The 116,593-nt window shown below is 43.8% G+C and overlaps 1 protein-coding gene across 3 annotated transcripts; it reads left to right on the forward strand.

Annotated features, from left to right (window-relative positions):
- The first annotated feature begins 18,039 nt into the window (after window positions 1–18,039).
- On the forward strand, window positions 18,040–96,045 carry DNAAF9 (dynein axonemal assembly factor 9). 3 transcript variants are annotated; one of them, XM_075420255.1, is made up of 38 exons: window positions 18,040–18,134; window positions 28,282–28,361; window positions 34,720–34,839; window positions 35,676–35,800; window positions 38,993–39,089; window positions 41,431–41,537; window positions 44,724–44,801; window positions 47,038–47,136; window positions 47,769–47,824; window positions 48,951–49,086; window positions 50,713–50,794; window positions 52,530–52,566; window positions 55,246–55,333; window positions 55,693–55,769; window positions 56,087–56,131; window positions 56,593–56,638; window positions 56,982–57,093; window positions 58,007–58,077; window positions 58,842–58,892; window positions 59,707–59,794; window positions 63,311–63,414; window positions 66,980–67,126; window positions 71,031–71,119; window positions 71,353–71,451; window positions 71,743–71,860; window positions 72,894–72,941; window positions 73,487–73,575; window positions 74,863–75,021; window positions 78,436–78,561; window positions 80,887–80,924; window positions 87,170–87,305; window positions 87,651–87,737; window positions 88,914–89,020; window positions 89,726–89,800; window positions 89,957–90,159; window positions 91,892–91,957; window positions 92,610–92,703; window positions 94,269–96,045. In XM_075420255.1, the coding sequence occupies exons 1-38, from the start codon at window positions 18,049–18,051 to the stop codon at window positions 94,379–94,381; spliced, it is 3,579 nt and encodes a 1,192-aa protein (XP_075276370.1). In that variant the 5' UTR covers window positions 18,040–18,048; the 3' UTR covers window positions 94,382–96,045. The 3 variants fall into 3 exon arrangements, with proteins under 3 accessions (XP_075276370.1, XP_075276371.1, XP_075276372.1); XM_075420256.1 differs by lacking the exon at window positions 72,894–72,941; XM_075420257.1 differs by lacking the exons at window positions 91,892–91,957; window positions 92,610–92,703; window positions 94,269–96,045 and adding an exon at window positions 91,175–91,279.
- The last annotated feature ends 20,548 nt before the right edge of the window (window positions 96,046–116,593 follow it).

A 116,593-nucleotide genomic window follows, 5' to 3' on the forward strand; every position in this document is an offset into this window, starting at 1 on the left:
TCTCTTTATTCCAGTACCAAATTTTAGGACTCAGTCTGACTGTGTGCCAGAGGAGTGCCCTAGAGAATCCGTCTTGACCTTGTCAGCCCCGACACCTCAGAGGTCTGTCCAAAAGGGTATGACACAACACAGGGACACTGGAGAAGCAATAAAAATATAGATAAGCTGATTTATTGTGAAGTTTCAGGGGGCATAGCTGCTTTGCTTTCAAATCCAGGCAAGCCACAAAATATCCACAGCTTCTTTTCTTGGAAAACAAGGGAAGAGGCTGCAAGGCTGGAAGCCCAGGGCACACCTTTGTGACCTTCTCCACCAGCCCTGGGGGTGACAGCCTTCCACCAAGTGGCTGATGGTGGGACAAGAGCACCTATGGTTGGAGGCATCTCAATGAACAGTACCAGTACTGCAATATTCCCACCCACCCCTCAGCACCATGTTCAGATAGCGAACCTCCTTTACCGTCTAAAAAATATAGAATCATAGAATCATAGAACCATAGAATGGTAAGGGTTGGAAGGGACCTTGAAGATCATCTGGTTCCAACCCCCCTGCCATGAGCAGGGACATCTTCCACCAGCCCAGGTAGCTCAAAGCTCCATCCAACCTGGCCTTGAACCCTGCCAGGGAGGGGGCAGCCACAGCTTCTCTGGGCAACCTGGGCCAGGGCCTCACCACCCTCCTGGTGAAGAATTTCTTCCTAATATCTCATCTAAATCTGCCCTCTTTTAGTTTAGAGCCGTTCCCCCTTGTCCCATCACTGCACACCCTTGTGAAAAGCCCCTCTCCATCCTTCTTGTCCGCTCCTCCAGGCACTGGCAGCTGCTCTAAGGACCCCCCGGAGCCTTCTCTTCTCCAGGCTGAACAGCCCCAATTCCCTCAGCCTGTCCTCGTAGGAGAGGTGCTCCAGCCCTCTGACCATCTTTGTGGCCCTCCTCTGGCCCTGCTCCAACTCATCCATGTCCTTCTTATGTTGGGGGCCCCAGAGCTGGACGCAGGACTCCAGGTGGGGTCTGAGGAGAGCGGAGTCAAGGGGCAGAATCCCCTCCCTCGCCCTGCTGGCCACACTGCTCTTGATGCAGCCCAGGGTACGGGTGGCTTTCTGGGCTGCCAGCGCACATTGCCTGCTCGTGTTGACCTTCTCATCCACCAGTACCCCCAAGTCCTTCTCCTCAGGGCTGCTCTCGAGCCACTCTCCGCTCAGCCTGTACTTGTGTTTGGAATTGCCCTGACCCACGTGTAGGACCTTGCACTTGGCCTTGTTGAACTTCATGCAGTTAAAATGCTATGTTAAAATCCTTTTTTATTTCCTATGTAAATGTGGCTTCATTAGCGTCTGACTGTTGGGTGTTGGTTGTATCCTTCTCTGGCATATGGGAGAGCTCCGTAATACCGAAGATCTCCTGCACAGGTAGTTCACAGGCCTGATGCAATGCAGCATTTCTGCAGTGGCTGTGTCTGCCGTACCGAAACTTGCATTCCTTCCAAGGAAGTTTTGAAGAAAATCATCTGGTGGTGCAAGTGATTTCATTCTGCTGTGGATGGGCATGCTCTTCTCCATGGCAATTTCTGGAGACTCCTGTTTTGCTGCCTGGGGTTAGACTCACCCTTTTGGCTTTCCACTGTAACTGCGGGATTCTTTGGTGTGGAGACGAGGAAAGAAAAATGCTTTTTGCAGGTAGCAGAGAGAATCAGTCACTAAGTGCTCACACTTTGCTGCGAGGCCGTGGTCGTGTGTCCTCCAGAAATGCCTATGTGTTGTTTTGAGGGTGTAACCATCACAGGAGGGTGGTCTGCACCCGTATTCCACTGGCCGTGGTGATTCCTTTGCACAGGCTCCTTATCCCTTGGCTTAATTTGGAAGCTTCTCATCTGTGGTTGCCCCCTCTGGTATCTTTGAGGATGGCATCGATACTTGCTTGGTCCAGGATGAGCTTCTGAGCTGGTTTCCAAGCACCCCCTCATGGGAGGCTTTGGAGAACAGGCACTTGGTGTGTGCCTGTGTCAGAGATGGGCACCAGCTAACGGGATCTCCCCCAGTCCAGTGCAGCTGTTCTTGCATTCCCAGGAGTAAATCAGACCCCACGTCACACCAAATTACCAAATTTGAAGGCAACAAATGACACAACAGCCACTGTATTTGCTACCTCCAGAAACGAGCTTCGTGTCTGTGCGGAAGCCGGGAGGGCAATTGCTTTCCTGCAGAGTTTCCAGCCCTGGCACCACAGCGCAGGGCTCCTTGCAGGGTCCGGGTGGAAGCAAATGTCGGGTTTTGCCTGGAGGTGAAGGAAAGGGACGGCGTTAGCCGGCGAAACTCTGCACACCCAGAAGGAAGAAGCTGCTGCAATTAAAACCAGGAACATGGTGGTACAATTTTGCTATTTCCCCAGCTAAGCCACAGCCATAGGAGGCAAGGCAACCGCCAGGATATATTTTCTGTTTGGCTTTTGCACCTTTATTGTGTATTTGCTGCCTCCTGGTGCCTGCGAAGCAAGGAGCTGGAGCAGCACTTTGTGCAGGCACTGCGGGCACCAGCGCAGCAAAGGCGAGAGGCACGAAGCCGCTGGAGATATGGGGACATCAGCTCACGACCCAGTGCACACCCAGCCTCAAATATTTTGTGCTATTTGATAGCAAATTTGGGCCAGTCGACAGTCTTAGAAACAGGGAGCGTACCCGTCTATGCACATATAGGGGCACCTGCAGAGAAAGATTTTTTTATAAATTCTGAAAGTGGGAGGCAAATTCTTCCCAGTGCAGAGTATTTCCTATATGAACAAGGGTTTCTCAGATGTGTAAATATATCTGAGGTGTTATTTAAGTAAATAACAATACAATATATTTAAGTTAATAACAGTGTTACTTCCAGAAGCATTCTGTAGCCCATCTAGGGAGAAAATACACCCAGCTCAAGTGAGAGTTTTGCACATGCGATGGGCACTCGAGCCTCATCCTGCTGACTCGTCATCTGCCCTTTCCTATGCTTTGGCTGAATCTTCTTCAGAGCATAAACGTGGTCAAGAAATGACCGGTCATCAGCCTCGAAACTCCTGGTATTTAAGAGGCGCATCCCGCAGCAGCGTGGTTTTTGTGCTTGACATTTACGTCTGCGCTCGAGCAGAGCGGCGCGTGGCTCTGCGGACAGGCGCCGGCTCCTGGGGTCGTGTTGCAGCGTTAGCAAAGAAGCTTAATGCACTGCAGGAGGGAGAATATAAATTCAGAGAGAAAAGAAATCCTGCCTCCTGCTCAGTGGAGGAACAGCCAGCCCAGCGTAATCTGCTACTGAAGCTTCCCCGCACCCTCTGCATCCGCTCTCGCACGCCCCGTCGTGCCACCAGGTCACCCTCACCTCCCACGGCTGTAATCCCCTCTCTGCGGCCAGGAGATGGTTCATGGTTTTCTCTTGGGACTTCTTCGTAAGAAAATCCTTACACGTGTTACATTTTTTCGTCTTTTTTTTTTTTTTTTTTTTTAAAGGAGAGTTTTCCAACTGCTTTCGAGCACCAAGGGGATGCTCTTTGTGGCTGTTTGACTGCAGGCAGATTTATGACACAATTGCAATGCTAGCAATGTGCTCTTGGATAGTTTTAACTCCTCAGCGTCAATAGCTTTACAAAGGCTGATGCCTCTGCTTTGCTTTTTATGGTGGGATGAGTGATGGGTGGTGATTTCAGGACTTTTTCCCTAAAAGAATATGTTAGGAGTGAAATGGCATCCTTTCGGCTCCACCCCTCTGCCTGAGCTCAGCAATAGCAATGAGATCTTCCAATACGAAACTAGAAAGACTGGATATAAGGAAGAAATTCTTTACACTGAGGGTGGTGAGGCACAGGCACAGGTTGCCCAGAGAGGTGATCGATGCCCCATCCCTGGAAACATTCCAGGCCAGGTTGGACGGGGCTCTGAGCAACCTGATCCAGTTGAAGATGTCCCTGCTCACTGCAGGGGGGTTGGACTAGATGGCCTTTAAAGGTCCCTTCCAACCCAACCCATTCTATGATTCTAAGATTCTATGAAACCATTCATTTTATATCTCTGATTCATCTCTTAAACCCATGACAGCAAAATTTCCTTGACCAACCCTGGCAAAGGCTTCTTCCAGATTGGCCCAGAAAAGGCAAAGTTCCAGGCTTTAAAAAACTCAAAGGGTTTCTAAGTTAGTGGTTGCTTTTACACTAAGTGACCAGACTTGCTCTAACTAGCTCATCCTAAAGCTCTAATGGAGACGTGGACACCGTGCTTTCTCCTTCATGGAGAAGGTCTGTTGCAATGACATGGTTGAAGTAAAGCCTGCTTGGCTCTAGTTGTCACGAGGTGACTTGGAATGACACGTAGCTCACTTGTACTGCCCGTGGAGATGCTGCAGGTGTAAGTGTAAGGTATGTGTTAAAAATGAAATGAGTTTCACCACAAATGTCATCTTTCCAAGCTCTTTTCTGAAGCTACATTTTGCAGGCTTTCTGTCTCGTAGCAAGTTTTGAGCTGTCAGAGTTTTGTACCGAGCTAGAATTTCAACACAGATTTCCAAGATGTAATCATAGTTTTAATGGAAGGGAAAATAATGCTGTGATTTGCACGGAAAGCAGACATCAAGTCCCAATGGAGAGAGGGCAGAGGCAAGTACCTCTGCACCGAGCATCAGCACAAGGTGAACATTGCCCTTCCTCGCCCACGGGGCTGTACGCAGCTCTGTGATGATAAAAGCTATCTCCAGTGAGCCATCTGATTGTAAAAACACCCCTTTGGACAAAAAATAGGATATTTGGCCTTTGCCAGATTTCGTATCGTTTGCCTTCGGAGCAGCCCAAAGCCGGCAGCCAGCAGCAGCCGAACGGCCGTGCCCTGCGAGCGCGTTTGCTGATGAGATCAGTTGTACGTTTTCATTTAATGGGCTGCAAGAGAGCGCTTTGCTGAAGGGCTGCGCTTGAAATTCGTGTTGCCAGGAGCCCCCTGTGTAAAAGCCCAGCTCCTTTGTTTCCGATGTGGGCGACAGCTATAAATTGCCATTTAACTTGACAGCTGGGTTCCTATTGTTCCCTTTTTAAAGATCAAGCAAGGTAAAGCACTAGACGAAAAGCTCAGGATAACACAAGGGAGAAGGCAGACAAGGTCAAAGTCAAGGTCAAAAGACAGGAGATTCTCCACGCCCTTCTCTTGACAATAGAGTAATTTTATTTCTGTGCTCTCGGTGGAGGACACTGTTTTATATCTTAATTTTAGCTTCCTTTTAGCTAGTAAACAGTGAATATTATTGTGCTGGCTAAATAGGAATTGTATTCACACAAACGCCACTTGCACGTTGCAGATACGTCCTGTTCAACGCACAATCCTATTTCCTCCTGTCATTATTTTGCTGTTAGGAAAACGAGCAACAAGGAACTCTCATTTCGTATCAGCGGACCTCAGACCTTCTTTTGTTTTATTCTATTGCCAGCAGAGCACGAAGGAGCATCACGCTGTTTGTGTGGAAAAAAACCACAGAGCATCAACACCAAGGGCTTCGCAGACCTTTCCACAGATGCAGTCGCAGCCATTATCCCAGGCAGCTCCATCCCTCCTTCCTTTTTAGCCCTCGTCTCGCTTTTATGCAGCCCCCTCCTCTGCACAAAGCGCTCCTCGACTTGAAATCTCTCCCAGCTGCTCGGGGAATAGTTTCTGATCATTGTCCCCGGATCTGCCATGCGAACGCAGCATCTCCGCCGTGCCAGACACGCTCCTCCTTCCCCTCGCCCAGCGCGCTCTAGAAAATAGAACATTTCAGAGGTATTTTGGAGACAGTAATATGGCCGTTTTCCTGACACTTGGGCCAGAGTGGATCACTTCTGATTATCTGTGACTGCATCTTAAGTGTCCTGTTTTGCACGGGAAGACATCAGATTTCCTTATTTTTTTCAATTTAGGAAAAAAGCTTTTCCTTTGTCTCCCATAGAACAAAGAAATGCGAACGCCCTATTTAAACAGTGAGGGCTAAACCCATCCCCAGGGTAAAGGCTCTGCCTTAATGGGGTTACGTGGAGCAAAAATTTGGCTCGGAGTATGTAATCACTGCCTGAATTGATGAGAAAAGGGTTTCTTTGGAATAGGCTGAATAGCCCAGCTGCAGCAATTATCTCGTCACTCATCAGAATGATGACAAAATTAGTTCCAGATATAAAACCGGACAACGGAGGCGAGAGACCTAGCGTGTATTTATTTTCCCAGTTAATGGCACTCGAGGCTGCCGTTCTGTCCCCATATGTTCCGCGCAGCCTGTGCCGCACGCTTGTGGCTCACAGCGAAGCACTCGGGGTCCACGGCACGGCGGGGACCTGGATGTCGGTCTGTGCAAAAATCGGCTCCTTTTTCAGGAATGTGCCAGAGGTCCACCTCGGCTCGCCTGGCCGGTCCCTTGCTCGTGACCTCTGCAGGCTGCTCCTGGCTGAAAAACGCAGATCCCAGCCTGGCTGCGCCCCATCGTTGTGCTCATTGCTGGGGACACGGGGAGCAGCATCCTCGCACTGACCGCGATGGGCACAGATATTTATGCATCTGTTGGGGATCCACATCTCTCATGTGGCTTCTAGGTGCCACCATGGTGCCAGTAACAGCCAAGGCGGGCAATCAGTTTTTTGGAGAAGCCAAAGACGGGACTTTTCCGCTGTTTCTGGACCAGGGGGCTGAGCCTGATCGTAGAATCATGGAATCATAGAATGTTTTGAGTTGGAAGGGACCTTCAAGATCATCTGGTTCCAACCCCCCTGCCATGAGCAGGGACATCTTCCACCAGCCCAGGTTGCTCAGAGCTCCATCCAACCTGGCCTTGAACCCTGCCAGGGAAGGGGCAGCCACAGCTGCTCTGGGCAGCCTGGGCCAGGGCCTCACCACCCTCCTGGCGAAGAATCTCTTCCTAATGTCTAATCTAAATCTGCCCTCTTTTAGTTTAGAGCTGTTCCCCCTTGTCCTATCACGACACACCCTTGTGAAAAGCCCCTCTCCATCCTTCTTGCCGGCCCCTTCAGGCACTGGCAGCTGCTCTAAGGTCACCCCGGAGCCTTCTCTTCTCCAGGCTGAACAGCCCCAGCTCCCTCAGCCTGTCCTCGTGGCAGAGGTGCTCCAGCCCTCGGATCATCTTCATGGCCTCCTCTGGCCCCGCTCCAACACATCCATGATGCTTTGGTCAATGTCTCTTCCTGAAAAGCTGGGGGTCAGCTGGTTTGCGTGGTTGTGATTTGTGACTGTCAAAGCAAAGAAGTCCAGTTTAGGGTGAAGAGGGAACTGGGACATCGCTTGATAATAGCTCTGTGCATTGGCTTACAGCTGCTGCCCAACCTCCCCGTGGGTCTCGGAGACGGCAGATACTCGCAGAGGGCTCACGCTCTACCCCTTGTGAGCAAAGAAGGTGAAAAACTGCTGCACAGTAAGACTAAGAAATTTCATTACTTAATTAACAGGATTACGGACTGAACGTCCCTTCTGCACTGCCCACTGAGGGCTATTGGCAGGAAGCTTTCTCGCTGGGGGAACTGGCAGCAGAACTGCTCCTGGGAAGAGGGGAGCTGCAAAAAGCTGACACCAAAGTGGGAGGTGTGGTAGATACACCAGAAGGCTGTGCTGCCATTCAGTGTGACCTGGATAGGCTGGAAAGCTGGGCAGAGAGGAACCTGATGAGGTTCAACAAGGGCAAGTGCAGGGTCCTGCAACTGGGGAGGAACAACCTCATGCACCAGTACAGGCTTGGGGTGGACCTGCTGGAGAGCAGCTCTGCGGAGAGGGACCTGGGTGTCCTGGTGGACGACAGGTTAACCATGAGCCAGCAGGGTGCCCTGGCTGCCAAGAAAGCCAATGGGATCCTGGGGTGCATCAAGAAGAGCGTGGCCAGCAGGACGAGGCAGGTTCTCCTTCCCCTCTACACTGCCCTGGTGAGGCCTCATCTGGAGTACTGTGTCCAGTTCTGGGCTCCCCAGTTCAAGAAAGATAAAGAGCTACTGGAGAGAGTCCAGCGGAGGGCTACGAGGATGAGGAGGGGACTGGAGCATCTCTCCTACGAGAAGAGGTTGAGGGAACTGGGCTTGTTCAGCCTGAAGAAGAGAAGGCTGCGAGGGGACCTTAGAAATGCCTACAAATATCTGCAGGGTGGGTGTCAGGAGGATGGGGCCAAGCTCTTTTCAGTGGTGCCCAGCGACAGGACAAGGGGCAATGGGCACAAACTGAGGCACAGGAAGTTCCGTCTGAACATGAGGAAGAACTTCTTCCCTCTGAGGGTGACGGAGCACTGGAACAGGCTGCCCAGGGAGGTTGTGGAGTCTCCTTCTCTGGAGATATTCAAGACCCGCCTGGACACAGTGCTGTGCAGCCTGCTGTAGGTGACCCTGCTTTGGCAGGGGGCTTGGACTAGATGACCCACAGAGGTCCCTTCCAACCCCTACTATTCTGTGATTCTGTGATTCTGTGATTCATGGGAGCACACCATAGAGGTCCGGCGAGGTAACATAGCCTACGGGGCACTGTTTTCCACCCAAAATCTGTTACCAGCCCCTTTGCGTGAGCATCCAGAGCCTTGTGCACAAGAGCATCGGGGCTCTCACGTCGCTGCCGTGCTCTCGTGAGCTTGCGATGATGGATTTTTCTTCCTGGCCCGGCTGGTGATGTACATGAGATCTGGCACCCGGGCATCCTCCTCGCAGCCCAACTTTAACGTGCCAACTCAATCCTGGGCTGGGTTTTACCCCGGGGTCGATGCAGGGTGATGTCAATAGGTGCTTTGACACCACAAATCTCCCCTACGTGTTCAGTGCTTGCATGGGCAGCTGCAAGCGTAAAATAGCTGATAAAGGCTGTATTCTCTGTTTTGGGGGACTTTTAGCTGGCGGACATGTGCTGGCACGTTGCGTCTCAGATGCAGCTGCATCAGATGGTGGGGAAAAAAAGATTGGTAGATTAACTTTGTGTTTTCATTTAAAATATCCGCAGGAATGAAAACTTGTACGTGAGGGAAGATTATAATAGCCACAGCTGACTCGCTGCAGTCTCCCATTGAAGGAGGCTCATAAGACACTGGGAAGAAAAGCATGCGGTTCTTTTTGAAGATGATTTTTTTTCTCTCTCTCCTGGTATTCGGAGGCACACAGCACCTTGGCTTGAACGAGAGCTGCAATTTCAGTTTTGCTTGTGTGCCCTACATCCCTGTGCGAGCAGCTACTGGAGACCATTTTGTGTATTGTATTTCCAGCCGGCAAGCAGAGCTACATAAATAACCCAGCTGCTGCTACCGGGTGTCACGCATGGCTTCCAGGAAAGGGCTGACAATGCCCCTTCCCGATGGAAAGCTGGCAAGTGAGAGCCGAAGCGGTGGGAAAACCCCTTGGGAAGTGGCTGCCCAGCTGGCTCGGCGCTGCGTTTCTCGGGGAACGGGAAAACCAGCCGCCTGCCTTCCCCGCCGCCCGTCAAACCGAGTGACCTGAGGTGACAGCGACAAGCGTCTGTGCTCCGTGGGATTTAATCACCCCTGTGACCGATGAGATGGATGGCGTCTTCGGGGTGAAATGCGAAAAGACATCGCCGTGTGGTTAAAGAACTGGTGGAACCGCTTGCCAGCAAGCCCTTTAGCCCTTTGCCAGCTGACTGAATTCTGGGAAGCTTTCTACGCCTGTGCACCGGGTATTTTAATCTCTCTGCTGCTGTATTAGTATTATTACTACTAATGATAACCAATAAATTAAGGCCTATGGGATTCCCCACTGAGATATCGCTCCGTTGCGCCTAGCGCTTTACAAGCACCCGCTGAGAAAGCCGTTCCTGCTCAAATTGCTGTCGCGCCGGCTGGGACAGCCCTCGGGGTAGATAGAAAGTTGTAAATCATGGTCTTGTAGAGGCTGCTGCGGGTTTAGTGCAAGGCAGAAAGAACCCACAAAGGCTTCTGTGCTCCAGGTTGGAGTGACACAGTTCCTGCCCATGCCTAGGGATGAGAAATCAGGACTGCTGTCCCCGTCAAAGCAGGATTTTTTTCTTGTGAAAGATGTGGGTTTGAGCTTTGATCTCCTCCCTTGGCCCGTGGTGCGTGCGACAACATGGTGACGTTGGCAAAGGTGGAATGATCTGAAATAATCCTCCACCGAAGTGCTTCGTGCTTGTCCTGCAGCATGGACCAGCAGCTCTCCCCGCCGTAAACTGGGAAGAAAACGGACGGGAGCTGCTGAATGAGGCTGGGGTGATGCAAGATCTGAAGTTTCTTGAGTCATGAAGAAGCCGGCTCCAGCAAAGCCGAACCCCTCCAACGCTCGGCGTTCACTCCTGCAGCGGTGATCAGCCAAAAAGCAGATCTGGGGCCATGATTTCCAAAGATGTGGGGCCAAAGCACAGCTCCCAGGGAGCCTCAGCAGCTGGCTGTGTGTGACGCCAATGCTGTGTCTTCCCCATAAGCTCTTCATGGCTGGGTCTTACTTCCAGATGCTTTCCCTTAAGTCTCTCAGGTCTCTTTAGCTCACGAAACACGAAATAAAGGTTGCTCAATGGTGTTGGAATAGAGTTTCCCTGAATCCTGCCTGCCAGCTCTGATTTTCGGTGGAGTTTTGCCCCACAGTTAAGCAACATGCTGTAACATTTCACTTTCCAGCTGTAACTGTCCGAGAGGTAGGGAGAGAAGAGTTTATTTGTAAACCAAGACTTGCAGCTGGCTGTGCCTCTGTGCTTTCCCAAACTGCGTATTTCACAAGAATAACTGGGATCGGGGAAGCTCTCAGCAGTTTTCCTTCCCAAGGCTAGGTTTTAGGCTCTGCTTGTTGTTTCGTAAATGAGTGGTTTTTGGTTTTCTCGCTTGCAGATGCAAAAATGCCGAAGGGCAGCGAATTGACCAAATGCAACGTTGTTCCCTGCGCATCCCCTGCCCAATCTCCGTAAGCACCTATTTGATCTGCGAAGGATCCTTTCGCCGGTAGCTTCAAAGCTGACTCGGTTAAAGAGAGCCATAAAATGAACCGTATTCCTCTAATTTGTCTTGGAAACAGAGGGACGCAGCGGCTCGCGAGCCCTGAATGCTGCCACGCAGAGACGCTTGCTGAGCGCATCCCAGCACGCGCCCAGTAGATCACCAGGATCCGTGCCGGACATCAAAAACGTGAATAAATGGCTCGGGGAGGGACAATGTGTCTGTCCCCATCCGTCACTGAACAAAACCTGGGAGCTGAGCCCGGAGCGGTGCTTCGGCTGCTGGCTTTGTCCCACCCGCAGGTCCCCGCCGGTTCCCACGGCCCCTCCGACAAACGGGGCTGCGCCTGCGAGCTCAGCCTTCCTCCCGCTGAACCGGGCAGGATGGAAGACGAGGACGGAGTGCTGCTGGTTTTAATTACCACCTTCATTTTCATGGAGGAGTGAAAACAGGTATAATTTATCAGAGGGTGAAGGTGATCATCATGTGGTGTTTGCTGATCGGACTCCTGGCTTTCCGCTGGGCAAGCATTCAGAAAAAAACAGCTTTCCAAATGATCTCATTGCTGTTTCCTTCCCCTGGATCCAACAAGCAGAGTGCTCGGTGAAGTGGTCAGCAAGGGACTGCTTCATCGGACATCTGGGCAACTCTGCAGGGAACCGGGTCAGGAGCTGCGTTTTGCCGTGCAAGAGGTTCAAAAGCAGATGGAAAGGCAGCGGTGACTCTGTGGGGTGGGAATTAGCGACGGAATCTGAGGACATAAATGGTCTTCTTCAGAGAAAAAGGAGAGAAAGGGGTTAAGAGAAGTTAGGTCCCAGTTCCCACTGCACCGTTGGTGGTTCCCTCCTCTTGCGAAGGAGGTGGACAGCATGGGACTGAGCGTGGAGGTGGTGGGAAGCCATGGAAGACGTTGGCATCGACAGCACGAATATCTCACTTAAATGAAATGTTGGCAAAAGGGCATGAAAAGCTTAGGTGGATTTTCCCTTCCTGACATCCCTGGCCTTGTCATCTCGCGACCTCTCTGAGCCAGAAACCGTTGCAAGCTGGAAACAGGGAGTCCAGGAGTGTCAAACTCCTGATAAGCAGAAATTCCAGCTGTCCTCGGGGAAAAGCGGTGGATGAAAGATGGGGGGAAATGGTCTCGGGGAGAGAGAAACGGCTTCTGGGAGCCTGTTTAGGAGAGGAAAACTGAGAGGAGAGGTGCACCAGCACAGCATGGCTCACTCATATCTTCATAGAGACCCTAAAAGTTTTCCAGTGGGATGCAATGGAGTTAAAGTCAATATAAGCATGCCAACAAATTTGCTTTCTCAGTCACCTTCTGTGGGCCCCTTAGGAGGAGCCCAGAGCTTTCCAGGACCACCAGCTGAGGAGCAATTCCGAATGTGGAGAGGCTCAGAGATGTTCTTTGCTTACACATCCAGCCTTTGAAGTCATTGCATTGCCTGAAGTTGCAGCCTCTCCCCAGCCTGATGGTCGAGGCCGACAGGCAGAGACTTGAGAGCGAGCTGGAGAGCTGTAAAATCAGCTGCTGTTGGCTTAAATCATGTTTTAAGAAGTGTATCCCTGGGCACTGTTGAGAGGAAGCTCCTGGAAGGGCGAAGCACGGTGAGGGGAAGTATTTGAGCCCCCGAGGAAGCGGGATGGGAGAGGTGGGAAGCTGTTCCTGGAGGTAATGAGATGCAGGGGGGGCCACACAGCAAGCGCTGTAGGTCCTGGCTTTCTCCGTGCATCCGAGGCTGAAATGACTAAATCAAAGGGAGGGAAAAAAGATGGGTGTAGGGCTGGTTGCCTCCAAGAGCTGGTGGCCACCCAACGAGAGGACAGTTGTAGCGCTGAGGGTGGGCAGGTGGTGGCTGTGGACAAGCACTTGAAGAGGAACAGGTCCAAGGGAAACCTTTGAGGTTTGGGGTACGAGGCCCAGGGAGGTGGCACAGTCTCCATCCTTGGAGGACCCTCAGCAGCTTGGTCTGACCTGATGGCTGACCCTTCTTTGAGCAGGAGGTTGGAGTGGAGACCTCCTGAGGTCCCTTCCAACCTGAATTTCCCTGTGCTCCTGTGATCCTAAGACATGTTCAGACTGTTCCCTCTTTGCAGAGTCTTTCCAGAACAGCCAGGGTGTTAGGGGAGAGAAGCCAGGACATCACTCCAGAGAGTTCTTTCCTGTCTTTCATCAGACAAAATCCCACACTGGTAAATCTGACATTGCCAAACAGCTTTAGAAAATGCTGCCTTTAACCTCCAGGGTCACACGATGGGTGAGTAGATGAGATCTGAGTTTTATTCCATGGAGCCGGACAGAGCAACACCACAGAGATTATGCTGGGCAGAAATTCAGAAAAAAGTATTTCTTTTTTCATCAAGAAGCATCATAGCGTAGCACCTGGAGATGTCTCAGACTGTGTTGGGTTTAAGAAGCCTTGACACTAAATTGTCCTCGGGGATGGCGGTTCCCCCATCTGGCAGCAAACACTTCCCTGCTCCAACCACTCCTGAAGAAGCCCAAGGCAACTTCAGCAATGACCACCAACAGCCCCAAATTCATATTTCCCTACCTGCACGGGGTTAGCTACTGCAAACAAAACATCTAACAAACCTCTTCAAGTTCATAGTGCCCCTCAGCCACGTCTCTCTCTTAGCCAAACTCTTCATTTACGAAGGGCAGTGGCTGTAAGAAAAAAAGTCCGGGTAACTCTGGGCCAGCGCTGCTATTTTTGGGATACGTTTCCTGTGCTCGCAGGATCTCAGTGTGTCCTGTCTCCATCATCTCCTGCATCTCCACCCTGCGTTTCGTGGGCGCACCGTGCCAGATTCACGGTGGTAAAAACATGCAGACCTCAGCTTGCTGGAGAATTAACTCGCCTTTCTATTTGCGTTGACTCGGGGGCTGCCTTTTGCAAAGAGAATAAAACCATAATTTAAGGATAGAGGAAATCTTAATATCTCTCCTCTTAAAATAGCACTTCAGAAGAACGAAGATCTTTTAGCCTGAAGAACTAGGATGAATGGACTAGGAGGGTTTTTATCGCCGTTGTCATTTATTATTTAATGTTCCCTCCCAAGGTAAGAAGTGGGAAACTTTTGTTACATTCTTGTTTTATCTCTGCCTGAAGTTATTCATAAATTTTTCATGAAGAGCTACGTAGGCAGCAAGCTTGTTCTCGGTACGAACATCCACTGCTCAGAGGGCACTGCCTGGAGGGTGGACTCTGCTGAAACCTTTATGGGATCCCGTAAATGCAACGGGATCCCATAAATCTGAACAGCAGGGAGGAAAAACAACTCTCGTGAAACACAACAGAGGCCAAACCTTGTTGTTTACCACACAAGCACGGCACGCTTCGTTTTTTCTCTCTAAGAGATCTGAATTATTTCCTTCAAAGTGCAGAGGTCCCTTCCAACCCCTACTATTCTGTGATTCTGTGATTCTGTGATTCTGTTACGGGGGGAAAATGGCCTCTTGTACTCTTGATGCTACATAGGGATAATAAAAAAAACAAACTAGAAAGCCCCAAAAGATGGATCCTTGGCTTGTAGGAAGCTGGAAGCTGACAGCGAGATTTTGGTAAGCCGTAAAGCTTTTCTGTTTGGTTTTATTTGTGTCCAGTTCTGGGCTCCCCAGTTCAAGAAAGATGAGGAGCTACTGGAGAGAGTCCAGTGGAGGGCTACGAGGATGAGGAGGGGACTGGAGCATCTCTCCTACGAGGAGAGGCTGAGGGAGCTGGGCTTGTCCAGCCTGGAGAAGAGAAGGCTGAGAGGGGACCTTCTAAATGCCTCTAAATATCTGCAGGGTGGGGGTCAGGAGGACGGGGCCAGACTCTTTACAGTGGTGCCCAGCGACAGGACAAGTGGCAACGGGCAAAAACTGAAGCAGAGGAAGCTCCAGCTGAAGATGAGGAAGAACTTCTTCCCTCTGAGGGTGACGGAGCCCTGGCCCAGGCTGCCCAGGGAGGTTGTGGAGTCTCCTTCTCTGGAGATATTCCAGCCCCGCCTGGCCGCGGTGCTGTGCAGCCTGCTCTGGGTGACCCTGCTTGGGCAGGGGTTTGGGCTGGGTGACCCACAGAGGTCCCTGCCAACCCCAACTATTCTGTGATTCTGTGATTCTGTTGTGCTGTCACTTTTAGCAGTTGCCAGCTGCATCTCAGCCTTGCCTGGCAGCATCATGAGAGCCGGAGCTGGAGCTGTGACCTCTGGTTTTATTCCTGGGGTTGCCTCTGCCCGGTCAAACGCAAGGGTTGGAGAGAGCTCATCCTGCTGGTAAGCTGGGCTTCCACCATCCTGGAAAGTCCTGTGTAGATGTGTCATTTCAGGACGTGGTTTAGCAGGCATGGTGGTGATGGGTTGACAGTTGGACTCCATGATCTTAGAGGTCTTTTCCAACCTATGATTCTATGGTCCTATGATTCTATGATTCCATGGCTCGTGGGTGGCTCCTCGGCATGGAGCAGGACATCAAAGCCTTCCCACAGCCGACAAACCCAGCAGCCCATGCCTTCTACGGGGAAGGGTCATGCATGTACCAGGAGCACAGGATGTATGTGTTCATTTTGTAATAAAACGCAGCCACCAGCCTCCCAAGCAGCCACCAGCCCAGGGTGAGAAGTTTAGGTGTCCCTCACGGGTGGGGGAGCGGAGGACCTCTCCAGGTGCACATCTCGGGGTGAGCAACATCTATTTTTGACATCCAACATTGTTTTCTCCATTGGTGCAGCAGGGATTAGCTAAAAATAAGCAGGTATTCGCGGGAGAGGGAGCAAAGGCAGCTGTTTCCACAAGCAGATGCCAACGTTGAGGTACCCAAGCTGAAAGCACATCGAGAGACAGCCCTGTCAGGTCAAGCGAACAGAGACTTAGCCCAGATTTGGTGGTTTGCTGTTGGACAAGATCTAGGTCAGGAGGATCCACCAAGGAACACCAGCAGCAGCTTTCCCCCTTTTCCAAAGCGCTCTGCCTTTCCTCTTCCTTTCTTTGGCAATTGTTACGGATTCATTCAGCTTTTCCAGCCTGCTAAACGTGGGACAGCAAAGCTCCGGAAGCCGGGGAGCAGGAAGAACAGTTGATGTAGTGTCCTTTCCCAGCCATGCTGCCAGACACCCCTTCTCTGTCCCTCCTTCTCCAGGAAGCCTGACCTCCTCGTTGGGTTTTTTTCCAGGCTGTTGCTCTGCTTTTGCATCACCCTGCATCCGAGGCGCAAGGCTGCAGGTAGCGGCCTGATGCAATGCACCACAGAATCACGGAGTCACAGAATGGTCGGGGTTGGAAGGGACCTCTGTGGGTCATCTAGTCCAACCCCCTGCCCAAGCAGGGTCACCCAGAGCAGGCTGCACAGCACCGCGTACAAGCGGGTCTGGAATATGTCCAGAGAAGGAGACTCCACAGCCTCCCTGGGCAGCCTGGGCCAGGGCTCCGTCACCCTCAGAGGGAAGAAGTTCTTCCTCATCTTCAGCTGGAGCTTCCTCTGCTTCAGTTTTTGCCCGTTGCCCCTTGTCCTGTCGCTGGGCACCACTGGAAAGAGTCTGGCCCCGTCCTCCTGACCCCCACCCTGCAGATATTTACAGGCATTTCTAAGGTTCCCTCTGAGCCTTCTCTTCTCCAGGCTGAACAAGCCCAGCTCCCTCAGCCTCTCCTCATAGGAGAGATGCTCCAGTCCCCTCCTCACCCTCGTAGCCCTCCGCTGGATTCTCTCCAGTAGCTCCTCATCTTTCTTGAACTGGGGAGCCCAGAACTGGACACAGGACTCCAGATGGGGCCTCCCACGTGCAGAGCAGAGGGGAAGGAGAACCTCCCTCGACCTGCTGCCCACACTCTTCTGAATGCACCCCAGGATCCCACTGGCCTTCTTGGCACCCAGGGCACGCTGCTGGCTCATGGTCACCCTGTCGTCCCCCAGCACTCCCAGTCCCTCTCCGCAGAGCTGCTCTCCAGCAGGGCCGCCCCAGCCTGTGCTGGTGCCTGGGGTTGTTCCTCCCCAGGTGCAGGACCCTGCATTTGCCCTTGTTGAACCTCATCAGGTTCCTCTGCACCCAACTCTCCAGCTCCGGCATCGCCGTGCTGGAAGCTGGGAGTGCTGGGTCCTTTATTGTTTTGCAGCAGAGGGGGCTCAGCTCTCCCCGCGCCCCGAATTTCTGCTGTAAAGCGAATAAAAGGTGTCGGTGTGGGCAGGTTGTGGTGGTCCCAGTAGGTGGCTGGCACAGGGCGATGGGCAGATGGGTGCTGGATGGAATGGGGGAGTATTTGGGGGGGGGGGGGGTAACAGGAGAGGGGGGGGGTGCCCGGAGGGGGCTGCCACGGTTTTGGGGCACGGGGGTGCGGGGAATCCGGGAGGGGTTTGCACGGGGCCGGGGGTGCAATGCTGAGGGGGGTGTGCGGGGGGGGTCCGTGTCACACAGTCCCGCGGGAGTCCTTGAGGTCCGTGTCACACCGTCCCGCGGGGCTCTGTGTGGGGGGTCCGTGTCACACAGTCCCGCGGGAGTCCGTGGGGTCCGTGTCACACCGTCCCGCGGGGCTCTGTGTGGTGGGTCCGTGTCACACCGTCCCGCGGGGCTCTGTGTGGGGGGTCCATGTCACACAGTCCCGCGGGAGTCCGTGGGGTCCGTGTCACGCCGCCCCGCGGGGCTCTGTGTGGGGGGTCCGTGTCACACAGTCCCGCGGGAGTCCGTGGGGTCCGTGTCACACCATCCCACGGGGCTCTGTGTGGGGGGTCCGGGGGGTCCGTGTCACACCGTCCCGCGGGGGTACGTGGGACCGGACGAGCCCACGCCACTACGGGGTGGGGGTGTGGGTTGAGGTGGCTGTGGGTTGGTCGCGCCCATCAACGGCTGTGGCGGGGGGGGTTGTGGAACGAGCGCTGCGCCGGGTGCAGGAGTTGGACGAGCCCATGCATTCCAGAGGGGGTGACCTGGCCGTATCCCCCGCTGTGTTTGCGCCCAGCTCTTCCCGGCGGGAGGAACCCTTCCCGACTGCTGCCCCTGTCAGCGGAGCAGAAGGCCAGGCCGAGCCCTGTGCGGCCGGGCAGGCGGGGAGTGCGGGGGGCTGTGCGGATCCCCCCCCGCGGCGGGGAGCGCGGTGGTGCGTGCCGGGCGGGGCGGGGCGCGGCGGCCGCAGTGCTGCCGGCTCCCTCCTCCCGCCGCCGCATCGCCGTCGCCATGGCGCTGTGCGGCCGCTCCCCGCTCCTCCCGCCGGCCCCGCGCCCCTCGCCCCGCCGGCCCCGGCCCGACCAGGCCTTCGTCAGGTACCGGCGGGCGAGGGGGAGCCGCCGGGGCACCGCGATGAAGCGGCGGGGAGGGAGTTGAGGAGCTGACAGGGAGGGGCCGGGCTTTGGGCTGCGCTGAGGGGGCTGGTGGGGTGGGGCCGGGTGGTGGGGGCCGCTGAGGGGTGCGAAGGGGCTGCATGGAGCGGGGCTGGGGTAGCGAGGGAGCTGGGGGCGTGAGGGAGCTGGGGGCACCCGGGGAGGGTGGTGGAGAGGTTTTGAGGGAGCAGGTGGGGAAGGTGTTTGGGGATGTTCGGGGAGGGGTTTTGGTGGGGGAGAAGCTGAGGTGTTCGGAGAGCTGTGGGCGCTGAAGGTGGCGATCGGGATGGAAGCGGGGTGTTAACGGGTGTTGAAGGGGTTTGGAGGTGCTGAGGGGGCTGAGGACGTTGAGGAGAGGTTTTGTGGCGCGCAGCGGGGCATTAAATGCTTTTGCGGGGTATGGCAGGGGGATTTGGAGCCGTTAAGGAGGTTGGGGTGGTTATGGGGGGCTGGAGTGTTAGGAGCAGCATTTGGGGGGCTGGGACTGTGGGGAGAAGGGATGGGGCGTCATGGGGGCAAGCTGGTTTGGCAGGCGGCTGCTGGGAGACGAGCGTTGGTGGCCTTGACAGGATGGGAGGCAAGGGCCTGGCTTGACCTTGTGTGTGTAGGGGTTGGCGGATCCTGGATCCCGCTGAGGAGGCCGCGATAGACTTAGGGACAACAGGAGATGGTTGGGGACCTTGGGGAGGGGGTGGTCTAGAGAGAGCGAGCTTGGGGTGGTGTTACTGCGGGGAGCTAAGATGGGTCTGCTTGGGGAAGGCGTGGGTGTGGGGCTGCCTCAGAAGCAGGGAAAAAAGGCTTGGGAAAGGTGGGAAAGCCAAGTTAGGATAGGGATAGCAGGGATTCGGGAAGGGTTGAGGGCTCATGGACAGAAAGGAGATTGTGTGCTTGTTTGTGTGGGCACCTGCTGGGTGGCTTGTGGAGAGCTGCTTGAGGGTATGAAAACAATGACATTCTCTGGGCTTCAGAAATGTGGGGGAGAGAGCTTGACAAGAGGTGGGGCGTGGGGACGCGTTAGGTGATAGCATTGGCTCACTGGGAGCTCGGGTGTCAGCTCAGGTATCCTTAGGTTGCTAGAGCTCTTATTTCCTTTTAAAGACTTAAGGTGCACTGCTGTGTGTGTGTGAGGCTGCAGTGGATTATCTGAAGGGTCTGAATGTCGCAAAGAAAGACCCAAGAACTGAAGCACTTGGTACTTTCAATAGTTATAGCACAACACATGGAAGTATTCACCAGTGTGTAGTCAGATAATAGAGTAACTGGGACATTGCACGTCAGTTGCAGAATTGCGTGTAAATGACAAACAGCTTGGTTATTAAAGTTGTTATATGTTGCCATAGCTTTCATATCTTTAAAAAAAAAAGGTTTTGATATTTTTGTTCAGGGAGGGAAGAAAAGCGTTGTTTCTTTTCAGACAATATGCCTGTGAGATGAGAAATTCTGCACTGTGAGAGAGAAATGGAGGTCGTTCTGTTTGCTTGAAATACATGAACATGGCTGTTCTGCGATGGTTATGTTCCCTCTCTGCCTGCAGTTAGAAATTGAATTGCTCATATGAGGGAAGGAAAAGTGACCTTTACAAATAATTTGTTTTCACTGATGAATCTTATTTGTTTAGAAAGCGCTTAGTATTTGTTTATAGCTGGAAAGTATCTAAAAATTCACAATCAGTAACAAAATACCAAGATGGTTAAAAAAAAAAAAATCTGAAAGAGAAAATGGTTTCCACTCAAGCCTTTCTCTTTATGACTGATTTTTGTAATCTGAGATCCTGTTTTAGAGTTGTCATGAGAACATTCAGGCTCTGAACATCTGCAAGCTTTTGAGCTCCACTGGGAGATCCAGACAGCATCTGTAATTTGGCGTGTTTGTAAGAGGCATGTCAGCCGTTAATTTTTTTCCTCCTCAACATCGGTTCTTGTACAGCTTTTTTTTTTTTTTTTTCAGGCCAGATGGAGGCAGGGAGGCCAGTGTTTGCAATAAATTTCCCAAGCAGTCAGCAGATACCAGGCAGTTAATAAAAATAACTTAAAACAAAACAATCCGTTGCCCTCCTCCCCCCGCCCCCAAGTCCCAAACAGGAATGGAAAAATTCTTAAGACTATATAAAGAATAGAGAAACGGCCAGAGATAATTCTTGGAGTTCTTCCACGTACTGCAGTTTCGGTCTGCTCTGAGGCGTGTTGGGAGCTGGCGTTTACCACGGCGACCCTCGACGTTGTAACAATAAAAGCAAGTAAAGAATGGTTTTGTAAATAAAAAGAAAAAAAAAAATCTCTTAACTGAGATGAGTGTTGCCTAAAAGGGGATATGCCATTTTAGAAGATGATGTCATGTTTCATGTGTGTGTGTTTAGTGGCAAATGAGCATTTTCCTTAAGAATACATGCGTTTCTGAACAAAATTTCTATTAAATGCTTTGGTTAAATATCATCATCTAAAATCAGTGTAAACTTGTTCTATTTGGTCAGGCTTTGGACCCACCCAATTTTGCGTTACCTTTCTGTAGAATAAGAGTAGGCAAATCCTCATTATTAATTACCCACGTTGGTAATACAGATCAGTGTTCTTGCTGTGTGTCTATGTGGGGAAACGCCAAAGGAGTTCATTTTTATGTTACCTCTGCCTGTATGCATAACATTACCATCCTCTGAACCATTCTGTTTTTAATCACATAGAGGTTGATAATGTGGCTTTTTTCCTACGGCTTCAGAGGAGCAGTTGGTGGGGTGTTTGGGAGCGTGGTGGTGCAGGCACGAAAGAGCTGAGGTTTCCCAACCAGTTGTAGCAGGGGACGTGTCTGTGTTGAAAGATGAACAGCTTGTATCCATGTGTTCCTTATGTAATTATGCCGAGGTTCAGGATTTTGTAATAGCACAGTTTCACTGAAATTTTTTAAGGAATGCACTGTCTTTGAGCTATGCAATGAGAGCGTTAAACTTGCTGAAATACAGGAGGAAACAAAAAGAGAAACAAACCCCATTCCTTGAATATGGATGGTATTCTACCATGCTGGGGAAGTAAGGGTCTGTAGAGTGCTAGGCTGTGGCCAAAGTTAAGAGGGATGTGGGACTATATGGTTGGTAGGAATAGAAGGGAGGAAGAAGTGCTTGGAAAGGATAAGTTGCCAAGGAGAGGAGCAGAGCTGTTGTGTTAGCTGCCTGTGAAGCTTCAGCTGAAGTTACCCCTTTGCAATCGTTCAGCTTGAACTGATGGCAGAGCATCCGGCTTCGTGCTTTGAGGCCACGTGGCTGCAGTGGTTGTGGTCCAGTAATGAGCTCTGAAAGTAAATTTAGTCTGAAGGCACTGTACCTTAGCTTCCGATTTCTGCTGAGGCGCTAGGTGCATGCCTTGTCCTTCAGATCAGAGATTGACTGGTGGCGGAATAATTACACTCCAGCTGTTCGTCTTTCCTGCTACCTCAAATATTGCCATTTCTCAGGTGGTAATGTTTCTTGGGCCCTCGATAACATGCTGCAAATTAAGAAGGTGAAAATACAGAGCTGGTGTTTGTAAATCAGTCTGTTAAACAGAGAATGCGTCAAGGCTGCGGGTCTGACTGACACGTACGTGTGTGTAGGTGATGGGCAACCCGTCATTTGATCGCGCCCATGGAAGAACTTCACTTCATTTCCAGCCCTTCACTTTGTTACCAGCCCATTAGCTGATGTTGAGGTCCTACCTCCGAGTTCCTCACAGTAAACAAGTATGCCAAAGGGCCACACTATCCAGCGTGGTTATAGGAAATACCAGTATGAATATTGGTGTGTACTCTTAATAAATAGTGCTACTGTTCACACGTGCTCAAGTGCCAAAGACCCTGAATGAGCTTATGATTTTCAAATGGCACCAGGTAGTCCCAGACATTTGGTAAGGAGAGGTCTGTGCCTGGTCCTGTGTGCTCTGAGGTCTCTGAATTACAGAATTGAGTATTACTGTCCAGTTGAAGTCAAGAAGCAAGAAATTTGGTCCTGTAAAATGCACACAGAGTTTAAATTTCTTCCTTCACATCTAATTTTAATATTTGCTACTGACTGCTGCTAAACATGCCAAGTGTTTCGAAAGTTCCCAGCTCTCCTACCTACAGTCAAGTTCCCTACGTCCATTGTAAAGAAATTTTGAAAATAGCTGGAAAATTGTCATGTATTTTAAGTGGGTGAATGCCATTGTCTTTTGTTATCGCCAAGCCATAAACCAGAGTTATTTCAGTGAGGTAAGAAGAAAAAAATAAAACTGAGAAAGCTTGTTGTTGTTCAAGCTAGGTAGTAAATTTCAAATGAATTGCTTTTGAAATTGAGGAACTTCTAACAGTCTTTAACTCAGTCTGACTTCTGGTTTCTGTTTTCACAAATGAGTTAAGGTAGTGATAATGTCAGACTGTGGGAAATCCAGGGAAATTCTGTACTCTAATATAAGCAGACAATAGTAATGTTTCTGGTAGAAATTGTGAGGTCAACAAAAGGCCCATGAAAAATAAACTGGTTTTTTTGGGGGGTAGAGTGGAAACAGATGGTAGGAACAGCAAGTTAACAAGAGGTGAGATTTGGAAAGAAATATAAACTGTTTTATGTTCCCATTTTATTTATTTATTTTTTGAAATGGAGTACTTAATGTTCAAACCAGCGTCTGTCTGAGGTAGACAGCATGAATCTATTCAAGCCATTCCCTGAAGATGGACCTCGTTAATGTGAGGATTTGCACAAGCTTGCCAGGGGTGTCTCAGATTTTTCCCCTTGTTCGCTGCGATCTATCAAAGCTTTACCACGTGTGGGTTTTAATTTAAGACTGCCTAGCCTTTGTGGGGGAGGAGCGTAACATCTGCCAATATAAAGCAAAACATACTCAACCCAGTGAAATCGCATCCTTTGTCAGCTGAATTGCACGCTGACCGCAGCTGCGGCCATCCCAGCCGTACGGTCAGCCCGCCAGCGGGAATCGATCGGGGATCGATGCTAATATCGCTGCTGCATTAGTACCACTGGATTACAGCACCGAGAAAAGGAAGCTTGCACACAGAATAAATTCATCTGGCAACAAGGGATGCAGAAAAAAGTAATACGTTGTGGAAACGTAAATGAAATGAAAATTAAAATACTGTGTGGTGTGATTTAAACAAAGTATTTGTTCTTTCTGATTGAGGAAGGCACAGGTGTTGATATTCTCTTTATTTGCCAACATACATGGCTTGCAGCACCGTGTCTGTTACTAAGTTGTGACAGGCTAGACTGTTGTAAAGCAAGGTACTTTGCATAATTAGTGTGAAGACGTGAACAGATGAGTGCGAATTCTTAGAAGTTAATGATTGTCAATTATCTTCCCCTTTTGTATGGATCTAGTCCAAGATTAGCAGAATATCAAGTACCTCAACGTATAGTTTCTTAATTGGCTGAAGCACGCTTTATTGCCAGATGCCACCCCAGAAAGTGGCTTTGCCTGCTGACCCGCCTTCATCAGCAGTCAGATCATCTTGCTGATGTTTGAAAGCATTGCTTTTTAATTCCTGGGCTAGAGTTTGTTTGGATCCGTTAGCTGATCTGACTTGAGACACGGCTTTGAGATCATAATGTGTATACAAAGACAGCAAGAAGGGCGAGACTGTCCCTTGCAGCACCGTGGGCTCTTACAGTGGCTTGAGATGATGTAGAAATCGCATCTTCTGTTCGAAAGTGCATGCTGGACAAATTCCTACTTCACCTACTTCAACTCCTCCTCCCCTTCTAAGGCAGCCTGGTTGTCTGCGGTTGTCTCGTTGGGTATGGTTGGAGTAGACCTAGTTTAAGTAGCTTGCAGCTCATGTCTTGTCCAAATCTCATTCAAGTCCAAGAATTTGGGGCTTCCTTAGAAGGGCTTCATGTAATTGTGTTTTCAAACACACCTAATACTGATTTTTTTCAGCAGCAAGCTAGTGTAAAATTTAGTTGTGGTTATGTGGGAGGGTGGATCCAGAGCCACATTTCCCAGGAGAGCGTCCTGAAGCCCAGAGGGTTACACCGTTGTGCGGAGGTCATTCTTCGTTGCTTCTGTTTGAAACTGTGTTACTGTGGTGAAATGAAAAGGAGTAAAAAGTCAGTACCCTTGCCAGGGTGCTTGCTTTGGAGGCGGGAAGAGTCAAGAAATTTTGTTCCCAGGATGGTTTCTTTGTTTTTGTCAGTTGGCTGTTTAATTTCAAATGTAAGAAAATGCCTTTTTTTTTTTTTTTTCCTCTGACTTTATACACAGTTTAGCCTGTATTGTTTAAAAGCATGTCGTAAGAATTCTAATTATTCTCTTCACTATTTCTGAATAACGTCTTTCTTCAGACACAGAAGTCTTCTGTTTTTAACGTCAGCCTTTGAATGTAATGATTTATACACATTTGAAATGACATTGAAAATATTTCTGTGAAGAAGCTTTTCCAAAGATTTCTTCCATAGAAACCACTTCTTTGAACGAGGCAAGGAAAAATATTCTGCTGAAGGCTTTTTAATATTAAGATCGAAATGAACATCTTTATGGTCATGCATCTCATTACGAAATAATGATCATATAATTTGCCCTGCGCTTTTTCCTTTTATGTCAGGACTGTCTCCTGAAGGAAGTGTAGCACTGACATTCAGCTTTACTTGGCAGAAATTTCTTAGCAGCTTAATCTGAGAATTTTACATATTTTAAGGGGTGCACTGAAGCTGTAAATCTGTGAAAGATACTGAGAGTAACTCTAGGAGAGTAAAATTCCTGACCTTAAATCAAGACTTGAGGGGGAGAGAAATACCCAACCCAGAACAAACACGCGAGTACTTTCCTCCTCCAATTCCTCTTCCCCTTTTCCCCCCACCTCAGTTTACTTTAACAGTTCAAAAAATACTTTCACATAGTTCAAGACGATAAAAATGTTGTGTATTTTTCTTTGTGCTGCTCTGGTCCCGTAGCACGGGCTCATTACACTTATTTTTCTTTTCAGGTGATAAATGTATTTGGTCAGGTCTTCCTTTTGTCAAAGTTGTTAGCGTGAAGTTAAAATTTAAAGAGCTTGGCAATAACTTACAGTGTATCAAATAGTAATATGTTTCAGTAAATTGGAGTATCTTCCCCCACAAATTGCTTACAAGGAGTTTCCGTAATTGCTCTTTCTCAAATTCAGTTCTAAGTGTTCCTGTCTTTGAAAAGTGCTCAGGATAGGGGGCAAAAAATTAATAGCAAAATTGAGGTATGTAATCATGCTGTGTCTGTAATGCATAAGAGGTTTCAAAAATGTTTTGCAATCCAGACAAACCCGTCTTTGGCTGGAGAATTACTTAAATCTGCCTTGAGAGTAAAAGTTGAACATGAACAGTAGAGGGATTTTTGCATCTTGTTTCTGAGAGGAGCTGAATGAAAATCTACCTGTTGTGCCTTCAGATTGTGCATTCATAATATTTTTTTCTGATGACAGTTTCTGTTCTCACTCTGAGCAGAAGCAGGAAGATGCATCCTCTGATACAGTAAATATTTTAATAAAAGTCGGTTTGGAAGCTGCTTGTAGTCGCTGCAGAAGTCCTTGGGCGTGCGTTCTCACAGTCATGTCAGCCTGTCCTTCAAATACTCTGGAGAAGCAAGGGTTTCTCTTAAACAGTCCTTTGCGGATAAGTTGCAAAGCATTTTTGTTCTCATGCAGGCTTTGTCTGTACATAAAATTGCTGCCATTTTCTTGTGTTTTACGGAGGCAGTAGCAGTTCTGCTTGCCTGCAGCTGGTGCTTAAACAACTATGGGCTTGTTTGCATACTAACAAATGAAATAAGCCAAATTTGTTTGTACCCACAGTCAAGAGTCTGGCAATTTTTTTGTACTCCTGATCTTGTGACATGGGAAGTATAAAAATACGAGCACTGTATAGCTTGCCACAGTGGATCATCTCTCACTTAGCTAGTCCAGGGTCCTGTTCACTGATGGGACAATAATGTTCCAGAATAAGATACAAAAGTTTGGATAGCTGGGAGATTCAGTTTTAGGTTAGGTTTTAAAGAACTAATAATTAGAAGTTGCTGAAATGTAAAGCATGTAGTTCAGTGTTTCAGACTTCATAGCTTCACCTACATGGGCAACAACATCTGATAGTACCTGAGGAGGTGTCTTTTTGCTGTCATCAGTGGCTTTAATTTCTGTTTCTGTATTTAAGACTGGATCAAAATACCTGTTCATGCATACAGTGGACTGTGATACAGTACAGCGTATAACATGAATTGGGAAGTTTTAGACCAACAGAATGAGGGATTTGTAACTCGAGTAGGCCACCTAAAATGGGGAAAAACTAAAACTGGAGTGGTTTGCACTGATTTTGTGCTGCCTATGAAAGTATCTTCAAATGTTGTCTGTCCTTTTCTGTGGATGTTCGAATTGCACTTGGATTAGCTACAATGTAAACCTTTTGTGTTCATTCTGGCTTTCAGAGAAAGCAGAGCATGAGAATTGTAGTATTACTGAAAAGGTCTATTTGCCTTCTTACTTGGCTTAAGTAACTATGAAAATAGGAATTCTTGTTTATTTGAGCAGATCTTAAATTTAGCTCTGTTGCTTCTGTGTTTCTTTAAGAGACATTTGTTTCCTAGAGCCGAACAGCTCATAGTTGCATAAACATGACTATAAACAAGAAAACACATTCAGTCATATCAGCAGCGAAATTTCTTGCCTTCTATCTGTATTAAAACAAGCTCCCAAAATGTTGCCTAGAAGCAGAAATGATGTTGCTGTCTGTGTGGCTATTGTAGCTGAATTTTTTGCCTGGCTTGAAGATGCATATTGGACAACTAAATTAAGCTTTATTATATGAACAATTAATTTTGATTATGAAAATCTTGGCAAGGCTTGGTATTGTTTCATTTCTTTTTAATATAAATTATCAAATACTGTACAGTAGGCTTATCATTTTCACTAACTGTTCATTTTAGAAAAATTTAATGGTTTTAATACAGAAGTTATGAGAAAGGTAATGTGCATCATAAGAAAATAATCTAGATACTTCTCTGTGTATAGAGGGGGGGGAAAGGTTCCCGCTTTTATGATTTGCATTAAGTATAATTCATTTAGAGTTTTGGGAGCTATGGTTTACTTTCTGACTGGAAACCCACTAGTATAAGTTCCGTTTGTTAATTTATCTTGCAGAAAGAAAATCTTTCTTAAAAAGTGACTCTATTCTGGAGTTCAGCTTTTGTGATGCTATATATTTTTCCTTTATGGACTAAGTAAAATTCTAGAGAGTAATGCCAGATGCAAGGAAAAACTGGAGTACCCAAAGCTTAAATTGTAAGAGAAGATCTCCTGGTCAGGAGCTGTCTATCTCGGAGTGCTCACTGAAATTGCTTTATCTTTTCTGTCTGGAAGTTCCCTCGGGTTCTGCATTTCTGCTTATGTGTGTGCTTGTAATAATGACAGGGTGACCCAGTTGAGTCTTCATGACACTGGTAAGCAAAAGCATCACTGGGACACCGCAGCTAGCACGAACCTGGTGCTTTGTTAACCGAGGACACCGATGAGACCCTGCAGGTTTGCGAATGGAGGCAGAGTTCTCTGTGCCTTCCCACCTGCTCCCCTACACGAATATCATGCTTTTCACTTTGATCTTGTAAGAGGTCTGGGATATGTCCGTATTATGTAGTTACACAGGGTGGAAGCAGTCTGATGGTGCTGGAGGTGCTGAAACTCATCTTTTGCAAACTCCTCTTGGGGTGTAGGAGCTACTGCAGTCCCTTCCCTTGTTAGCTTTCTACCTGGGCATCACCTGCCCCATGTTGCTTTACGCTCTGCTTCTCTGATAGGGGACAGAGTGTTGCTGGCTTGGTGAGAGGAAACTTGAACAGCAATTTTTGCTAGACGTGGCTAGAGATTAACAGAGCACTTGGTTAGAAGGGATAGTTAATGGATTCTGGTCTTCTCTCAGGGCTATGTACTGTTAGCTGACAAAAATAAATAATCGGGATGTGGTTTGATATGAGATCTAAATATATGTGAAACAACAAGGTGAACTGTGTCCACTTAGTTTACATAATAAAAAAAAAAGCTAGGTCAACTCTTTAGCCTGCTAAATATGAGCACTTCAGAACACTGACCTTAAGGACAAATTCTGTTTCTTTTCCAGCTGCAGCCGACTTCGAAACATTCAGAGTATCCTGACGCAGAGCAGCAAATCTCAGCCTGATGGAATCCTTTGCATTTTAGGTTAGTTTTACTACCCCCCCCCCTTTTGTTCTCACTGTACTGATAAAGATACCATGAGTTTCAGAAAGATGAAGATCATCTCCTCATTCCTGCCCCAAGCCCTAGCCCTGTTTCTCAGGGCTGACTGGTACACTCCTTTCTCCCTCGATAATTCTTATTTACTGATTTCAGGCAAACTTGCTACAACAGCAATTATGATACCAACATTCTTCTAAGCCTTATGAAAATTAAGTGGCTGAAGGGAAAAGAGAATCTTTGTTAAAGTCCAAATTGAAGGAACGGTGGAGAGAGTTTAATCCCCATCTATTTGGAGTAAACATTCAGCTGTCTAGGCAGAGTTTGCTGGTGCTTGACATAAAAGCTCAAGGCTGCAGGCACACGTGTTGCAGCTGCCTTCCCCATGGAGGCAGGGAAGTGGAACGGGTTAGAAGGTGCTGAGGGTAAGTGAGTGGGGAAGAGCAGAGGAGCGCTGAGGTTGGGGATCATGATATGCAGAGCTACGAGGGGTGGTGGTTGAGAACAGGCTCGACTTGTAAGAAAGTCAGGAGTGGGAGGTGGGGGGAATAATCATAAAACTGACAGAATTAATAAAACCTGAATTTAGAGGGACGGAGGTCTTCTCTTGAGGGAAGTAATTCAAAATGCCTTTAAAGAGTTGCATGAGAAACCTGGGAAGCAGTTACGAGTTACACGGTGGCGTATAAACAGCATGTGGTTTCAGTGCTTTATTTCTTCTGGGGCCGGGAGAAAAGGGTGATACGAAACAAAGCTACACGTGCAAGTGTGCTGTAGGAAAGTAACAGGCTTTTGTACTGCTTTGATATCATTTCTGTATGTAACATTGACTCTTGTTTCTGATTATATAATCAGCATCAAGATACTAAAGGAAAACGTCAGGAATGATGATTGAAATTCCTTGGAGAACAGGACTAAGGAGTGATTATTTAAATAATGTATTACAGTTAAAGATGGAGACATCTAATGTAGCCCTAAGGAAGCTATGTGTGGTAGTGGGCTTGCATTAGGAAATCATGTTACAGCCTAGGTGTTTTGTTAGGTTGTTTTGTTTTAATAATGTAGCAAGAAAACTTGAAGCAGCTCATTTACTGAACTGTGAAAAGGTTGTAAATGTGTATGACCCAGTTCTCTTTTGGGCAGTGCTAACTGTATAACGTGACTCTTCTTATTGCACATTCTCTAGGGTAAGAGTTTAAGAAGCCTTTGGCTAAGTAGTGACTTTACAGCTAGAAGGTCTATGAGGTCAGTGTGTCAACCTTCCAATGAAACTTAATCATACAGGATAAAGTACTTGGTTTTTGCCTTTGCTAGTCTAATTTAATAAAATTTGTCAAGCTGTGGCATCTCACAGTTGATGCTCTAGTATTTCTTGACCATTGTTAACCCTGCAGTAAGTCCCAAGCAAGGAATAGTCACCTAAAACACTGTACAGCTTTACAGAAAGCATTACAGGCAAAAGGAATTGCTTTGTGTAATCCGCAGTGTCATGTGGAGTATTTAAGTCCATGCATAAGACCATACCTCTTAATAAATAAGCATTTCTGTTATGGAAGTGTAGGAAGTGTGTTTTGTTATTAGACTTGGGCTTTGCCCTAATCTTTTTCAGCGCCCACAGTGGGACTGTTGTTTTCTAATCTGCCCTGGCTACTGTAGCCTGCAGAATTTCTCGCATAACTTCAGATTAAGCAGGCATGTCACGGTTATAAATACATTAAATCTGCCTTCAGATACAAGGTTCAGATGACAAAAAATATGTAGTCTTACATTTTGAGTCCTGTTGACATGTATGGAAAGCAGATACTCTTATAACTACGTTGTTTTACAGTCAATGCATGTTATATTTCACTTGGGTGTCTTTAATGACCTAGAGTTAATGCATTTCCCTGACTCCAACTTTAATTTTACATACTGAGCTGTGAAATAAAAACAATATAAACTTTCATAGCTTCCCTTCAAGAAGGATAATATTTATACTGAAATTAAAAACAGCATTGTAAGATTCCAAAGATGACAACCAACCAATTATTGATACCATTATTTAAATGTGTTTACAGTTGATTTTTTTTTAAAAGAATCCTGTCATCTTATTTTAAAGTGATTGAATATATTCTCCTGCATTCTCCTGCATTCTTTGCCGAGGAGAAAAGACATCACAACTGGTAGGAAAAAGAAATTTGGAGGTTGATGTGTCAGATGTCTTTAAAAAACTGTGATGTCTCAGCTGGAGTGTGCTGCTGTTGAAGTTGCTAAGAAAACAGTACATCAAACTATTTAAACTATACCTTGAACTATGTTTTTTAACAGCAGTGTTTCTCGCATCTTACCTTTCAACAGAGATTTTCAGCTCACTCTTAAGTTGATCTGATTTCTGAGGATGTGTATTGAGTTTCCATAGTGTATGTCTATAAATCTGATTGTAGTTGTAGCTGTTCTGATTGTAGATCAAATTCTTTTGCAGTTCAGCATAGCGAGGCTGAATTTTTACAGACCTTGATATTTAGTTTTTATCCTCCCTGAAGAGGATAGGAATATTTCAGAGGCGGGCCCGTAAATCTTTTAAGTTTATTTTACTGTGGTTTTTATATCCATCCTACACAGAGTGCTTGCTCTTAGGGTGTGGGAGAAACCTCACCAGCATTTAGTACCTTGAAATGATTGTTTATCCCATTCCCTTTCCCAGTGGAGACTCTTTTAATGATGATTCTTATTCTATTATAATGATTAACTGCTTCCCTTAGATGACAGTTCCACAGCTGCACGTTGGTTATCGACAGCTGCCTAAAGGTGGTCTGGCCTTTCTCCCCAGCGTCACCTTCCTGCTGCCTCCCTGGTGTCCCTGCAGCTCACCTCCCTGGTGTCCCTGCAGCTCACATGGCTGTTCAATGTGTTATGGAACAACACGTTTTGGTACTCAAGGGTGTGTCACAAATGCATGGCTGGGACAAAGAAAGCAGGACTTTTTTTTTACCTGTAGGCTATGTTTGTGTCAGCCTAGCAGCTGTGATATTGCACATGTGAGAGATGGCTGAGCTGGATACTTTTTGCAGCAGAAAAGGGGAGTCTCAGCCTGCCACTGTACTGCTGCTCTTCCCTTTCCTCCGTTTCCTCCCCATATGCATTTTGCATCAGTGCTGGTGGTTGGCTGATATCTTGCACTCGGCTCATCTTACTGAGTGGACAATTATTTTTTTTCCTCTGTACTTGGCCAGACTTGTTTTCTGCCAATTTGGCAAACTGAATCAGCTCCTTGAGAGGTCAGATAAGCTCAGACTGCAGGAGAAGAAGGAGCAGGAATGGCCTTTTGGGCAGCAGTGAGCTGTTAGACTGAGTCATTGCCTATCTACACCCTTGCCATGAGTTGGGAACAGGCTGAGAGTTACTAAACTCCCAGCTGAGCTGGAGACAGCCGTGGGGGTTTCCTAATTAACGGCTTTCCCCATTGTTCTGTTCAGGACTCCTGATACGCTTTCTGGAGATATCCTATCTTTGTCCTTGTTTCATTTCCTGTTTGTTTTCCGCTAACTGTATCTGTTCATTTAACTCCATGTGTTTCTGCAGAATAGTATAAAAGCCTGAATATGAAACCTCCTGTCTATACTGCATACTAAAAAATAAAAACAACAACCAAAACCCAGAACCACAGAAACCAAATGTTCTGCAGAGTTAATGGTTTTATGGTAAGCTAATGCCTTCCCTGCTACCCTGTCATTGCTCTGCAAGCAATAAATTCACCCATATCCTCTATTATAAGAGTTAAGCTTATCAGCTGCCCCCCTTGTTAACATCTTTTTGTCTTTGCTCCCCCCTCCTTCTGTCAATAACTGAAAAAGCAGGGTTTGGTAGTTAGCTTTGATTATCTTCTCTGCTTCAAGCCTGGAGAAGGGGTGGTGCACCCATATAAACCCTCAGACTCTTGAAGTGATGGCAACATCTTAAATTTTTTGGTGTTTTTATGTGGACAGTTCCTCATTTTTCTTCTGATCTTCCAGACTTTATAATCTGTGCCTTTTCCTGCTTCACTACGTGTTATTCTGTTAGCCTTCCACTGAGCACACTGCCTTGGCTTTTTAGGCTTTGGAGACCCTACCAATGAGCCTGATAGGAGAAGGTGCAAGTGCCATGGCTGCTTTCATCCTCATGGTTTGGTCTGTAGTTGAGGGTGCCTCCTCAGATTAACATTTGATATGATAGGTGATGTTGGCTTGTGAAACGTAAGTTGCAGAACAACTGACAGCTTGCTGCTGCTGAAAGGGACTATCCTGACTTCTGCTTTGTGCCAGATTCTTGCTCTTCTGATTGCCTGCAAAAGTTGCCTTAGTTAGGCAACTAATCAGTAAAACAGATTATCTTCAGGACATTGTGTGTGCTAGCTTTCTAAGGCTATCACTGATTTCAAGGAGACTGATTACGTTTAAATGACGTTCTCTAGAACAATGGGACAGTTGCTTCATGGAAGAAGGGAGTCTCCACACTTGGTTGTAACTAAAATCCCACCTGGAGACGGGGGCTTTGGCACAGATACTGGTGTGTTGAGTCCCACTGAATTCTGATTGCATTGGTACAATGGCTTTCATGGGGCTGGAAACGTAAATAAAATAAAAAGACATAGTGTGTTCTGCCTCTCCCCACTCTTCTGCACCCTCTCTCTCTTGGAGTTCTCAGATCCAGGGCAGTCTGGTTATGCAGAAAATTATTGTCACAGCAAAGATGGAACAGTGCAGCAGGGGGGAGAAATGAATGACTGGGTCTGAGTACTCTTTACCTGAGTCTTAACATGACCTGGGTTGCAGATGGACTGCTAAGGCTCTTGGTACTCCCTTTGTCAAGGGGTGCCTCCTAACACGCAAAATTGTGACCTGTTTTAAAAAGAGCATGCTCCAGAGATGTGTATCTGTGAATGGGAGGTCAATGCTCAAAGCTAGATAGCAGCGGAATGAGGATTCAGAGATTGTGGCAGGAAGGATTTTTGAGGGCTGAGAAGGCTGGGGCCAGTGTGATGCAGCTTCCCCCTTTCCCAGCACAGTTCAAGGAATGCAGTGCTGTAGTGTGTTATCGTCATGAAGCCATGAGCGGGGAGCAGTTTTACAGAGGTTCACAGCTTCAGCACAGTTTAAAGTGATTGAATTTGTCTTTTGTGTAGCCTTATACCAAATACCTGATACCTTGGAAGATACATGAGCTATCCAAGGGCCAGTTACTTAACAAACAAGGGAGTTTATGAAGATGTGGGATTCGGTAGCTGGATGCAGACACGGCATTAGGTTAGCGCTTTAAAGCTGAATCGTAGCATAAAAAAAGGTACATAATGAGGAGAACCTGGAGTTTGTTCCGATTTTTGGTACGTTCAGCTGATTCTTGAGTAGTTTGCTTTCCGACACAAGTCTTGAAACCCAGACATCCAGGCTGTGTTGTTACATTATCAGTGTACTGATCTCTCCTTTGGACAGAGGAATAAATCTTGGTTTGTTGTCAGCCATCCAACTGTATCCTAATATAACTTGATAGGAAAACTTGACATTGGTATTCATGAGAAATTTTGTAGCAGTCGAACTGGTGACCTCTGCCAAGCGTGGGTGTCAACGATGATACTTCATGCATAGTTTTACTTGTGGAGAAAACTTGATTTATTACAGTAGAATTAGGAATTATGACTGTGACTGTTTTCAGGAGAGATGAAAATACTTCCTGAGTCTGTGTCCTGTTTCCTTTCTTCTTGTATTTATCTTCTATCTCTTCATGCTCCAGATCTTCAGTTGCTTTAGTTTTATTTTCCCGAGGACCAGTAAAGGCTTTCCTTGGAAGGTGTGCATAGACCATATGTTTTGTCAGAACATCTTTTTGTGGTATGTTACAAGTGCACACTGGCTTTCTGGTGACTCAGGGTTTGCACTGTAATAATGATAAGATAATGTTTAATCATGCATTCTAAAGCAGGAGATTCAGGTCACAGGATTAGTTTGTTAGGAAGCTTCAATCAAGAACATAGTAATTAAAATGCATACTGCATACAGACAGATGTTTGTTTGAAATACTAGATAAAATTGAACTTTTGTTGATGCAGAACGCTGCAGAAAACCAGACTGATGTCATTTTTTTTAAGCAATGCCTGTGGATTTCGGTCAAGAGTGGAAAGTCAACATGTGGCAATGGACTTGCAAAAACTCCTTTTTCCTTATCCTGTTTTCCCCGTATGTTCAACGGGCATAAGTGCCCACCAACTGTATGAGGGAGTTGGATTAATACTCCTGTTTTAAACTTTTCTTATTAGGGAAGAAAAAAAACTTTTCAGTTGTACAGTGCTAGGGCACGTAATGCATCACGTATGGTTTTGCTTTTGCAGGAATAGATAGTCGATACAATGAAGGTTGCAGGGAACTGGCAAACTATCTGCTTTTTGGCTTGTATAACCAGAACAACAATGACTTTGAAAGAACTGGGTTTGCTGAAGAAGTTCTTGACGGTGAGTAGAATACTCAACATTTTTACCTGTTCTTCAGTCTTTCTGGAGGGAGGGTGAGCCGGAAAAAAGGAGCATACCTCAAAAAGTCAGTAAATCTCTAATTGTGTGTACACACCTGAAAAACTGGTGTTAAAAATGCTGCTGGAGAACTCTTTGTTTTTAAATGTCCCACCTCCATGCATTCCCCCAGGTGTTCTAAACCTAGACAAATCAGCCTGTTATGAGAAGTCCTAGTTCAGTAGTGGTAGGTGGGTACATATGTTATCAATTACTGTGTGATCACACCTCTGGAGTTCTAAAATACTTGAGCTCTTTTTTACTTTGACATATTAACGCACTTGTGTAATATTTGAAAGGTGGCCCGTCACCATGATCATAGATTATTATTCCATCATTTGCATGAAACTTTGAATATCTACCCCATAGACTGTAGTGCTGGTTTTTTGTTTGAGCAACCTTCTGATGTAGTATCAGGCAAGAGCAGCTGTAGTTTACAGTTTTGTAAGTGCTCTGTAAGGACTCATCAGTGACACTCTTGGCATTTCAAAGGATAGGCTGATGTAAGCTCTGTGCAAGACTTCAGAATAAACCCACAATTGTTCTAAACAGTAAGAAGTGCTATTGTACTTGGAACTGTAGACGGCTGCCAACTGTTTCTTTTTTAAAGAAGTGGGGAATGAGTGTGTGTTCAGATAGTTAAACAATTTTCTCTTAACGAAGTACCTTACAGGAAAAGTGTTTTCGGTTCCGTTCCTGTGAGGGTTTTTTTGTGCACGTATAATTCTTCTGTATGTGGAGTCTTGGTGCTGGAATAATATCTGTTCTGCTTGTTGCAGATATAATCATATTAGTAAAACCTGACAGTGTCCATCTGTACTGTAACCCTGTGAATTATAATCATCTTTTGCCGTATGTGGCATACTGGAGGAACTTGCATTTTCACTGTCTAACTGAAAATGAGGTAAGTGGAAAATGAATGCAGATGAGAATTGCTAATGAACTTGCTAATGAACGGATATTCAAAGTGGAACTACTTTATTATGTATTTTCATTTTAACTTTCAGCTCTTCCTTTCAAGAGTTATTAACCCCATGTGAGCAATGTGAGTTTCATCTTGCATTTAAAAGTCAAGGTATTCTTAGAAAAGCTATGTTTATCATAGTGAAATACTGGTAGAGGAGTGAAAAATGAAAGTGCTCTTTGTCTAGGTGTAGAAGAACCACCTTTTTATTCCAGATGAGACTGGAAATGCTTCTTCCTAAATGCCATCATAGGAAGCTTCCTTCCTTGTTCAATTCTGTGTAGTTCCTTTTCTGAATTAGAGTTATATGGAAATCTGAAGGGAGCTGGTTAGGAGCCTAGGATGTCAACAGATGAAGCTGGTGGAAGAATGAATGAGGAGGAGAATGAGAATCAGGGAGACAAACCTTTTGTTCCCTTGAGTTTCCAGCTTGAAAGCGGTGGGGCTTACGACTGATTGTGCTTTTATGTGGCTGGCTGATAGTTTGGATCACAGAATTATGAATTAATTCAGGTTAGAAGGGACCTCTGGAGATCGTCTTGTCCAACCTCCTGGTTGGTGATGAGATCCGATCAGGTTACTCGAGTTTTTTTGCAGTTGGATGTTGAAAGTGTCCAAGGATGATGACTGCAGAACTTCTCTTGGCTGTCTGCTCCATTATCTGACTGTCCTAATAGTGAAGAAGTGTTTGCTTTTATCCAATCTGAACTTTTTTTGTTTTAAATCTTGCACTTTGTCATGCATCCTGCTACTGCAGACCACTGCAAAGAGCCTGGCTTCACCATCTCGAGAAAGTTTTTGTGGGTGTTGGAGGGCAGCTATGAGGTCCAGCCATTGCCTCCTCTAGACTGAACGAGCCTGGGTCTCTCCTTGTAGGACAAGTGCTCTGACCCACTGATCATCGCGGTGGCCCTCCACTGAGCTTCCTCCAGCTTGTCAATGTCTTTCTTGTACGTGGGTCTCAAAACTGGATGCGGCATTCTAGATACAATCCCCAGAGTGCTGCATAGAGGGGGTTAATTACTGCTAGTTAACACGTGAGCAGCTGAGCTGCAGGTTAAAGCGTGCCGTAGCAAAATCTAAAGCCTGGCTTCATGAGGTTTTTCTGGTGCCAGAATCGCTACTGAAAGGGCAAAGCTTGAAGCATACCCGACGGTGGTGAAACGTAAGCATTTTGGAATCAAGACTGGAGTAGTTCTTAACATGCTATTGCTAGCACAACTGCAATCTCTGCTGTTGAATTTTAAGCTGTATCTGCTTGTGGGCTTTTATATGGTTTATCGTAGCAGGTAGTAACCTTAATCCCACAGTACTGGCTTGAAATAATGGTGTAACTAGAAAGGTAAACCATATGCCCTGCTATTTGTGGAAATGAGTGGAAAGTTTGATTTCTGAAGCTGAAAATACACCGTTTAATTCATTGCTGTTTCATGTGAATGAGCTGAGTGATGCACTTCAGTCATGTTTCGAATGTGTAACAACTGCCAGTTTCCTAGATTACATCTGAAAGAGAAACAAAAAAACATTGCTGTGTCAGGCTCAAAGTGCATCCTGTTTACAGGAGGATTGCCTGTAGAGGCTTTTAAGCAATTTTTTTTTTCAGTGACAGAAATAGCTTTTGCTTTTATAAAAATGAAACCAAAAAAGCTCAAGAGTTTTAGAGATGATGAAAGCGATGCCATACCTGGCTCTGTGCAACTCTTGATGAATCTGGCAAAACCTTTAGCCTCTTCTTCCTTCCTTCCTCCTACTTGCCTTTAACTAGACCATAGGAATTTAAGTGAATATCCTAGTTATAAGAAGAAAAAAACATATTATTGAAGAATGTCTATTTTCAAAGTGGCCAAATAAGAGAAAGTACTGAAATCTGATGCATACTGCATAAGCTTTCTGGGTGTCATGACCGTACCGTGTATGGAATGAGCTGTATTTCTACTTGCAGTAGCTGATAGTGAGCAAGCCTTTAGCACCCTGCCAAAACCCAAGTTCTCATTCTAATAGCATTTTAAGTCTTGAGAAACTGGCAGTTGTTTGTGGCTTGGCTTTGAAGTGAAACTTTGATCTGGCTTCCTGGGATTGAAGAAAGAACACATCATGGAGGAACTTGGGCTGCATCTTAAATTCAGGCTTGTCTTAAAAGAACTTGTTCTTAAAATAAATTTGTTGGGTGTACCCTGAAGCTCACAAGAGCTATACACAAAAAGTTCATAATCATGTAATTTACCTTGATATTAAGTTCAGAGCACTGTACATGAAAAATAAATAGACAAAACACCATGGCCTTCTGATCCTGCTCCAGAAAGCAAGTGACTCTTGAAGTACCCAGCGGGGCTAGGCCTCTTGGTTTCAGACTTGCTGCTCAACTGTACCTTTTCAGATAAAAATCAGAGACCATTTTTAGGTTTGTGTTCTGTTATATAAATGATTTTTGTGTCACGTGTCTCTTCAGTCTAGTTCTTATGTTTTTCTGAGCTGTAAGTACGATGTTTGTTCTTCACTTCTGCTCTTCAGTCTGCTGAAGTCTTCAGACAACTTCAGTCTGCTGCTAGTGTGAAACAGCAAGGGAGTGCTGCGTGGTGGTGTCTCCTCTTCTTTCCTCCTCCTTTTCCCACATATATCTCTCCCTCAGACAGCAACTAGTTCTCACTGCTTGTTCTGTGACCTGAGGCGTATCTTGTCAGCTGGCTTTCCCAGTTTAGCGTTGTTAAGATGGTATTTTATTTTTTCCCCTCAATGTCAAGTTTTTTGTGGCACATAGTTAATATTCTCAAAATATCTTTTATTGTTCTAAAGTTGTCAAGAATCTAGTAGATGATGTTGAAAGACTTCACTGAAAGCTGAAAATAAAGTGTGTAAATATGCCTTCATATAACCTTATTAAAAACCTTGCTCTGAAGTTGGATTTTTGAAGAACAGTTTCCATTGGCTTGAATGCATCCCTGCAATGCTGGAGGTTCCAAAATATAGAGACTAAGGAGGTTCTTTAGATTCTGGAAGCTGTGCATAATGTTTTAGTGGATTACATGACACTTGCTATGGAGTTAAAACAGTACAATACATATTCTTTCATGCAAGGCTAACAATCAAATTAGGCATGCCTAATTGATTTTTATTTTAAATGACTTCTTTCAGTATGAAGATGAAGAAGCTGCAGAGGAATTCAAAATTTCCAGCTTTGTAGACATGGTTCGAGATTGCAGTCGCATTGGTATTCCATACAGCTGCCAAGGTAGGTTAGCTTGTTTTATGCTCATGGGGTAAGTATTTTGTAGCATGCGAGTTGGGCAGTTCAGAGAATAAAGATTTCCTTACCTTTGGTAAGAAATAAGGATTAATATGTCAGTATTTCCTTTTAGCCTCTTTTTACTTAAGAGTTGGGTTTCTTTCTGAAACATGTAAGCCATTAGACTTCATCTGAAGAGTGAATGCTCACAGCGTGAGGCAGAGAAATAATTTGCATTCAGAGAAGTGTGCTTCTGCTGCTGCAGAAGTTCTCTGTTCAGATGGGAGCTCCAAATAAATACTGCTTTATGTCAGGGAAGAATAAACATTTCGTTATGCAAGTTTCCTTTTTTAGTGGTGCAAAAACTGAAGTGCATGACTTCCTGCTATGATCTGTAGCCAGCCTTGCAGCCTGAGGAGTCTAATCTTACATGGTTTAGTAAAGTGTGTTCGCAGTATCCCCAGCAGTGAGTAATGCAAAAGCAATGCAGTGCGTGGTCTTCACTGTGCGTGTGGGGCTTCTCATCCAGTGCAGTAGGTGAGAGGCAAACGAAAAAAAATCAATTGCTTCCTATTTTTGAACCGTATAAGTTCAAGCCAAGTTCTGTTTTTATTTTTTTATTCATTATTTTTTTATTCATAATTCTTCATTGCTTCTCTTGAGGAATGGATGATGTGCTCTGACTGCCTGGAAAATCATTAATGGGTCAGGGCATGGGGGAGGATGGTGGTTCTTTGTTAGGAAGTACCTAAAGGTCGGTGAAGTGGATAGAGAACTGGCTGAATGGCTGAATGGCTGAATGGCAGAACTCAGAGGGTTGTCATCAGCGGCGCTGAGTCTAGTTGGAGGCTGGTGACAAGTGGTGTCCCTCAGGGGTCAGTACTGGGCCCAGTCTTGTTTAACTTCTTCATCAACGACCTGGATGAAGAGTTAGAATGTACCCTCAGCAAGTTTGCTGATGACACCAAACTGGGAGGTGTGGTAGATACACCGGAAGGCTGTGCTGCCATTCAGCGTGACCTGGATAGGCTGGAGAGCTGGGCAGAGAGGAACCTGATGAGGTTCAACAAGGGCAAGTGCAGGGTCCTGCACCTGGGGAGGAACAACCTCATGCACCAGTACAGGCTTGGGGTGGACCTGCTGGAGAGCAGCTCTGCGGAGAAGGACCTGGGTGTCCTGGTGGACGACAGGTTAACTATGAGCCAGCAGTGTGCCCTGGGTGCCAAGAAGGCCAATGGGATCCTGGGGTGCATCAAGAAGAGTGTGGCCAGCAGGACAAGGGAGGTTCTCCTTCCCCTCTACACTACCCTGGTGAGGCCTCATCTGGAGTACTGTGTCCAGTTCTGGGCTCCCCAGTTCAAGAAGGATGAAGAGCTACTGGAGAGAGTCCAGCGGAGGGCTACAAGGATGGTGAGGGGACTGGAGCATCTCCACTACGAGGAGAGGTTGAGGGAACTGGGCTTGTTCAGCCTGAAGAAGAGAAGGCTGCGAGGGGACCTTATAAATGCCTACAAATATCTGAAGGGTGGGTGTCAGGAGGATGGGGCCAAGCTCTTTTCAGTGGTGCCCAGTGACAGGACAAGGGGTAATGGGCACAAACTGAGGCACAGGAAGTTCCGTCTGAACATGAGGAGGAACTTCTTCTCTCTGAGGGTGACGGAGCACTGGAACAGGCTGCCCAGGGAGGTTGTGGAGTCTCCTTCTCTGGAGATATTCAAGACCCGCCTGGACAAGGTCCTGTGCAGCCTGCTGTAGGTGACCCTGCTTCGGCGGGGGGGTTGGACTAGATGACCCACAGAGGTCCCTTCCAACCCCTACTATTCTGTGATTCTGTGATTCTGTGATTCTGTAAAGAAGGTGTGTAGCTTAAGGATAATAATCACGCTTCACTCCAGATGGCTTACAGATTCACTGATGAGTACAAGGCTGAATAGTTTTCCTCTCCCCTTACTTAAAATTCTGATTAACATGGGGATGTTGATGGCAATATTTTACTTAAGGCCAAATATTTGAAGAAATTGGAGTAAGCAAAGCTCCCTGTTTATTATCTTGAATGTTAATGGACACAGTTTTGCTGATGGTCTTGGAATGAAATCTGCAAGGAGACGTAATATCCTTTACTAGGCTGATAGCTGGAAAAAAGCGACAAAATCTGGGGTGTAGCGAAAGGAGTTTCTAAAAGCTACCGTCTTCACCAAAAACATTTTTTAATTGCAGATTTTAAGTTGTACAAAGACAGGATAATTGAGATCCTTTGTTAGAATCTAGGAACGGCTCTAAGATTTCTCAGAAAGTTAAACTGCCAGTATTTGTGAGAGAATGTTTCTGTGAAATGTTTATTTTGCAGGTCATCTACAGATATTTGATATGTTCATTGTTGAAAAGTGGCCAATAGTGCAGGCTTTTGCACTGGAAGGAATTGGGGGCGATGGCTTCTTTACAATGAAATATGAAGTGAGTAGTTATGTTTTTGATTTTCTTCCATTTCCATTCTGAAGCAGAAATTGAATCATGGAGTTATTGCAGTTGGAAAGTACCTTCTGAGATGATCTAGTCCTGACTCACCGCTCAAGTGAGCTTTTAAGGTGGATGAAGTTTTTCAGGATCTTAAGAAGCTGAGTTTTGAATGTGCAAGGATGGAGACATAGTCTTGCTGAGAGACTTGTTACGAGCTACACAGCACACTGTCCTGGATAAACCATGATTGTTTGGTCCCCACCAGCCTCCCTGTTGTGATTTAGAACTTTTTTCCTTATCTTTTAGAGCTTCTTCTGATAATTTAAAATTCTGCTAGAGGGGTATAGACCTTCAAGAGCAGTGCAAGGGAAGCTGGTTAGTGACAAACGGCTTGAAATGAACTGAGAAAGTCAGAAGTGACTGTATTCTTGGGTCAGTGGTTTTGATACAAGAGATGCATCTACTTTTCTCACCACGATTGTGTATTCTTGGGTCTTAGCCTGCCGAATAGGGCAACAGTAAAGACTTTGGATGATGCTTCTAGTTTCAGTAATCATTTGCTGTTCCACTTCGAGCAACTCGTGTCATGTGATTTGCCTATTCATTAAACATACTCTTAACAGCATCTTCAGAGGACAGCTTTGTATTTATGGACTTGTTTGAAGCTTCTTTTCTTTAATTTTCTTGGACCTCTGCCACAGAAATGCAGATGTCCTATTTTTCTTGTCAATTCTCCATTTTTACAGCCAGAATGTTCTTTGTCTGACTTCTGACAACTGGAAAAAAACCCAAGGAATTAGTAGTACCATTGTTAGTGTCTCATCACAAGTAGTACTGTACACGCTTGCTCAGAAACCTGTTATGTGAGTTCAAGTGTGCCTTTGAGCACTGTACTCTTTCCACTCATACCTTTCTTCATGCCTTTTTTCTTTCCGTCTTCGTTCCATCACTGGTACTGTAATCATCTTGTTTTCTGAACCTGTCAAAATCTTTAAATCCAAAGTGCAAATAGATGAGCATCCTTGTGGAGGTCTGCCTAGGTATCAATAGCCCTTCCTGATGTCTGAAATTAGTGAACGAAACGTTGACTGTGGATTCAGGAGTTGTTTGGTCTTTAATTACCCTTGCCAGTTCATTTCACGAATGTGTAAAGGCTTTGAGAAAATGCGTAGGCACAGTGTAGCAATGGCTTTATAAAGACAGAGCCTCTCCTGTTTCATGGTGGGAGTTGGTGCTGTCCTTTCGGCACTCTTGCAGCCTTAAAAAGCAGCAAATTCTCAGTATCTGTGTTTCAGAGCAAGCACGTTAGCTCTGGCAGTTCAGCCAGGTCCAGCTCGAGTTCTTGCTTTCTTCCCCCTTCAAGTCATGAGGGGATTTCAAGTGGGAAGTGGCATTCTTGACTATTTACGTGACTGTTTGTGCGTGGTTGTCTGTTGGGCAGCTGCTGTATGTCACAGGCAGGGAGGAAAAACCAGTCTATGGGAGGAAGTACATTTGGGATCACTGTAAATGAGCTGTAAATGAATACGTCTGCCGTTATGAAAAGAGAGTGTTCTTGGTGCATTTTTAGCTCCTCAAGCTGCCTTTGCTTCTGCTGTGCTTTCTGTGCTGTTAGATTTGAAGATAATGTAATGATGATAATTTTTTTTCCATGTTTTAATGGAAAGTTGCTCTATTGTTCTTACTACAGAAGTCACAGTAGCTCGAGATTCTGTAACCGAGAGAATTTACTGTACTGATAGGTTTATGGAAGTGATGTCTGGGAAATCATTATTACTGTATCTAATAATACGAGTAACTGGAATAACTGTGAAACAGTGGTTTAAGAAAATTCCAGTCAGTGTGGCGTTTTTAATGAAGTGGATGGTGGGGAACCCTGTAATTGCGGAAATTATTCAGATACAAGTGTCCCTTAGGAATATATTTTTTAATAGTGTTCTCATATGCGTCACCTTACTACTTGGAAGAAGGTAGTGCTAATTATGAAGTTTAATTAGCTTTACCTAAATTACACTTAGAGCAAGAATCGGCTGGTGTGTCACATGAGTAACCTTGCAATCTGCTGCTTCTCTGTCTTGTCTCAGAAAACTGATCATAGAATCATAGAATGGTTTGGGTTGGAAGGGACCTTAAAGATCATCTGGTTCCAACCCTCCTGCCATGAGCAGGGACATCTTCCACCAGCCCAAGTTGCTCAGAGCTCCATCCAGCCTGGCCTTGAACCCTGCCAGGGAGGGGGCAGCCACAGCTTCTCTGGGCAGCCTGGGCCAGGGTTTCACCACCCTCATGGGGAAGAATTTCTACCTAATATCCAATCTAAATCTGCCCTCTTTTAGTTTGGAGCTGTTCCCCCTTGCCCCATCCCTACACACCCTTGTGCAAAGCCCCTCTCCATCCTTCCTGTCGGCCCCTTCAGGCATTGGCAGCTGCTCTAAGGTCACCCTGGAGCCTTCTCTTCTCCAGGCTGAACAGCCCCAGCTCCCTCAGCCTGTCCTCGTAGGAGAGGTGCTCCAGCCCTCAGACCATCTTCGTGGCCTCCTCTGGCCCCGCTCCAACACATCCATGTCCTTCTTCTGTTGGGGGCCCCAGAGCTGGACGCAGGACTCCAGGTGGGGTCTGAGGAGAGCGGAGTCAAGGGGCAGAATCCCCTCCCTCGCCCTGCTGCCCACGCTGCTCTTGATGCAGCCCAGAAAGCCACCTGTATCCTGGGCTGCCAGCGCACATTGCCGGCTCGTGTTGAGCTTCTCATCCACCAGTACCCCCAAGTCCTTCTCCTCAGGGCTGCTCTCAAGCCACTCTCCATCCAGCCTGTACTTGTGTTTGGGATTGCTGTACTTGTGTTTGGGATTGCGTTGATATTTCCCTTTGGTTGCACCAGCTGATAATATTCTTTGCTATTAACTCAGTTTTGAAAAACTTTGAAATGATTTGTTTGAAAGATGCAAGCAGAGCTTTGCATATACTTTAAACCCTCACTGGAGGAGATGAGTTGCTGAAGCATCCAGAACACTTGCATCTGGTCAATTCTTTTGTAACCATTAGTGTAAAAATATTTCTGAGTTCAGAGTCGAGGACTGTTGGACTTGGTGGTGGCCCACAAGGCTGTCTGAATGTGGCTTGAACCTGAATCTGTGGCATTCTTCATGACATTTTTAACGGAAATGTGTTTAAAATATTTTTCAGTTAATGGATGTCAGTGTTGATTTGTGGAAGACGTACAGCAAAATGGATCCCGTGTCCTTGGAGGACTTGCTGTTTGAGGTAATGGGGCTGAAATACTCCAAATCAGCTTCTAGTCTGTTAGTATAGCTGCAGAGCAAAATTATTGGTTGGTTGGTTGTTTTCACTGGTGCTTATAGACTTAATTTACTGGCTCTGTATACTGTTGTTCATTCCTTGCTGCAAATCTACACAAAGTCTGCAAAATTTTAAAATAGCTTGTCTTGAATTCCTCAAAAATCTTAATTTGCCTGAAGTTCACCGAAGAGTTTCACTCCTAAATGGTGTGACTATTCTTCAGGTCATAGGCCTATGCACGAAGTACAGTAAGTTGGTATGTTTGTGTGTATTAGTCCTCCTTCTGCAGCAAGAGGGGGGAACAAGTCCACTTCAACGTGCAGCCCGTTCTTCCCGGAAAAAAACGCTTTCATGGTTGCTTTGTAGCTATTTGAAGTGGATAACAGTGACACACAGTGGCTGCACAGATACTTTGTGGAATGCATGCACTGTGTAAAGTGGTTTATTTTAGTACAGTGGTCTGATCTCAGTGCTAGAGAAGAAAGCAACGTGTGAATATTAGTATATATTATTTTGTTGTTTAATTGTTCATCAGTTTCTAGCTTGGCAGTAATAGGCTTTCAGTATAGCAAAGTTCAGCAGTAAGTATCCTTTATTAAAAAAATGTTGATAATTCACACCAATTTGGTTGTTTAATCTGCTGCTTTAATGAAAATTAAAATGTCATACAGTTTACAAGGCTGTCAGTCTAAACAGGCACCCTGTGATACTTCACTTCCCCCTTCCTGTGGAAGCGAGATAAATGTTTGGGACTATTTTCTTGTACATAGTAATTCTACTGTGAAACAGATGTATTTATCCTATATTGAAGTTTTCAGCCTGAAAGTTGTTGTTACATTGACTTCAAACTTTCTGGGAAAAAGAAAAAAAAAAAGGAATGAATGGGGTTTTCATACAACTCTCTCGGAGATTGGTGATTTCAGAAATGATTGATTTTTCTCCATGAGGATGAAGCTAAGTGCACTTATTGAGTATTTGAAGCTGGTACATGTTCATACTTGTTTTGTCAACACAGTTTTGATTTCAAGAAGTTCTGACTTTAACTCTACTTGGAATTTAAAAGACTATTCTGTACATTATTGGCATGTTCCAAATAAGCTGACAAAAGCACTTTTTAGTTCTTAGCTTCTATGGAAAGTATATGAGATTGGAATATTCTGCAATGATAGTGTCTCCCTTTAAAAGTAAATCTTCATTTTAAATCTCTAATACAAGTTTTATTAGTATTTTGGAAGGCTGGTAAGATTTCATCAACGTTCACTCTCTAAATTTAATTCATTATTGCATTCATGAAGTGGCTGAAGTCAAATACCATACAATACTCATACCACTGCTAAAATCATAGTTGTACTTTTGCCTGTTACATGTCTGAAGAAATACACTTCCTAAAATCAGGATGTCTTTTCTTCCAAGTTAGTATGTGACAAGTAACTGGAAGTAATCTTGAGAGCATTCTAAAATTGCCCAGTTCTGTAAAGTTCCTCTTTTATCAGCATGACACACTTTTCTTTTTATCGATTCTCTGATTTTTTTTTTTAATTAATTTGAATGCAGAATTTACCTGTAGTCAACTTCCTTCTTTATTCTGCTTTAGTGAGGTGCCACTGAGAATTCCTTTTCCACCTACCAACTTTTTTCTCACAAACGCAGATAAAGAGATGACTGTCTGCCACTTGCCTATGATGGGCTTCACAAATTCCCCACCCTCTTCCTCACTTTCTGCCCGTAAGCTTACTTAGCGTAAAATACAAAGTACAGCAGAACCATATATGAATTTAAAAATTGAAAAATCTGTCCAAGTTCTCATTTTGGAAGTCTTATGGAGAGCTTGAGGTCTGAGTTAGGAGTGATCACAAAACAGTGTACTACCTTAGGTTGAAAGCAGATGGCGCAGGGTTCTGCTCCTTTTCCCTCTCCTGCCTCTTCTCTCTTCAAAAAAACCCAAACCAACCCAAACAGATAGACACACACCCCAAAAAGACCCCCTAAACCCCAGCTTACCTTTTAAAAGACATGTATTTTCTTGTACTTACGGTTTCATTGGGCAGGCTGTAATAGTATACTGCAGAGTGAAATGGAATTTGTGTTGTTCTAAAGTAATTTGGGTTCTTTCAGTACAATCAGTCACTTCTGTTCTCTGGTATAACACTTGCCTTGCTCAAGCAGTGCTTGCAAGTAATGTTGGATATTTTTCTTCTAGGATTTAATGATTTTTGAACACCAGTGGACCAACTTTTTTGCTAATTTTGATACTGAAATTCCCTTCATTCTGGAACTATCAGAATCTCAGGCGGGGGAGGTAGGCCTGCTTCAGTAATCTTTTGAAATGCTAGTGTCATCCATGCAGAAGTAACAAGTATTCAACTTTATTCTGTATTTTTCTTCTTTTTTTTTTCTCCTCCCTACCCCATCTCACCTTTCATGTTTGAGGAGTAGAAACCTATTATTATTTTTTTTTTTTTTAAATTCACTACCCACCTTAGCTAGCCACGGTAAGAGGGCTTAGGACTGCCCAGTGTAGTTCAGTGGAGTATTTGTTCACTGATGATTGAACTTAGTCGATTTACTCCTGCGCAACAGATCCCTGTTTGTAGGTAGATTGACCTTCATTTTGGTGGAAGCTCCGGTATGTGCACTTCCCAACAAGCTGAGGTTGCCCATGCCAGATCTCCACCATAACTGATGGTAGCATACAGCATGGGTGAAAGTAACTCAGTACTTTTTGGTAGTGGCTGTTGCTTTTTAAGCACATACGAGACTGAATGGCGGTTGGGTTTGTTCGTGGAGGTTGGAAGTAGTTGTGTGGGTTCAGGAGTTTTCACTGAGAAGGATATTTCAGGTTTGTTCTTTATGATAGTGAGGATGTATCACACTTTCTGTTCATTTACTTGTTCATCAGGGTTTTTTTTGTTTTTTTTTAATTCTTCACAGCCTTTCAGAAGTTATTTCAGTCATGGAATGATCTCAAGCCATATAACAGATAACAGGTATTACTCATTATTCCCTGTGAAATTGTGGTGTGACTCGTACCTCCATATGTTATTTCCATATCTCTTATGCCATAATGCTTATAATTCCTTTTGGGACCATCGAAGTAGATCACATCTCATCTTCATATATTTAAAAAAAACACGCAAAGACAATTCTGGGAAGGATAAGTTGAATTTTCATGGGATTTAATGCTGTAGTTACTACATACAGTGTCAATATGTTTGAAACCATCTACCTTGTGCATTCTAATGTGACTGATTTCTTCGTGGTCTGATAACTAAACAAACTCATGAACTTACTACACAGGACAGCGACGTTTGAAGTGTTGGTCCTATTTATATGATACTCAAAAACAATTAAAATATGAAGGTTGGGGAAGTCAGTGTAGTTTTGTGAGCCACAATGTGCACAAAGCCAATGCTTAAAGCAGGGCAGTTAGAACCTCAAATCTTAGCCAATATAAGCTGGGCAGTACAGGTCAGCTTTATTTTATTTCAGCATACAATTTTAACTGAGAGGCAGGTTGTTTGTCATATGTTGCTAAAGCAAGCGTTCTGCTGTTTTGAGCTAAATAAAGGTTGCTTAGCTACTTGAATGTCTCTGCAGATTCTTCTTTATTTGGAATTAAACAGTGGAGTTCAATGTCCTTGATTGTTTTCAGCATCCTATATTGTTTGCATTTAAATAACGAGAAGAAGAACCTTGACCTCTCAAGTGGAGTCTTGGGCCAAAAGCCAGAACTAAAACCAAAATAGTTTTGTTTTGTACAGTCATTTCAGGGTTTTTCAAGATGGTAGATTTAAAAATAGTCAGCCTTTCAAGGTAATTTACTTTAAAAAAAGAGGGGAAAAAAAATTCTAATAGCATTTGGGAAACAGCCTTGAAGTATGTGCTTGTACATGAAATACATTATAGTCTTGTTAATTCAAGTAATTTTTTTCTTTGGAATTTGGTCTTTTCAGTGGGAAGCATTCTGCAGCTGTAGTAATTTTTTTTTTTTTATGCTACTCTTTTAGTGAGAAATTCAGTAGTTGATGTATCAGACTTGAAAGCTGTGATTTCATGTGTTGTTTGTAAGTTTTCTTCAAGTATTTTGGTGGTGATACCCTCTTTTCTCCTTAGCCCTAGCCGGCAGCCCTTTGTTCTGTTTGGTAGCCACTCAACTAAGGAAAACTTGAACTCTGGTAACTTTAATTTTCCATCAGAAGGACATCTAGTTCGAAACACTGGCCTTGGTGGAAGCGCTGCTAAGCATATGGTAAGGCTTTTAAGTAGTTAGCTGATATTTTGAAGCAGTGTATATTTTCTTTGCATGTTTTTTTGGTGCCCTTAAAATGCTTACCTTCCATGAGTTAAATACACAATTCTTCTTAATGTATAAAAGCATACGTTGCCTTAAGAATCAGTCAATTTAAGGAAAAAATTTCCTTTTTCTTTCTCTTTCCAAGTCCAACTATACTGGATTTTTAATCAGGCACTGCTGAATGAGTTAAAATATTTTTTCCCCCTGTAAAAAGACAACTTTTTAGACACTTGTGGTGCTGTAAATGTGTGGGGTGGGGGAGAGGGAAATGCTGTTTGTGAGGACGTATATACTAGCTGTAAAGTGAAAATCTTCCTGATGGTAGCATATGATGTACTTCACTCTGACACACAGATTTTATTTTAATCAGAATTGTTTAGCCATTTCTTAAAAAGAAGTGAAAAGGCACTTGTTTTGATAATGACGTTTTAGAATAGACACAGGATACTTACGTGTATCCAAATTTCAGTGTATGCTTCGGCAGCTGAACAGGTCCTGAAAACTGACAATCTTTCTAGTGTTCAAAGAATGTTAAGATCAAGTTGGTGATGATTAACTTGTTTCCGTTTTCAAGTAAAAGCTTAGTTTTAAAACATATGATGAGGTCGATGGCTTGTTGCACCGCCGCGCAGGGGACGTAACTGGGGAAGCGACCCCAGGGAATTCAGATCCTCTGGCTGGCTGGGCTGGGTGCATCAAGAAGGTAACTCGCAGCGAAGGAGGAGAGGTAGCGTGCAGATTGCGTTGTGTAGTTCTCCCTGCTAGCCGATTGCCGTGGGCTCTGGAGTGTCCGTCAGTTGTGTGAGTCCAGAGTCTGTGCTGCTGAGGAGATGGATGTGGCTGAGTACAGGAGTGAACGTATGATTGAGGGAATGAGTTTATGATCTTGTCATGACAACATTTCGTGTGTAGTTGCCTTAGGGATGGATGGACGTGGGTGTTATGGACACATTGCCTGTGTCAAGAGCCTGAGAAAGGATTCTTTTAGCATCCCAGTGAAATCTCATCCTCCATTTGCTGCTCTGTCTAACCCTGTTTCTCTAAAGACACTTCCAATTGTGTTTCTTCTCCCCTTGTTAACATTCTCATTAAGACCATTTGATATCTTTGAAAATGCAAGTACAATTTTATTCTGATACACTTGCTTCGTCCGTTGTCCTCAGATTCTGACATTTGTTCTTAAAAAGGTGGTTTATTTACAGGTACAGGTGATACTGTTTTGATAGGGTGTCATGAAAATAGTAAATAAGACCAAGTGCAAGCATAGTTATGGCAACCTGACACACTTTCCTCTTCATGAAAAGAGCAGTTGACATAGGAAATTGAAAACACACGCTTAACGCTTATGGAAGTCAGAGCTCATCTCCTTTCCAAAGTCTTTCAACCATTCAGGTCAAGTCAAAAGTGAAATAGACCTTTGAAAACGTAAGTTGCTTTTTTAAAATCCAGTTAAGTGTGTTGTGCATCTCCTGTAGTATGTCAGTGGTTAGAAGACTAAAGGGGAGCTTAGCTTATTGTTAATTATTGCACCAATTTTTTTTTACTAAGGTCTTTTTGTATCTCATTAATATTGACAACTAGGTAGTGCAGTGTGTATCTCCAAAGGGACCTCTGGCTTGTTCAAGGACCTATTTTTTTGGAACTACTCACATTCCTTTCCTGGGTAAGTATATTAAAAATACCAAGCTGTAATTTAAGACAGTTATTCTCTTTGATTGCTTAAAATTTGGAGCAATTAAAAGATGGTTTTGATTCCTTTCTGAGCGTTAGGCCATGGGGAGATAGATACTGTGTAGTTCTGTAGCCAGGGTGTGAAATTGTAGCAAAACATTGTTCTGTTGCACATCCTACATTCACGTGCAAAAATATGTCAGATATTCGCAAAGAATGATGCAGAGGCCAGGAAGTGTGCTTGTGTTTGCATCAGAACACGGTGTGAAGGTAGAGTGCACCTGAGTGTGCAGGCTTTTGCAAGTACTAGGTAAACATTTAAGTCCATGTTTCATACAGGTTGATTAAATTATGATATTTTTGGGCACACTTTTTCTAAGTGGTAGTTGTCAAATAAGCCTGTGGGGTGGTTTTATTTTAATTTTTTTTTTTGTCAAAATAATTGAAGATTTTTAAAAGGATGGAGAAAATTCTTCGACTTTCATCCTTTGTCCTCTGGTTTGGGTCCAATATAGTGTCTTATAATAGCTGTCTTCCCTAATAAAAACAAGCCGTGAGAAATTTTTAAAAACTTTCAAAATTTTCTTACCCGTTTGAAATGCCTGTATGAGTCTGTGGATAAAGTCAGTCTCCTTAGGGTTATGATATATCTTGAAACTATATCCAGCGCAGAAAGTATCTGAAGAGAAGGTGGTTGGAGGCTTGCAAAATGGACAGAATTAGAGCGTGTGTTTGCTCTAGTTGTGCTTTTTCCTGGGCATACGGGAATCACAGAATCACAGAATCACAGAATAGTAGGGGTTGGAAGGGACCTCTGTGGGTCATCTAGTCCAACCCCCCCGCCGAAGCAGGGTCACCTACAGCAGGCTGCACAGGACCTTGTCCAGGCGGGTCTTGAATATCTCCAGAGAAGGAGACTCCACAACCTCCCTGGGCAGCCTGTTCCAGTGCTCCGTCACCCTCAGAGAGAAGAAGTTCCTCCTCATGTTCAGACGGAACTTCCTGTGCCTCAGTTTGTGCCCATTACCCCTTGTCCTGTCACTGGGCACCACTGAAAAGAGCTTGGCCCCATCCTCCTGACACCCACCCTTCAGATATTTGTAGGCATTTATAAGGTCCCCTCGCAGCCTTCTCTTCTTCAGGCTGAACAAGCCCAGTTCCCTCAACCTCTCCTCGTAGTGGAGATGCTCCAGTCCCCTCACCATCCTTGTAGCCCTCCGCTGGACTCTCTCCAGTAGCTCTTCATCCTTCTTGAACTGGGGAGCCCAGAACTGGACACAGTACTCCAGATGAGGCCTCACCAGGGCAGTGTAGAGGGGAAGGAGAACCTCCCTTGTCCTGCTGGCCACACTCTTCTTGATGCACCCCAGGATCCCATTGGCCTTCTTGGCAGCCAGGGCACACTGCTGGCTCATAGTTAACCTGTTGTCCACCAGGACACAGGAATGCCGCTCTGGGACATGGGATACAGCGTGAGAGGGGTCTTTGTTCTGACCCAGCGCAGCTGGGTCTAGGGGATGCAGGTCTTAGTCCTGGTGTAGCGTGTACTGGTTGTACTAATACAGGTTAACCTGTGCTTTGCGCTTTTTATGTCTGCAAGCAAACTGCAGTTAATAAAATACTGGATAAATGATATGTGAGATGTGCAGCAGCAATGTTGTGCCTAGGTTGTTCTGTGTAAACGCTTCTGAAAGTGCTTGAAACAAACATTTTTGATTTTAATACAGGAAATGACAATGAGATGCACAAGCAAGCTGAACAAGTGTAAGCTGCCAACTTCTTATTATTTCTTAACTCTTCACTCTTTTCTACCTTGTGGCAGTAGGCCAAAACCACTTTTAGTCAGCAGTGGCTGTCGGCATTTGCAGAGCTGCATTTTTATTTAGAATAACATGAAGGTGGGAGGGTTTTGAAGGCAGATTGCTCATGGAGAGTTTCAGTGAGCAAACTAGGAATTGGTAGTGTGACATCCCTTCTGCTGTACAGCAAAGTATGAAAGGGAATATTAGTAAATTTTGCTTAAATTTGAATAAAATTTTTTCATCTTAGCACTATTTAAGTCACCTTAAAAAGGACTTCATATACAATGAGGGGGAAAGTATCTAGAAGTGAATGGGAGCATATTCCACAGGTAGAAGTAAAAGTAATTTTTAGACTAGTTTCATTAAGCTGAACAAGGTGTAAGATTCATAGTGGTTAGTGAAAATGCCAACAGGGAACACTCAACCTTGCAAAGAAATTTCCCTATGTTACAGGATAGATAAAAGTTAACTTCTGATTTTTTTTGTTAGTAAGCTACAAAGCTTCCGCACGTTTTGACCTTCACAAATGAAGACTGTTCATCCATGTTGATGTCCAATTTTCTGCATGTTGTAGATACTTGTCGAGCTTTAAGAACGTGGTAGATAATCTGCTTTGGTACTGCTCTCAATCTTGATAAACCAGATTTTTCCTTAGAGGTTTTGTCCTCCTTGCTGGTTAGGATGATTTTAGGAGCCTGTTCTTGCTTCTGCGGCGGAGCAGTTCGCAAGCCTGCAGGACAGGTTAGTGAGATGTTACAGATGTGTCAGAGGGAGCTGGCAGCAGTGACCTTCCGTGCTAAGCTTTACTGATTTTTGGTAATTGTGATATGGTTCTCAGACGTAGAAATTAAGTTACTAGACTGAGCTGCAGATTTTTCATTTGTTGTTGTATAGTTAACTTTGACAGGTAGTTTCGCTTCCACGTATGTTCTGCTCAAAGATATAGAATATTTCTTGTCCTGCCTCTAAATCTAGTGGAAGATGCTGTTGCTCACTGCAGGGGGGTTGGACTAGATGGCCTTTAAAGGTCCCTTACGACCCAAACCATTTTATGATCCCCTAACATACAGTTCTGACCAAGATGGCTGGAGAAGTTCTAAGCAAAGCAAGGGTCAGTTGATAGCAGCAGTAATTTTTATGAGAATATCTTTTTCTTTGAAGCATCCCTGTATTGGATCAAATAATATAGTTTTAACAACAGCAGCAAAATTAGCTTTTTTGCCAAACCTGACCTCGTGATTTTGGAATCAGCTTGCCATTGAGTCCTGTAACTGGTTCTTATATTTGTCAATGTTTTCCAATGAAATAAAAAGTGGAAATGTATTTCCTAAGCATTATTCAGTCCAAATTTTGCTGTATTTAGGAAGCAGAACTGCAACCTAGATGTGTAACTTTAAGTATCCCCGGGGTAAACTTTCTGGCTTTTTTTTCTTTTTAAGAAAATACCATTTTCTGTTTTGCATTGTTAGTGTTAAAATTTTCAAATGGGAAGAAGAGAAAGATAACTATAGGATATTTATCTAAAGCACAGCCCACTGTGAGGTGTGTTCTTGCAAGTATATATGTAAACTTGCATGAAAATAAGAATGGCTGCAGAGGTAGGAAGAATTTAAAGGCTTTTCCTGTAACGAGTGCGTACTGAAAACAGAAGTTAAATGCATGTGTTAGTATGTGAAATTACGTAGAAGAAACCTCAAAAAGTAGTAAGAAGGTTTGATTTTTAAAACCTCTTACTACTAATAGGGATGAAGTTCAAGGAGAAGTATTGGTGCATTTTGAGGTTCCTCCAGGTTGGGCCATGCTTGGGAGCTCCAGATGCTTTGTCCCATCCTTCAGGAGTGCTTTGCATACGGGTTAAATGCTGCGGCCTTCGCTTTCCTCCCCGCTCTTCCCTCCCTTGGCATCTGGCAGTTGCAGAGGAGTAGTGAGAGGAGTTAGTTTGGGGAAGTAGGGTTGTTTAGTTGATCTACTGAATCTGCTTGTTCCAGTGTGGCTGGAAGACAGAGGCTGAGGTTCCTTAGCTGGACACAGGTGGTTTTTCTTCAGTAGTTTTCAAGCTATGAATACATCGGGAGCTGTAAGTCGCTTCTAGCTTCACCTAACCTTTGTTTATTTCTGTGCAATTTTTTCAGTTCCCTGTTAAGAAGGGAATTGGAGTAAGCTGTGATGTAGATGTGCTCAGAAGGTTGCGGCGACTAGTTTGTTCTGGTCTCTTTTTTGCTTGGCATGTTCAGAACAAGTCAGTCTCTGAAGTCAGTTGACTCTGTTTTCCAGTTTTGCTTTTGCGGAACGTGGGGCTACCATTCTCTTCTTGTTGGAATATTTAGGATGTGAGCCTCAACTCAACCACAGTGAATGTCAACAATAAATATTTTCTTTTCTTGAGTGATGAGAGCCGGGATACATTTGTGACGAGTTTTTTTTTCCCCAAGATATTCTGTAATCTGAGCAATTTACTTGCTCCAATTTATTTTTTTTTTAAATGGAAAGGTTAAGTATTAAGCAATTTCTATGCTTATTTGAGCAAGGACCCCTTCCATATCAGGGAGTTATGTTATGACAGGAAAAACTGCTCCTTTGAACAGAGGAGGAAGAAAACTCTTATCTGTCTAGTAAATGTTGTGTTTGTATTTCTCTTCAGTACGCTGTTGTCGCAAATATATACTGCTGTTGTAGAGGCTGTGCTTGCTGGCATTGAGTGCTATGCTAAAACTTCCACTGAATCCAAGGTAAATGAAGCACCGATTCTGTATGCTGTAATTGTTGATTTGGATTGCTTGCAAGATAAGATTACATGCAAACCAAAATTTAAAAAAATAAGTGTTTCAGTCAACTGCGTAACGTTAGTGAAGTTAATACCGTGGCCTCCAACCAGTCTCTCTGAATGCTGTTGTTTTTCCATCTTTCATGAATTTTCCTAACCTGCTCATAAGGAAAATCAGATATGTGAAAGAACAAATTTTAGCCTGGTGCATCAGTGTGTCACTGTTTAGTGTATGGTCTCTTGTTTATCTTCTGGGTGCTCCTGTAGCTGCTGGGATTTGGAAGTATGGGAAAAGATATTTTATTCTCAATTTCCTTTTTTCAGGCAAAGGAGGTAGCAGAGCAGATGCTCATGTCTGTGCTAGATACCCTGCATTTAACACAACTTAAAACTGCATTGCGGTAAGAATTTTCAAATATTTATTGATCGATGTATTGTGTCAATGTATTAGCTTCTTTTGGGGAAAAAAATATGTCGAATATTAAACTGAACTTGCATGGCTGCCAAATTCCAAGACTTTTAAATTCAGACTTTTAAAATAATTTTATTTCATTTATTCCGTTATTATTCCATTCCATATAGTTGTTATTTCATTTTTCTTTTCCTGCCTTTTTAGGCACTTCAGCAATTAAATTGCTTTAACACTATTATTTCTTATTTTTTACATGTAGAAGAAGTATAAAACACAATTTTTACCAGTACAATTTCTGTCCTACAGCTCCAAAGTCGCTTTTCAAATTCAGGCTGTGAATAATCATGGAAGGTTTGTATCACTATCTTAGACTTCTTGTTACTAATCAGTGCTTTTAATACAGTAATAAAGTTTATTTTTCTTGTTTTGGAGCTTCTGAGAAAACATTGCATTTGATTATTTCGTACAAGATGTACTATATGCTTTTGTGTATGAGACAGTGTAATGATTTCATATTTTTAATTCTGTGAAATTTAAAAACATTTTAAAAAACTGTAAAACAACGGAGCAGACCAATTTTATTAACAGTTAATGAGTAGAAGCAGCAGGAGTCCATTAAATGTTTTCTTTTAAAACCATGCTTTTAGCTTAGTTGATATCACAACTGCTTTCTGAATCCCCACACTGTCTAATTGACTGAAATGACCTACACAAATAAGAGTTTAGTTTAAAATTAAATAGCTCTTTTGGCTGCTGTGAAGTTACTCAAAATGATCTAACCTTTAAATATTTAATTATCATTATTGTTCTAGAATTACTCCATTAGACAATGAGGATAGCCTGAGTTTGATTAAAACGGTAAGTTCTTCAGTATTCTGATTATAGGTTTTATTAGAAAACGAAACTTGAGTGGCTTTCTTTTATGGGGCATACTGAGATTTTTATCTATTCAAATACAAATGTAAGGGGGGAGATGAGAGATTTCAGATGCTGAAACCAAGGTAAGATGGAGTTGTAACATGAAGTCAGACAGTGGAATTTGGAATAAAACATTAACATAGAGTTATGATCTCAGACTTTCCACCGCAATGTAGAAGCGGTGCTTTAGGAGGTTTAAAACACACAGATTTTGCTGCTTCAACTGAAATTGTTTCAAGTTCTGCTTTCTCTTCCTTTCGGTCCAACTGCTGGATTGCTGCAGGCATCTATGATGGTATTTGACATTCCAGACTTGCTCACAGGAAGAGGATGCTTGGGATCTGTTGTCTTTTCTGAGTCCTTTCTAACATCACAGATACAAGTAAAAGAAAAAGGTAACTGTTTTAAATTCTAACATCAGTGTTATCGTTCTGTTAGCTTTGGTGTGATTGAAGGGCAAAAAGGCTTCCAACTGATGTTATTAATTACTGTTACCATTATGGTTTTAAGCCTTTGGGTTAATTAAAAGACCTGAATGTTTTAGCTTGCTAGTAATGAATATCTTAAGTGTAAACTTTCTCTAATCTCCCTGAAAGGACTTCGGGTTTTATGGCTGTGTTGTGATACAGCAGGGCTGAGGTGTAAGAAATTCAAGTGTAATAATACCCTTCCTGAATTTTCTTCGGTCTTAGTGAATATTTTCCTTTGTATGAGGAGATTTGAGCAGCTCCCCTCCATCACTTTTGTAACGCTCATTTGATACAATATGTTTTAATTTCAGTTGCTCTTTATTTGGAGGAGGTGAAACAAAACTAAAAAAGGATATGATTTTTTAGAAAGCTTGTTTTTGGAACAGTCTTACATTTAGAGTACAGGATACCGAGTAATTTCCAGGACTTCAGACAAGTGCATATTTTCCAGATTGTTTACATGTGACGAAGATAGATAGTTTCTGAGGTTGTCTGAACAATATTTATGAACTCGTATCCAGACAGACTATGGGTTTTTAGCTGTGGGAGATGGAACAGTTTTGATGAGGGGGAGAGCAAAGGAAGAAGCCACGCGTTAAGACCAGAATAAAAGCAGGGTTTCTTTGGTACTGTATAGCTGCTCTGTGTATGTTACAGTCCAAGAAGACTGGGAGCTAGTCTGCTGTGAAAACTTCACTTAAACGCTAATAAATCCTGAAAATAATGAGGAAATTGTCAGATTTCTAAAGAAATTTCAAGTCGTAACAGTAACTTATTGAACAGTCTGAAGTATATGGGTGGTGTTATACGAGTTTGCTTTCCATTTACTTCCCTGCAGATGGCAGCATTAATTCAGAAACCAGCCACATAATACTGACCGCGGCTATCCCAAGATATGCTTCTTGGCTGGTTAGTATCCAAAAACTTATTTGAGATTTTTCTGTACATACAGATTCACAAATGAATGCTTGTTGTAAAACTATGGATGTATGAGGGAAAAGTATGAAACTTGGGCACTGAAACAGGATATGAATGTATTAATACTGATCTGATTTTTGAATTTGGACATGAAGAGAAAAACTGAGAAGTGGAAACACGCTGATGGTTCCATTCATAGCATGAATTTTAAATTATTTCATTTTCACCAGTTCAGTTTTTTAGCTGTGTAAAGGCCTGGGTGTTTTTGAAGTGTGACTTTTGAAAATTCTACTTATTGTGGGTCACTTTAGGTCACTTAAATGTCTGCCACAACAGGAAAAAAGTCTGCTTCCAGACCTCTTATGTACAACACTGTGTTAGGGGTAGAACTCTGGTGAATGTTATGATGCTGGACAACATTATGCCCTCTGGTAATCCGTACTGCTTAAACACTTTAACAGTAATAAAAAATAAGACTGAATAGAGTGCACTGCTTTGTGACTGCACAGTATCATTTTAGTTTATAAAATGATTTAATGGGGAGTATCCCCTTGAATGTGTTTCAAGGAACTGTTTCCGTCCCACGGTGACACAGTGTTGAAGAGCACAAAGTGTCTTTGAAGCACTCTGGTCTCCAGACTTTATCTGTCTGTGGTGCCTAAGGTTCTTGTTTGCCTTGAATCTAATGCTTTTTATTTAACATTAGATTTGCTTTATCTACTAACAATACAAATTGAAACTGTTTCTGGCTACAGGTTGAAGACAGTGATGTGAAACTGTCTGAAAAGGCACAGCATATATTGAAGGTAAAATTAAACATTTTTGTTGTACTATAGAGGTTACACTTTCAAGAACCAGTATTTAAAAAAATCTTAGCTGTTAGTAAAAATGGCTTTTATTATGTTTGTTACTCCTCTTCTACGACAGGCTTGCCTATTCTATCCTGTCTCTTTCAAACTTTGACCTACAAAAAAAATGCATTTTGTGTAAAAGTTTGAGGTTTTCTTTATTTCAAAGAAAGACAAAACCCAAGAGCGAAAAGAGCTCTAATACAGCTGCAATTTCATGGAAGTATTGCCCATGGAGCTCGTGTGTTTCAAAAGACCTTCAAAACTCAATGCCACTCTACATGCAACTTTCTTTTAACTTAATTAGCATGCTAAATGTCTAAAGGAAAACACTGTAAGCACTGTGAAAAAGAAAAGAATTTGGGATCTGGGAACATCTTAAACCACATGAGTTTCACATTTGTGGTTTAATTTGTGGTTACCAGAACTTTTCATTATAAATAGATTTATTTTCCTGTAATATACTTTTAGTTCAGTAGATTGACAATCTAAAAACAAAAAGCTATGCCCTGTGGTTGTGACAATAACTTGTAACTTAATAGCTGCTGGCAAAACCAAAACAGGGGGGAAGTGCGTTTAAAAATTACTCTCTTGACATGCTGTCTTTCACTAGTTCTTCTGTATCGATGCAGTTTAAAACTCAGTGAAAAGTTCTGGCAGATGCTGTTTAAAAGTGTCTTTTCTCTTGAAGCAAAAGCGTGAGAAAGCATTCTTGCCTGGGTTACAGTCCTTGATCCAGTCCGTGATGCTACTGTTTGTTTCTCCTGTTTAGGAAGACAAATCTTTTCTGGGCACTTTACTCACTGGAGGCGATGGAGCATATATTTGTTCTAGCAATCCACACGCCATGCCTGCAGAAGGTGAGATGTGTTTTTTGTCAATTGCTTGTAGAGTTGGTCCACTTGTTCTTGTTTGTTTTTTAAACATGAGAGATGCACCGTTGCTGGCATTCGCACATCTAGTGAGCCTACCTATACCACGGTCTTAAGCTTTCTTTCCATTTGCCTTCACACCTAAACTCCACGTCTTACTTCCTTGTCCCCAACCTGTTCTTGACACTCCCAGTCCTAGAAGAAGGATTCCTGTCAGAGCCATAGGCTTGCTCTTGAGGCACGTGGGACTCTTACATGATTGACAAGGAGGCTTTGCAGACCTGGGAGATGGCTTTTTTCCATAGCTGACATTCAAAAGCGTGCACAAACTGACTGCGTTTATCCTTAATAGATAATATACCATATGTTTTCTGCCCTTTCTGTATCCATATGAACATTAGGTTGGAAAGACTGGCCAGTGCAGTAGCGCCAGTGTGCCATGGGCTCCCAGCTCAAGAAGCGAAGGCAAATATGTACCTTTTGGGCAATGTGATGGGGTGTGGGTGCGTGGAATGATTTGCTGCTAGATTTATGTACAGCCTTGTGTTCTTTGCTTCTGTCGAAGCCTCCTCCTGCAGCTGACGTGCTGTTCCGGTTTTTTTCCATTGTCATTTTCACGCAAGAAGGTCCATATTTTTTAGCACAGATGCTCAGCGTATTACAGAAAGATGCTCGATCGTGGTCCTTCTCACATTCAGTGAAGTTACTGCTTTCTGCCACGAGATCACTAGCAACAGTCTTGCATCATTCATCCTCTTTTGGTGCCTTTTCCTTCAAGAACTTAAGTCATGCAAATATCCCAATGATATGACTGAGGACAGTTTGGGAGGACTGTTTGGGAGGGGTTTCCCCCCTGCTCCACAGCCTTGCGTTAATGTGCCTCGCTTTACCTTGGGAAAAGTCACGGAAGAATAAGGAGAAGTTGTTGAATCAAAGTGTATTTCTTGAGGTGCAATAGTTTTATGTTTCGCTGTCCAGAGAAGCTACTGTTGTCACAGTATTGATGTACAACAGAAGATAACTAATACCTGACATCGAAGTGCGTAGTATGTGGTGATGGTCTTTCAGGGAAAATCTCTAGCTTTATTGTTTTTGTATTTATGCAAAGAGAGTATTGAGGATAAATAAAGATGTACAAGGCAATTAAATAGTGACTTTGACACAGCAGAATTTTCTTTCACTCTAATTTCACGGATTTTAGAGGAAGAAGGTGAACACAGAGTAATGTTCAGCTCCTTGGCAATACAGTGCTGTGGGCACAGGTTCGCTCAGTAAATAACTAGCGAGACGAATGTAGAATTTTTTTGTGGCTTTGTGAATACTGGCTGTGTGCCCCCCAGTGGAGCAATTTACTTTTTGCCTTTTTTGGGGAGGTTTGTGAAGTTAAATGTTTTGATAACTCTTGGGATGGAGAGTTCTAAGTAGGTGGTATAAGGACTATTATGTAACACTTCAACGAGCGAGATATTTTCTTAGGTGTCAAGTGAAAATGAACTTGATCTCGTTCCCTTTCATGTACGCGGCAAGACAGTTTGCTGTGCTCTAATTTGGGCTCTGCTGAGATTGCAGCGATGTAGTCTGGCAAGATTAGGTGCAGAAGGTGCTGTCAGACAGCCTTTCATCTTCTCTCTGTCACTTGTGTCTTACTGGAATAGGATATGCATTTGGGACTAAAATGCATCAAAAAAAGTTCAGGCTGTTCAGCCTTTTCCTTTGTGTGTTGATACATCTGCTGTGTTCTGGATTTTTGGAGGATGAATTTAACTGAGTCAATCAGCCTTGCCAATTAAACTCTCTGCTGTGATTAATGACTTGTGGAAAATACACAAGTAGTATATTAAGTTGTTCTTGGTATAATTCACTGACTTCCATGTTAAAGGAAGCAGTTCTAGTTTGGCTTAATCACTACTGTTTCTGGCTTCCTTTTCTGTTGCGAAAGAATTAACATTGCTGATTTTCTTTCTTTTCCTATTGACACATTCTCTGTGAGGTGTGATATTTGTGAGATTTAAAAGAAATGTGCTTAAAGTGTTGCATTTTGCCATTTTTCTTCCTCAACCACTGGAAGAGCACTGGAAGCATCAGCAGCGAAGTTCTTGTAGAAGTGAACTATTAAACCTCCACATCTGTATGATAGTCTATGGCTTTGTCTCCATTCCAGCTGCTCTGAATTTGTGCCTTGTATTGGTGATTGTAGTGTTTCCCAGTTCAGTAGTAACCTGCTCTCTGGTGCAGTGCTGGCATTAACGAGAAGCTTCGGCCTAAACCAGTTGTGTTCATAGCTAGCGGAGCCTACATGTCTGTTAGGTAACTGTAGAAATCACGTGTCTAGGTATAGTGATTTGGCTGGATTCATGGCAAGCTCTTTTTTATTAAAACAAAGCCTTAATACTGAGAAGTTTTGAAGATCTTACTCAAAGTTGGCATTTCAAGAGGCAAATGTCACAGTTCTTTGTTGTTTCTTCTGAGCATGGTTTGATAGGTTGAGCGAGATGTGCAGTCATGTTTAGCTGTACGTGTTACTCTGCTGCTTGGCTTTGCTTTTATTTTGGAGCGTAATGCCATTTTTCTCTGGGATTTTTTTTTCCTTTAAAGAAAATATTTAACCTTTCCCTTTTGCTGACTCACATGTTTTCCTGTGTGGGATGTGATCCTGCTTTTAACACATGGTCTAACACTGGTTGTGGAGGTCCAGCTGGCAGCCCCTGCTTAGTCATTTGTTCATGGTGTTCTTAAAACTGTTGCAAATCGGCTTTTTGCTGATGTCAGTTTCTAGCGCTTCGGTGGAATTCTGTCTTTAGCCATTACACCATCTAGCCTTGCTGTTTCTCATTTTCCAGCTGCTTTCCCTGGTCACGCAGGTTTGTTTAGAAGCAAAGCATCTGTAAGATGGCAAGAAAAACAGAGATAGAATGAATGCCACGTCTCTTGGCTGTCACTAGATTGTTACCTTCCAGGGAAATCCTTTGTCCAGTAGCGGTTATCTCTATACACAAAAGAAAATGCAAGTCTGCAGATAAGGGGCTTTTCTGTTTTAGACTTTGTCTTGGTCAGGGAGTGAAAGGAAAACTCAATTTTTTTTTTATTTTTTTTTTTTGGACTGTCTGCATGGTATGTCAGTTGTTTTTGATGTAAATTTTTTTTAAGTTCATGTTTTGTGAGTTTTACATTTCTGGAAGCGTGCGATTCAACATGATGGCAATTTTTTTGTGCTTTAAAAAAAAAAGCCACAGAATATTTACGATAAGCGGGCTTCAGGGTATAAGATTGTCAAATGCTATCATAGTCACGATTCCTGCCCTTGATAGTCATATCCTGTAAAGATCAGTTGTGTCTGAACGCTGTCTAGATACTATCCAAATATTTACTCAAAGGTACTGCATGTCAAATATAACAAAATTCTGCAAGAACATAGATTTCTTCCTCAGAAAGAAGAGGCATTCGTCACATGATGCTGAAATCCTGACACGTACCTAATATTTTTTTTTTTCTTTCATATTCTAGGCAAAGTGTACTTCTTCTCAGATGGCATTCTCTTTTCCGATCCGCACCACGGCAGCATTTCCATTTCAAAGAACCATATGAGTTCCATTTCCCTCTATGATGGGGTGAGTATTTTGTTTGTTCCTACTGCTGTAAACTTTTAATCATCTTCTGACAATAGTTCTGTAGGGTACAAGTACAAAGTTTCAGTTGCAGTTTTACAAGTGTATGCGTAAAACTGTAATTGTTGCAGATCTCTACACTTTTGGTATTGGTTAGCTTAGCCAATTACTGATGAGCTAAACTGTAAGGAGGAGAGAGTTTTGTATTAGAGTGAGTTGTCAGTGTGGAAAATTGCTTTTTATTGAAAAAAAGAATTGCAGGACATAGCATTCATAAAACCTCTAGCAGTCTTAAGTGATGGATAGAGAAAAGTTCAAGGCGTTGTGAAGTCATATGGTGTGTTGGAGGGCAAAATGCTGCCTTCTGTTCAGAATATATTTAACCTTCAGTTGAATGTTCGTGGCAGTGTACTCCTTATCTCTGGAGAGGTCACGAGCGGTGTCTGTCTACTGTCGCAGAGCGTTGTGTAACTGACAGGGTGAAGGGAATGGCTGGTTCATGTTTCCCGAGCTGAGAAGTGAGAAGGCATGTTGCATGCAATTACACATATTCTGAGTAATTACAGTAAAAGACACAATGTTAGGCGTAGACTTTTGCCATTCCTGTGATCAGCTTGTGTAACTGTACTTTGTCAGCTTGCTTAGTTGGAATGACTGGGCTTGGTGGGAATTGAGGGTTAGATTAATGATAACAGCCCAGCATTTTTTTCCTCTCCAAGGCAGACACGCTGCGTTAACTATCACTTTTTCAGAATGGAAAAGAGATTATTTTGGTTGGTTATTTTTTCCTAAGCCCTGAAAAAAATGCAAACCCCAACTGTTTCCTTTAGTTGCTATTTTCTTCAGGTATAGTATTACACATTTGTTTAGTGACCTCCAGAAAGCATTGTGTCGCTATGATTTCATCATGTAATGGAGGAAACCAGTCAAATACAATAAAAGTGTGTGATTCAATTGAGATGAAAACATGAAAACACAACAGTGGAGAGAATCTTACCTTAGCTGCCTTTTCTTGTATATCATATCGATTGCGCCTTGGTAGTTTAAGAAGCTATTTTAACGCTGACCTTCCTCCTATTGTTTGATTCAAGACACTCACTTTCATAAAACTAGCTATTTCTGGGACCTGGCTATCATTCTTGAACTGATGCCAGGTTTTTGTGTAAAGCTAAACCTTGACAGAGACCATTTTATTGTTAACTGACTTGGCATAACACAAGGGTGGAGGGCTTAAAATGTTAAGAAATGACAGGAGAAGAAGGGTAATTGTTAGCATGCTTTTTCTGGAAGTTATTGTAACAACGAGATTGATGGAAAAGAAAGGATAATTTAATGCTGGGATTAAAATAGAAGATACAAAGACTTTAAGTGATGCGAAGTACAGTTTCTTAGCAGTTCTATCACTGTGCCTGCTAGATACTCTTCTTCTTGAAAATGGCTGCACTGCTGCCTCGACACATGCTGCAAGCGTCTCTGTTCTGAGAACAGAGTCACTCTGAGGGTGACGGAGCACTGGAACAGGCTGCCCAGAGAGGTTGTGGATTCTGCTTCTCTGGAGATATTCAAGACCAACCTGGACGCAGTCCTATGCAGCCTGCTCTGGGTGACCCTGCTTGGGCAGGGGGTTGGACTGGGTGACCCACAGAGGTCCCTTCCAACCCCGACCATTCTGTGATTCTGTGAGAAGCTGGGCACCCAGCTGGCACCTACACTGCTGAAGTCCTTGAGACTCATAGACAATCAAGTGCATGGAGAACGGGGTAGATTCCTCACAAAACTGTACGGTGATGGTCTAAAGCAGAAACCATCCCAATCTTGGCAGAGTCAAACATAAACCTCCCATCTCCTAAGGCAGCACTATTCTAGTTTAGTACTAGCCATTCTGAGAGTAAAAGAAAAACTCCAAAGTCCCAGGTTTCTTTTTCTTCTGTAGCTGTTCGGCATCTCAATAAACTGTATCAAGGCATCTTTACTATATAGAACTTAAGATGCTATGTGCTTGGTTTTAAGGTCTTATTTAAAATTAAGTATTTCAGCTTGTAACTACCTGAATCCAGCATTCATTTTGGCCATTAATCAAGTGAACAAATATTACTAAGTAATACTTAGATTTCACAACAACGTTAACATCTTGTAAAACTTTGAACTGGATTCTTTTAACCTAATGTCCGTGGGGATTATTGCTGCTTCTTTTCAGCTTTTTTCAATTTGTGAACCCTAAACGTTTTCCAGGAGGAGGAGCACATTTTGTTGGATACTTCACATGCAGATTGCAGCGTGTATGAGTTGGCCTTTTAGTCACTTCTCAGGAAATCTGTAAGCTGTCCTGCAGAACCCAGGATCTGTGGACCGTGTTCCAAAAAGCCATTTTCTCTGAAGAGAAATTGTTCTCTCTCAGGAGAACATTTTTGTATGTGTTTCAGTAACCTCAATGACTTTGAAATTATTACTTTTATAATTAATCCCTCAGTCAGCGAAGGGTAGAGATTCTGTTTGCAAATGTCTCTGAATTGGTACTGATTGTTCTGTAAGGGTTCCCCAACTTGAGCTTTTTCTTCTTCATAATTAGTAAGTAGAGTTCATTGCCCACTTCTGCTGTTGAAAGGGAGTTGGATGCTACTCAAGTTCTGATTTGAACCCTAACTAATGGAATCCCCATTTTCCAGGGTTTCTTCATGCTGCTGAATTGTACTATTTTTCTAATACTTTGATGTGAACAGAGTTACAAGTCAAAGCTTGAGCATAAGACACTTCAGCATCCTGCAAAGTTGTATGTAAATGCCTGTTTTGAACTCCAGAAAACCAAGGGTCTGTGTTGTTTTAATAGAAAAAAAAGTCAGATAACCTCAGTTCAGTGCTTCTGAGGGAGACTGATCTTGAGGGCTTCGGCTTCCTGTTGGTGAAGACATAATTCAGGTGAAGGAGCAATAGATTTAGTAGCACTCGTGCTCGTTAAAGAACCCAAGAGAAACAGGGCACTTGCAGCATGCAAATGACCTACCCTTTAAATTGCAGGCCTGATAGTTGTATCTCGTTGCAGCATGGTTCTTTTCAGATCAGAAACTCAAGAGCTTGGTATGAAAAAAGTTTGCAATAGCACCATGCCATCCTTCTGATCTCTTGAGCTGATATTTAGTTCATTCTCCCAGTATATCTGTGTCAGAGGAAATGTGTGGGCACAGAGGAAGGTGGCTTTGTTGAGAAGCGTTAGCAGAGGAAAGGGCTAAAGGTCTAGATTTTGGTGGGGGAAAAAGAGTAGATATTAAAATGCAAGCTTTTCTTTTCAAGACGAGACAAGGGTTAGGTGCTTAGAACAATCTCTCATGCTTTCTTCAAAGCTGAAGATCTCTCCAATAGCTGCAAAGCAGAAACTGCGGAGTACTGCGAGTGGCTGCAGTTGATCCTGTTGCTCCATACCTGTGCAAGCTGATGAATGTTCAGATCTTTACGTGTGCCCAGCTACGACTGTAGTAGTTCTCTTCTGATCTCTGCTATTTAATGTGTCAAGCCCCTTTTGTAACTTTCAACAACTGTTAATTAGAATTTGTTCTGTTTCTTCCTTTTCTAGGATTCAACCAGTGTTGTTGCTGCTCTCTTCATAGATGTCAAAAGTTCCTTGCTTGCTCATCTACCAATTGAATTCCATACCGGAGACAACTTCTTGATGATTGCACTTTTCCCCAAAACAAAGATTTATAAAGCTTTTTATTCACAGGTAAAGTAAAAAAAGATTGGTTTGAGTGGAGGGGAAACCACACAATTATTCTTTGCGTTTCAGGTGAGAGGCGAGGGTGAATTTATTGATGTCTGTCTTAACTGATTGAATTTGGGAAGAAGGGGTTTGTTTCTCGTGTTAGCTGAGCCACTAAAGCTAGTCACCTGATAAGTAAATGCTGGAGAGTTCAAATTCAAAATACAGTTCAAGGTCTCTCATTTGTGAACAAGCACAGTTTAGAAAGGAGAAGGGGCAGTTAATACTGAGGGAGCAACAAATTAGGAAATGCACTGAAAACTTCCTCCATGAAGCTGGATGGGATTCATGGAGGGTATTAGAAGAGACAGCTGATGTGATTTTTGAGGCTGCTTATCACTTCTGTAAAATCAGCGTGATCTGTACTGCCAGCAAGAGTCCTGCTTTGGGCAGGAGGTGGGTGCATCTGGAGATGTCCGGAGGCTCTCTTCCAAACAGAAACTCTTGATTCTTTCTGACTTATGGCATCTGCCTTGCAGACTTGACACTGCCATGGACTGCCATGCCGTGTAGACCTTCCCGGTCCTTCCCAGCAGCATTATTGCTCCTGATCTTAGGAACTTGCTTGTGTGAGAAACTTTAACTTATGTATGAATTTCTAGTGATTGAGTTAAGTTTGATGCTGACCATGTGCTTTCATTTTGTCTTCTGAAGCCAGCGAGTGCTCTAAAAGCTGGCTTTCTAGTAGTTGCATTTTAAATGTAGCACTGGTGTATAATTGGCTACAGTAATTGTATGTAGTGGCAGAGGTTCTGTTGTGGTTTTTTGTGGTTAGACACATTTGGATCGTGATCCTCAGGGAAGTTTTGTTCAAGTCTTTAAGTATCCCATACGGCATGGTACTATTCTCTGAGTAGATTGGCTTCATGCATTGCAATGCAGGGGCTTTTAATAAACAAAACTTCATAACAATAGCGCTTTTGAGGAATGAGCCTGGAGGTGTTAGGACTTCACAAGGGTTTTGGTATGCGATCAGAGCACTGCAGTGGAAAAGACCACCTAGCTCAGTGAGTACTGTCCCCCCCGGTAGTATTAATGTTACCATGAAATTTCTCCTGCTTTAATCTTAAGTGTTTAGACTCTTCCCACTGTTCCGCTATGTGAGTGGTTGGGAATATTTTGTTTGTTTTCAAATTTTCAGCCTATTTATTAGCTCACTTTTATATCTGTTGTTTTTCTTTTGCTCTGCTATCCTTCAGGTGTTCAGAAATTTCAGGCCTATTTTTTCTGGTTTATTTGGCCTAATAAAATAAATCCAGATCCTTTTTAATCTATGCTTATAATAATTTCTCTTTTCTTCTGACTGTTGTAATACTTTCCTTTTGATCTGTTTTTTGGCTGTAGATATCCAAACTGTGCGTAGTGTCTGAGACTAGGGTATTTTTTTCTTGTACAGAGGCAGTAATAGTTCTTTCTTCTAAAAATGTTCAGAGGTACCCTTGGTTTGCCTTTACTTTTTGCTGCTGTCTTGAATTAATAGATCATGCTCATTTTGTGAGAAACTCCTTCAGGTCCTTTCTCTTTGGCTACCCACTGATACTCCAGCTGATTTGCGAAATGTTTGCGTGTTCATTCTTGCTTTCATACGTACCTTCCTCCTATTTTTCTTTCTGTTTCTTCCATTCCTACAGTTAGATCTGTTTTTCTGTGAAGCATCTCGCTGCTGTGTAGACTGCCTCCCAACTCGGTTCCCCAAAACGCTGTCAGCTCACTGCAGTCTGTGCCAAATTCACTGTAAAGAGAGTCACGGGACATTCCCTGAGCAGCTCTGCTGGTGGATGTCCCCAGCCTTCTGCTGGTGGATGTCCCCAGCCTTCTGCTGCTTTTTTACCATGTGATTTATTCCAGTTCTCCTTTGAGTTAGCGTTTTGCCGAGCAGTTCTGTACCGAGCTTCAGTTTCTGCAGTTGAACGGTTTCTCCTCTGGCACCATACCAGTTGCTTTGCTCAAGTTCAAGTAGATGAAACGTGTCTTTTGTCTTGAAGATGTACTCTCATGAATGAAAACTGTTCATAAGATCAAGTGTACCTGATTTTGTAAGCCGTGGAATGTTATATTACTGTATTTTGTTAGTATTTACATTCAGGTATTTATTGATTTTCTCCAAAATTTTTTCTAAAAGTCTGCATGCCATTGAAGTTGCACAGACATAGTAGTCATTCTACAGACCTATAGTTACAAAGATTCGCTAAAATGCAGGTGCTAGTTTTACTCTTCTACAATCATATGGCATGATACCTCACTTCCTGGACCTGTCCTTTAGTTATTCCAAGCCTCCTTGAAAGAGGGAATGGCAATTACCTGTTCCTCCAGATCTGAGCGTATTAAATTCCTTGTAACTGAGACAGTTGCAAGATTTATAAATATCTGCAGGGTGGGGGTCAGGAGGACGGGGCCAGACTCTTTCCAGTGGTGCCCAGCGACAGGACAAGGGGCAACAGGCACAAACTGAAGCAGAGGAAGCTCCAGCTGAAGATGAGGAAGAACTTCTTCCCTCTGAGGGTGACGGAGCCCTGGCCCAGGCTGCCCAGGGAGGCTGTGGAGTCTCCTTCTCTGGAGATATTCCAGCCCCGCCTGGCCGCGGTGCTGTGCAGCCTGCTCTGGGTGACCCTGCTTGGGCAGGGGGTTGGGCTGGGTGACCCCCAGAGGTCCCTGCCAACCCCGACCGTTCTGTGATTTTGGGCACACAGAACTGGAATCTGGTTTGCAGATCCTGCAAAGACAAGAAGGTACCTTTCACGTCCTCACTGTAATTGGTAGGGGAGGAAAATTTGCTTAGGCTTTGTGATGTATTCATTTCTCTGTTTTTCTTCACCTTCTCTAATGCCATAGCAGCTCTTTTTTAAAATGTTCATTAAGTTATGCAAAAAGGCCTGATTTATATCCACTGAGTTCTGACCCGTGTTTTCACTTTACCCTAGCCCTTTGACTTCTAAAGAATACTATTTTCTGTTGACCAGTCCTTCTTTCCATCCCTTGCAGGCATTTTCCTTAGTCTTTTATATGTGGTTTGAAGGGGTTATTTATTTGGTTCCTTGGATCCTTCTACACACGCAATATTGTCTTTGTTAATATCAAAAGTTTATTTTTTGTTTTGATGTTTTTTATCTAAGTACCCTTGTGTTTAGGATGCCGATTCGTTAATGGAAAGCAGTCTTTCCCCTCCAGTTGTTTTGTCTTCAGCAAATTATTGTAAAAAAATTACAATGGTTGTTGCCTTTACTTATAAAAAGAAGGGAAATACCGAACACTTAGACTGTGTGATTCATCTGAATCTGATTTCTAGGTTCAGAGTGCCATTCATATTAATGTGACTTGGCTGGAGCAATAGGATGCGAGCCAAAACACTGTTCCCTAGAGAAATGAAGGGCTCCCTTTGCTTTTAGTGAAGGAACGGAGTTTTTCTTAAATTTCTAGAAATGATTGCTGCAATCTTACCTCATGAAAATTACAATAGTACTTAAAGGAGACTTATATTAATTCAGTTCCTGCTGTACTGCCGTTTGACTATAAATTCCTAGCATATGCTATAACTAAAAGATACACGTGAAGGTTACTGTTACTTTGGTGGGTAAATTTTTTTTCCTAGGATTTTTTTTGCAGCTATGAAGATGGGGAAAGCTAGACCATTTCAGTGAAGTTACTTCTTAAAGCAGTTCCAGTCCAGCCAAATAGAAGCTTCCAAAATCTGATTTGTGGAGACTTCCACCATATTTTGAATTCTTGCAGCAAAACCAGTATTGTGAAATATTTAATGGCTGGTTAAAATGCATGTGCTTTTTTTAGGTGAACAAAACCAATTCCTAAACAATTTCAAAACAAATTTTGCAAAATAACAATGCTTATGCCTAGGTCTGGTTTGTTCCAGGTTTTCTCTTCGTGGCAAAACCAGACCAACTCAGGATTATCTTTAAGGCTTGTCCAGGAGGAATTCCTGTCTGTGGAACAAAAGAGACTGTAAGTTCATGCCAGTTACTCCAGTGTAATTACACATTAGCTGTGTGCTACAATCAGCAAAATGCTGTCACTCATTGAAGATTTTGTTAATGATTCAGAAAGGAATTTGCGTTCCTAGTGCGACACTTGCTTTATTTTTTTCGTACCAGTTAATATGTAGCTGTCTGGTTTAAGGAAGGTGAATTTCTAGGTTTCTTTTTTAACTAACCAATTAATTAATTTGCTTGCTTTAGGCATTCCAGTGTTCAGAAGCTATTTAATGCCTTGTCTTTTCCTGCTGGGGAAAGATGCAGGGAGCTGAAGATATCTGCTGCTCTGCCAGAATTAGAGAGGTGAGAAAGTTTTGGTTTTTTTTTTTTTTTCTTCTCTTCTTTTTTTCAAGGGATCAGTTTTGTCAGAAATAATGCCAAAATATTTTTATATATGTAATACTCATCTAAAAAAATACTTATTAAATAGCTTGTCTTCACGCTAGGTATTTTTACTCTGAGCTGAATTATTTCCTCTCTAGGAAGCCTCGGTTTGCCCTTTTAGTCATCTTATTTTAGTAATTTTCCAACTATTTATATGAATGAAGTCTTTTGGTCTTGATTGTAAGAAAATAAAACTTTTATTTTTGAAAGGTTTGCGCAACATTTTACTGTCAGCAGCATCAGTCACGAGCCAGTAATGAGAGCACATCTTCCAATTTTATTGCAACAGTCAGAAGTCATTGCTGATAGTAAAGCAAAAAGTGACAAGGTAAGGAAGCAACCCAGCAATACTTCCTATCCACAGTATAGAATATTTAGCAGATATTCTGTCTGTCATCAGTTCTGTTGCAAGCAATGCAGTAAAGTACTGATGTCTGTTTAACCATGCTCTCTGCCTCCTCCTCCAATACCGCCAGTTCACCCCCTGTTTCTCAGAATAAATTGCTCTGCCCTGTTTTCCTGATGACATTACTTAAATTTTTTCATTTGAATAATGTTTTGGAAGTGCTAATGGCCATCAGCCGTATAAAATAGAGGCAGAAAATGAGGCATAGGTCGTCAAGTGAACACTTTTCTCAAATGTCCAGAGAGAGATAGCCCTAAAGCGGTAGCTTGTTTTGATGAATTGCTGAATAATTTAACTGAATTGTTCTCTGGAACATAAAAGTCCTTTAAATAGCGTGGAGGCAGCACATGATATTTAACATTTGCTGATATTATCTGTAGAACACTCAGTTCTCTATAGGGGCAATAACAATTGTCAAACTTACGGAGTGATTTAAATAGCATTTTCAGAGAAAATATTTCCTTGTAATTTTCCAGCATTTGAAATCTGCTGCAAGCAAGAAAGTCAAAGCAGCAGGAGTATGCTCTTTCTGTTTGAATATTGCAATATGATGGCAGCCTTATTGCCTGGGATCTAGTTCAGAGACCATGCTGACACTTAAGCATTCATTAATAAACCTTTATTAATGTTGTAAAATCTGATTTTAAGGTTAGTTTAAGTGTTCTTGTGCATGTTTTAAAAAAAAAAAGGGGAAAATCTTTCTGTAATGTTCATACTGAATTCTATGAAACACACGAACTTAGTAACACTGATTTTTTCTGAGTTACTGCTCTATATCTATTATGATGAATACTCATTTTCTGTGAGCATCCGAAAGTGATTTTGAGGATAGGATACAAATAGTCTGCAGGTGGCTGTCTTTGAATATCATGTAGAAACTGGAAGACGTCATTAGGGATATTCTCTGACTTCTTATCAGTGTTTGTTTGCTGTGATCCCTCTCTAAATATCACAGGAAATACACATAATGGAAACAGAAGTGCTTTATGCAGAAAAGCTGTTGGTATGTTAGAGCTGTTATTGTGCAGCCTCTTACCGATCCGACTCAAAATGCAGCTTTGCTGGCATGAATTTTCTGTGTAGCGTGCTCGGTTCAGTGTCAGAAACCTAGAGTTGCTCTTTGTGTTTGACAAGACTGACATACATCATCACTTTTTGAACCATTTTGCTCAAGTAACGGTTTATGTGTTTGAATGTACCCTTTTCTTTGTAAGAAACAAAAACTATTTGTTGACTCTTGCAGTGTTTTGTCTGACATTTGCATTAATATTTACAGTGCAGACTAGGTGTTAATGTAAAGGTTTTGCTAATACTGTTTGCTGTACTTGTTAATTATCCTTTCACTGTATTTAAGTTATGAAAACCAAGAGAAAATGCATCTTTCTAAAATGTTCTGCACTATCATGCTCTTTCTCTGGTTAGTGTCCCTTAATTTTGTGTTTAGACTCGAGATTGTATCAAGATAGAGAGCCTTATCTGTGTGCAATTGTTGTAGCTCATTTCTAGTCTCCAGGTTGCCCTGCTTCTTACCCGTTCCCTGTGTTTTAGGTGGTTATCACCATTATAAGTGGTCTTCCAGGATGTCGCTGCAGCGATCTGTGCGCTTTTCTTGTAACTTTTAACAAGGAGCATGGAAGGTTTGTACTGTTCTGGTTTTACAGTCCAAAGCAGTGGTTATGCAAATTGTCAAAGAACCATGCAGCGTGAAGGAAATGAAACTATCAGTGTTTCACTTTATTTATTTTTGTTTTTGCATTTTCTATTTTGTAAACAGATGTGTTAGAAGAAAAAATCCAGTAAATATTATGAGGCACCTTAACTAGTTCTACGTAGCACACTGTAGGGTATGGTATATTACTTCAGTTCTGTTACTTCAGATATCTTATTTAACAGTGTTATGCCAGGTGGATTTGCCCTTAAATTTTAGATATTTAGAAAAGAAAAATATCACAGGAGATTTCTTTGTGAATATTCATATTAAAAATAGCATGAGATTGACTGTGCATCTATGACTCTGTCTGGAACAATCACCGATGCCACAAACGGTTAACAGTCTTAGAAGGGCGAAGTGAACCCTGCCTTAAGCAAGAATGGAAGTCGTCACAACTTGAAGGAAATGGGTGAAGAGCTTCCATTTCTTGATTTTTGTGGCAGTGAGTCTAAAATGCATTTTTCTTCTTGGAGAAAAAACTGTACTAACAGTTCTTGCTGCAGCATTGTTTTTAGTCTGACCTGGTTTCTATTCTACAGTAGCAGGAGATATATTCAGGACGTCTATTGTATGGCAATAAGATAAGTCTGCTCTTGGAATTTGCCATTCTGTGTGTTGATATAGCTTCTGGAAATCAAAAAAAGAAATTCTTATCCTTTTAAATCTTCCAGCCAAACACCTTAGCATTTCATCTTGTTAATGTTTTTTTTGTATCACTTTTGACTCAGTGTCTTGATATTAACGAGTTGATTCAGAACAGTTTTGTGGTTCTGTTTTTAGGGCAAACAAATAAGGTGACTTTTGAATGTTCTGTAATAACACTTTTCATCATGTTTTCCTGCGAATGTTGTCATTACTTTTCATTTGTGCAGTGAAATATTTTCGTGCCCAGAGTCTTTTGAATTGGATTCATATAATTTTTGTTTACTGCATCACTGAGATCAGAATTACTCACATGATGTGCGGCTTTGAAGAAGCTGTTGAGCGTTGCTTCTCAAAAAATAGTAACAACCACAAAACTTTCTGACAGTAACGTAAAAACGTGCTTATACAGGAGATGATAGAAAGCCAAGTAAATTCCTCTTTTCTATGTGGTGCAAGAGATGTGGAATCTTAGGCCTGTCAAATTTATTTTTGGTTGTTGGCTCAAAATAAAAAGCAGAAATATTATGTCACAGAACACTAACTTCTTTCCTTGCTTTCTGTTATTTAGGTGGATAGTTTATCGGCAAACTCTGGATAGTCCAGAATGTTTCAGTGCAGCCCACTTCCAGCGTTACCTCTCCAGCGTCCTGGAGGCTCAGCAAAACCACAGTGTCCGTCAGTCCACTTATGCTAAAAAGAACAAGCGTCTCTTAGTGGTCTTGCAAGGGTAAATGTTTGAATTGTTTGAACTGTTGCATAGAATCATAGAATGGCTTGGGTTCGAAGGGACCTTAAAGATCATCTGGTTCCAATCCCCCTGCCATGAGCAGGGACATCTTCCACCAGACCAGGTTGCTCACAGCTCCATCCAACCTGGCCTTGAACCCTGCCAGGGAGGGGGCAGCCACAGCTTCTCTGGGCAACTTGTTCCAGTGTTTCATCACCCTCCTGGTGAAGAATTTCTTCCTAATCTCTAATCTAAATCTGCCCTCTTTTAGTTTAGAGCCGTTCCCCCTTGTCCTATCACTGCACACCCTTGTGCAAAGCCCCTCTCCATCCTTCCTGTTGGCCCCTCCAGGTACTGGCAGCTGCTCTAAGGTCACCCCGGAGCCTTCTCTTCTCCAGGCTGAACAGCCCCAGCTCCCTCAGCCTGTCCTCAGAGGAGAGGTGCTCCAGCCCTCGGATCATCTTTGTGGCCCTCCTCTGGCCCTGCTCCAACCCATCCATGTCCTTCTTCTGTTGGGGGCTCCAGAGCTGGACACAGGACTCCAGGTGGGGTCTGAGGAGAGCGGAGTCAAGGGGCAGAATCCCCTCCCTCGCCCTGCTGCCCACGCTGCTCTTGATGCAGCCCAGGGTACAGGTGGCTTTCTGGGCTGCAAGCACACATTGCTGGCTCGTGTTGAGCTTCTCGTCCACCAGTACCCCCAAGTCCTTCTCCTCAGGGCTGCTCTCAAGCCACTCTCCATCCAGCCTGTACTTGTGTTTGGGATTGCCCCGACCCACGTGCAGGTCCTTGCATTTTCTGCTCCCTATTTCTAAGGCATTTTTAAACTTTCCCATCACTCTGAAGCAGTCAAATTTCTGTGCTGTAGCGTGGTGCTCTGTGAATTCTATTTTACCTGTGGACTAAACTCGGCTTTTCTGCGACCTGTTAATTTTATTGCTTGTTATTCCATTGAAAAAACGGTGTCCAAAGTCTTCCTTCAATCAAAAGGAAGGACAGACTGCGTTTGATTCATCTTCCCTATTTAGGAGATCGGCTGTGATTTTTGGCGTCTCAGAAGTTTTCCTGCCCTTTTCAGCTGTGTCTTAGACTGTTGTTAAATGGTACTTTGTTTATTGGTGCAGCTGGGTGGTTTGGGGTTTGGGATTGGTTTGTTGGGGTTATTTTTTCCCCCTTGGAGGTCCTAGATAAAGAAGTATTTTGTCCTTCAAAGGCTGGTGAGACTTCTTCACACACATATTCTCATACCTCCTTCAGACTTTTCCAATGGTAAAGTAGGAGTGCTGGTTTTCTGCCTTTAAAGCCATAGATCTAGGTGGGGGCAATAGAGAAGAGGCAGCTTGAGATTGTGTTGCAAGTTGCACTCCAGAGCTGCAGGTGAATATTACTGAATATTATTTGCTACAGCATTATCTTAATATTTAGAGGGAGTGTTGTGTGTTGTGGTTCCTGTTAGTACACAAATGAATTATTGCAACTTTTTCCCAGCAGACCTGTATTTTGCTGATAACAAAACCAAAAAACATGGAATGCTTGCACAACTTTTTACTGAATGCAGAGAAGTATTGTTAGCTGAGTTCTCACCCTACCGTTCCATGTATAATTTTCTTGGGAGGTTTGCTAAAAAGTTGAAATTATTTTGATGAAAAATGGGGGTGGAGCGCATCCCTGTTTCTTACAGAGGAAGATCTGTTGTCTTCAAGGCATTAGGTGACAAAGCGTGTTTTGGTAAATTTTTAATTTGAGTTGCTTCAGAATAGAAATTAATTTTAGGAAGTGTGATATGGTGTGACATAAAGACTATAATTATATCTCTCAAGTGCTTTACAGTACCTTAAACTTCTGAAAGAGCAGTGAGTGCTGGAGAATCTTTAATAAATAAATGCATAGTTTCCACAATTAAGTGGTCCATTCAGTTTGGAATATTTTTTCCTCAAGGCAGAAACTTAAAAGCCTAAGCTACTGTAACTCTTACTGATTTTTTTAAGCAGAGAATGAATGTGCTACGGTAAGCATGAGATTCAATCTTTGTTTTTTTCCAAGTATTTAGCACCTTTGTGTGCGTAGATGCTTGCTTAGTCTTTGCATTTCTGGTAGTCCTTGCTTTGATTCTTTGGCAGTATTAGCTATAAAAATGTGACACAAACCTTCGAAGTTACAGTTGATAAAAGATATGAAGGAAGAGCAGCAATATTGCATGCAAGTTTTTATCCAGATAGATGTTTGTGCAATTTTTGCACGACACTTCATGTAGGATAGGTTTTGTGTCTGTACTTCAGAATGAAGGACTCAGTAAAGATTATGACCTCTTAACCTCGTAGCAGAAAGCAGGCTGTCAGAAGTACACTGTTCACTGAATACAGCGGGAGATAACTGACCTAAGACTGACTAACGTGGTTCGGGTAGATGCCAGGGTTTTTGTGTATGAAGGTGAAGACTCTGAGCCATCTTTGGGTGACATTTCCGTCTCGGGTGTAACACTTGAACTGGTGTCATCTACAGTAAGCTTGCCCACTCTGTTCCGGAGTCGTTAGCAGGTAACCTAAACTAGCTTGAGGGAAGTATTGACCTAATCTGGGGAATGGTTTTGGTTCCCATGCTACCAAGTGTTCATCTTTTTCACTAAGGGCACACGTACGGAGCTTAGGATTTCCTTCACTATCGTCCATTCTGATAGTGCTAAAAACATAACTTTTTCCATGTTAGGGTGAGATTTTTTTTTCTTACAGTTAGTAGGAGTTGTATAAAGTCCAGTGAAGTACAAAGTGACTGACATTCTGGTAGTGGCACTGTCTTCGGGCGTGGCTAATTACAGGTTTTCTGTTCTTTCTGGGTAGTGAAGTGTTGGTATAGACAACTTAGCAGTAGCTGGAGTTCCCTAAGTAATCCGTTAACTTGGTAACTGACAGTACAGTTTTGACAGAAGATTGTAACTGGCTGAGAAATAAACACCTGGAATAAAAACTCGGGTTCACCTGGACTTTGCTATCGTCAGAAAGAATACAGCAGTGGCTGGAGTACTGATGAAAAAAATGGATGCATTACATTATAGAAGCACGCTTAAATTGGGATGCTGTTTTTTTATTTTTACTTGTATCATACTTAGTGCTTAATATGCTTGGCAGTAGGCAGAACATGCTTGTGTTATTAGATTATGCATTTTGTGCTTCCTGAAAGCCGGACTTTCCAGTTGTTTATCACAAAGTTTGTACTGCTTTTCTCTGTAGTTGTCAGTAATTTATTTCTAACGTTGCTTGCAGTCAGCTTGATTTGTCTGGATTTGCCAAGTTTTAAATGGCTATAGAACTATTTTGGTAGGCTTTTTTAGAAATCTATCCTTCTTGCAAGCAATTGATTTCTTGCTAGAATGTGTCATTCTGTTTCTCTGAAGCCATATTTCCTTTTGTTTTCTTACAGATACACGGATGTTATTGATGTTGTACAGGCTCTGCAAACTCATCCTGACCCAGATGTGAAGTCGTCTTTCATCATTGGAGCAGTTAATACTTGTGTAGAGCCGCTGAGTTGCTACATGGAACACAGGTATGCTTTAAAATATTTTTTTCTAGTTTGAAAATGGATATGTAAGTTTATGAGATCACTTTTATAAAAATTAGAGATATATGATTGTTAAATGCCATTGAACTGTCTTAGATCTCATAAAACTGCTAGGTGATCCATCTTGGATGAGCTTTGAAGAGCTGTTTGGTTTATAAGGATGACAATTAGTTTCTACTAGGTATATAATTATATATAATAATAATAAAAGTTTAGCTTGTGGAGGAATAAACAAAGATTGTCCTTAGCATACTGCTTAAATAAGTGTACTCGGCTAAAGACTTTGTAAAATCTGGACAGTCTGCTGTTATCTCATGTGCTTTTTGAATCATTCTTTTTCTTGGGATCTTTTTGTAAGTATGACTAAAACCTGAAACGTGCATCTCAGTTTGGGTTATTGATTGTGTCGCTACTTTTGGATATTAAATGAAGATTTACAGATTTAAAATACGGGCCTTATGGGAAGCAGTCCCAGATTTAGTGGAAGAGAGTGACAAAGCACGGAAGCAAAAGCATTGCAAGTATTAAGATCTGATATCCTGGGTTACTGCAGGGGCAGGGTGGGGAGGAAACTGTAGCAAAGCCAAGTTGCTGACATTTTAAAATAGTGTGGTATGGTTGCTGTCTCATAGTATATGTGTATGTGCTCCACACTTACCAAACATGGAACTAATTTCATAGACCTATCTGTAAAATTATGATACTTAAATTTTGCAGTTATGCCTTGCAGCTGATTTGATAGGAGTTAAAGCAGTTACAATTTTCAGAGTTCTTAACATTGCTGCTATTTGTAGTAAACCTTTGTGCATCACATCTTAGAGGTGAACTGCCCAGTCGTTTTGTAGAAGTGCATGCGTTAAACTTCCTAGCTGTTTTTAAAACACTAAACAATACACTTCTTGTGCTTTGCACTAGTCAATAAGTAGATGTTACCTTACTGCTGCTCTTTGTCTCCGTGACAGAGATTGTAAGTAAATAATAGGAATTATATAAAATATTATTGAATTGATACTGGAGTGCTGTTTCAACTTGTTCTTTCCATAATTATAGGAAAGGCAAGTCCTATTTCTAGGCTTTTTTTAAACTTACGAACGTGTTACTGGTCATAGCACTGAGTAGTATTTATAGCAGCAGTAGCCTGCAATCCTTTGACCAACATTGTTAGTCTCCTGAAGTGCAGTAGCAATTGAAGGAAGAGGCTTTGCCTGTGCTGTAGACTATTTGTGTCTCGCTTTGAAGTTTCTTCTGATAAGCACTTACCAAGTAGCCACGTACTGCCGATGACAAATCTTTCAGTAGGGAAGCTTTGGCGATTTCACTGTGAGAATGGGGAAGAGTGATTTTAATGTCTGACTTGAAACTTTTGCAGTCAAGAAAATCAAAACTATTTCTAGTCTCAGAAAGTTCAGTACTGCAGAGACCTAGCTCTTTCATAGAATCGTGAAATAGAATCACAGATAGCTTTGGGTTGGAAAGGACCTTTGGAGGTCATCTAGCCCAACCCCCCTGCAGTGAGCAGGGACATCTTCAACCAGACCAAGTTGCTCAGAGCGCCGTCCAACCTGGCCTGGAATGTCTCCAGGGATGGGGCCTCCACTAATTGTCTGGGCAACCTGTGCCAGGGTTTCACCACCATTATGGTAAAAAATTTCTTCCTTATATCCAGTCTAAATCTACTCTCCATTAGTTTAAAGCTGTTGCTCTACTCCTTGCCCTGTCACAACAAGCCCGGCTGAAAATATTTTCCCCCTGAAGCTATGATGAAGCTCTTCCCCGTGTTGAATAGCAAGCCAGGGCAGGGGAGAGGTAGTTGAAGGAGAAGAGATAAAGTACTGTCTCTGGAGCTTTTGTGTGTGTGATAAAGCTCAAAAATAATTGTTGCTTGTCTGGCACAATACCAGAAATTGGTGCGATATGTATAGAAAGCATTATGTACATACAATCTTTCCATGAGGAGTTCCCACTGTGTTTGGAAGGCACAATTCTTTAGGGTAAGCTTAAAATTCCAATTGTTTAAATAGAGACTAAAGTAATACTGAAGGCTTTCTGATTTCCTACAATACAGAGTAGATTGCATGGTGGGAATTGGCTCTTAAATCCATTAAAGAATTAAAAGCATCTACAAAAGGAATTTTGGGGGAAGAATTCATGAAAGACATAACCTATGGGGATGTTCCAATTATGTGGTTTTAGGAACGGAAACAGGAAAATGGGTTGGATAGTGAGACTCTAGCTATCAGTGTGCAAATGAATGTAAATGCCTTAATTAATAGTACCCATTCTTGATGTACAAATTTCTTCTTTTTTTAGGCTTCTTTTTCCCAAGTTCTTGGACCAGTGTTCACAAGGTATGTGTCACTTTTCTTGACTTTGAGCTATACAGAAAAAGTAGCTGAGCCATATGGCCAGATAAACACGCTGTAAATTAATATAGTCAAAGGACTGTGATACACTCTTGGAGGTAAGAACCATCTGTGCAGAGCAGACAATCTTGCTCTGTCTAAAATATTAAACACCATAGGTGCCTGGAGAAGATGTTAGAATCTGGAGCATGATGCATTCTGGTTGTCCTCATCTGGAGGATGGGTTTCCTAAGACCGTGGGCTAAACTGCGTATCTGGAACTATTGTAACTCGTACTGTGTCCTTAATCTAGGAGCAAAATCGATTGGATTTCAGTTCCATCCTCTTCTGGGGAGGCGTGAGGAAATGGAGCTCTCCTTTCGTTTCTGCTTTGTTAGAAAGGGAAGAAAGAGCGGGTTACCTCTTCCCCGTATCCTCCCCTTGATGCGGTGTGGAGGATCCTCGCAAGGTTCATTTGGCATTGCAGCAGACAAAAAAGCTCGCTTACAGAAGAATTGTTTCTTACCTGTATGTTTAGTTTTATATCCTGACACTGAAATGAATCATTGGCTGCATCATCCTCCTTGTCAGGCTTGGCTCTCAGAGCAGCTGTTGGGCTAAGCAGGATGCCATTCTTCCTGACCTATCATCAGATCAGTTCTTGAAGTTCCAAGAGCAGAAGCAAATTTGTCTATAGCACCTTTACAGTTGTCTTTAACAGTTGTATAGCTGATTCGCAACATTAAAACCAGTATGTGTGGTGTGTCTGTATACGAGAACAGATCTCAGTCAGATAATCCTTATATTAGGCATAATTAGAATTAGAATTCTAATTATATTAGAATTTCAAGTTCAGCTTGAAATTGGATAGACCAGTGACAGCTGAGATACTTTTAATTTTTTTTAAGTCGCTGTCGGGCCACAGTTACTGCAACAGGACTTTCTGATCTGACGCTCATGTCTTCCCAAGTGAACTGCAGGACGGTAGTTTTTGTTTGTATTTAAATGCAGTTGCCAGAGTAGGATGCTGTGCTTTTCTTGTGGCTGTTTAGACTCTGTAGTGCTCTCTTTTGCTGCCACAATTAGGCCACCACCTATTCATGTGTGAAGGGAGCCCAAAAATATGAAATCCAAAAGAACGAAGGTGTGAACAAGCTGAAAGTGTGTAGCTGCTATTATGTAAATCAGTATTTTATTCTTATTTGGAGAAAAGTATTGGTCCTACAAATTGAGGAACGGACCAATAGATAACTATCCTGATTATAGCCATGGGTGAAGTCGAAGAGAGCAGGAGAATTTTAAGAATCAAGAATATAATGAAGTATCAATAACAACTGAGAAGTCAAGTGTGCAAGCATGCCTTTTATTGTTTATGACAGATTAAAAAAAAATAAAAATACTCAAAGCTATATTTTTTGGAAGTGCAGTTGTATGGACCTAATTGGGTGAGAATTTGTCATTGTTCAAGGAGGAACTAGAAAATGCTTAGGACATGTATAGCTAACTTTCCTGTGGTCCAAACACTGAAAGAAGGAAAAACACTGGAGGTTAAAAGAATGTTCTTCTGGCAGTGAATTACTTCTGCATGTTGCAAGGTTTTGTCATCTAGTTTTCAGATATAAAATGTGACATTAGATAGCCTAGAGGTCTATTCCTGTAAAGCAAATTGTTTCACATGAATAGGGCCTGTTTTTGTGTAAAAAGCGTTAGGAGGAAAAGTATGCTTTGAACTGAGGTGTGGTACGCTCTTAAACTTTCCAGACAAATGCAGAATTGTATCACATGTGTAGCAGAGAATTTACTTCTGCATAATGGAGAATTCATTTCTGGTGCAACAATAGCAATATTTAATGAGACATTCACTTTGGGAGATGTTTGTCCCACTTCTCTTGGGTCATGCACCCCAGTATTATTGTTTGTGTTACTGTAGCATCAGCGGGCCAAGCCAGTGTCCTGCTTGGCCTTGTACAAAGCTGAAACAGAAGCTTGCAATGCAGGTGGAAGGCAATAAGATAAGTATGGGTATAGGCAAGGAGGAATTAATTAGACTTTTGGGTGATTACCCTGTCCACATAGCTGATTTGCATGTTTTGGAAGTGAGCAGGGTTAGCCTTTTGCTGCTGCTTTTCCAAGTCCCTTTGACTGTGTGGCTTTTCTGAAAGGGTACCTATGCATAGCATCGACATAACGTTGTTTGACAACATGACATGACACTTTCTGCTTGGAAAGCCACCAGACTAACAGGAACAGGTGAAGATCCGGGAGAACTGATAAAGCCTTGAGCAGAGTGGCAGATGTTAGTGGTTTTTTGTCTCTCCCTTGCATGCTGGTTTAAACTTTAAATAAAATCTTGCTACGGTCTATGTGCTGTAATTCCCTTTTGTCTCCTTCCAGATTTGCCTCCCTTTTTTTTTTTATTTCTTGCACAGAAGCTGTAAGATGACACCTTACTAGCCCAAGGGCACACTGACACCTCCTGTGTTGTATATGGAGTTGTTTCACAGGCATCACCATTGTTAAATATGTGCATTGTATGTTTGGGAGCAAAGAGGATCCATTATTTTTGTAAAGCATACGTATTTTTAATCCATCCCTCCTGTTTCTTTATGGCTTCTATTGAACATGCTATTCCCCAGGCTGCAAAGATTTTTTTTTTTTCCTTTAAATGACTATAAATAAGGAATTAAAACTGGGTGGTCTTCCAAATGCAATAGAAACAGAGATGGCTGTGACAATTCAAATAGAAAAGGTCAAAACTATTAGTTACTAAGGCTGTGTAGGCGTCTTCCCGTTCTCAGAAAGTTAGTTTTCTCCTGGATTACACTACCTGTCGGTCAATTCAGTATCGTGGATTGCTGCCTGCTAACACAGGGCCAGTTTTTGTAGGATACTGACACCTACAAGATTTATGCCTAGGTGTGCGGAGCCAAAGCTTGCAGGTTCCCCAGGCTCTGAGCAGTCTTGTGTTACTTCCAAGGTTGCGTGGGAGTTTCCAAGCAAGAATGACAGCTACTGCCCGAAAGCTGCTCCGCTTAGACAAGCGCAAATGAAGCAGGGAGTGATGGAGAAAGAGCATGGGTGAGGAGCGGGAGGCAAGATGCATAGGTTTCTGATTTGCCAGACATTTTATTCCTTGAATCTTTTTCTTCTTAACTGTAAGCTTTGCCAGCTTGGTCCTTGGCAATTACCTATTTTCTCCAAGGCATAGTGCTTCTAACTGTAATATATACTTTGTAGCATATGTGTTGTACAGCCTTTTTGTTGTTCTGTGCCAACTTCACAGAAAGTATAACGATGTTTTTAATTAAACTTGACTTTTAAATCAATATCAAGTTTGGGGATATTAAGAAAAAAAAAACCCACAGTGCATAGCACACCCACAGTGTGGTGGTTGTTGATTAGCTTATTCATACTTTTCATCTTAATTGCATGATCTACATAATAATTCAAGCATGTGTGTGACTTAAATTTCTAAGCATGCTTGCTGTTGTCCCCCGCTCCCCGTCTCTCTCAAGAGCAACTGTGTACTGGAGAAAACTTAGATGTTTCTGAAACTGGAGTGGAAACTTCTGTGGGGGATTAAAAAAGGAAATACTAATGATGGAAATTTGCTTAAACTATTAAAATTCTAACTTGAAAGGGTCGGTGATGCAAGTAACGGGGACTGGAAGCATATGGTATAATGTAAGTAGCCCAGAAGCATTTGGTATAGAAATGTCTGTGTAAAGAAGCTTCTGTAAGGATTAGTGTACTGTAATGACTTCTGTGAAGATTGGGAATAACTGTAGGCGATGGTTCATGGTGTGAGCTTTATTACGTATTCTGCTTTAAATACTGATGAGTTGAGGGCGGGGGAAATGCCTCCTGGTTCAATTGTTCATCAATATGATTATGTTAGGTTAAATATGTGAAAAGGGAGTTTACTGTTCTGTCTTACACTCTGCTTGTAGCTACCGGGAGGTGTCGGAAAAGAGCTGCGCTCCTTGAGCAAATAAATAGTGTTCTTTACGCATTCTGGGCAATCCTGGCATCCTAGGGAGTCCCGAAGAGTTTGCACCATGGCCGCTGTGAGGACGTGGGCTGAAATTCATTCTGATGTGGCACCGCCTTGATATAATTGGAAAACAGAGATCCTATAACACTGAAATTAGTCGGATGAGAAGTGCAAGGTGTCATCTCGCATTTTTTCCGTAATGAGCTCCCTTCCACTGCCCGAGGCGCGACGGCTGAGATCGTTGCTGTGTGATTTCTGCTTGCCTTCAGAGGCAGCTGCAGCAGCAGCAGCAGTTCGTTCTCATTTAATGTGAAACTTCTCTTTTACCTGGCAGGACAGCAGGTAAAAGGAACCTGATGAGGTTCAACAAAGGCAAATGCAGGGTCCTGCACCTGGGGAGGAACAACCCCAGGCACCAGTACAGGCTTGGGGCGGACCTGCTGGAGAGCAGCTCTGTGGAGAGGGACCTGGGTGTCCTGGTGGACAACAGGTTAACCATGAGCCGGCAGCGTGCCCTGGCTGCCAAGAAGGCCAATGGCATCCTGGGGTGCATTAGGAGGATTGTGGCCAGCAGGTCAAGGGAGGTTCTCCTTCCCCTCTACACTGTCCTGGTGAGGCCTCATCTGGAGTCCTGTGTCCAGTTCTGGGCTCCCCACTTCAAGAAAGATGAAGAGCTACTGGAGAGGGTCCAGTGGAGGGCTACGAGGATGAGGAGGGGACTGGAGCATCTCTCCTACAAGGAAAGGCTGAGGGAGCTGGGCTTGTTCAGCCTGGAGAAGAAAAGGCTGAGAGGGGACCTTCGAAATGCCTCTAAATATCTGCAGGGTGGGGGTCAGGAGGACGGGGCCAGACTCTTTCCAGTGGTGCCCAGTGACAGGACAAGGGGCAACGGGCACAAACTGAAGCAGAGGAAGCTCCAGCTGAAGATGAGGAAGAACTTCTTCCCTCTGAGGGTGACGGAGCCCTGGCCCAGGCTGCCCAGGGAGGCTGTGGAGTCTCCGTCTCTGGAGATATTCCAGCCCCACCTGGACGTGGTGCTGTGCAGCCTGCTGTGGGTGACCCTGCTTGGGCAGGGGGTTGGGCTGGGTGACCCACAGAGGTCCCTGCCAACCCCGACCATTCTGTGATTCTGTGTGATTCTGTATAACGTGAAGGCTGTGTTGTCACCTTCAAATCTTGGAAAGATTTTGCTTAAGAAGAGTAACCGTTTCTTCCGTGATACTGGTCACATAAGGTGCGAAGTGAAGACATGCAGTTCAGTCTGAAAAAGAAATTGCTTTCCTGGTGATGCAGCTGGATCTTGTAGGGAATTGGGGCTCGGGACAAATAGTTATGCTTTTGTTTTTCTCTGTTTTCTTTTTTGTTGCCTGGTGGGTGCAGACTTGCTGTCTGAATACCATTTCTGGGTCTTTTAAAAACAGACAAAAAAAACCCCAACTCCCAAGCCTTCTCTTGTTTTTGAAAGCGGTGACTGTCACAGTCCAAAGTACTGATTTTTAGCTATTTAACCTGTTTTTCTACACATTCAGTTTCCCAAGAGGCTTTAAACCTTAGAGGATTTTAGTAAATTAGTCCTTATCAAATTGATTCCTGTATGATTTTATTCTTTTGATTCATTGATTCTTTTGATTAACTGAGTGTAAATTACTTCTGTTACACGGCCTGTCTAATTGAAAGAAAAACGGCTTGAGCTGATATAGCTGTGTTCTGGCAAAGCAGGCCTTCCTCATTAGTCGAGTCATCTTCCATCCCTGACACTGTACTGATAGGCTCATGGTTTTAATTTTTTTTTTTTTTTGGTAAGATTGTTTTCACTGAGTCATAAGAACCCACAGATTACAACGTCCCGCCTCTTTCCCCTCGAGTCGTTCCGGTGACTGACAAGGGTTGTCTCCTTCAGGAGGTGTCATTCCTGCCTGCCTACAGGCTGTGACAGAACGGGCTTCTCCGCTGGCTACCCTCTAGATGCAGCTGCAAAATTAATAGTTGACGATAATTCCACGCTTTGTCCTTCTTGGTCTTTCTGGAGTGTTCCTGTGTTAAGTTAGATGGGCTTCTGGGTTTTTGCTGGGCAGGCAAGAGGTGAAAGGTTCCTTGCTTATTCGTTTTGTTGTTTGATTTTTTTTTTTTCTGCTTAGTAATGTTAATGTAGTGAGATGGAAGGAAAAGGAGAACGGCTGTTATATTACGTAATTTTTTTATTAATCATTGTTGCATACCTAACTTTAGTAAACTATCCTCTGATTTCCTTACACAGGGCTAGTGAGTAACGTGGTTTTCACCAGTCATGCTATGGAGCAGAAGCATCCACTCCTGATGCAACTGCAGAGCCTTATCCGGGCGGCAAATCCTGCTGTTTCATTCATCCTGGCAGAAAATGGAGTTGTAACTAGGTAACGTTAGTTACTGTCCAGTATTTGTCATTTTTGGCAGATGGGACACAGATGCTTAGCAACTTGTGTTTTCTTGTTTTACTCTGGTAGCTTATACAAAGGAGATGCAGATTTTTCTTAATTGCTTCTCATGCAAAAGGCATCTTCCCTTTACATTTATGGTCATATAAATATAGGGATTAGGAAATGTATGTTTTTGTTTGCAGAGCATGATTTATGTTACTGCTACTGTCATACTTAATTTTACTGTGACTAACACAATCTGTTTTATGAAAGTAACATAGAGATAATGGCCATTTTATTGAATTTATAAAATTAAAAATCTTCATCTTTATCTCTTTATAGGAATGAGGATATTGAATTAATTCTCTCAGAAAGCAGTTTTTCAAATCCTCAGATGATGAGAGCTCGATATTTAATGTATCCTGGCTGGCAAGTATCTAGACTGAGAAATATTAAAAATGTTTTTCTAATTAACTTGAAGATTAAAAATTCTCACTAACTTAATTTATATTTTTTTCAAGACCACTCATTTGGAACAGGCGATAGCTTTGTAAATCATTTTTACAAGAGCTGATGAGTATTCTTAGTAGATACACGATTGCTGTCCTTTTGTGGGGAAAAGGATCCTTTCTGGACACCATTTAAATCGATGGCAAGATTATTGTTACTTTTCAGAAGAATAGAAAAGAACCCTCTTGGGAATAAGCTGGGAAGGATTGGGATGGGTGAGGTCAATAATGACTGGAGTAATTTCGTTCTGACAGCTATTCAGCCTTACTGGAATCAACTTGCTATGTCAGTCTAGCTATTAGCAGAACAATTATTCATAAAAACCAGCAACCTTATTGACAGTCTTGGCAGAGGCTGAGGGCACAATAAGACATGGTACCAAGCTTTCCATTTAGCACGGAGACGTGTTTTTAATGGTTTGGGGTTCCTTACACATCATCTTGCAGTTATCTGTGCTGCACCTTATCTGGCAGAAAATGGAAACCTGCCAGCCATTGCAACTCCTGGCTGACTGTTTCCTAGTTGCATTTACGGTGTTGGAAGCATGGTTTATTTACTGTACCTTGCCAGTCCTGTATGTATGTACATCTTTTTATTTAAAACATTATTTATTTACTGTACTTTGCCAGTCCTGTATGTATGTATATCTTTTTATTCGTAATTCTCACTCTGGACACAAATAAAGCCCCTAAAATAAACTGGCACAAAGCTTGGGGTGTCAGAGCTGCTTGTGGATTGCGTGGAGCTGAAGGAAGAGAGAGAAAGGAGGAAAAGAAAGCATTTAAAACTCTCGGACAACCTTTAATCTATTTATAGACAATAGTATGCAAGAATAGTAAGGAGATAGTACATAAGAAAAAAAAAATGGAGCAGGAAGAGCATCAAAAGGAGCCCTGAGCTCTTCGAACAACCTAGTACTGTTAATGTCACATTTTCATGGATGTCTTAGAGAAAAAGCTTAGTATTTTTCTACCTATGAGCAAGGCTTACCTGTGGTGAAATAACAGATACGCCTTTTAAGAAGTGTGTGAGGTGAGAAGCACAAGCGTGTGCGTTTCCTGTATGTTGAAGGTGTGTGTTTGTTTTTGTCTTAAGGTATGAAGGCAAATACGGAGCTGGGTCTGTCTTCCCTCCAATGGTGCAGATCTGTGTATGGTTTAATCGTCCTCTAGAAAAAACACGATTTGTGACCAAATGTAAAGGTACAAATTAACTTTGACTGACTTTATTCTTCAGTATTTCAAACTCGGATTTAAATCGAGGGGAAGGAAGGCGCTGACGTAGCATGGTTATTTAATTACTGCTGAAGTAAACTTTTATTTGAAAATTCAGCTTTCCTTCCTTGAAGTACAGAAAATTGTCGTCTTTAGTGTCTGCTCTGGAAAATTGACCAATGATTTTGTTCAGATGAAAATCTAATTTAATTTTGGGTTTCTAGAGACAGAGACACTTATCTTTATATGTCTGCTTTCTATTTTATGTTTAATTTTATTTGGTAGTGTCGAAATACAGTTTATAAGTGACCATCAGCTTCTGTGTTTTATGCCAAATAATTCTTTCTAGTTCCTAGAAAACAGGCTTAGCTCTGTGTTAGGCTACTAGAGTAGATATATAATCATGCCTTTCCTTCTTTCCTTAGCAAAACAGTGTTAAGGAGCACCATCTTACTTTCCACACACACTGTAAGCGTTCATTATGCCAAACACATGTTATTTCCCACCTACCCCATAGCAAAGAAATGAGAACATCTAGAAATGTTATGTAGTGGGGCTCCGGGGGACACTGCAGCTTCTTCCCCTGAAGCACTAGGATGTGGATTAGAGACCTGTAGCATAGGTCTGAGCAGAAGCTACACCAAGGATAAGAACGAGAAGTGAGGTCATCTGTTTGTCTTCTGTTTCAAACAGGGATTAAGTCATTGCTCAAGCCAAGTCCTTTTTCGGGAAACATTTATCACATCATGGGCAAAGTTAAGTTTTCAGGTAAGGGCAAATGAACGCGTGGTCTTGTGATTGCACTGCGTGTCTATGTATTTGAAAACTTTTTTATGAACTGTATTCCATCTACACCAACGTGTTGGTGTGGAATTAGATTAGCAATTATCAGGACATTTCTTTCTTCTGTCTTCTCCTTCTTAGATTCTGATAAAGTGATTGAAGTCTGTCACAACACATCATCTAATTCACTAAGCCTTGTGCCTGTTCAGGAGGGGCCGACTCCTCCTGATTCCAGAAGCGATAACAGAGATTGCAGCAGTCAACAGGAGTGCTTCCTTGTGTTCATTGGCTGCTCTCTCAAGGAAGAGGAGATAAAAGACTGGCTCAGAGAAACTGCCAGACAGGTTCGTGGGCATGTTCACTTCTGTTTGGTGTCAGCTGATTGGCAGCTCTTAACAACAAAAGGAGGAATCTGAGTGTCTCCATGAAACTTTTTTTTTTAATGTCCTTCCTCTTCTACCAAGGTATTGGCATTCCAGGGTGTAAATGTATTTCAGACAGAGGGCGAACAGTTTGCAAATGTGTATTGTAATTTGTGTGTTGTCCTGATACCTGCTACAGCGCGTTCATGGATTGATCTGCTTTTGAACACGTGAGCAAATGGAGTACGCCCAGAATAAACACAGTATGATTTGGCTGAGATGCGATTGCCAAAAGCTTAAGTGTAGTATGAAATGAATCTTCTTGAAGTACCTGAACACTGCAAGGCTGAAAACTTGCTTTGATTCACTAAATTAAACCTCCTTGGAAGTAATCCACTGAGGTGGAGGGTATAGTTTCTTTTCATTTTGTCTTGCTTAATTTGTCAAGCGTGCAAGCTATGAAAGACTTGATGTGTTTCTGCATGGCTAATGTACCTATGCAATAGGAGTTGCAGAAGGGAACGGAGAATATGCACATCATAAGAAGCCTAGAGGCATATTGTGCAGTGGTGGTGTTTTGCTAACTTCACACAGTGACTGGCATGACCTCACCAGGAGCGCAGGACAAGATGGTTTGCTGCTACACAACCGAGTAATACCAACAGGTATTACTTCTGCCAGGCTGCACGTTAAGGTCTTAGGAAGTGAGCATTGAGGTTTGATTCAGAAATGAACTTGGACAGAAAATGTTCAACCCTACAAATGGCGTATTTTGGCATTGTAGTTGGAACCTGAGCTTATAGTTCCAACTGTGCCCTTTCATGATGCCCATTTTGGAACGTTTGTTAGTTAAAATTACTCGTGATTACTTCTTTATGGCTTAGGATTTGCATAGTATCTCTAGAATGTTGTGTAGGAAGGGAAAAAGGTTTCTTGCAGACTGGTGTTGAAGCTGTTCCAAAGGATCTTCAGGTTCTTATCTCTGTCCTCCCAGCAGGTTGTGTGACTTCAGGGCAGTATACAATTTCTGTGATGATTCCTCATGCTCTGTACATGTCACATAGATAATACATGGAGTCATATGCCTTTGACATGTAAGAAAGCACTCTATGGAATCCTATTTTAATTTATGAAAACTTGAAACTTACGTGCTATCTCAAGCTTGAAGTGCTTCCTCTTTGAGCAGTTCGAAACTAAAATAGTCTTTGTACAGTGTCACTAGTCATGGCTAATTTAGGGTTTCAGATAGTTCTGAGAATTACTGCACGCTGCATGAAAGAATCTAATTATAAAACTTTTCAGACTAAAAACTAGATTGTTTTTCTGTTCCTGTGCCAGCTTTCTTCCTTTTTTTGCAGTAGAGCTGTGTTTAAATCATATTATTTAAAATACTTCTGGAATTTGTCATTTCTAACAGTGCCTTATGTAAGATCCCTTAATTTTGACTTTTGTTTTCAGAGCATAGTTGTGAGTACCTTAACATAATTGAATAATTCTGTCTAGAAATTAATTGTAAAAACACATGCTTCTGTTCTGTGCTGGTCTGGAGTCTGATAGCATGTGATCATAGATTTCACTGCATTTACCCTCATTTTCAAGAAAGAACTTACTTTTCTGTGGTTTTGTTTGGTTGGTTTTTTTTTAAATGTGACGAAACACTAGTATCACGTTGTCACTCAGTAGGTATATAACTGGGGTCTAATTCTTCATACAGAAACCTCAGAGGAAAGCCCTGAAAACCAGAGGAATGCTAACTCTTCAGGAAATAAAAAACATTCACGTAAGTAGAAGCAATTAATAGCAAGTCCTTCTTTTGGCTGATTTTCTTAAATACCCATTTGTATGATAGAGCACCTCCCATACTTGCCATAACAAGCGTGCTGAGCACTAAATTATTGCGGCACTTAGTGTCTTTTTATATACTTGAAATGTAACTGAGGCTGTCCAGAAGGGACTAGAGATATAAATCTTGGTGTTATCTCAGGGCTTCGAGTTAGCTCTGGAATGCAGCAGGGAGGCGTAGGGTGCTGGACAAGCACACACTTTTGGTTACTGTAATGGTCTTTCCCCACCTTTTCTCCCTGTTGCAACGTGCTGTGCAGGTTGTCACTTGCAACTTAGGAACCCCAGTGCCTAACCCTGCCCTCGTCAACTACCTTTAGGTTGGAAGTGCTGTTTCTGGAGTTGGGTTCCTGCGAGTCTGGCATGGCTGTGATGAGTGTCGCTGTACCTAACTCCCCTAGTCCATAGGGATGTCACTTGTCACTCTGTTTTCAGAGCGCTCCTTTCTAGCCAGGAGCCGTACCTTCCTCCCTGGCTGCTGACTTCAGCAGAAGGAGTTTTTCTTCTCTCTGTTTAAGTTTGTTAGGACTGTCTCTAAGCAGTTATGAGTTTTAAATGTTTAATGTACGGTATATTCTTTCTTAATATAGGTGAAACGCCACTTGGATCCACTTCCAGCTGGTTATTTTTACAACGGGACTCAATTTGTGAATTTTTTTGGTGACAAAATGGATTACCATCCATGTATCCTTTCAAATATGGGGGTTTTTTGGTGAGGGGTTTAGGTAGGCAGCAGGCTATGCAAATCTGAAATGTAGCCTGTCAAAGCAGATGATACAGTGAAGAGCCAGTTTGATTTGCAGGTGTAGGAAGGGAAAAGTTTTTTTCCTTAAATCTTTGCATGGCCCCTTGCAATTTAAAGCTTGCTGTTAAAACCCTTTTTCGGAGGTACTGTCTAAGAAGCAGAATAGAACCAACAAAACAATCCCATAACTCTATCATGAGCTCACACAGAGAAGAATTTATGGATCGCAGCTTGTCAAAGAAATATTTTTCAAACCAAATAGTGCTGTAGTAGTGCTTAATGCCTGGTCATGACTGGTAAAACTTCCAAATTAATATAATTTTGTGTGCGTGCATGTGCATGCACACACTCAAGTAGAAACAATCAGGGTTGTTTTAGGTTTTACTACAGTATCCTTTTTTCTGCCACGTATTTTGCGGTGAAGCTGATGTTAAATGATTGCTCTTTTATAACCTGGTATGAGGAAAAACCTGACTGGATGCAACGCACTAATATAAACAGGGTGTTCAGAATTAGGTGTGAAGGTGGATTTTTTGTAATCGCTTTTTAGATTCACTCAGGGAAGTAAAAGGTTATTTTAAAACTACTGCAGCTTAGCAAGCAGTGTGATTTACTTATCAAATTGTGGCACGTGCACATTTGTAAACGCGCTGTCCTTGCTGGTCTTGTTTGGTGTCAGTTCACAGTGACGTGAACTACAGCTGAAGCTGGGTCCTCTGGATTTCTTTCCAAAAATTATTTCTATGTTTTAATTTAAACCTGATCATATTTTTGTCTTTGGCAAGAAACGCCAGAGTAATACTAATGTTCCAGTGCATCCCTGCTGTTTGTTCCTCTTTTCATAACTTTCTATTGCTTTTGGTTTTGTTTTATTACCAAAATTGTAAACTTGACTTTTTTTATTCCCAGTTTACTTTTCACTTGAACTTTGCCAAACTTTACAAAAGTCCAAGCAGGTTCTGTGATTCTGTTTCGGAATAAGAACAAACAGTTATTTTCTGTGCCCTGTGGGACAACTTCAAAATTTTATGCCAGCAGACTTCTGCGGGATAAGCTCCTAGTTATGGTGTACTGGCAGAACACAGCCTGACAGCGAACGTGGACTTCAGCAGTCGCTGGACCTTTACTGCACCACCATCGTGATGTTTGGCAGTAAAAGATACAAGCACTGGGTAACCACTTCTGGATGATCTGAATTTTGGGCAGAGGTTTTTTTTAGACTTCCACTTCACCAAAATAGCTGTAAACATCTGCAAACCTGCTGTAGTTGTGCTGTTCTTATAGTCTTCCTCGTGACTGGGAAATGTCTGTTATGCAACTCCTTTATTCCCCAGTAACACAGGCTAGTTGCAGTTAGGTCTGACTGTGGGCATCCCGGCAGGTAATACTCTGAATTTCTGCTTTCAGGAAGTGTCCCCGAACTGGCACATCCTTCAAACCTGTACGTTCCTTTCTAATGAACGCTGTTTGCTCAAATGTTTTTTCCTTAGTTATTCGCAATCAGTAATGGACCAATTCATGAACGATTACTTGGAAGAAGCCAACAGGGAAATAGAGAAGTACAACAGAGAACTAGAAGAACAAGAGTACCATGATCTCTTCGAGCAGAAGACATAAGCACGTGCGTTCTGTGCGTTTCTGAAACACCTACTGTCAGTAACCAAAAATGCTGTTGTCCTTGCTGGTTAACTAGAAAATTAAGTGAAATGTCAGTTTTCAGCACTCCTTTTAAAACATACAATATCATTCCTGTAAGGTTGGCATTTTAACATGGTAACTGCTTAGCTGTTTGTACTGTCAGGTTTGCTTCCACTTCACCTTAATTCCAGACTGTAAAAAGCATCACCTGGAATCTCTGGCTAGTAGTGGAAACTTATTTAAAAGAAGAAGAAGAAAAGAACCAAAACTATGTTTCCTAGTAGGTCAGAATGTGATCATGGAATTGGTCCGTCGTGCAGATGATCAAACCCCACTTCACTCTCTGGATGTCCCTTGAAACTTTTTGTACAGGAGCACTGATGAGCAGTGGAAGACTTCAGTATGTGGGATTGGGGGATGTTCCTAAAGCGAGAAATGGGGGAACATCTGAAAACTCGGAAGAGTACCTAATCCCACAGCTGTCAGGGGGTTCCCAAATCGAGAAATGGGGGAACACTTGGAAATCTCTAAAGAGTACCTAATCCCACAGCTGTTAGGGGGTTCCCAAAGCGAGAAATGGGGGAACACTTGGAAATCTCTGAAGAGTACCTAATCCCACAGCTGTTAGGAGGTTCCCAAAGCGAGAAATGGGGGAAAAATTTAAAAACTCCGAAGAGTACCTAATCCCACAGCTGTTAGGGGGTTCCCAAAGCAAGAAATGGGGGAACACTTGGAAATCTCTGAAGAGTACCTAATCCCACAGCTGTTAGGGGGTTCCCAAAGCGAGAAATGGGGGAACACTTGGAAATCTCTGAAGAGTACCTAATGCCACAGCTGTTAGGGGGTTCCCAAAGCGAGAAATGGGGGAACAATTTAAAAAATGAGGAGTACCTAATCCCACAGCTGTTAGGGGGTTCCCAAAGCGAGAAATGGGGGAACACTTGGAAATCTCTGAAGAGTACCTAATCCCACAGCTGTTAGGGGGTTCCCAAAGCGAGAAATGGGGGAACAATTTAAAAAATGAGGAGTACCTAATCCCACAGCTGTTAGGGGGTTCCCAAAGCAAGAAATGGGGGAACAATTTAAAAAATGAGGAGTACCTAATCCCACAGCTGTTAGGGGGTTCCCAAAGCAAGAAATGGGGGAACACTTGGAAATCTCTGAAGAGTACCTAATCCCACAGCTGTTAGGGGGTTCCCAAAGCGAGAAATGGGGGAACACTTGGAAATCTCTGAAGAGTACCTAATCCCACAGCTGTTAGGGGGTTCCCAAAGCGAGAAATGGGGGAACAATTTAAAAAATGAGGAGTACCTAATCCCACAGCTGTTAGGGGGTTCCCAAAGCGAGAAATGGGGGAACAATTTAAAAAATGAGGAGTACCTAATCCCACAGCTGTTAGGGGGTTCCCAAAGCAAGAAATGGGGGAACACTTGGATAACTCTAAAGAGTACCTAATCCCACAGCTGTTAGGGGGTTCCCAAAGCGAGAAATGGGGGAACACTTGGAAATCTCTGAAGAGTACCTAATCCCACAGCTGTTAGGGGGTTCCCAAAGCGAGAAATGGGGGAACAATTTAAAAAATGAGGAGTACCTAATCCCACAGCTGTTAGGGGGTTCCCAAAGCGAGAAATGGGGGAACACTTGGATAACTCTGAAGAGTACCTAATCCCACAGCTGTTAGGGGGTTCCCAAAGCGAGAAATGGGGGAACACTTGGAAGACTGAAGAGTACCTAATCCCACAGCTGTTAGGGGGTTCCCAAAGCGAGAAATGGGGGAACACTTGGATAACTCTGAAGAGTACCTAATCCCACAGCTGTTAGGGGGTTCCCAAAGCGAGAAATGGGGGAACACTTAGGCATCTGCTCTTTTCAGAGGGGACAGCATGTCTCATCACCTCTGCACAGTTTGCATCTGCAGTTGAAATTTTGAATTTTCACAAGAAACAGATGTTTATACATTTCAGGGTGAAACTAGATAAGTGAAGATACCTTGCTTTCCTTCACAATGTTGTTATTCTTGTTCTAGAAAACAGATGACATGAATTGCGGTAATTTGCAACTTGCTGTTGCTTAAAAGATTATCTCTGAAGTATCTTTTATTTCAATACTAAAAACTAAGCAAAGCAAGAGAAGAGGGAGGTTCTTTAGCTAAAGAATTCCTTTTCATGAAAATGACTTGTTTCCAAAGGTAAAAAGTATCAGAAGATATACTTGAAATATGAAAGAACTTGTTTTTGAAGCTTTCAGAAGAATTTGCACACCGTAACATTTCACTGAACTGACACACCTGGTTAGTACTTGCAACAAAACCCTTGTTAGTTACTAAATGATATCATAATAGGAATTCTGGCCACTTGTCCTTTAACTTAATTTAGTACGATTTAAATTGAGACTTCATAGATCACTGACTGAAGGATTATAAGGTTCCGTAGCATCTACTTAAAGGTAATTATTGAAGCTTATTTGATTAAGCAGATTATTGTAGCATGCTGTGTGTTTCAGACTTTAGTCAAGTGAAAACAGTCCAGGAAGAATTTTTTATTTTCATATTTGTTTGCCTTAGGAACAGCTCAGTCTTTTAATACAAATGCAACTTTGCTCTTTGGTCAGATGTATGCAATGCAGTTAGAAATTCTATGAGTAATTTCTTACCGTACACTTAAAATACTCCTATCATGCCCACGCAGTCCTTTCTGTGGCAGGAAAATGAGATTTAACTCCTGCCATCGAACCGAAGGCTACATAGAGATTTATGTCTGTCTTAAGAAATATATTTTTTACCTTTGGAATCTAAAATAGCTGAAATTTCAATAAGCCTGTCAAAAACTGAAACACCTTTTAGGTAGACTTTCAGGACACGTTGCTACTAGCTGGCTCGGTGCCCACGCTGTGGTGGTTACGCGGTGCGGAGGTGGAATTCCAGGTGCTGCAGATTGGGATATAGACGTTGATAAGGTTTCGTTAATAGCGTTCCTACTAGATATAAAAAGCTGTCTGAATTTAAGATATATATTTTTTTTTTGCACACCACGAGACTTTATAAACTCTTTGTATCCTGTTAAAGTACAGTAAAAGCCAGCGATTAGTTTGTGTTTCTAGGCTTTCTGGGGTAACCCCTATTACAGGTATAGAGCAGCAGGATAAGGCTCGTGAGTTTATCTATGCATGGCTATACTTTAGTCTTAATAAACTGTAGTGCCTGGTAGAGTAAACGTAGCTAGCGGTGGATTTGGGGGGCTAGCGGGTGTTTACAAGCTAAGTTCAGTTGGTTGCAAGAAGCTATTGATCAGACCAGGATTATTAGAGTACAAAATTCCGGTCGTAACGCTGCAATAAAAAGGGGGCATTAGAAAATTCTTAACAAATTATAGTTCTTTGCCAATAAACTTAGCGTAAACCCAGCGTGCTCCTTTTCAGTGCAAGTTATCTAACCTGCAAAGCCATATTTCTAGAGTAGCAGTATGACTACGTAAAATCAGAAGAAACACCCGTGCTTGGGACGGCAGGCGCGTCGTTGATGCTGTGTCTCAACGTGCGGGTTAATAACAGAGTAGGTTTAAGTGCAATTTTTGGAACGATAGATGAAGATACTGTAGCTTGTTTTGCTCTGCTGAGCTCTTTTTAAGAACTCCGATTTGTGCAGCTCCCGAAAATAAACGCCGATGGGGCTAATTCATCTGGGCTGAGGGCAGCGAGTCGTGATCGCGAGCGAGGTGCCCCGTGAACGAAAAGGAAATCAGGATTCGCGGTTGGCGTGCTGCTGTGCAAATTGGGCTGTTCCTTAAAAACTGACGCAGGAGAGCGCGGAACGAAGGCCTCGTACGCTCGTATACTGTACTGCATGCTGTATGGTAATAGCTGTGTATTATGAAGACCTTTCACCATACTGGTACTAGTTCAATTAATATATTTTGGTATTGAAATAATTTGATTACCTCAATTTAATATTTTTTTGTTTCTTTTTCGTTAACTGTGACTTTAAAACAGAAAAAAATACTGAAATAGTGAAACTGTGACGATGGTATCCTTTAAAGATAGTAGTGCCTTGCAGATGACACCATTTATTCATGAAGCATGAAATAAATGGATGTCTGGGGTTGTATTGCTTGCACCCTCTTTTTTTTAAAGGAAAAACGGTTTTGGTGAAAGGACTTAAAATTAACCTAGTGAAGAATATTAGCACAAATGGTTAAACTGTTTAAAAGAAAACTCTTTGAGGACTAAGATGTGTGAATGCCTGATGCTGCTGGTAGTTTTAATAGCAGTTGCTGATTATTTTGGAGTTACTTCTAACGATCAGCAGCACTTTTTTTTTTAGGAGAAGAGCGTAACTTTTGTACTCTGGTCAGAGATGTTTATACCGTATCAGACCCCATCTGTAGGGTAATCTGGTTTCCTCACTCTTTTGAAGTCGGGGTCAGGGTTGAGATACTTCTAAGGATCTAGTTTTGCAAATTTTTTTAGCTATTGTAAAACTGAAAAAAAAAAAAAAAAAGCACCATTTCTAAACCACAAATGTTTGGATACAGAAGAAGTGCCATTACACTGTTCCTTTACCTTTTACTGTATTTTGAATATTGGTAACAGTAACGTTGTGTCCAGGCATTTCTGATGTTGTGAAGAAGTGCTGAGAGTCCTCAAGGGGTTTACCTGCTTTGCTGACCTTCATGTTAGCAGCTTGTGGTGGTGGTTTGTTTTTTTCCCCTCACTAAGAATGAGTGTGATCAGAAGTTACTGAAGTTATAGGGAGAAAAATGTGATAAACTTAGGAGAGGAACCTTTGCAACTTGAACTGCGCTGCGATCTCAGAGTACTTTATATTAAGCTGTGCAATTTGGTATTAGTCCAGTTTTACACTTTGCAATTAACATAAGTGATTGCAGGGAGGATTTAAGTTGCACGTAAGAGTTCCCTAATAAGTTTTTTTTTTAATTATTATTTTTAATTGAAACTTTTCTGAATTTGCACAGATTTAAGCTCTGGAATACTTTGGTATTCTTAAAAGGGAAAAATTGTAACTAGTATAGTGAATTGTAAACTGTGAGTTGTCAGAACTGCGTTGTTGATCTAATTTTAGATTGTTTAAAACTGTACCTCAGAAAGCTAGTGAGAAATTGTTTGATTTTTACACAAGGGTCAGATACTAATGTAACGCTTCTCACTTTACAAGGTGCCAAAATTCACTTTTATACTAGTTCTCAATGCTTTAATATTTGCAACTTTAAGTTGAAAACGTGTATTTACAAACACTACTGTAACTTCAGTTAAACTGAATTGTGTGGTTGAAGCTTTTTGCCTATTGTATTTATTACACAACTTGAGTCAGTAAAGATAAAATTACCTTTCCCATTTATTTTTGTATTGTTTTACATGTTTATACCTGCAGTTTGTGTGACTTTTACACCCGTAACTCAGATGCGATGGAAAGAACCAATAAACAATCTCCATCCGCTGTCTGTCTTTGACTTCTTTAATAGATTGTTTCCTAAACTGGATTTTTTTAAGCTTTGAGCGGTTTTCTTTTAAATTTTGTTAGTTTTCTAAACTAGCAGAAGAATGACTAGTTGATATTCCAGCTGAAGTGTACAGATTTAAGGCAACTGAGGTTTTTATTAAGCTGCTATTTTAAGTTTAGACCTTCTTGCGTGGGCTTCTAACTGGGTAAAATTTAAAAGCAGTTGTAGTATAAAGGATCTTAATCAACTTCCCACCCGCTGTCTCTTATCCTTCAACAGCTCCACTTAACTGTAAGCTGGGAGTTGCAAATACACAAACGCAGGAGCTAAATCTGACTCCTTGTGTTCCTACAAATGAGGGTGCAGTTCCAAGGTCAGCTGCGGTCGAGCTGAGGTCGGGCTGCCGTGGAGAGGGCAATCCCGCCTTACCCTCCTCTTGCTGCTTCGGTCGCTGGGTGGGAGGCTGTGCTTGAGTCACGTCAGCTTGCTGGTGAAGCTGAATATGCAAATGATTTCTGTCTCGGTTTGACAGCGCTTTTTTTTGTATGAAGGTTTCGAGCTTGACTGATTTTTTTTTTTTTTTTTTTTTTGTTATGAACTGTTTGTGTAAAAACAGCATGTTAAATTCAGCCTGTTTGCATACGCCAGGTGTGCATACAAGAATCACAGAATCACAGAATGGTCGGGGTTGGAAGGGACCTCTGTGGGTCACCCAGTCCAACCCCCTGCCCAAGCAGGGTCACCCACAGCAGGCTGCACAGCACCGCGTCCAGGTGGGGCTGGAATATCTCCAGAGAAGGAGACTCCACAGCCTCCCTGGGCAGCCTGGGCCAGGGCTCCGTCACCCTCAGAGGGAAGAAGTTCTTCCTCATCTTCAGCTGCAGCTTCCTGTGCTTCAGTTTGTGCCCACTGCCCCTTGTCCTGTCGCTGGGCACCACTGGAAAGAGTCTGGCCCCATCCTCCTGACCCCCACCCTGCAGATATTTAGAGGCATTTCGAAGGTCCCCTCTCAGCCTTCTCTACTCCAGGCTGAACAAGCCCAGCTCCCTCAGCCTTTCCTCCTAGGAGAGATGCTCCAATCCCCTCCTCATCCTCATAGCCCTCCACTGGACTCTCTCCAGTAGCTCTTCATCTTTCTTGAACTGGGGAGCCCAGAATTGGACACAGGACTCCAGATGAGGCCTCACTAGGGCAGTGTAGAGGGGAAGGAGAACCTCCCTCGACCTGCTGGCCAGACTCCTCCTAATGCACCCCAGAATGCCATTGGCCTTCTTGGCAGCCAGGGCAGCTTCTACTGCATGGACTTTTGCCTGAAACCCAGGGATTTTCCCTGGCTGTGCAAGGTAGTTTTGGAAGGCGTCTTCCACTGGTGAATGCATTTGGGCTGCATCCACTGCCTTTGAACTGAGTGCAGGCCGTCTCCTTGGACTTTGTGTTGCGCGCCGTCGGCACAACGCTGGACACCTTCCACACCATCACACTGATCGTCTGAGCGAAGCAGCCAGTTACCGCTGCAGTGTTGCCCTACAGACCCCACAAAATCGTTCACGTGGCAGCTTTGCCGAGAGCATTTGGGTCCCGTTGCTGCTTCTGCGTGGGCATCTCAGTACCAGCCTTTGGGCTGGACCTTAGTGCTGGCCACGTAGGCGGGAGGACTTCCACCATCCCTCAGGTACACGAGCGGGGAAATCGCGAGTCTCGGCCCATGGCTTTGTTCATGTCCTACCACATGGTTATTCTTAGGATGCTCTTCAAATGCAGCTGCAGGTCAATTAAAGAAAAACAGCTTCTTTATTACTTTCTTTAAGCCTGCCTGGATTATCTTTCAAGTGAGAATTTTACTCTCTTCTCCGGTGCGTAACTCTGCTCACTGCCTTTGTGCCCTGGTTTCTGCGTCTTCCGTTCACTTTGGGTTTTCAAGATTTCTGGTAATTTCTTGATGTCTACAGCTGTGGATGGAAGGGATGCACAGGGGGGGTGTCCCAGGAGCTGCCACCTGTGGGTTGGAAGGACATCCCGATTTTGGCTGGTTTGTCCCCCTTATCATTCAGACTTTCCCAGTCAACTTGATGTTCTGCTTCAATAACTCATTTTCTAGGCAAAGGAAATACCGAAGATCTCATCTCCCGGGACCTGGGCAGTGTATTTGGTCTGCTTTCAAGATGGGAAGCTGTTAATGTGAAGACTGGGGGGGTTGGTGGAAGAGTCACAAGGGAACTGGCTAAAGGTTGGGTGGCGTTGCAAGGAGAATGGGGCTGAGGGAAGATGATGTGGTGGAGCTCATGAGGAACACGCGCAGTGAATACTTCTATGACAGTTATCTCAGTCTCGAGAGTTTTTATACAGTAAATTCACGAATGATGTAAAGTAGAGAGGACTCGTATGTACAGAGGAGGGTCAAGAAATGGTGGAGAAGGAAGTGGAGGACCTGGAGGTAGCACTGAAAATGAAGTAGTGACGATATCGATAGAGGGATTTGAGGTCATATCACTCCAAGGACCAAGGAAGAAAAGCTGAATGCAAGGCTGGTGCGGAGCATCTCTGAAAAATGCAAATAGGCTCTGGGATATGAACGGTGCTGGGACTCCCAGTGCGGGTAGGGAATGACCTAGATAGTTATAGATCCTAGGCGGGATAACTTGTGCTTTTCTGGTCACTTGTGCTCAGAAGAGAAATACTCCAAAAACGCATAAACAGGAGCGAGCAGTGTGGATGGAGATCTCCTGTCTCATCCAGGGATGCTTAAAATAAGCCTTCCTTTGCCCGATGACAAAGGGAGCATCCCGTGGCCAAGGGAGAAAGCAGATTAAATGCTGGGAGCAAGGTCTCAAACGAATCGCAGGAGCATCGTGCTGCTTTACTAGTAGGAGTAAGTGAAGAGCAAAACCCTCAACTAGCGTAAAGCTTAAAATGCTTTGAAAGGGAGTAGATAACGGGGATGCCTACTATACGAGTTTGATTTCCTAGGAGGGATGAGTCAGGCTTTGCTAGAGAAATGTGAACGTATCCCTTGAGTCGGGCTTTTTAGTCCTGTTCCTTGCTGTCAATCACCTCTTTCATTTTGGCGAGTCTGGTAGTATCTGCAGAGGTTTCCAGTTCTGCTTAGCTTTTCACGAGCTCCTCTGCCTTCCAGTGTGAATTGATCTGGCATTTCTTCACCTATGTGTCCGCGGACAAATGGTGCCTTGTTAGCTTCATAAATTGCTACCCTAATTAAAGTAATGAATTCACAACAGGAATTGCGTGAAAATGGAGCACTTGTTCATTGAATAGCCCTGGGTTCAGCTCCCATTGTACACTTTCAACAAGGTGCTTGTGTGATCCCTCCTATTGAATTTGCTTAAAATAAACCTCCAGGGTAGTTTGATCTCCTGGTAGGAAAGAAAACACCCAATGGGCAAGGCCTGGAGGATTTCAATAGCTTTATTGCTCCGGGACGGACAAAAAAAAGCATGGAAAGTAAAATCGGAGTGACCCATTCATGGCTAGGAAATCATTAGGCACACAATGCATTGTATAGATCACTGTAAAACCGCCCGACACGAGTAAAACAGGAAATTTATAATAGTTAAATATGAGCCTTCAGTTAACCCCACCAAAAATCTTCTATTTTTCTGTGTTATCAAAGTTAGTTCAATATTTGCTCTATATACATCCTGTTCCGGACTTTGATTCCTCTATATAGCGCACCTTCCTGCCTTCTAATATCTGATTTATTACACAACCGTTTTTCTTCCGAAGCTTTTGCTTTGCCTGCTTTAACTCTTTATCTTGTCAGCCTAAGAGCTGATTGTGCCCGCGGTCTTTCCTTGCGCCTCTGCTCGCTTCGTGAAGCCCTGGAGAAAAAAAAAACTGAGGCGCTGGCAAAGGGGGGAGGCTGTAGGGGACGTCAGGTAAGGATGGGTTGCAGGGTCTTCTGGAGAGAGGTGCACAACATCTAAGGTAGCTTGCGTGCATCAAATTAGAAGCTGGGTGAGTTTGTCCACATTGTCTCTGAAGTCAAAGCGTTGCAAACCCTTCGCAGGATGCGCTCAGTGTGCTGCTGCTGGAGCTTGGACCGTACAAGCGTGGGAAGGACAGTGGGTCCTAGCCCCGTGTGCCCACCGTCTCCATCAGCCACAGAATCACAGAATGGTCGGGGTTGGAAGGGACCTCTATGGGTCATCTAGTCCAACCCTCCTGCCGAAGCAGGGTCACCTACAGCAGGCTGTAGAGGACCTTGTCGAAGTGGATCTTGAATATCTCCAGAGAAGGAGACTCCACAGCCTCCCTGGGCAGCCTGTGCCAGGGCTCCATCACCCTCAGAGGGAAGAAGTTCTTCCTCATCTTCAGCTGAAGCTTCCTGTGCTTCAGTTTGTGCCCGTTGCCCCTTGTCCTGTCGCTGGGCACCACTGGAAAGAGTCTGGCCCCGTCCTCCTGACCCCCACCCTGCAGATATTTAGAGGCATTTCGAAGGTCCCCTCTCAGCCTTCTCTTCTCCAGGCTGAACAAGCCCAGCTCCCTCAGCCTCTCCTCGGAGGAGAGATGCTCCAGTCCCCTCCTCATCCTCGTAGCCCTCCACTGGACTCTCTCCAGTAGCTCCTCATCTTTCTTGAAGTGGGGAGCCCAGAACTGGACAGAGTACTCTAGATGAGGCCTCACTAGGGCCCTAAAACCCAGCGCAGGATGTGGGGGCTTCGCGCGCCCTCCCGGCTGGGGCACGGAGTTGGGGCTCGCTGCTCTCCCAAAGCTCTCAGGCTGTTCACAGGCTTTGCCGCGTCGCAGGGAAATGGGGAGGAAGTGCTTTGCTGGAGGTCAGAAGGGATGTCACCAGCAGACGGGGAAGGTCCCAGAGGCAGGTTTGATGCCGAGGCCTGTTGAAAGATGTGTTTCCTGTGCAACAATAGAGAATTTTGCTGCATTTCCCTGTGGAACCTCTTGAGATAAGGGCTGAAGTTCATCCTGTACCAGCAGACACATCCCTTCTCCCTTTGTTGGCACGAAGAAGAACACAAAGACAGAATTACAAATTATGGATCTCTAACATGCCTTGAGCCATCAGAGGTGACCTGCCCCTGTTCAGCGTATTCCATCCCAAACGTACCGCCAGGATGTCCTGCATCTACCTAACACGCACCTTCATGTGCACCCGTGACTACAGATGGTATTAGAAGTTGGATTGGAAAGAACAGAAGACTTCTGCTTGAAATTTTAGGAAGAAAAAGAAGATATTATTTGCTATTTCTGGACTTGGCTGGTCCTGAGTATGGCAGAAAGAGGAGATAGCAGCCACCCTGTTCACAGGGAAGCATCTTTGCACCCTCCCATGCCTCTCAGCTGACAGTCCAGCCCAGGGCAGGGATGCAAGGGTGGCTGGCTCCTGCTTTCTGACGTTTAGCAGTGCATTCCTGACGATGGGCACAGCTCAACCATCTTTCCTCTGCAGAAATCGCTTAGCTATGTGAGCTCTGAGCCCTTCCTTCAGACCCAGTTCAGGTCAGCCAGGAGCTCAGAAGGTTGTAGGAGGGTGGCAAAACAACAAACCACCTCCTGCGGACGCTGCAGCTTTGTTTCTTCAGGACATGGGGTTAATAAGCTCCTTGAATTACGCCTTTTCTTTCTCTTCTCAAAGCAAAGGCCTACGGCTTTCTTCTCTCTCTGGCTGCAAGAGCAGAGAAATTAGTCAAATCCCTAAATTCCCTTCCCTAAAATGGAAGAGGGAAGCAGGGAAGGGATGATTGCGCTTACTTGGTCTGTGCTGCAAGTTAAAATCATTGCTGCAAAGCAAATGAAGGACAAATGTTTTAGGTTTGGCTTGGGAAGGGTGTCCCTTCTGCTAGCAGCTGTTTGTTTGGTTACGTCAGGTGGGTGCAAGCTCTAATAATAACCTTTTCTGGGAACATGATGGCTCAGAGAGATGTCAGAGCAAAGGAACCAGCCAGCATCAGTCATAGAATCATGGCATGGTTTGGGTCGGAAGAGACCTGTAAAGGCCATCTAGCCCAACCCCCCTGCAATGAGCAGGGACTTCTTCAACTGGATCAGGTTGCTCAGAGCCCCGTCCAACCTGGCCTGGAATGTTTTCAGGGATGGGGCATCGACCACCTCTCTGGGCAGCCTGTGCCAGTGTTTCACCACCCTCAGTGTAAAAAATTTCTTCCTTATATCCAGTCTAAATCTCCCCTCTTTTGGTTTAAAACCATCACCCCTTCTCCTATCACTACAGGCCCTGCTAAAAGATTTGTCCCCATCTTTCTTGAAAGCCCCCATTAAGTACTGGAAGGCCCCACTAAGGTCTCCCCTTGTCCTTCTCTTCCCCAGGCTGACCAGCCCCAGGTCTCCCAGCCTTTCCTCCCAGCAGAGGGGTTCCAGCCCTCGGGTCATTGCTGGGGCCTCCTCTGGCCCCGCTCCCACAGCTCCAGCTCTGTCCTGTGCTGAGGGCTCCAGAGCTGGACGCAGGACTCCCGGAGATGGTCTCAAGTCCTGGGATAAGATGCTGTGGGGAACATGGGAGGATGGGTGGGCATGTAAAAAAGTGTGAAGTACCCCTTCCCATTGTCCCCTGTTATCTTACCCATTTTGCAGGCAGCGGTGGATGTTGTTTTGGCTCCTGAGTCCTTGCAGCCTCTTCTCCCAAGCTAAGTGGTCATTAAAGAGCTTAAAGCAGTGTAGAAGGAGAGGGGAAGGGGTGAAGAGAAAGATGGCAAAATTCATGAAAAGTCATCTTATTTGTCCCCATTGCCCCAAGAGAAGGTTGCTGCTGCTCCTTGGGGCATCCAGCCGTGGCGTTTTCTCCACCTGAACTTAGTATTGACTTATTCCTCCCTGCAAAAGGCTATTCTTGGTGTCTGACTCTCCTCTCTTGAATGGTGGACCTAAGTGGGGACCCCAGGAGGAGGAGGGGGGCCTTTTGGTATAGCCAAGAAGTTTGACTCCGAGTCCCCACCACATGCAGCAGCACATCTCCTGAGAAGTGATAACAAAACCTTGGTGCCACTCCTTGAAAAACACCCGTAGATCAGCACTGGGGCAGTGTCACCCATGTAGGTTGGGGAAGCATGGTGGGGTCCCTCTGAACCCCAGCGATGGGGCTGCCTGTCAGGTTTTGCTGTCCTTTCTGGGGACCCTGAGGAGCACCATGCTCCTGCTTCCCGCTGACTTCAGCATGAACAAGCAAAGTATTGTTTGATTCAGTAACGAAGTGGAAATAGGCTCCAGATGTGAGAACGTGGTTGGCGCAGATCTGCCAAAAAGCGGACAGAAGATGAGAGCAGCATCACTGGGGTGGAGAGGGGCAGATTGGCTGTGGTGGGTCAGGTATGGATAATTTGCTAAGATTCATTGGAGTAATGTGAGATGTGGGGGGACAGTACTTTCATGGTCTTATCTGGTTTGGGTAGGAAATGACCTTTAAAGGTCAACCCATGGACATGACTGTCTGCATAACTGCATCTACCCAGCCCTTTACAACGACGTTAGCATGAGGCCAAGCCCAGACCAATGCACCCAAACAAGGAAAGTCTCTGTCTTGCTTCTCTTGCAGGAAAAACCAAGGGGGCTGCTTTGCTGGGTGTGGGGAGCGAAGATGTTGGGATTCACTGCTAGAAGCGTTGAGGTGTGCGGCATTGGAGAGAGTCCAGCGGAGGGCTACAAGGATGAGGAGGGGACTGGAACATCTCCCCTACGAGGAGAGGCTGAGGGAGCTGGGCTTGTTCAGCCTGAAGAAGAGAAGGCTGCGAGGGGACCTAATAAATGCTTATAGATATCTGAAGGGTGGGTGTCAGGAGGATGGGGCCAAGCTCTTTTCAGTGGTGCCCAGTGACAGGACAAGGGGCAATGGGCACAAACTGAGGCACAGGAAGTTCCATCTGAACATGAGGAAGAATTTCTTCCCTCTGAGGGTGACGGAGCACTGGAACAGGCTGCCCAGGGAGGCTGTGGAGTCTCCTCTGGAGATATTCAAGACCCGCCTGGACGTGGTCCTGTGCAGCCTGCTGTAGATGACCCTGCTTCAGCAGGAGGGTTGGACTAGATGACCCACAGAGGTCCCTTCCAACCCCTACTATTCTGTGATTCTGTGATTCTGTGATCTGTGCAGCATCACCCTGGCTGGAGCCTGCTTTGGCCGTGCCTTGCTGGGCTGGACATGACATCCCAAAGCAGCGGTGAAGGGCAGAGCTCATCTCCAGTAGGAGGAAGGGAAACCAGAAATGTTGCAAAGCCAGGGTGTTGATGTCTAGGCAGGTATCACAGCACTGGGAAGCAGGGTGAATATTTTTCACGTGTCTCGAGCCATGGGGTTTCTTTCTCCCTGCTTCAACCAGACTCAATCCGCAAGTCTCCTTCCTTTCAGATCTAGATGGCAGCCCACTACCCGATGCTGCAGGACGTGGTAACAGAGAAGGGACACACCAGCGTCATCCAAGATACGTTAAACCCTGTCCTGAACTCGCCGGTCCCTCTGGGACGCATGGAGGAGTTCACTTCTCCGAGAGCTTCTGATTCAGCTGGCTCGCAGACAGCGCTGAGTTCACCCATCTGCCGCTTTCTTGGCAGCCGGTGAGGGTAGGAAAACAGCGATCGTTTTCAATCAAAGTTTACTGTGTGCAAAAAAGCAGCCCAGAGGATTCCTTTGGCAAAGCCTGCTGCGGGGGAAGACAGCCGCTGGAGTGGGCCAGGAAGGCATTTTCCCCCTGCCCTGGGTCAACCTCTTTGTTGTAAGCGGACATTTCTGATTGTCTGCAGCAAGTCTGCCACGGCCGAGTGTCTCTTGCTCGTCACGGAGGTGCTCTCATCCCTGTTCTGCCTTTGGCAGCCCTGCCCGTCTGACATTTTGAGCACAGTTTGTGCACCATGGCAAGCAGCCTTCAAAGGCTGAGCCGTGGAGCCGCTGGATGTGGGGATGATGGTCTTCTGCCTGGGTCTGCTCCCAGCAGCTTTCCCATTGCTGTCCAGGCTAGCAGTCCACACTCGTATCCTACTTACAGGGTGGTGAGGAGCAAATCAATCTTTTCTTTGTCATCTGGATTTTTGAGAGGTTTTGTCATTGTTTAATTCCCAGTATTTCTGCTCTGGAAGTGCGGGTGTCCTTGCAATGCTGTCCCTACCCGTGTTCTCCTTCCTAACCATTGCCCCCGAAGTCCCCTGCCATGAAGCCTGGGGGCTGCTGGAAGTGGCTGTGCTTGAAGGCAAAAGGGGAGCTCAGCAAAAGGGAAGGATGCTCTCAGCTTTACCTGGGGAAGTCATGCCGTAATGCATTGCAGCGAGCCTCGAGGCTGTCAGTCAGCCCTTGAAGGGTTAACTGATACCTGAAAATGACTTAAGCTGTTGCAGAAAGCTGCTCTCAACCTGTCAACCAAGACATCACGCCACAGATTAATTTTTGTCAATTACATTGGCTTTTCCCCCCCCTTTTTTTTTCATCTTTTGTCTCTGTAAATCAGAGTCCTTCAATTGATTATGTATCATATGCAGCCAGATTTCCTCTTTCATTTCCAATGAAAGAAAAAGGAGCTGGTGGACCCTGTTCAGAAAGAAAAGCTGCTCGGGTTTGGGAGAAATGCTGGGTGCTCATTAAAAATACAACCCTGGTGCTGAGTTGTTTGCACCTTTGCTTCACCACTAGCATTTTTGCCGCTGTATCGTGCCTGGTTCACACAGCTTGCCTGGTATCGCCGGCATTGCTGAAGGCTGCCCTGAGCTCGCATGGCTTCGCCACCCTCTGGCTTCATCCTTCCCTCTCTTCTTTTCCCCTCATCTGCGGTGCGTGTGAAGACTCATCCTTCATTCCACGGATGTGTTCAGACAGCCCTACCACACAGAGGTGGCTTTGATCACTTCTGCTGTGTTGGGAGCAATACGCTCTTAGCCTGAATGCTGTTGTAGAGATGCCTCCGTAGGAGGAAAGCAGGGAAGAAAGGAAAATAATGGGGAAAAGATGTTGAGAAAATCTCCTCTCTGGCTTGGAAGGAAAAGCTCAGCTATAGAAGACTCCAAGCACCAAACCCCTTTTACTAGATTCTGCTTTCTAGTTGACCCTACAGACGATATGAGGAGGGGGACAGCCTTGATTCAGTGTGATAAATTCAGGTCAACGCGCTTTTGAGACCCCAGCGTGTGTCTGAAGTCATGTAGGGCTGCAGATCCCCACAAGAGCCCTTCCCTCAAATTAGCAGAGTATTGGGAGGCCGGGAGCAGAGGTTACTCTGTTCTCCTCCCAAGTGAAGATGAAAAAGAAGATAGGAGAAAGAAAACAAAGTGCACAGCTGTTTCCTGGCTTCTGTGTTTCCTCTTTGATGGCAGCTATTTTTGGGATCTGAGCTATGTTTTGTTCCCATTTTGAGGTACCTGAAATGTTCAATTCAGACTGTCTTTGGGGAAGGCTTAAGGGAAAAAAAAAATAAAAGAAGAACAGATTAAGCACATTTCTAGCAAAGAGATACTGAAATAAAAACAGAACTTACCCAGGAGCTGGGACTGTGACAATAACGTGACCTGAAAATGGACCCCAAGCCCGGCTGTCCCATCTTGTGATGTCATGTTGACCACAGGCCATGGAGTTCTCCAAGGTAAGGAGTATTTCTGGAGAAGAAATACCTAACAACAGTGATTATAAAAAAAAAAATGTTTTCTGCTGTGTATATGAAACCTAGGTGTAAAAAAGTTCTGTGTGCAGAAGTTGAATGTTCTCTCATATCCTCTCTCGTATTTTGGAAATGGGAAACCAGGGATATGCTTTGTAGTCCTTGGAATTTAAGATTAGGAAGGGTCCACCAAGGTTAAAGAGCCTAAGAAGGAGGTTTGTTCACCACTGGCTCCCTTGTTGCCAGCCTCTTCTCATGAGGTTCGTGTGTGCTTGGTCCTTACTAGCTAGATTGTACTCGGCTGTGTGGAGCCAAGTGCCTTTACTAGCCGAGCTCGTTGTCATGCCAAGTAACGAGAACACAATATGCTCTTCTCCAGCCAGATAGTCAGCATTGCCATTAGTCCATCATTACATGCAAGGACTAAGTCAGTTCTTACTGTTTCTTACAGCAGGAACTGCCTTGAGATCAGAAGACCTCACTGTGGTTGACCTGCAGAAGCAATGCAGTATCTCCCAGCAGGGCTGGGTTTAGCTACCAGGATTCTCTTTGGGATCTCCTTTGTGCAGTCTGCAGTTCAGCTCAGGACCTCCTTGCTGCGTGACACAAAAGTAACTAGGTCTAGAAAGCCTGTTTTGCAGCAGAAATGTTCCATCAAGAGCCAGTCAGCAGAATTAACAGTGACACAGGCTCAGTGTCTGCCAGGGTGGGGACTGCAGACTGCTGGAAACTAGAAGGGGAAGGCAAGGTGACCATCACCATATGGCTGTGGTCTTTCCCCTAGGGCTGGTTCTGGCTCCTGCCTGGCCTGGGTGGACCCCTGGTCTGATCCAAGACAGCTTTTGCATCAAAACCCCTTCAAGACAAAAAGGTAATTAGCGATACGGCAAATGCAGGTCCTGGGAAGAACTGAGAGGACTTTCCCAGGGCTGGGGCACCATTCCAGGAGATGCTGCAGCAAGGTCTGGGGGACAGGTGGGACAACTCAGCTTGTCCTGGAGGTAATGGCCGAGGAGGCACTGACCTCCACAGCCACCATGTGAAGGCTGCCAACCCCTGGAGCATCTCACCCCAGGGTACCTGCTTATTTCTTGGCTGCAGGCTCTGGTGGGGGGGCCCCATCTTCCTGTGCTCAGGGTTTAGTACAATGGAGTCCTGTTTCATCCGAGGATATGCTGTCGGTGGAGCACCAAAGAGGGAGGGGGAATATCGCTTCCTCTGGGAACAAAAATCACAGGAGCAAAACCCGAGTAACCTTGGTTACCATGCTTTTATTCTCAGTAAACGGAACGGTTGATAGCAGAAGTCCTTTTCTTACGTATGTACTGAGTACGCGATGTACCCACGGATGGAAAACAGCAGAGCCAGGGCAGTGAAGACTTTGGTAAAGCAAGAGAAATGTTGTAAATGTGATGTCACGGTTTTCTCATCACTCCAGTGCTCTTGGCGAGTGTCTCCTACGGAGGTTGGCTCTTTGGTCCAATGCGAGGTTGTCTCTTCTCTCTTTTGTTCTTGCCCAACTTCCATCCCATGGCGATTTGTTTTTGCAGCTCCTAGAGATAAAACATCTTTGGCTGCAGTTGTGAAAATGCTAACGAGGTGTCCATGGTTGGATAGCTTTGTAAAATGGGTTTGTAGCTTAAATCCTTAATAACGTGGGATTTGGGAGATGTGTTTGCCCGGTGCTTAGCCTACCCAGGAGCTAATCTCTTGGTTCTGTTGTTATAGAAATGCCCTTTGCAGCTTTCCCACCAGCCTTTGGCTCTGTGAAGTCTCTCTCCTGCTGTGTGCAGAAGTGCCTGCTCATCATTTCCTCCCATTTTCTGCGGAAAGCGGGACTTCCGCAACCAGAGTCACTTGTGCTATATCCTCCTGCTCCTCTTTGGGGATTTTCCGGATTCATCTTTCCTGCGTTATCAATATTACGTTGCCAGTCTGGAAAGGAGGAATGGTACCTCCAGCAGAAGTCTGTTTATCTCCAGTCCCTCTTGTATGCCAGCCTGCAGAGACACAAGCCGCAGCCAAGCTTTCTCTGAAAAATATTTTTAACCCTTCCTCCCTCCCACTCATCTTCCCAGCCAGATCCCCGGAGACTTGCTCAACAAGATTATTCTCACTTAGGTGTCTCTTGTGACTGTATGAAAAAGCTCAACTCTGCTCTGAGAAATACACTTCTTACGTATCTTCTTCTTGCCTATACCCATTTTGTTCTTGCAACTTTGCCATGACATCCCAGTTGTCAGACCAAAGAGGAAAAATTTGAAATCTACTTCATTTTCTACTTGAAATAGATCATTTTTTTCATCCTTCCATATTTTGAAGACATTTGGGCAATGTAAGGAGTGTTTATCCTAGCATGTTCTCTGACCTGATTGACCAAAGTACAACAGTTTTTGTGCTGTTCTCGTGCTCATTGTGGGACTTCTTTGATCACGTGAAGGCATTTAATCTGGTCTACCTTGGTCTTGCAAAGCCAGTGAATCCTACCCCATACAGATATCCCCACAGCTGGATCCTACCCTCAATACCTAAGCTGTAAGAGCAGCACAGGATACAAGGACCATCAGCGCTGGAGCTAAACCAGGCTGCTTGATGACGTGCATGAACATGTAGAGCGCATGTAGGCGTACGTATAGAGCCATAACCTGCTCCAAGGGTGGAGGAATCTGTGTTGTATTGCCATGCTGACTTGTAGTACTGCGGTCTTGGCATGACCTTGTGTAGGAGACTCAGGGACACATATGGACAGGGCTGTACCCTGAGCATACATTTCATCCCAGCTGTAGCGTGCAAACGGGAAGGCTTTAACTCCTGTCTGACCTTCTGGCTGTTCATTTGCTGCAGTCTGAAAGCCAGCTACACAACTCCGTTTGTTTCTGCAGATTCCAACACCCGTGCTCCCCATCCAGCAATCACAACGAAGTCCAAACACAGGCTGGAAAGGATGGTCATCTCAGGTTTTAATAGCACTGAAGTGAAGCAGCACAACAAAAAGCCAGAGAAAACTTTGCACAGACATCTCAATGATATGGACTCATTGGATAATTTCAGCCTAAACAAGAATTAACATAATTTACACTAATGACGAGATAAACACAGGCATAGCACAGGGAAGTGTGTCAAGCCAAGGGAGCCTACACACCACATTTGGTGGATATGGCCTCCAGGTCCATAGAGGAAGATGAAAGGTCAGCATGAATTTTTGGTGTGCAGACCAGGTTCGGCCCTTCCTGGTCTTACCTGCTCTGACTTTGGTCGTAACGCAGCCTCTCAACCGAGATGGCTCATAGCGTTGGGTGCAGCCTCCTGTGCAATTTTTGGCCATCCACAGCTCAATGCATCCCTGGAGGCCTCCTAGTGACTTTTTGAACCGAGTTTGCTCGGAAATAGGTGTGTTTTGTAGCTGCAGGTATATGTTGTAATCTGTCGTTACCTAATTTAATCCTGCTGGGCAGAGAGGGCGAGAGGAGGAGAGATGTGTGGGTTTGTTCTTTTGCTTATCATTGTTTTCTCATGATTGACGCTTGTCCCAGGGCTGTAATTTCTGGAGAGTTAGTGCCTGTGTTTATTGCAAAGGCTCCTACAGCTCTGGGTGCAGGCTTTCAGGTATGTAAATCTAAATAAGAATGACATTTAAAATAGGTTACATGCTATACCCGAGAGTGCACGGAGAGGAAATACGAGTAGATTGTCTTCAGATCCTTGAAGTAAAAAATCCTCGGTGGGAGTATCATTAAAGTTCTCGGCACCTCCAGGTAATTATATTCTGACATAAAATGTCTGGACCCCAATTCAAGGTAACTCTAATCTGGCCCTCATTATGATGGATAAAGAGGAATTAATCACTGAGCTGGAAGCTGGGTTTTCCCTGGAGGCATGCGATCGTGACCTGCCTGCTTAAATTTGTCCATAAAGATGGGACAGTTTCAGCTAACGAAGTATGTGTACACACAGATAATGTGGAGCGGCTCAAAAGGGTCAGAGGGGCATCGCTGAGAAAATTTAACAGCAAAACTGACTGGAAAGGAAAAGGACATGGAAAGGAAGATGGCAGTGGGAGATGAGAATCATTTCACTTGTCAGTCATTTTTGTTCACCAAGCCAAAACGCTTCCACAAAACACAAGAAAAAATGCAGTCTTTGGGAGCCTGCTAGGTCTGCAGATATAATTTCAATACTGTCTGTGGACAATGCACAGGTTGGGAAGCACCAAGGAGTTCTGGAGAGCTGCACAGCAGCATCCCTGTTGCTCAGGGAGCGCAGCGTGGTCAGAAGACCGTTGGCCGTGGAAGGCGTGTGCAAAATTACTCAGCTAGTGGGGGGAGTTCGGAGGACAACAACGACTTCCAGCAGCTTTACGGGCTCTGACTTTTCAGGCTGGGCTCTGGATTGTCTGCTCTGCCTTGCAGGGAGCAGAATTTTTTTGTCTATGATTGTTCTGGAAGACACACAAGGGAGCTGAGTCACCTTGTGTTTCTCTTTCCTGTATCCGTCCAAGTGGATGGCCAAATATGGACTAGCCAGAACATGGGTCAGAAGAGAAGGGTCCAGGGGTCTGTGTCCCTTAAATTGTTCTCTAGCATCTCAGGCAGGGGTTTAGCCTGTGTCTACGATTGCAAGTGCTTCCTTTGATCCGAAGTAGTCCTTGTACTTTGCTCTTCAGGGGAATCTTCCAACACGTCAGTGTGGTTCCAGCAAGTTTGGTGTGAAATGTGGATCTTGACACATTAGCTGCATTAACTGATTTCCAGGCCTAGAAAAAGTTCAAGTCTATGTGAACTTTTGCTATAAGTCAAATTTAAATTGCTGAACCAGAAGAAATCAGACCATGTTCCCCCACTATCTTTTGCGCAGCGTCCAAAAATAACTTGCAGTCCTTGTTCATCATTATTGCAACCAGAATTCCCCTTTCAAGCATCAGTCGGGTGCAGTCATGGAGAATTATCTCCACTGTGTCTCTTCTAGCCCACCTAAGCGTGAACATCGAGTTTGCTTTCAGTCAGTAGGTGTTTCTGGTGCCTTGCAGCATGTGTCAGAGTTTGAGAGCAGAGCTGCTTCTGCTTTCTGCTCAGCAATTAGATGCTTTGGCTACAGAGCTGCTTCCTTGCCTGTTCCCTCACTTCATTTCAAGCCCTCAGTGCTCTTAAGTATATATCTACATGTCATCCTTGGTAATAAAGACCTGGAAAATATTTTAAAGACATTGATGATAAAATACAGCATCTCCTTGCTTCCTTTCCCCTTTCCTCTGCCCAAGCACAGAGTCTCTCTGCAAGGAGGTCTTCCTTGCTTGACTATATATTTACATTTTAAAAGTCTTGCTACCATCTGAAGCTCTTGGCTCCAGTTTGGGCTGTTTTCTTTTTTTTTTCTTTTTTTTTTTGTTGTTGTTGTTATTCTCTCAAGAGAAAGAAACTATGTGGGTTTCGAAGTTCTGGAATAAATGTCAAATAAAACATTCCAAGCAATTATTCAAGCTGGTAATAAGCAGTGAGACATCCTTCCTGTAGAGAAGCTGAACAATGGTTTCCTCTGACAGAAGCAAAATATTAGGAGTCTTCCATATGTTGGTGCTGATTTAAACGGCGGCAGCGTCTCTGAGTGGGATAGGAGGCCCCAGCAAGTATCTGGATATCCTGCGGGAAGAAAAGCTCTGCGGGTAACACCCAGCCTCCCCCCGACATGCCATAAAGTTCTGGGAGTTTTCTCCGTGTCTCCTCAACGTCCTCCAGTTTTGAGAGCGTTTGCTTCCTTCCCTGGCTTTTTTAATCCTTCCCATCACATCCAGCACTTCTGCAGCTTACCCCGAACACCCTAGGGAGGCAGGTTGGCCAGCCTCCACCTCAAACGCCAAGATGACCTCCAAGGAGGAGCAGTGCTGGCTGAACTTGGCTGCCAGTTTGACCTGTGTCCCCGCAGCCCCAGTGAACATGTCCCCTTCCCAGACCATGTGCAGGCTCTGCTGCAGCACTGTCTTCTCTTGCCCGAGGACAACAGCTTCATAGGCTTTCGGCACCTTGACCCTGAACCGGACCCAGCTCTGCTCTTGGAGCACGCCCATGCGTGGTTCCAGCAGCACGCACCCTCTCCTCCACAGGCTGTACACCCTGGGGAAGGGAAGCCAGCTGGGATTGGAGAAGCAGCGTATAACGTAGTCACAAATATGAACAAAG

Source organism: Opisthocomus hoazin, chromosome 5 (assembly GCF_030867145.1).
Source record: "Opisthocomus hoazin isolate bOpiHoa1 chromosome 5, bOpiHoa1.hap1, whole genome shotgun sequence".
Taxonomy (NCBI): Eukaryota; Metazoa; Chordata; class Aves; order Opisthocomiformes; family Opisthocomidae; genus Opisthocomus; species Opisthocomus hoazin.

What these genes read in the sequence shown, in the direction of transcription:
- DNAAF9 (XM_075420255.1), top strand. Translation starts at nt 18,049, where the DNA reads ATGGCGCTGTGCGGCCGCTCCCCGCTCCTCCCGCCGGCCCCGCGCCCC. An exon ending in TGGAGGACTTGCTGTTTGAG is followed by an intron (nt 44,802 to 47,037) that starts GTAATGGGGCTG and finishes TTTTTCTTCTAG; the next exon opens with GATTTAATGATTTTTGAACA. An exon ending in GGGCAAAGTTAAGTTTTCAG is followed by an intron (nt 89,801 to 89,956) that starts GTAAGGGCAAAT and finishes TCTCCTTCTTAG; the next exon opens with ATTCTGATAAAGTGATTGAA.